Below are 143614 nucleotides of genomic sequence, written 5' to 3'. Positions count from 1 at the left end.
ATGAAAAATCAACAGACTAGATAAACCATTGGATAATCTGATTTAAAAAGAGAGAGGAAAACCAAATCACCAGCATTAAAAATGAAAAGTGAATATATCACCAATGAAAATGAAATTGAAGCATTTATTAAGACTTATTTTGCTCAATTATATGCTATGAATTTTAAAACTATTCCACCCTAATCAGACTGTACTTAAAAAGAACTGATTTAGCTATTTCCTGATCAGTAACAATGGAGATACTTGGAATAACAGAATCAGGTCTTGGAAACTCTACATTTCTCCATTCTTCTTAGTTTAACAAGATTAGGAAGGTCTGCATCAAACTCAAGATTTAATTATCTGAGGAAATGGCCTTCAACAGACATGTGCAGAAAAAAGGACGGACTCCTGGGCTGTCTTAAGTCAAGCTAAGACATCATTGGTACAGATGAGATGCAGAAAAGTGACGTAAAACTGTCTGTATAAGGCATGTCACTTCCTCTCTCCTCCTCTTTCCCTGGAGAGGTGACTCTGTGCTAGGCGTACTGACATCTTGGGTATGGTGGCAGTTATTTGTCTGGGTTTTGGTGGTGAGTTTTGTACTTGACCTGATTCAAGTTTAGGCATCTCAGCTGAGCCCCTTTTGGAGTTCAGGTTGATTCTTTCCTCCTTCACATTCCAAACCCTTACTTTCTAGATCTTCTAATCTTCCCGACCAGTACCAGCCAGGTGGGGGAGAGGAATCCTTCACCCTCTCCTTCTCCCTTCTCCTTAATCTCCTCCACTATCAATTAAATCACCATTAAAAAATTCCAGCTGACGGGTATTTTATTATTTGGGATTTCCCTTGGTGACCACTTAAATTTAGATTTTTCAGTCTCAACCCTAATTTTAACCTTTACAATGCCAACAAATTTAACAATGTAAGTGAAGTGGAAGAATATTTATAAAAGATATAAACTGCCTAAATTATCAAAAGGTAAAATAGAATATCTAAATAAATCCATTTTAGAGAAAACATTTGAATGAATTATAAATTAACTTCCTTTTTTTAACCCTTACCTTTTGTCTTGGAATCAATACTGTGTATTAGTTCCAAGGAAGAAGAGTGGTCAGGGCTAGGCAATGGGGGTCAAGTGACTTGTCCAGGGTCACACAACTGGGAAGTATCTGAGGCCAGATTTGAACCTAGGACCTCCTATCTCTAAACCTGGCTCTCCATCCACTAAGCTACCCAGCTGACCCCCACCATGTATTGGTTATAAGGCAGAAGAGTGGTAAGGGCTAAGCAATGGGGATTAAGTGACCTCCCCAGGGTCACATGGCTAGGAAATGTCTGAGGCCAGGTTTGAACCCAGGACCTCCCATCTCTGGGTCTGGCTCTCAATCCACTGAGCCACCCAGCTGCCCCCTAACTTCCTTTTTAAAAAAAGCATTAGGACTAGATGGATTCACAAGTGAATTCTAGCAAACATTTAAAGATCAACTAATACTTATATTAAATACATTCTTTAAATAATAAAGAAAAAAACAATTTTACCAAATGCTTTTTATGAAACAAATGTACTGATGCCTAAAGCAGGAAGAGAAAAAAAAAGGAGAAATAAAATTATTGACCAGTTTCATTGATGAATATGGATGCAAAAATTCTTAATGAAATACTAGCTGGTAGACTAAAACAATACATCATAAAGATTACACATTGTGATAGAACAGGCTTCATACCAGGAATACAGAGGTGGTTTAATAAAAGGAAAACTATCAACATTTTTAGTTATGTTAATAACAAAAATAATAAAAATCATGATTATATCATTAGACACAGAAAAAACCTTTGATAAAAGACATTTATTCCTATTATTTTTTTTTTAAAACCCTTACCTTCCGTCTTGGAGTCAATACTGTGTATTGGCTCCAAGGCAGAAGAGTGGTAAGGGCTAGGCAATGGGGGTCAAGTGACTTGCCCAGGGTCACACAGCTGGGAAGTGTCTGAGGCCAGATTTGAACCTAGGACCTCCCGTCTCTAGGGCTGACTCTTAATCCACTGAGCTACCCAGCTGCCCCCATTTATTCCTATTTTTAAAAAACACTAGAAACCAGTTATAAATTGATTTTTTCTTAAATTGATACAAAGCATCTGCCTATAAAATGATCAGCAGATATTTTGTTTGTTTGTTTTAAAACTTCACCTTCTATCTTTGAACCAATGCTGTGCTCTAAGTTCCAAGGCAGAAGAGCAGTAAGGGCTAGGCAGGGAGGGTTAAATAACTTGCCCAGGGTTACACAGCGAGGAAGTATCTGAGGCCACATTTGAACACAGGACCTCCCATCTCTTTGTCTGGTTCTCAATCTTCTAAACCACTTAGCTGCCTCCAGAAAGTATTATTTGTAATAAAGGAAAGTCAGAAACCTCAATAAAGCCAGGAGTAAAACAAGGCTGCTCATTATCATCCACCTTATTTAACATGGTGTAGAAATAACATGGTATTAGCAATAGCAATAAGAGAAGAAAAAGAAACTTAAGGAATAAGAATGGGCAAAATAGTGAGAAAATGATCTCTTTTTTGGTATATGTGGACCGTCCTAGAGATTCAAATAAAAAGTTAGTTGAAACTATCAATAATTTTAGTAAAGTAGCAGGATATAAAAATATCCACATGAATAATCAATATTTTTATATAGTATTAACAAAGTCCTGTTTCAAGAGATAGAAAGAGATACTCCATTAAAAACAAACAGAGCTAGGGATCATCTGGGTAGCTCAGAGGATTGAGAGCCAGGCCTAGAGACAGGAGGTCCCAGGTTCAAATCTGGCCTCAGACACTTCCCAGCTGTGTGACCTTGGACAAGTCACTTAACCCCCATTGGATAGCCCTTACCACTCTTCTGCCTTGGAACCAATATACAATATTGATTCCAAGATGGAAGGTGGGGGTTTAAAAAAAAAGAGCTAGAATAAACTACCTGGGAATATATCTGCAAAACAGATTCAAGAACTACATGAACATAACTATAAGGCATTTTTTACAGTCAGATCTACATTATTGGAGAAATGTTAATTCTTCATGGATGGACCAAGCTAATCTAATTAAAATGATAATCCTACATAAACGAATTTACATGCTTAATGCCATCTCAATCATATTATCTTATTGAGCTAGAAAGAATAATAACAAAATTCATTTGTGTTATAAATAGAATTAATATGGAGACTTATTACTAGATTTCGAGGCATTTAGGTAAACCTCAGTCCTCTTTTGCTAGCAGCTCAGGCCAGGGCTTTCCAGAGAGTAAGAGATAGACTAGAGAGAGAGCAGAGAGAGCAGCTCCAGAGACCATTTGTTCAAAGGCAGAAGCAAAAAGGACCATCTCTTCACTTCCTGCACTGTTTTATTTTTTTTTTTGAAAATGTTATTTAATTAGACAATTTAGAACATTATTCCTTGGTTATAATAATCACATTATTTCCCTCCCTCCCCTCCCCCCACCCCTTCCCACAGCTGATGTGAAATTTCACTGGGTTTTACACGTGTCCTTCATCAGAACCTATTTCCATGTTGTTGTTTGCACTAGGATGTTCATTTAGAGTCTACATCCACAACAACATCCCTTCGACCCATGTATTCAAGCAGTTGTTTTTCTTCTGTGTTTTTACTCCCACAGTGTTTCCTCTGGATGTAGACAGTGGTTTTTCTCGAAGATTCCTCCAAGTTGTTCAAGGACACTGCATTGCCACTAATGGAGAAGTCCATTGATTGTACCACAGTGTATCCGTCTTTGTGTACCACGTTCTCCTGGTTCTGCTCCTCTCACTCTGCATCAGTTCCTGGAGATTATCCCAGTTCACATGGAATCCCTCCAGTTCATCATTCCTTTTAGCACAATAGTATTCCATCACCAACATATACCATAGTTTGTTCATCCATTCCCCAATGGAAGGCCATCCCCTCATTTTCCAATCTTTTGCCACCACAAAGAGCGTAGCTATCAATATTCTTATACAAGTCTTCTTCCTTATTATCTCTTTGGGGTACAAACCCAGCAGAGCTGTGCCTGCACTGGTTTTAAACTCAACTGGCTCTTCCCTTTGTGGTGATGCCACCCTGGCTCCAGCATGCTGACAGAGGACCCAGGCATCCCAACATGCCACATGACATATATGTTCCACCACTAGGGTGTGTAGAATCCAAGTCCTCTGAACAATTACCTCACATATTTGGAAGAACAAAAAAATCAAGAAAATAGTAAATGAATTAATGAAAAAATATAAAGGAAGGAGGCATAGCTGTCCTGGATTAGAAACTGTATTATAAAGCAATAATTGTCAAAATGATCTGGGGCTGGTGAAGAAATAGAAAGGTAAATCGGGGGAACCACCAGGAATACAACAAAGAGTAATTGAAGATTATAATAACCTTGTATTTGACAAAACATAGATCCAGGCTATTGGGATAAGAAGTTGGTTAAAATTTCTGGGACAAGTGGAAAACAGTTTGACAGAAATTAGATATAGACCAATATCTCACCCCATTCATTGTAAGGTTAATTTTAGTGTTGTGACTTAATCTAAATTAATCTGGTTACCAGGGAATATCCCAAATAAAATACCCAAGTCAGTTTGGAAATTTCATGGTGGTTTAATTAATATAGAGGGAAAGAATTAAGGAGAAGAGTCAGGGAAAGGGTATAGGATTTCTCCTGCCTGGCCTGTGCCATGGGGAGTTCAAAGACCTCCGCCACGAGGTCTCTAATCTACTGAGACCTAATTCTCAAGTAGAAACAATTGTGTTGCTTTTCTCAAAATGTTTCATTTAACCAATAATGAAACCATTATGTTTCATAATTATAAATGAAAACTTTTATATGTTTATTACATATATAATTCCCTCTTTGGGGTATATATTATCTTCATATCATTCAGAAAGAATGTGATACTTTAAGAATGTAATCTTATATGTATAAACTGTCAACTCAATGAACAAGGGGATGGCATGTTTAAGAACCAATTTGTCCTAGTTGCTTAGGTTAAGAAGTTAAAAGAAGTAGTGAATACAAGTTGAGCATAATAAAAATAAAAGCAATAGAATCTTTCATACCTGCATCCCAGGTTAGCATTTCAGAGATGTTGGAGTATTATAATAATAAGATTTATCATGAAAACCTTTACAATTAGCCTGCCATAGTTATAGAAAATTACCATTAAAGGAAGAAGAAGAGACATGGTTGTTACAGTATCCAAGACTCTTCCTTCAGACCTCATGCTAAAAGCATAGACTGACTATCATAGGTATAATTTGATAAAAAACAAACAAACAAACAAAAAAAAACCTTCCTCAGTTATGTTTGATTACAAAGAAGAGTCAGAGTTAACTTTTTGGAACAACCAATTGTGCAATGAAGTTGTGTATTATTCAGAGTATCATAGCCAGGCTTAGTATTTACCAATTAGGAAACTTTCCTGTTCAAAAAAGAAATCATACTATGGGGAAACTGAGTCAAGAGGTTCCTAGTGTTACCTTCATAAGACCATCTTCTTAAGCTTCCCAGGTATTTACATCTACCTATAGTAATTCTTAGATCTCATTCCCTTTAAGTAGTTCATGACTTTTCTCTTAAATAATAATGGCTGATACAGAACAAGATAGGTCAGTTTTTGTTCTCCTAGAAATTCCCCTTCAACATAGGAAAGGTGAAACCAACAGGTCATAGCAATAGATTAGATGGCGGGTAAGTGAGAGATGGTGAGGAGTCAAATATGATTTCACGGCTTTTCTTTTAACACCTCACAATATTAGGAAGTATGAGTTATGATGATGATGATGAATAACTATCATGCCCTCAGCAACCCTGCCTTCTCCAGAGAGGTGAGAATGTCCAAAAATAATCAGGAATGTTTCTGTCTCCTACATTTGTCAGGGTGAGGAATTTCTTGGTTCTCTTGTCGATACAATGATGGAATTCGATTTAATGGCTGCCAAGGATTTTATGATCCAGTGTTGGGGTCATCACAGCCCATAGAAAGAACGTCCATACCACATCTCTTCCTCCATGGTTGGCCTGAGCATCTAAGAAAGCTCATTGGTTTTCTTCAAAGTCTCCTCCTCCTTTTCTCCTGAAGTGCCAACCATCTCAGTCCCTCAATTTCCAATCCAAAGGCCACCCAGAGAAGCCTAGAGTCTCAGCCCACACTCTTGGAATACTATTCGTGATCCTCTGATCCCAATCACCTGGCATCCTTTACTCAGTTCCTTAGTGTATACAGTACCCAATGCTAAGCACTAGGGCAAAAGCAATGTTTACGTAAACACTCTCCTTAGCTTTTATTAAATCAGTAGTCTGGAGGGAATAAAATGATTCAAAAATTAATTTCTTAATCTCTTAATTTTGTATCTCCTCTATCACGCACCACAAATCTATGCACATAGAAGGTACTCAAAAACAACAAAAAATTAGAAAATCTTGAACCCCAGCACTACGTTTCCAAAAATTCCTTTACTCTCCCAGCATCCTTTTCCCTGCGCCCTCATGTTTGCATTCTTACATTATTGTTTATAAGTTTCTGTGACTCCTCCCTCTAACTCTCTTCTCTTGTGACTGTAGCTGAATTAGTGCCCTTTTTACTCTAGCTTTTTATTAATAAATCTTATTAAATATAATATTTGGAGTTATTGGATATTGATTTTAATTCTCACATCAATAAATATTTGTTGAGTGAATTATTGGTTCGTGGATGAATGAATTAATGAATGAACAAATGAAAGAATGAGTGATTGTAAAGGGAAAATCCTTTCTCACCCACCCCACTTTTTCCCCTGGACTATGTCCAATGCACATTCTCCTTTAACTATTCCAGAAACATATACCACAAGGGCACATTAGATGGGCTTATGCTTAAAAGAAAAGAGTGGGTGCAGGTACATGGCTCTGAGAGTCAGGCCTGGAAACAAGAGGTTCTGAGTTCAAATCTGAACTCAGACATTTCCTGGCTATGTGACTCCTAGCAAGTCACTTAACCCCCATTGCCTAGCCCTTACTGCTCTTTTGCCTCAGAACCAATACCCAGTACTGATTCTAAGAGGGAAGGTAAAGGTTTAAAAATAAATAAACAAACAAATAAAAGTAAATGGCACTTGCTGAGCACAGACTGATAAGACAAAGCTTGGAAACTATGCTGAGGGTCTGGGGTCACCAGGGAGAAGAGACTTTAGTGAAGTCATTGGCCCATAGAACACTCAGGGAGGGAGGACTGGGCTCCAATTCCAGCTCAACAATAGGCAGCCTCCTTGAGTCTCATTTTCCCCACCTGTGAAACGAGCCAGATGGACTCAACAATCCCTACGGTCCCTTCCCGATCAAACTTTCTGAGTCAATAGATCAGAATTCTGTCGTTAGTGTAATCTTTGGCCAGGTTCAGTTTCTCTCTGGCCCTTGATCTCTTCATCTGTAATGAAAAGGTTCAACTAGGTGATCTCTTCGGTCACTTCCACACCTGAAATCTCTGGTCCACTTTTCAGATGCTGCTTCAGCCCCTGGTTTCTGGGAAGAGAGTGAGGTTTCCTCTGCCTGACCCTGCTTCATCTTCTCTACCTTCTCCTCCTTCTGGCTCAGGTCTTCACTTGTATGACCCTGATCCTCCATGACCTCATCTCTAAAGTGAGAGGATCAGAGTTGTGTGGGCTGCCATGAAAAAAGGGGTCCTACTCACCCTGCCAAGGAGCTGTAAACAAACAAAAGGACATGGAAACATTAAGTGGATGGTTATGGTGGTGCCACCTTTCCAGTAAAACACATGGGTTGCCTAGATTTGCAATGCTGAGAAAACGTCTCCCATCAATTGTTAGACACAACTTAAGTCCTTGGTTAAGGGTCCTTGAACAAAAGTACAGGAGGTTCTGTTTCCCAGGTACATGGGACTAGATTAAAATAGTGCTCAGTGTCCACACTCACTGCCTTCCTTAGAGCCTGCACAGAAAGAGCAAAATCTGCCCAAAAGTTGCCCCAGGGTGTTTAACATACCATTAGCCTGCCATTTACATTGTGGTTTTCACACACACACACACACACACACACACACACACACACACACACACACACACAACTGGGGAAATGGAATGAATCATGGATGAAGCCATGCAGACCAAAGTGAATTGTGGGTAAAGTGACAACAGTTCCTTGGGAATGGCAGGGCAGCAACCACCCAAATAAATGACTCCTTCCTTCCTAACTAATCAAGATAAGAAGCATTTCTGAGAACCCCTTGGGCACCTTACTATTATAGCACTATTGTTATATTCTTATAATAAAGCTTGTTCCCTCACCATGGAGATTGCCTGAGCTGTCAGTTCTTTGGACAAGACCCTAATTTCACTGTCCATATCAAGAGCAGATAGCCTCTGAGGTCCTTTCAATCCCCAGAGCTGGGATCTTATGAGCCTATGATCCTCTGTGCCCTATGCTGTTCTGATCAGAACTAAGACCTAGGGGAAAAATACAATGGTTTGTCATTTCCTTCTACACTTCATTTTACAGATGAGACAACTGAGGTGTGAAGATTGAATTTGGCTCTCTCCTGATTGTAACAATGAAGATACTTAGCTCTTCCTTGATTGTGAAGATTAAATTGTAATCCCCTGTCTATTTTTAGATTTTAATCCCCAAAGTAAAGCACAGTACTTAAAGTTGAGTATGGAGATCTACTCATTTTGGATTTTAACCACAAAAAGGTGTGAACACCCATTCCATACATTGAGTGGGAGGTCTGTTACCCACGTGTGAAAGAGTGGGCAGTCCTGGAGTGAAGCATCAGCTGTGATTGGTAGACATAAAAATTTAGGGGAAGGGATGCAAGAGAAAAAGGTCTTTAAAAGTGGAAACAGAGACACTTGAAGGGGAGTCACTTGGAATGAAGACAATTGGAGTGAATAGAGACACTTGGAGTAATGAGAGACTTGGAGTGCAGAGGGACACAGTGTGGAGCCTGCTGGAATTGAGACTGATAAAAGAATATGCTGATTGAACTGACAATATGGTGAGTGTAAAGGCTGACTTCCTTCCTTGGCCTTTCCCAGAGGCTTATGCCTTTGCCCTTTCTGGAGGTGTGAGCCTCCGGGAAAGGTCCATCATCTTGAGACTTCTTGGCTGGGGCCTTAGAATTTCTACCTGGCTCAGAGGAAACTCTCTCTCTCTCTCTCTCTCTCTCTCTCTCTCTCTCTCTCTCTCTCTCTCTCTCTCTCTCTCTCTCTCTCTCTCTCTCTCTCTCTCTCTCTCTCACTACTCTCTCTCTTTCTTTCTCTCTCTCTCTCTCTCTCTCTCTCTCTCTCTCTCTCTCTCTCTCCCTGTCCTCCCCCCTTTTCTCTTTTCCTTAATATCTTTCCTCTATTGTAAAATAAACTACCATAAATTCCATTTTACTTTAGTAATTCGTTTTTGGGATTTAGACATTAAATCCCTGGCGACCAATTAAATATTCAGTTCAACCATAAAACTAACAGCCAAAGTTGTAACTTGCCCAGGGCCACACAGCTAATATTTATCTGAGGACAGATTTGAACTCACAAAGAGGAGTCTTTCTTATTTCAAGCCCAGTGCTCTATTCACTAGGCCACTTATCTGTCTTCTACCTTGTTTTTAACTACTTTGTTTATATATAGATATGGATGGCTATTTTGCTTATATATGTGTTCATTAACTATATATTTATTTTGTGTCTATTTTTAGATGTTTTGTGGACTTCCCCTTTAGAATGTAATCTAGTACCAAGTAGGGATTGTTTCATACTTATCTGTTTACCCCCAGCACCGAACACCATTCCTGACACACAGTAGGCACTTAAATTCTTGTCAATTAATTCCACTTCTGCAGTTCTCAGCCCCAAATCAACCATTTGCTTTCTCATTGTCTCTATTGGCTTTGGAACAATTCTTGTACAGGTATAGAAAATAATTTCCACCACTATTTTAAATTTAATTTTTCAAAGCTATCATTTCCACTGTAGTTTGTGCTCCTGTTTTTCCCCTGTAATTTCCTTTTATTCCATCATTTCTCTTTTGAAACATTTTGAAGATTCTGGTTTCATTATTTTGATGGGGCCTTGAGAATTTGGTGCCACATCTCCATCTTGAACATCGGTAGTGACTCAGAGGACTTAGGGTGGGGTCCCTGAGTGTCTACATGGCCCTATTATTGGCCTTTTGCCCTCCACCTTCTTTTCAACCATCCTTTCTGAGGACTAAGCAGGCCCAGAGGAATGTGGCCCCATGATCATTGCCATTCTGTCTTCTTCCTTTGGTGAAGGTCATGAGTTCTATATTCCCATCTTTCATCCCACCAGCACCCTCTTCCTTCCCCCAGAAGTATCTGGGCTCCAACCCCGCTCTGATGCTCTCACCCTCCCTAATGTGGCCCAAAGGGGTAGAAGAGGAGAAGATGTTAACTCCCGCAGAGTTCTTCCTAAGATAAGCATCAGGGCTCACCTGGCCAGTCACAAGTCCAGCCAAATTTCTGGCCTGCCAACAACCCCCTCTCCTCAGGGCTGGCTGCCAGGCATGTCTTTCCCCTCAGAACAGGTAGGTAGAGAAGCTATCGCCTCCCATTCCTACCTGAGCCCAGAACCCTGCTCAAACCCTTCCCACTTGTCTGAACAGGGACAAACCTGTTTCCTCATCTCCAAAAGGAGAAAAGGAAAGGAAGTAATAAGACGGCTTCTAACGCCCACTCTGCTTCTAAATCTAATGGTCTTGTATTGCTACCCTTCCTGGCTGGGCAGTCATTTCTTCTCCTTCAGTCCTCGCCATTATAGAATGGAAAGAATCCTAGCTCTGATTTATATGGAGCTTTAAGGCTTACACAACGTTTTCCTCTTTTGAGGAAGCAGGTAGTGCAATGATCAATATCCCCATTTTATGCAGAGAAAACTGAATTTGGAGAAACTTGTCCAGATCTGCACAGTCATTGCACCATGACTTGATGGGATTCCTGTGGAGCGAGTGTGAGAAGTCATAGAGGAATGGAAACGATTTCTGTACAGAAGTCTGGTAGCTCACCTCTTGGAATGCGGGTGACAGATCCAAAAGCGTTAGACCCTTCTCTTGGAGACCTTCCAGAGCAGGATATAGCAAGGTCTCAGGTGACAAAGATAAGAGCCCGGCTTTGGGAGTGAGATGGCCTGGATCTGAATTCCAGCTCCCAAGCTTCCTAACTGTGTGACCTTCATCAAGTCCCCTTCCCTCTGGGCTTCCGAGAGTTCAGCGATCAAATGAGGGACATTAGATATTGGAAGGGTTCCCCGGATCAAGGATTTGGGCAGTTGCTTATGTCCCTCCCGCCATCGTTTCTGGTATGCTCAGTCTCCAACCAGAGTGCTAACCAAGCTCAACTGTATTCACATTTGTGGCCTTTTCTGAAGGAAGAGTCAAAGCACCATTGGTCTTGCTTGCTTTGGACCCATAGGACATAAAGCAGGAGCAAGAAGTGGAAGGGGAGCTTGGCACAGCTGGGAGCTGTCCCAGGATGTGGGATGCTCCCCATTCATGGAGGTCTTCAAATAAAGACTGGATAACCTCTTGTCGATGATGTTACTGAGATTCTGGCTCAGGTAGTTTAGACTAGAAAACCTTGGCGGGGGGGGGGGGGGTCTTTCCAGCTAAGACCCTGACAGTCCATGATCAGGCAGGAGAGGGAGAGGGATTGGGGAGCAGCTGGAGAGGGAGGTGGAGACATGTGCCTGTCCCAGAAGAATCCCAGAGGCAAAACTCTCTCAAGGTTCCTTGAATCCATCCTTGACCCTGGGTAGGAAGATTGTCCTATCTGTAAAGCAGTGCTTGTCCAGTTTCTACCTGAGTAAGTCCCTTGAGGACAAGGAGCTCACTTCTATACAGGGTCAAGCAGTTCTTTTTTTTTTTTGGGGGGGGGGTTCAGTGGGAGAGAAAAGGACAACCAATAGTCTTTCAGTAAGCTCAGCCCAACCTGTGCTAGCCCCAGGAATAGAAAATATTAGTCCAGAATGGACTGTTCCTGCTGTCAGGGCCAAGGCTAAGCCATCTCTAAGCTTGACTGGACATTCATTACCCAGAGTTCTTAGAGATCATCTGAGCTATCCCTTGCAGGGTTCAAACAGGGAAACCAGACCTATCGGGGAGAAGATGCCTTAGTATCAGATGAACTCAGAACTGGAAGGAGTGCTTAGAGATCATTTTTGAAGACAGAAGGAAGACAAGACATGTAGAACCAAAAAGCTGTTAGAGCTGGGACCAAGCTGAAAGTTCATTGAACCCAACCTCTTACTGGGGAAACTGAGTCCCAGGGAGGGAAGGTGCTTTGAATCACAGAATGTCAGAGCTAGAAGAGACCCATGGAACCACAGACTGCTAGAGTTTGAGAAGGTGTTTAGAGATTATCCGGGCCAATTCCTTCATTTACTCAGAAGGAAACAGGTCCAGAGAGGGAAAGACTTGTCCAAAGTTACACAGTTAGTAGCATATAGTTTATTTTCCATTTCTGAACCTCAGTTTCCTGATCTGTACAATGGAGATAATAACCCACTCTCCCTAAGGAGTCTCTTCCAACTCTCTGGACTCAAGCACTTGTTTCTTATAGAGCCAATCCTAAGGGAGCCTGGCCTCTAATAAGGGGGAAAGAGGTTTGAGGAAAACTTTTCAGATGCTCTTCAACTCATAGAGCCAGGAGTCAGTTTCATTGTTCCAGCTCTCGATTTCTTAATCAATAGTCCAGAGAGTTTTGATAACTTCTGCTTCATACTACAGTGTGCAGTCTGGACGTGCTATTCTCCCTTCATCCCTGTTTCTTTCATGATTTCTCTTGATAGTCTAAATCTTTTGTTTAAAGTGAATTTTGTTATGATTTTATCAACTTCGGTAAAATATCCCCTTGTTAATTTGGTTAGCACAGCATTAAAAGTTTAAAATAAGTTTGATGCTACTGTGACTTTTATTATAGTTAAGGAGGAGGAGTGTGTGCCTCAGGCATCTGAAGACTTCACTTGGTGGAAGGTCAGATGAGAACAATTTGCTCCAATGGTCCTGAAGACAATGAAAGCAGGTGCTGTGGAGCACTTGGTAGTCATTGAAGAAGCCAAAGTCATCCACTGCATTCCAAGACATCACAAATCATTTTGACATTTGGCTTGCCATTGGTTTTTGATGACTGGAAGATAGTGAGGCATAAGATTTTGTGCAAATCTGCCTCATGTAAATCCAATTACGTGGGAATCAAAAGATATCACCCAGTGATGGCATTTTGGACATCTTCAAGTACAAAGCACCACAACTAGCCAGTCCTCATATTGACACAGCCTAGCCATGAGCACTGAATATTCTTTCAACTATTTAGGTTGTCCTTTATTTTTATAAAAAGGATTTTGCAATTGATCTAATTCAAGCCTTTTGTGTGCTTTGGGAGGTGAATCCTCAGATATTTGATGCATTTTTTGGCTATTAAGAATGAGATTTCCTGTTCTATCATCACTTCTTTTGTTTTGTTATTATTCTATAAAAATGTTGTTGATTTTGAAGATTTATTTTGTAGCCTGAAACTTTGATGAAGATATTAATTGCCTCAATTAGTTTCTTTGTGGAATCCCTGATGCTTTTCAACATGTTTAAACCATCATGTCATCAGCAAATAGGAATAGTATTATCTCTTCTTTGCCAACCTTTATTTTTAAATTCCTTTGTTTTGTCTTATTGGTATTGCTCGAATTTCCAGAACTATATCAAATAATAATGGGAAGAGCAGCATCCCTGCTTCCCTCTCATGCTTACTAGAAAAGGTTCCATTGTATCATCATTGCATATGATGCTTACTTTTGGTTTTAGATAGATCCTTTTCATTATATTGATTTAAAACTTCTTCTAATTCTGTTCTTGAAAGGGTTTTTAGCATAAAATAGTATCATACTTTCTTAAAAGTTCTTTAGCATCTTTTGAAATGATCTTGTGGTTTGGGATGTTTGGGTTTTTAATATGGTTAATTATGTTGAATGTTTTCCTAATGTTCAACCTGTCTTGCATCCCTGGAATAAATCTCACTTGGTTACAAAAAAGTGATTTTTTTTTGGGGGGGGGGTATAAATCACTTTAATCTGATGGGATTTTGTTTTAAAATTTCAATCAATTTCATTTCATCAGCTTGCAGTTTTCTTTCTGTGTTTATATTTCCTTGGTTTAGATATTAGGACTATATTTGTCTGTTTAAGTGATTCTGGGAGGGTTTTTTTCTTTCTTGGACATTGAGAACAATTTGTGAAGTGTGGGTACTAGATGTTCTTTTTTTCCCCCTAGCTATTCTTTAAAAAATTTTTTTTATAGAATTCCCCAGTGAATTCATCAGGACCAGGAGTTTTTCCCCTATCACCATCTTGATAGTTCCTTTACAGATATATGTATTTCCTTTTCTAAGCCTACATTATCTAAGATCTCTAGCTGGTCTTCTGATAGTTTGAGAATTTTTTATTTTTGGAGGCATTCTTCCAATTCTTTTAGGTTATTGGTTTTCTTAGCATATAGTTATAGGTAATGTGTTCTAATCATTTTCTTTCTTTTGATTGAACTATAACTTCTCCTTATTTAATTGCTATTTTGTTTATTCCATTTTCTGCTTTCTTTAATCAGATTAGTTGAAGGTTTATCAATTTTATCATTCTTTCCAAAGGATTTTTTAGTTTATTTATCATCTTTACAGTGTTTCCTATTTTCAATTTATCTATTTCCCCTCTAATTTTAAAGATCTCCTCTTCTGGGCTTATTTTGGGTTTGTTTATTTGTTGGCTTTCTAATTTTTAAGAAGATCTATAGAATTCATTAATCTTGTCTTTTGATATTTTTATTAATTTATTATAAGTATAAGGTTATGATCCCCTGAGGATTGCTTTAGCTAAATCCCAGAAATTTGGTGTATTATTTCATCATAATCCATTTCTTTTACATAGTTTTTAATTTGTGAATGTTTAAGATTTCACTGGTAAGTCTTCTCCCTTTGGGTCTGTGTGTGTGCGTGTGGTCTCTGAACAATGTCTACTGTTATTGTTTTATGCTCTGTAAAATTTGTATTGACTATGTCGGTCTTTTTACGTTTGTTTGTAATCTCTCTATGCCCCAATACGTGGACAATCTTTGTGAAAGTTCCATGTGTTGCAATGAAATGTGGGTATCTGGTCCCACAGTCCAAAGTAGAACTGAGTGAGGGAGACATGAAGAACAAGAGGTATAGGCTGTTTGTTTATTCTTCTCAGCAACATGGCATACATCCCAATCTTCCCTCCTAAGAAAGAAGTCCACCCACTGCAGGGGCGCGCTGGCTTTCATTGCTCAAAGATGTATATCTCTGGGAGAAAGACATCATAGTCAGTTCCTGGAAGAGGGCTTAGGGACTTCTCTGGAGACCGGTGGGCTTGGTTGTCTTGTGATCAGGGTCCAGTTATCTGGAAAGTCCCTACAACTGCTCCTGGTCTGGGGCCAATTGGTGGTTGCCCATTTTATCGAGCTTAGCTATCATCGCAAAGCATTGTTTTATTTCCAAGGTTCTAGAGGATCAGGAATGCCTGGGGAAAAAATGGAAGCTTGATCAAGTCCAAATGGCTAGTGTAGTCATTACGCGTTTCATTTTTATGCATTAAAAGATGTCTTAATTCTTTTAACTTAAGTTTCTCCAGTAATGTGTTCGGTTCCCTCGTTTCTCTTTTGTTTCTCTTTCTGTAGATCTATAAAAACTAATAGAAGAATATCGAAGCCTCTGATAACTATGGTGCTACTCCCTGTGTCCTCTTGTAGCTCAGATAATGTTTCCTTTATGAATCTGAATGTTAAGGCATTCGGAGTGTATCGCTCTATTGCTGATATTGGTTTGTTGTCTGTAGTCCCTTTCAGCAGCAGCATCACAATAATACTGATAATTGAGTTTGTTTCCCCCTTTTTGTTTTTAGAATGACTTTTCTGCTGTTAGTTAGAATGATTGCAACTCCTCCTGCTTCTAAAAATTCACCTGATGCACAGTATAGTGAAATTTCCCCATCTTTTCCATTTGATTTTGTTTATTTTGCTTTTAAATATGTTTCCCATATGCATCAGATCGTAGGGGGTTGTTTTCTTACCCAAATTGCCACTCTCCTTTACTGGGTTATTTAATCTGTTCACACTTAACATTATAACAGTTACAAAAGGAATCAGGTGGCACAGTGGATAAAGTGCCAGGGCAGTATTTGGGAGGATTTGGGTTCAAATCTAGTCTCAGACCCTTCCTAGCTATGTTATGTGTTCCTGGGGCTAGTCTTGCCCTTCTGTCTTAGGACTGTTACTAAGACAAAAAAGGAAGAGACTAAAGAAACATTTTAAGAGCGTCAGTTCTATTTTCCTCCATCTTGAATACTGGTTTTTGTCCAAGTTATGATTCCCATCCCCTCTTCTGCTATGAACAGCATTATTTTCCTTTTTAAGGTGGCTCTTCCTCTCACCTCAGATCCTCTCCTTTCATTTGTTTTCACTTACCTTTGTGGGGGGGGGGGGGTGCATTAGTTCCTTTTTCTCTCCTGTTTTTGCCTGGTTAGGCATTTCCTCTCTTTTTTTTCCCTCTCAGTCAGGTTATCAGCCCCTTCCTCTCCTCCCCTTCAACTCGCCATATTCATTAGTGTTTTTAAAATTCTATTATTTTAAACCCTTACCTTCCGTCTTAGAATCAATACTGTGTATTAGTTCCAAGGCATAAGAATGGTAAGGGTTAGGCACTGGGGGTCAAGTGACTTGCCCAGGGTCACACAGTGTATAATTGAAAATCTGTTATTCTAAAAAAAGAACTACATTTCCCAGGAGCCCACTGACTTCCTGTCGTTACTACTTCCTATATACAGAGGATATTAGCCAGTGGGTGGTCTTCTTGGGGCTCTTTCTTGGGTTTGCAGCCAACATGATAGCAGTGGTAAGCTAAGCATGGGGATTTTAAATGGGCTAATCAGCCATGGGCACATGGTCTTTTATTTTGTATCCTCTTTATTCCTTGATTTCTAATTATCATTAATAAACCTCCTAAAATATGTTTTTATTATTGAGACTAATTTTAACTTTTACAACAGGTAGGGAGTGTTTGAGGCCACATTTGAACCCAGGACTTCCCACCTCTAGGTTTGGCTCTCCATCTACCAAGTCACCCAGCTGCCCCCTAAATTCTATTTTTTTGCATCCCTTTCCAAAATGGATTCCTTTCACTCCCTTCATTATACACATCCTTTCTTTCTGGTGATAACTTGAATTCGGAAACTCCTAAACTGACCCTTGTCTCTCATGACTTGGTCTTCTGGAAAGCCCCATCTTTGTCCCAGACTGAACAATTAGCTCTGAAGTGTCCTTTCAGTCCCCCCATGTGTAAAGATTAAAATTTAGGGAATATGGGGAGACTGAGGCATCTGAGGCAGGTAGAAATTAGTTTCTCTCTGCAAGAAGTATTATAATTTTTAGAGGTTTATTAAAGGCTAAAGATTAAAGAATATACAAGTAAGAAACATGTGCCTAGGCCAGAGGCCTAGACAAAATAACCTCACATCACGCAAGAGACGAGCCTGCTCCAAAACGGAAGTCCAAAAAGAGCCAAGAGAGAGACCCTCAAAAGCCTTTGAATCAGCTTAAATACCTTCTCGATCTCGGCCCAGGTGAGATTACAAGGCATTCTGGGGAAGTGGAGCAAAGGCTCGTGGGGATTGTAGTCCTGTATTCAAGTCTATTTTTTACACATGCCAGTTATTCAGCTATAGATCATCAAACCACAAGTACCTCTCAATCAGCCAAGCCTAAAGCCATGGTAAGGTTCTTGATCTTTGGCTAGTGTTTCCTGGTACCCAAGTTGAACTAGAGTGGATGGGCTTATGCCCTTCCCCTCTCCAAACATCTGCATGAGCACTTTACCTTCTTTACTTCAGCAGAAATCCCCATCATCAGCATCTTTCCTGAGACTGGGAGTGATGACCCTGTGCTGGCTGTCTCCCTCGTCCTCATTAAAGACCTCTTTTAATATAACTACTCTGGTAGTTATGAGTTATTCTTCAGGTCAACACTGTCTACTCTAGACCCTCATTCTCTGCTTTCTGACCCTTATAATTATCTACTATTTCTCTTTCTCCTGTATTCCTCATGACATCAAAGTATCTACTCTAGGCTTTTTGCTTCTAGTTGGTTTCTGCCACTGCCTTGTGGGGCTTCTCCCATGGATTCCCCCTCTCCATTGTACCTCACTCATGGAATAATGCCAATTATTGCAGATATCAGAGAGGGCACTGCCCTGTGGTGATAGAGTTCTTCCCCATCATCTCCCTGATTATGTAGCCCACTCCTGACCTTGGTTTTCCACATTTGCCTCAAAATCTCCTCCCTGGGACCATGCTGTCCCACTCCCCAGAGTTTCCAATTCTCCCCCTTCCCTATGAAGGATTAGGAGCCTTTACAAGCACTAGATTCCCCAGGCCATAACCAGTATAAGGTCCCCCATCTCCCTTCACTGGTCAATCCTCCTCATCCATTGGTGCATTCATCAGCGAATTCCCCAGTATTATCAAAGTAAGAGCTCCTTCCTTTCCTCCCTTCTTAACCTTTCCACCCACACCCCCTACACCCTTTCCCTACTGCCCTTGCAGTCACTGCTTTTTCTGAGACAGATCATTGCCTGTCCTTGATTTGGCCCACAGATATCTTACATTCCTCTCTATCCTCCTTGTCTTCTCCTCCCTTCCATGTCTTCTCCTCTTTAATGTGTCTTCTCCTCCCTTTCATGTACCCTTCCATGTTGTAAAGTAGTCCCATAAGAAAAAAAAAAACCAATTCCCCTGGAGGCAGGTATTACCAGGTTCTGTCCATAATGCTCCCAGTCTACTTCTTCACTGTTACCTCTACCAAATTTCAGCCTTCACTTTTGTTTCTTTGAATGCATTTAGTCCTTCCTTCCTTCTTCTTCTTCCTCCTTGGTTCCAATCTAACCTCAGACATTTCCTAGTGGTGTGACCCTGGGCAAGTCACTTAACCCCCATTGTCATGCCCTTATCACTTTTCTGCCTTGGAACAATCAATACACAGTATTGATTTTAAGACAGAAGGTAAGGTTTAAAAAAAAATTTTTTTTTGCCTCTCTTCTTGGTTGTCCTTTCTTCCATATATTTACATTCTCAATCCATTGTTCTCTTTTGTTTTTTTGGTGAAGCTTGCCATTGCCGATGTGAATTTTTCTATTCTGCCACTATTTTTGCTTTCATTTTCATAATGCTCACTTTTCTTTCAAACCCCACAGGGACAGTGTGTTGTGGTTGCATGTTCTCCTCAAATACCACAGAGTCCTCCATCACATCATGTGTTGCCATGTTAAAAGAAATCTTGGTTCAGATCTTGCCCTGTTAAGTTGGGCAAACTTAGAAAGAGAAAAAAGTATTTTCCTAGCATGCTGAGGCAGCAAAGCATGTGGGGGTGGCAGGTACAGATTTGAAACTGCCCTTCTGCTTTTATAGACAGAAGTAAACAACTTCCATACAAAAGTAAAAGTGTGTTGGTTGGTACATATCATGCTGAGAGGCTACCTCAGCAACTCCCTCGTGCCCAAGTGTGCAGATTCAGGGTATTTCCAGACCGCTATCCCCTGCAGGCTGGCCATGCACATGCCCAAAGCCTAAGCAAGGTCTAAATACGGGGTCACTTGAACTAACTCTGTAAAAGTAGCTGACTTTGCACAATTCCTCCCTTTGGTGCTGATCATGCTCGTGGTGAACACTCGTGGGACATGTGGGGTATTCAGGAAGGACTAGAACCTCTGGTACGGGGCTCATTGAGCCCTTTTCAGGTGTGTCCACTCTGGTGATCCATCTCTCACCCAACTCTCCCCTCTGACTCCAAGAAGTTGGAGCATGTTCAGTGGCTAAAACCCAGTAAAACCATCTCAGCAGATGGGCAAAACCAGAGTAACCAATAGTTCTCAGACTCATTGTTGATTTAAGGAGATGTCTACTCTGTAAATCTTGAAATTTCTCAGACTTGTGAATGTTAAAAATTTCCACATTGAGGAATCCTGCATTGGAACAAATTCCCTTCTGGAAACATTCTACATTTTGATGTGAGAACTCGCCAGGATCAGAAATGGGAGGACCTCTACTCCACCTGTACTTAAGACTGCTTTAGGGGAGAAAACTCCTTGCTAAACAATGAAAGTACTTGGACCCATGCTTATGATGAGGCAGGGAATTCTTTGAGCCATGCCTGTTTTTAGATTTGATACAATGGGATGCTAGGTACCTATAAAGGTTGGGCAGGTTTTCTCTTAATGCAATTAGTTGACTCAGCTGTGTTTTCTCTGGTTCAGACTTACTGAGGGGATTAGTTGACACAACAGTGTTTTCTCTGGTTCAGACTTACTGAAGAGATTAGTCGACTTAGCTGGAATTCAGATGGGCTGTCTTTTAGAAAACATCTACAGTGTTGGTAGATGGAAGAACTTAGGGGAGGTGACATAGGAAAAAAAAACCCTATATAAGAAAAGGAATCTCTGGAGCAAGAGATTCCTTGGAGATAGATCCTTAGATCCTTGGATTCCTTGGAGATAGATCCTTAGATCCTTGGAGATAGATCCTTTTGGAGGAGGCCCTTTGAAGATCTCTTGAGAAAAAGTCCCTTGGGAAGCTGACTCTGGCTGGAATTCCCTCTGGGGAGACTCTGTTCCCCAGACATCCTTGCTTAAGACAAACCTTGTGGTGAATAATAAAAGACTGACTGACTGATCTCTCTCTCTTAAGACTCAGGTCTATGCCATGTTGGCTTAAGGCCCTTCATACTTATACTTTTCTCTCTCTCTCTCTCTTTCTTTGATTACTCATTGTATTATTAATTAAATTCTCTATAAAACCCAGTTGACTTGGGCATATTCATAATTTGGGAATATATTCCCTGGTGACCACCCAATATTTGATTTAAAACCAAGACACTGTAGTGAAACATATTTTCTGCAGTCAAATTTACTCACCCTCTCATATCCATTACAATTTATATCTTCCACCATTTTAACTCACTACAGTTTACAACATCAACCATTTTAATTATTACAGTTTAAGTCTTCCACTATTTTAAATATAACAACTCCAAGGATGGGAAGACTTCCTCTGATGGAATGGGCAGGTGAAAACAATTTGTATCAAAGCCAGGAAGGGAGCTAAAGCAAGGGCTATGAAGTGCTTACATCTTGGGCAGACCACAAAGGTGCCAAAATCATTTAGAGCACCCCAAGCCATCACCGGTCATCCTGATTCTCATCTTGCCAAAAGACTTTGATGACTGGCAGAGACAGTGAGGCTGATGACTCTGTGTAGCTCTGTTTCACTTAAATTGAATTCATGTACAAGTCAAGCCATCACCCATGATGTCACTGATCCTCTTTGAAAATGAAGGGTGAACAACAACTCAAGATACATTACCACAATCAACTTGGGTCACTTTCTTAATCTCTGCTGCTGGTAATTTGGGGAATCAGTTCTTTGCATCAAAGAAGGATTTAAAAATATAAGCACACACAGTCTTTACACAACACACACACACACACACACACACACACACACATACATACAAACCCCATAAATAGTTTCTTTAACCATGAGAGATTTGGAAGCCTTGAGGCTAGCCATTCCCACAGGAACATGAATTTCTTCCCTTCCTCCTAGAACTTGTTTTAGGCATTCTGAACTGTGTTCATATAGGTATGACTGTCATAAAAGTTGTCAGGAACCCAGGTGCAGCACTTCTGAGCAACCAGAGCCCACATGCTCATCCCCTCTCTTCCAGGAGGAAATCTAAGGCCAGCCTATTCTGGAAAGTCTCATCCCTACCTGCATGAACCTCAGAATTAAGCTCCTCCACCATGCCTGTGATTTCATTATCAAATACCTGCAACAATTTGTTCATTTGATTGCATAGCTATACTGCATCTAGTCCCTTTCATGGGTAATAGGATGGAAAAAGTGTGTTCAGTTTCACTCGCTCAAGGGGGAAGCACAACAGAAACCCTGATGATTGCATGCTTCTTTGCAAATGTGTGCTAGGGGGAAAGGAAGGTGTAGGTTGAAGGCCAAAAAGCACTCACCCCAACCCAACACAAAAAGGAGAATCTCCATGAGGCTATTCTAAAATCCACTTGAGGTTCAAATCTGGCCTCAGACACTTCCTAGCTAAGTGACCCTGGGCAAGTCACTTAACCCTCATTGTCTAGCCCTCATCACTCTTCTGCCTTAGAACTAATACCCAGTATTGATTCTAAGATGGAAGGTAAAGGTTTAGGAAAAATCCTCTTGTGTGCTCCAGACCTTCTGGCTTAAGAAAAGTGCTCAGAAGGCTCTTTCCCTCCTGAAGAGTCATATTTTCTTTGAAGATTAGATAGAATTTTATCCCATTTGCCATTCTAGGTCCTGCCTGAGTCTCATTTTACAAACATAGGAATGGTGGTGACTTGATAAGATGTTGCAAGCTCAAGGTTGAGGAGTGGGGGAAGAAATGAGGACAATCTTTTCCCAATTAAATAGGAGTGAGAAGGAGGACTCATGCTTCAAGCCCACAGCAGTACAGTTTGGAGTTGTATGATGTTTGCCTTATTGATTACAAAATAATCATTGCACAAGCCCCCCACCTATTGGAACATCCCTTCCTCCACGGACAAAGAGGCATGTGGTTCAGTTAAAGGCACTCCTGGCACGTGGGATCACACTCATCTAAGTGTTGGGCTCTCCTGTTGACTCAACCCCAAGGGCATAATGCAGAGCATAAGGCACCAACCACATGGTAGATAGCAGAAGAGGGATGAAGTCCTAATTATCAAGGTCCAATAAAGAAATGAGCCAAGATCACGGATTGGCCAGTGGGTCCAAGGACTCATCAGGAGTTGCTTCCTCTGCTGAATTGAGGTCAATCATGGCAAGTTTCACCTGGGAGCAAGGTATCCACATTATTCCCTCACAACCCTAAAAGTGGAATAACTGGCCAGCAGGACCTGGAAAGGTCCAGAAGGGCTAGAGGCTAGATGTCTTGAAGGCACCCATCCACTCATGGTCTGGCTGGAATAGATGCATCATCTCTTCCATGGGCAGAGTTTGTGTCAAAGCTGTGGCCTTCTGGACCCATCAAAGAGAACCAGACAGGGAGATTATGTATCTTATCTGGCTTCCATCCTCTGGGGTCAGGCTCACACTCCAAAGGGACAAGTCTCCAAGGTGTGCTTGGTGGCCTACTAACCTGAATGTCCAAGGGTGGCAATCCACAATCCTGTCTACTACTGGAACAACCCAAGGTGAAATACCCCAAAGGGTCTTAACTTCCCTTTTTTGGTCCATCGGCTCCCTCTGATGATTGTGGGCAATAAGGCTTGAACACTTGAAGAGTTGTGTTCAATCATTTCTGTAGTAGAGCAGTAAAGCCCTTGGATGCAGTCATGGCAAGCTGGACCTTGGAATCATGTCCTTGATCTGATATCTTGCTACCATGCTTGCTGTCGTGGGTGTCACTGGAAAGGTCTCTCTACTCAATGGCTCAATTGTTAATTGTCTAGCCCGTAGACTTTGATGATTCAATAAAGTCAATCTGTAGGAGTTCAAATAGTAGAGCCACTCACTCCCCTTCCCCAACCCCACCCCCAGCTTTCTCACAGTTTTCTTCCATGAGGAGTTGAACTATTGACAAAAAAAAAAAAGACAGCTAGAGACCACATAATGGACCTCTGCATAAGCATGAGATCATATTTTAAAGAGTTTTACAAAGAGTGTTCCATATAATAAACATATATACTTTTATATGTGTGTGTACTTATATATTTCTTTCTTTATTTTTTAAAATATATTTTCATATTTTATATTTATATTTTATTACTTATAGCTATATACATTTATTAAATATTATATGGAAGACTCTTTGTTAAACTCTTTAAAATATGATCTCATTTGAGCTTCACAACAACCTTAAGGTAATAATAATAAATAAATAACATTTCTATAATACTATATACCAGGCATTGTGCTAAGTGCTTTTAATCTCATTTGATTTGATAGTAGATGCTATCATTATCCCCGTTTTACAGTTGAAGAAACTGAGACTGGCCAAATGTAAGTAATTTGGCAAGGGTTATACAGTTGATTGAGGCTAGATTTGAATTCAGATCTTCCTGACGCCAGGTCCAGGCTCTATCCGTCACTCCACCTAGCTGAGGAACAATCTACTTCCCCAAGACCAACTTGGCAGCCAAAACATCAGTTCTACAAACAAGGGAACATTTCATCAGTTGGTTATTCAGCTTCCAGAAGTGAACTAGGGCAAATGGTTAGAAGCAAACCTTTTGAGTCTGAATCTACTCTTCCCAGGGTCTGAGTTAGCAGAAAAGGGGAAGGGGAAAAGCATTAATGTAGCCCTTATTATATGCCGGGGACCATGCTAAGTCGTTTTTATACCTTTTATCTCAGGGAATATATGATTAGATTCAGAGAAATGTTTTTGTACTTCTGTCCTTGATTGATTGTTTTGGCAAATATCCCTCTTTAAAAAGCTAACAAATGTTCATTGATTAATGATATTGATCAATGAGCATGTCGTCCAATCAATATAGAGGAGATATTTCCTAGTGATTGATACTGGGGTGAAACACTCTGGATGAGGGTTCAAGAACAATAGTATTAGGAAAGTCCCCAACCTCTCAGGGTTACCTCTAGAATCATAAGGAGAGAAGTAGCAGTCAAGGTCAGGGGACTACTGGTAAAATGTAGGTTGGGAGAGTCAACCCAGAACGGCAGAATAATTGGAAGGAATGTACTAGTAGCTATGTGATCCATCTAAATTTTGCAAGAAACAGGATTCTGAGAGGAGGAGATTAGGAGACAAGTGAAGTCCAGGTATAGAGAATAAGCATTAGCAAAAAAGAGAGATGGAAGATACTGTCAACAGCAAAAACCTGGGCAAATGCAGGGAAGAGACCAAGCTAGAACAAGACTAGAAAGGGAAGTTGAAGTCAAGTTGGGAAGGATTTTAAAAGCTAATTAGATAAATTTGTATTTTATCCTGAAGGAAGGCAGAGTCTCACCCCAAGAATGGGAGACTCAAACTCCGTTCAGTCCAGAAGTAAGAATAGAAGTGGTTTTTGGTGGTCTGATGGATAAGCCCAGGGGCTAATAGAGTACCCTATTTGGAGCTGATAGTATGGAGGAGAAGCACTGCTGTAGAGTGGCAGCTTCTACACCTTGTGGTTCAGGTTTGGTATATTTATTAGGATCTGGTAATTTTGCATCTCCCTTTTCAAATTCAGGTGGAGGTATGTTTTGGGTTTGTTGCCATAGAGAATAAGGAACATGGGCAAGATTGGGGGATTCTTCTGGAGTGCAAGAGACCCCATTGGGTGGGTTCCATATTCCTCCACTATCCATCTTGTCATCATTTGTCAATGTGGGAGAGTTCTCCATGTCCTTCTATGCCATGGGCAAGGTCCAGCCTCACTCGTGACTCCAGGAGTTCCCAACAGGTGGTGAACGATCAGTCAAGAAAATAACAAACAGAAGGCAGCTGTATCTTTATGGCCATGGGAATGCTTTGCATCTGATAGCTGCTCCACCATCCCCAGGCCTGGTGTTTATTTTTATGCCCATTTTCTTGGCACACAGATACATTACCTAACAAACATGTTCAAAGAGAGATAATTGGAAAAGTGATACATTAACTTTTAACAAATCACTTGATTAACATTCTATATTCTTGTATTGTGATTACAGACAGCACAAGATAAATGATTTTGTCACAGGTGGCTTAATTTTCTCATTACTGTGAATCTTAAATTTTCTCAGACTCTACCTTGGAACATTATCTTAAGGTTATGGTTAAGGTTATTCCCCATTTAAACAATGGAGGTACATGATCAGGAATGTCTTGGGAACTTTAAAATTACTCCACCCATAATTAGGCATACTTTAGGGGAAGATAAAGTTGTAAAACTCCTTACTGAACAATGAAAAAGTACTTAACTCATACTTATAGTGAGGCTAAGCCCTTAAACTAGGTCTATTTTTAGATCTAATACAAAAGGGTGCTAAGTACCTATGAAGGTCAAATTAATTACTAAAAGGTCAGGCAACTTGTAAGGGGCAAGCTTAGCAAAGAGGTGTGAAGTACTCAGAAGATATAATCTACCCAGAGAAGGTGAGAACTAAAAACTAAGAATGGGCAGTCCTAGAAAAAGCATCTGCTGTGATTGGTAGATGTGAAAATTTAGGGGAAGTGACACAAGAGAAAATTTTCTTTAAAAAGAAGGAGCCGGAGGGCTCTGGAAATAGTTCATCTTTGGAAGCTGAATTGGAGGTCAGGTGTCAGAGCTGGTCTCAGAACTCAGTTCAGGAGTTGAGGATTTCAGTGAAGGACTAGAGTTTTGCTTGGGACAAAATCTTGTGGTGAGTGATTAAAGACTGACTTAGTTTCTCTCTTAAAGAGAAAAGGCCTAGGTCATTGGCCTAGGCCCTAGCCTAGTTTTCCTACTATTTCCTCTTACTCTGTCTCTCTCCCTTCCCTTAATTCCTTCATTTATGTTAATTAAAATCTCCATAAAACTCAGCTGACCTGGGTATTTCATATTTGGGAATTTTTCCCCTGGTGACCACTTATTTTTAATATAAAATCAAGACATTAAAAATTATCTTTACAGTTTTGGCAATTCAAAGTCTTGAAATCCACATTTTTATGCTCACATTACCCTGTGAGGAGTTTTGAGCTTACAAACAATCAAGGAAAATTACTTATTGCTTTTAATAAAATGGAATAATTATTCAACAATTCTTAAAAGACAATTCAACAATCATATCATTGAGGTTGAGTGGTACTGGGAACATAATGCAAATTTAATATTAGACTGATCATTTTTCAGGGTTTAGTAGGGAGTTTCTGAGTTACTGATTTGTGCAATTGAGTCACTGAGGCATATTGAAGCTTGATGTACTTATAGTACATCTTATATGGGCCTTTATGATTGATTTGTGTGCTGACTTCATTAGAATAAGTTTCTGTGAGTGGGAAAGTCCTGGGCTTGGCCTGTAGCTGTGGTTTTACTGGGAATTATGGACCTAAGTAGAAGTTAACCCATAGTAATCTTCTGGGATTGGATTTGAGGGTCTGATCTTTTGGTGACATTTTAGAGAATTAGGGTACAGGTATTTTGCTCTTGCATTATTACTTCTGAGACTAGGGGGAATAGTAATCATGTCAATTCCATAGATAAGGGATATTGATGAGAGAGGTCATGCAAGGGGGACTGAGTGGGCAATCACATCTTGCCAAGGGCCACTCTGTGGCCTCCTTAGCTACCACTCATGACTCTGTCAAGGTATCATGGCCTAATGACTCCCAGCACTTCTAGAGTGGGAACATGGTGGGGGGTGGGGAAAGATTTAGAACATTGGAAGACCACAATAGGTAATGAATTACTTTTTAGAACACAAAGCTGATTGTACAAAAATATTCATAGCTGCACTCTTTGTGGTGGCCAAAAATTAGAAAATGAGGGGATGCCCTTCAATTGGGGAATGGCTGAACAAACTGTGGTATATGTTGGTGATGGTATACTATTGCGCTCAAAGGAATAAAGAACTGGAGGGATTCCATGTGAACTGGAACAAACTCCAGGAATGGATGAAGAGTGAGAGGAGCAGAACAGGAGTATTCATGAAAAGTTACTCTAGTAGGGTGTCCCTACACAAGCCTGGGAGTTTGCTTGTGCTTCAGTCATGTCAAGAGGGAGAGAAGGGCCCTGAACGATTGCTGTAAATTTTGGAGTTCTCCAGGATTAACTTGAGAAGAATTTTACCTTTTTGAGGATTCTGTCTCCTTCTCTGGATTTAGCTCTCATTACTCTGCTTATGGTGGGCACATAATTCCTTTTAAGCATTGAGTTGGAAATAGTTTAGAGCCTTTGACTAATCCACCCTCTTGCTGAAAATCTCTTTCCTCCTCATCTCCTAATCCCAGGGATTAACAGTACCCAGATGCTTAGGTGAAAACCAATCTCCTTTGCTGTGACTTTGCTCTCTCTGCTCTTTCTGAATCCCCATCTTGGTTCTGCCCCACCTTTGTTGTGTTCTGTAGAAACTCTATTGCTATCAAAACGCCCTTAATCCTGCCTTTCCTTCTCAGCCACTTTTGCTGGCACAGCATTTCTGCCCCCTCCAGCCTACCTGTCTTCCTAAATTCCTCATTTCTGTTTGGGACCCCACCATCTTTTCAGGTATCCAGGTTCCCAATCAGGGGCTCCTCTATGACTCCTCCCTCTCCCTCACCCCTGATCTAAGGGGCTGCCAGGTCTTGTCACTTCTACCTCCACAAGACCTCTCAAATAGGTCCTGTTTAGTCCCCAGGCAGTAATAGAGGCAGGAAGACCTGCATTCAAATCCCACCTCAGACACTCCCTAGCTGTTTGGCCCAGGGCAGTCTAACCTCTGCCTGTCCCGGTGAAGAGCTGCTCCCAAAGTTGTGCTGAGAATTGTGAGACATTATTTTTATTTTTCCATTATTTTTTTCCATGTTTATTTTCCATTTTTATTACTTCCCATCTATTAGGAAGAATTACTGTGTATTCCTGTGTCTGGGATCTGGGTCAGAGATACCCTCCAGGCAATGGCTTTTTGCATTTTGACCTTGGGAATCCCTTTTTAGTAGAATTTAGGGTTAGGGTTGCTAGATGAAAGGGAGTAGGGTCACCTATGGGATGGGGAGGGGTAGATAGGTTGATGGATCGACTCTTAACCAGTTCTCACCAATTAAAGATGGTCAAATTGGAATGGTCAAAGTTGGAGCTGCACAATGAGCTCCTAAAAAGCTATTTCAGCTCAAGGTTTTTCAAGAGAGCCATGGAGCCATGTCACTTTATGGGGTAAGATGCTGGCCTAGTCAATAAACCTGAAATAGTCAATAAGCTTATATTCTTACCCAGAAATCAGTCTCTTGAGAGGGTTTTAATTGTAACAAGGATAAAATGAAATAATAGCTATAAAGCTTTAGTACAGTACCCAGCACACAGTAGGTGCTTAATAAATGTTTCTTCTCTCCCATTTGCATGCTCACCATGTAAAGAAGTGACAGTGATGCAGGCATGATTGATTCATGAGGAATGAATAAAAGATTCAGCAGCCTAATTTTATAGATGAGGAAAGTAAGACTCTAAGAGTGTCAATGACTTGCTTAGCGTAGAGCTGCTGGTGCTGTCTGGGTCAGGGTTTGAACCAGGGTCTACTCTGGCTCTAGCTGGGTCCAATGTTCTTCTTTTAAAATTTTGGATACCTATTGCAGATGGAAAGTAAGCTGGGTCCAGACTGGCCCAGGAGGAAGAAAGGAGCCTGGATTGCTTTGGAGAAATGGGCCTGGGTCTTTCACCATCCATGAAAAAGAAATCTACAATTTGCACGCCATTAGGTTTTGGGGATATGATGTGGTTGGGAGCCATGGAACCATGGAACCAGAACTTTGGAAGTCCCAAAGGCCAAGGCTGTTCCCTAGCACCACCAAAGCCTTGCCCCACTAGAAGTCACAGAAGGGATATTGTCTGAGAGAAGTATGGTCAGAAAGAGTGGTGGGTCAGTCCTGGGGTAAACTTGAGGGAGACCATGTGGACAGTCTGCCCGAGACCAGATTGTGCCCCCCTACGCTGGGCAGATTCTCTGTGGTCTTTGTGAGAATAACATTGGCAAGAGTTGCCAACCATGGGGATCCCAAATCCACTAAAATATAGAATTATCAATCCCTAGTCCTTCTCCTTAAAGCTAACTCTGGTCCTCTGCATTGTTTCACACTCAACTTTAACCCTTATTCAAGACAGAAGGATATGCCACACCATATGCAATCCGTGGGAAGATCTTGGCGATAATATCGCTGAAGTTGGGGTTAAAGCAGATGGCTAATCCAGGACTGTCCTTCTATGAACTTGGGTAAGTCATATCCTTCTCTGGAACTCAGTTTCTTCATCCTTAAAAGGAGGGGCCTGGAACAATGATCTCCCAGGTTCTTTCTAACTCTAGTTCCATGACTCTATGACCTTCCCAAAATGGCTCATCTAAGTTCTTTCTTTTCATTCACACAACCACGCCTTTATTCAGGCTCTTTTTCCCTTTTACCTGGACTATTCCCATAGTTTCCTAGTGGATCTTCCTGTCTCCTCCATACAACTAAAGTGATTTTCCTAAAATGAAGATTTGTTCCCCCTGCTCCTACTCAATAAACTTCAGTGGCTCTCAAGTGCTTTTAGATTCAAATATAACCTTCTCTACTCAGGATTTAAAGCCCATTGCAACTTGATCCCAATATATTTTTCCAGCATCATTCCATACTGCTCCCCTATTCTCACCCTTCAGTGCTATCAAATTTGCCTTTTTTCTGTCACATTACACTCCCTTTTCTAGTCTCCATGCCTTTGCAATGGCTCTCCTCCCTACCTGGAAGGCACTCCTTCCTCACTTTTACCTCTTTGAATTTCTTGTGATTTACCAAGCACCACCTCTTACAGGAAGCCTTTCTTAATCCGCTCAGCAGCCAGTGCTTTCCTCTTAAAATTGCCTTGTATTTATTATGTTCATGTTGTCTGCCCCAGTAGAATAGGAATCTCTTGAGGGCAGAGAATGTTCCGCTTGTCTTTGATTCCCAGCACCTAGTGCCTGCCACAGTGGTTGGATCTGAACTCAGATGCTTAATAAATGATCAGTGATTGATTGGCTGCAGGACCCCAGCATATAATGCTCTAATTTAGTGAAGAAGAAGGATATAGACATGAATAAGACATGGTGCCTGCCCTCAGAGAGTTCACAGTCTAGTAGTGCCACCTCTATCCAAAACTGAACCTAGTCTCTAATGTATCTAATTCAAATTCTGCACATGTGGCATTAACTCCATGTGCTCAGCCCCAGGGGAGATGCACACCTAACCATTCATCTCTCTTCTTGATCATTTGAGTGCCATCCTTGCCCATGACCAAACCTTTCCCAGAAGGCAGCATGGTTGAGTGTCATGAGTTCCAATCCTCCTTCTGCCATTTATGACCCATAAAATCTTGAGCAAGTGATTTTCCCCTTCCCTCTCCCACCCCATCATTATTCTTTGAATTCTTCATCTTTAAAGTGAGGGGAATCAATAGCCTTTAAAATCCATTCCAGCTCTAAATCTGTGATCCTTTGATCCATTCTTCCCCTAGACAGACCCTTGTACCCTGACATCTGAGCATCTCTGCAAACTAAATGTAAAATTTTACACCTGAGTCACAAATAACAATGTCATAAGTCCAGAGTGGAGGAGGTGTGGCTACACAGATGGAGGCCCTAGAGCTGGTACAAGTTGGGGGAGAGACCAAAAGCAAGCCAGAGACGTGAATGAAAAATGCTCCCAGAATCTAGAGAGAATTCATTCACAAGTAACATGGTGGACTTTAGCACTGGGCCAGGTTGAGAAATGGAGGGACAGGAAGGGGGAGAATGGTGACAATGGAATCACCCAGTGGAGGAAAGCATCTTGGGGAAGGGGATCTCTGGAGATGGGAGCAGCCAAGACATGCTTGAAATTGAGAGCCTGAGTTGCCATCACTGGAGGCATTTAAGCAAAGGATGGGTGATGGGAAGGTGTAGCAGGGTCTCCAGCTTGTGCAAAGAATGATCTCCAAGCACCTTCCCAAAGTTTAAAATGTTAGTGAGCCCCCATCTGCCATAGGCTATCTCACTTTCCACCATCTTTTCCTTACTGTAGCATTTTTTTGTGTTCCAAATCTGTTTATCTCTCTTTTACTTCTTTAAAGAGATTCTCCTTCATGGATTTATTTTTTCCTAAATTGCTAATTGTGGGGTTTTTTTTAATTCTTCATTGACAGGGGCAATAGGGCACAAGGCAAAGGGCTCAGTCTTTGAGGCCAAAAGACCCACATTTGGATCCCTCGTTTGCCAACCATTTACAGCCTGGGTGACCTTGGACAAGTCACTTCATCTCTTATAGGTCTCAAAATGAAGATGTTAAATTAAATGGCCTCTATGAGTACCTTCCTACTTTAGATCTATGACCCTGAGGAGAAGATGTAGACAAAGAAGAACCAGGGAACCTGACCACAGCAGGAGGGAGACAATCAGACTAGGGAAAGAGCTTTTTAAACTGCTGTGCTAACAGCATTCATGCTCCTGGACTCCTCATCTCAGCAAAGAGAAAAGACTCAGAGTGACGGAATTATGGGTGGGAAAGGGAGTGGGGGGACCCAGGAGACTTGCCCTTGTGTTAGGATTTCCCCAAGGGATTAACTCCTCAAAGATCAGCTTTCCCAGGAAGAACCAGAGGGCCAGAGCCGCTAATCTGATCTGGGGATTAAACTCCATCTCTGTGAGAGTCAGGGCTCAGGATAAAAAAAGACAAAATCCCAAAGGGAATTATGGGTGGGGAGGGGAAGAGAGAAAGAAGGGGGGGGGGGGGGACCATCGATCGCAGACTGACATCAGTATTCAGTCCGGAGACTTCAAATCCTGGCTGCGCTGTGGACTCACTGTGACCTTGTGCAAATCCCTTCTCTGGGCTTATTCCTCCAGCTTTAAAATTAGGCAATTGGATTTAATCCTTTCTAAACTCTAGTCAATTTCTAAACCCTGTGATCCTATGATGCTATGATCCCCTGATCTCACCAGGGGTGAGGTAGGGGCGGGGGGAAGGGTTCCTGCCCCAGCTCTCCCGATGCCAGCCATCCAGGATGTCCAAGCACCTCCTGGAGAAGAACAGAGGCAGGGCCAGGATGGGGGTTTGAGGGAGCGCCTCTTCAGCGGGACATCATCTTCACAAACTCTGAGAAGGAAGAGAAATTATCCCAGTGGATGCCTTTTCCTCCTTCTCTAAGTCTCCATTATACTCTCTCTTTGTCTCTCTGTCTGTCTGTCTCTGTCTCTCTCTGTGTCTCTGTCTGTCTGTCTCTGTCTGTCTGTCTGTCTCTGTCTCTCTCTGTGTCTCTCTCTCTGTCCCTCTCTCTCTCCTTCTCTCTCTCTCTCTTTCCCTCCCTTCCTTTCTCTGTCTCTGTCTGTCTGTCTGTCTCTCTCTGCCTGTCTCTCTCTCTGTCTCTCTCTCTGTCCCTCTCTCTCTCTCCTTCTCTCTCTCTCTCTCTTTCCCTCCCTTCCTTTCTCTGTCTCTGTCTGTCTGTCTCTCTCTGCCTGTCTCTCTCTCTGTCTCTCTCTCTGTCCCTCTCTCTCTCTCCTTCTCTCTCTCTCTCTTTCCCTCCCTTCCTTTCTCTGTCTCTGTCTCTGTCTCTCTGTCTCTGTCTCTGTCTGTCTTCTGTCTGTCTCTCTCTCCTTTTTCAGGATTTTCCTAAATTTCCACCCACTGTACAGAATACACCCTTCTATAATCCCTCCACCCCAGCCCCTGGGTAAATCCCTCCCATCCTATCTCCCTAGATGTGAAAAGGGTTGATTAGAGTTGATGATGATCTCTAAGTCCCTTCCACCTATGATGCTCCAAGAAATTATGATGTCCTTTCTCCCAGTGTTCCTGAGAGGGTTTTTCCTCCCTTGGAATCAGTCCCTTCCCTGTTCAAATAGAAAAGGTGGGGTTGAACTTGGGGAATCTAAGCATTTTACAGAAACCTAACTAAGTATGTAGAATCTGAACTGTGGCCCAAAGGGAGGTGGTCCAGCCCTGACTGGCATGTTCTTGTGTCACCTTCAAAATCCACTGTGCCATCTCCGTTGACATCAGCCTCCTGCACGACCTCAGAAATCTCTCTGGCGCTGAGCTGCTCCCCCAGAAGCCTTTGCATTGCCTGCCGAAGTTCTACCAGGGTGATTGAGCCATCCCCATTGACATCAAACTGCCCCCCAGGCATGGCATAGCAGCAGGGGAGGAAATTCAACAAGAGAATTAGGATTAATCTGGGAAGACTTTCTGGTGGGGCAGCCAGAAAGGAAAAGCAGAGACTCTAGGTCTGGGAGGTCCTTCTTGCCACACATCTCTCTGGGGTTCCCTCCTTAATCTGTTGTCTCTTCTGCACTTGCCTAAACTTTTGTCCTTTACCCGGTTCACAGGTCTGAGGTGGTAGAGGACATTCTCCTTGGTTCAACTTCCTCGAGTTTCATTCATATTCTCCCCCTCTGTGTCTGTGTCTGTGTCTGTGTCTGTGTCTGTCTCTGTTTCTGTGTGTGTGTGTTTTTATCTGTCTCCCTCCCTCTGTCTCTCTCTCTCTGTCTCCCTCCCTCTGTCTCTCTCTCTGTCTCTCTCTTTCTGTCTCTCTCTCTGTGTCTATCTCTCTGTCTCTTTCTCTGTCTGTCTGTCTGTCTGTCTGTCTGTCTTTCCCCCTCTCTATCTCCATCAGTCTTTGTCTCTGTCTTTGTGCCTCCCCCTTCTCTCCTTCACTCCCTCTTCCTTTTTCACTTCCTTAGGTAAATGGGTAAATTGAGTCTCAATGATCTCCAAGTTCCCTTTTCACCTTGCAGATGTGTTTCTTGGTGACTCTGGGCACCATCCCTGCCTGCTGCCCATGGTGCTGAACGACCATGGCCTTAGAGAGTGCCAAGCTCATTCATCATCCAGGACAAGTGATTCCATTCAGAAAGGAAGCCAAGGCCCAGAAAGGATGACAGGGGCACCCTTCAGGGAGGCAGGAAGTCCAACAGCCCTCCCTCTCTCTGCTCACCTCCTTGAAGGCATCACGCATCTCGTGCACCCCAATCATCCCAGCTGTCTCTGCCAGCAGCTTGGGTGTCATCAGCTCTACAAAGTCCTCAAAGTCCACCCTGCCACCAACTAAGGGAGGAAGACAGTAAGAACAGGGAGAGAAAAGACAAGGGCTGAGTCTGAGGCCCAGATTCCTAGTCTCTCCCCTCCCCAGGTGCCCTGAGGCAGGTCAGGGCTCCCCTTCCTTCTGTCTCCACTTCACCCTAGCCAGGAGTTCCTGCCCAGGCTCCTCAAAGAGTGCACACAACCTAGCACCCACAACTCCAACCCTGGCTTGGTTCTTGACCTGAATCTTTGGTCGGTCAGTCAATTAATTAAAAAGCATTTAACAACTGTCTAAAATGTACCAAGCACTTTGATAGGCACTGGAGATGCAAAGACAATAACAAAATAGTCCCTTTCCTCAAGAAGTTTACATTCTAGAGGTAGCTGAGAGTCAAATTTAGAGAGGGGAGGTCCTGGGTTCAAATCTGACCTCAGATCCTTCTTAGCTATGTGACCCTGGGTAAGTCACAACCCCCATTGCCTAGCCCTTACCATTTGAAACACTTAGTATCAATTATAAGGCAGAAGGTAAGGGGTTTTTTAAAATCTACATTCAATAGGGAGAAACCTTGGGTACATTCAGATAAGTAAGTAACAAATATTCACAAAATCAATATAAAGAGATTTCTGGGGACACAAGCAACTGGAGAAAGCAGAGAAGGCCCCTTAGCTGAGCTGTGAAGGAATCTAGAGTGATATAGAACCATTCATGAGCATTCCAGGTCTCTATCATGATACTTTTCTCCTCAAGCCCAGCCCCAATTTCTCCCCAGATTCACCATCTTCCCAACCCTCACCCATCATCTTTCCATTTCCACCATTAAATCTAACCTCTTTCTCAGTTGTTTTCCCTCATCTCTACTACATCCTAGTCCCCATGGTCAACTTCCACTTCTTTCTCAACTCAGCCCCATCTCTATCTCCATGTCTCCTCCCATTGCCTTCCTTCAGACCCAAACTCAATCTCTTCCTTTACTCACTGACTTGACTTTCCCTCTTCACTCTCTTCCTTGACTTATCTACTTCCCTCTGCCAGAAGACATGTTCTTTATTTCATAAAGCCTGGGTTTGAATCTCAGCTCTTCTAGTCCCTGGCTCTGTGTCTCTGGATGAATGTAGTTCCTCCACCGAATCTCAGTTTCCCCTTCAGTCAAATGGTGAAAACCATACTTGTATTGCCTATCTGACAGGAAGATACTTGGTGTGTTTTTGAGAGCTATAGAAATCTGAGGAGTTTTTATTATCATCCTGTCTTTACCCTCCCCCTCTTCCCCTGCCCCACTCCAATCCTCACGGTTCATTCGGATCTGCTGTCCCAGCTCTGCCAACTCCATCTCAGTGGGCATGTAACCCATGGTCCTCATCAGGTTCCCCAGGTCCTTGCAGGAGATGAAGCCATCTCGATCCTTGTCAAACTCCTGGAAGGCTTCCCGGAGCTCTAAGAGAAAGGCATGGAAGGAGGGAGGGGATTATGGGGAGCCTAGAAACCCTCAAACTGGGGGGGAATGCTGGAGCCCCTCCTGGGAAAGCCTCTAGGAACAAAATATGGGGTCTGAAGGAGGTCCTGCTAAAAACTACCCAGGAGTGGCAGGAGTAGGATTCCTGGGGCCAATGGAGGAATGTTGGGAACTCCTGAAACTGTTCCAGGGAGATGGATGGGGGAAATGGAGACTGAAAATCCCTGAAATTGGGGCTTTAAAATTGCTGGAGAAATGGAAAGGTAGGCCTGCAAGCCACCAAGGAATGGGAACTTGAAACTACCAAGAAAGATTGAGTGTGGAAAAATTGGGAGGTGAGGGCACCATCCCGAGAAACAGTCCCTTAAGAGTACGCATGAGGAGGATATGGCAGTAGAAATTGGGTCTGAAGGAGCGGCCTCAGAGGGGCTGCAGGAGAGGGAGGAGGGGAAGGGGATTACCTTCGATCTCATCTGGTCCTAGTGGACGTTCCTGAGGAAAGTACAGGAGGAAAGAATGATGAAGAGAGGCAAGCACAGGGGGTAGCCCTCTCCAGAACAACTCAGTGCCCTCAAGCTCTCACCAGGGTCCTGAAAAGAGGGAGCTGGAGGCCATTCACATCTTTTCCCAGCTTTTTCCTGGCTGCCTTTGCTGGGATCACCAACCTCTCCCTCCATCTTCACCCAATCTCTGCTCCTCCCCCCATTCCTTCCTAGATCTTCCTCCACATTTTCTTCTTTCTTCTTCCATTTCTGTCCTTTGAATGAGTTTCTCTCCAATGTCCCATCCAACTAATTTCACCTCCTTTCTTAAACTTTCTTCTTCCTGCCTTGTCTAATCTTCCAGCTCCTTTCAGCTCCTTCCTTCTTCTGAGCTCTTCCTCATGCTTCCCCAAACTTCCCTTCTCCTCCAGCCTTTCCCTCTAACCTTCTATATCCTTTCTCTTCTTGGGTTTTTCCATCCCCTTCTAGCAAGGAACAGTAGAAAGAGCACTGGCTCTGGAATCAGGGAACCTGAATTCAAATCTCACCTCTGTTGCTTACAAATATTTTATTTAACCTATTTGAGCTTGTTTCCTCTCCCATAAAATGAAGGGGCTGGGCTAGATGGACTGAAGTCCCTTCCAGTTCTAGATCTACATTCTATACCCTTCTTCTTCTTCTCTCCCTTCCCTTCTTCCTCCTTCCCCTCCATTTCTCACCCTCTGCTTCTCCGCAATCCCCTTCCTCAGGAAGATGCAAGCTGGTCCCATGGGGAACTGCATGAGGCCCAAGAGGGAGCAGAGTCCAGGATCTTGTAGAGGCTTCACAGCTCACAACCCTCTTCTTGCCTCTTTTTATAATCGTTCAACTCTCCTTTGGGTTTTTTTTTTCTCCCTGCAGTCTCTGGATCTCCTCTTTGCTCTCTGTTCTGTCTTTTGATGGGTCAGTCTGTCTGTTTCTGTATATCTCTCACTCCGTCTCCGGTCCTCTTTATCTCTTTTCTCTGTCTGTTTTGTCTCTGTCTCTGCTTCTATCTCTGTTCTGTCCTATTCTCTGAATCCAGTGGATGACAGCTGGGACCCAGTTTCCCCTAGGGGAGGAGGGAGGAGGAGTGAGACAGGTGGGCCTGGCCTCCCCATCTGCTTCAGGCAGGAAGTCATCCCAGTTTGGCTTTTATCCTCAGAACAGCTTTGTGGTAGGGAATTCCTGGTCAGGGTGATTATGACTGGGGCAAGAGGGACAGTGTGTGGAGGATGAGAGGCATGGGCTCAGCAAGTGACCCGAGGAAGCTCTCAGGCTGGCTTTTTGTAGAATCCGTTTCCTTGAGTTTCCATGACCTAGATGACCCAGTGTTCTATGGCAGAGGCATCTTAGGCTTTTTCAGGGGCAGCCGGAAAGGCAGACCAATAGACACAATGAGCCAGATGTCCCATCTGGAAATAGAGTCACTGATATTGGTCCTTTTATCTTTGGGCCCATTTCTCTCTCTCTCATGTTCTCTCAGGTTCTCTGTCTCTGTCTCTGTCTCTGTCTCTCCCCTACGCCCAATTGCTCTGTTTTTTTTTTTCTCTTTTGCAACTTTGTCTCTGTCTTCCATATGGCTCTCTCAGTCTGTCTCTGTCTGTCTGTCTGTCTTTCTCCTCCATAATTCGGTGTTTTTTCTTCATGCCTTCATGATGGCTGTCCCCTATGTCTGTACTCCCTCTTCATTTCCTAAGACTTCCAAGACTCAAATAAAGCATCACATTCTTTTTAAAGTGATTTTATTGATAACTTTTGTTTACACTGTGTGAGACAAAAATGATGACTCACTCAAATAAACAAACCTGGGGTTGGAAGATAGGAGTGAAAAGGGGCAATTTATTCCTTCATGAAAGGGGGCACTTCAATGATGGGCTAAGAAGTGCCAACTGACTAGGCAACAAACAGGCAGTATATACTCAAGGCTCCTCTCCCATACCCTAACCTTGACTCACAATCTGTGACTGGATAGCTTCTTCCAACCCAGTTCATGTGAGGTAAGGGGAGCAACTATGTTCCCCACTTGTTCTCTCCTCAGAAAGCTATTTCTTATGCTAAAGAATTTTAAAAAGAGGAAGAAAGTAGAAAAATGTTGTAAAGCCAAGTAACATGAAGGCTGCTGGTGGCCCACTATAAAAAGTGCTAGGCCTGAAGTCAAGAAGACCCAATTTCAAATTTCCACTCAAACATCTAACCTTTTTGCCTCTACTTCACCATCTGTAAAATGGGAATAATAACAGCACCTAACTCCCAGGGTTGTTGTGAAAATCAGATGAGATCATATTTGTAAAATCACTTAATGCAGAACTCAGCACATAGTAGGTGCTAAATAAATGCCCCCCTCCTCTTTCCCTTCCCCAACATATCAAAACTGTCAAGAGTATTTGTTACATACCTACAAGGTACTGAGCACTTTGAACAGCACTAGAGATCTTATTTTTTTTTTAAACCCTTACCTTCTGTCTTGGAGTCAATACTGTGTATTGGCTCCAAGGCAGAAGAGTGGTAAGGGCTAGGCAATGGGGGTCAAGTGACTTGCCCAGGGTCACACAGTAGAGATCTTATTTTTAAAAGTTTTTTTAAATCCCTTTTCTTAGGGAACTCAGTGGGAGGAGACAATGTTCAAACAATTAGGGACAAAGAAGATATACAGAGGACAAATCAGCAATAGCCAAGATGGATAATTAAGAGAGAAAGCATTACAGTTAAGGAGGACCAGGAAAGGTTTCCTATAGAATTTGGGACTTTAGCTGAGACTTGAAGAAAGTAAAGAAAGTCAGGAGGCAGAGATAGGGAGGGAAAGAGTCCTCCACCTCTGCCAAGAACTGCCTTCTCATATTGCTTCTTTTAGGATAAATAATTTTGCAAGTTTCAGTTGTGATTAATTTGCTGGTGTTCTTTCCATGGAGATGCTTGGGTAGTTTCCCTGGTTTGATTCATCTCAGTTTGCATCCATTCATTCAAGACTTTTCCACTCTTGGTTTTCCATATTCTTCATTTTTACCATCATCATTGTAATACTCCATTGTATTCCTTGACCACAATTTATTTAGCCATTTTCCAATCCATTGCCATCCACTTTGCTTCCAGTTCTTGGCTACCACAAAAATTAATCACCACTTTCTACCTGAAGCCTTAACTGAGCTCTCCAAATGCTAGCTCTCTCTCTAAACTATCTCACATGTATTTTGGACTTGTTCAGCACAGACATACTTCCAGGTGTAGATGTCATCTCCCTCACAGAAGTTACACTCCTTGAGGGCAGGAAATATTTCACTCTTTTCTTTGTATTAATTCCCACCATCCAACACAATGCCTGACACAAAGAAGGTATTTAATAAATAGGTGATGTATTGATTTCTCTCTCTCTCTCTCTCTCTCTCTCTCTCTCTCTCTCTCTCTCTCTCTCTCTCTCTCTCTCTCTCCCTCTCTCCCTCTTCCCCTCCTTTCTCTCCTCTCTCTCTCTCTCTCTCTCTCTCTCTCTCTCTCCCTCTCTCCCTCTTCCCCTCCTTTCTCTCCTCTCTCTCTCTCTCTCTCTCTCTCTCTCTCTCTCTCTCTCTCTCTCTCTCTCCCTCTCTCCCTCTTCCCCTCCTTTCTCTCCTCTCTCTCTCTCTCTCTCTCTCTCTCTCTCTCTCCCTCTCTCCCTCTTCCCCTCCTTTCTCTCCTCTCTCTCTCTCTCTCTCTCTCTCTCTCTCTCTTCCCCCCCCCCCCCCCCGCTATAAGCAGTGTCTGGATTTTTCCCATCCACATTTCACTTCATATCCTCTTTTCCTTATCCCTCCCTGCATCTTGCTGTCTTCTCTAGCTTTCTGCAGCTGCCTCTCTCCTGGGACTCTGAGTTTGGTAGGCACAGGGAAAAGAGGGAGGAAGTTGCACTGTTGGGGGTTGGAGTGGGGACCAGCATGATCACACAGATTTCGGCAATCATTACGTTTTGTCCTTATTGAGGTCAAAAAAGCAGAGGCAGCTACTCCTGACTTTAGCAGGGATCAATTTTTTTAAACCCTTACCTTCCATCTAAGAGTCAATACTGTGTATTGGCTCCAAGGCAGAAGAGTGGTAAGGGCTAGGCAATGGGGGTCAAGTGACTTGCTCAGGGTCACACAGCTGGGAAGTGTCTGAGGTCCAATTTGAACCCAGGACCTCCCATCTCTAGGCCTGGCTCTCAATCCACTGAGCCACCAGGCTGGAAGTCAGGCTCTTGACCTAGCTCCATCTTTTACCCCCTGCAACAACTCCTTGCTTTTCACTGAGTCTTAGTTTCCTACATCAGGTTTGGGTCCTAGTCCTTTCCAAGCCCAGAAAGTTCTCCTTGCATCCCTCCCCACAATTTACTCTTTGTATAGCTCTTTTTTGTACAGAGGTGTCTGCAGAGTTTCTCCCCATGAGAAAACAGGGATGATCCTTTGCCTTTTGGTATAGCCTCAATACTTTCTGGATCCAGAGAAGAGTAAGGAGCCCGGAGATGTACTTGTTGATCAGTAGAAAGGATGATTATCACTGGGTACAAAAGAAGGAGTATGTCCTTATCATGGCCATCCCCACTGTTAAAAGGGAACAATAGCTCGCTTAGCAGTTAAGACAAAGAGGAGCCAACTTTTCTGAACTATCTGAGTCCCCAGAATCCTCTTTAATTAATTAGTTAATTAATTAAAAGAGAAAGGGAAAAGTCCAAAAAGACAGCAAACTGTCCCTGTGGTGCATGCTCAGTGTAAGATTACAAAGCAATATCCATATACTTCAAGTATTATATTCTTAAAAGAATTTCTTAATTAATAACGTGAAGAAAAAGGAAAATAATAGCATTAGCAAAGAGAGAGCTGCCCAGACACCAAAAGCAGAAAGAGAGCAAAGAGGAGAGCTTGGGAAGAAGAGCCAGAAAAGGTGGGGTTGCAGCCAACTTATCAATACATTGTAAGGATACAATGTAGGGACAAAAGGGAAAAGGGATGCTGGGTAATGTCGTTCAAAGGTACAAAATTCCAATTACACATCAGGCACACCTAGCCAAAAAAAAAAATGCAACTATAGGTCAGAATAGAGTCAGTTTTGTCAATGGTCAACACACCACTTTAAGCTCTCTCAAATCTGCTATAGGACTGTACTGAGAGCTTCAAACAGAAAATGGTCAGCCCCTACCCTCAATGCGCTTACATTCTAACAAGGACATACAACCATGTAGGAGCTTTAGCTCCAAATTGGATGGAAGAAATCTGATTCTAAGTGTTCAGCGACTTATCAAATGGCAATGCATCTTCTTTAATGTCATTTCCATTAAGTGATTTTTAGTGCTTTCTGATGTGGAACCATCTGGCACAAGCACATAGACTTTGGTGCTGAGACTCTTCTATTGTGAAAATGTTTCTCACTCTTATTTGCTAGTTTCGGTAAAAATGGAGATTTGAACCCCAGACTTCAATCCCCAGATGTCTTGGTACTTCCCAGAATTCCCTATAATCTCACCTGAGTCCTCACCTGAGTGCAAGAACACAATTTAGTATTTAAAGGGCTCTCTGCCTCCGAAGAGCCTCTCTTCTTTCACTTCTAAGCACACGCATTTCTCTACCTGGCAGGCAAGATGTAGTGAGTAGGTTGTGAATGGGCTAATGTGCCCTAGGCATGTGCTTTTCTTATTTTGTATTTCTTTATCCTTGATTTCTAATAATCTTTAATAAACCTCATAAAATATAATACTTTTATCAGTAGAGACTAAATTTTAACTTTTACATTTCCTAACTAAGTATCTTGGCTACCAAACCCATTTCAGAGATTAGTGATGCAAAGTTTGTACCCCCCACACACACTCCAGTCTACTTCCATCTGTCATGTAAGCAAATTATGTTTAATATAAAGCAGTCTGTCATCACATCTTTCCAAAATGGATTTAATGTGGTGGATTCAACCTGCCCCTAACCTGATTCCTAATCCCCAAAGACTCCCTCAGGGGATCTGCCCTCCCTTCAGACCCCTTAAGGCTTCCAGGGGTCCCCAAACTTTTTACACAGGGGGCCAGTTCACTGTCCCTCAGACCATTGGAGGGTTGGACTATAAAAACCTAACCCTAACCCTAACCTTAACCAGACAACAGTATATACAGTGTGGAATCCCCTCCCCCAGATCGCCACTCACCATGCTGATGTCTTCCATTATGCAGCCACATAATCCTTTGCTTAGCACCTCGTTGTAAGGCGCCATGCAAAGGATTATGTCACCGGAAGTAGTACTGTATGTGAACGACACCACATACAGTCCTCCTCTCACTGACTCCCAATGAAAGAGATGCCCCTTCCAGAAGTGCAATGGGGGCCAGATACATGGCCTCAGGGGGCTGCATGTGGCCCACAGGCTATAGTTTGGGGATCCTGCCTCAAATCATCTGATTAGGCCAGGCCAGAAAAGGAGATTCAATCCAAAAGGAAGGCATAAACAGGACTTGTGAAGATAGGATTAACTCTCCCCTTGTCATTTTTATCTAATCAAATCAAGAATTTAAAGAACCCCTACTTACCATTAAGTATGAGAGTTCACAAGTCACTTACTAGAGTAAGCTCACACCTGCAAAGGCCACTGCCCTCCTCCCTTGGGCAGTGCTAGGTAAATTGAAAGACTACAATTGGTTTCTGTGAAGAGGAGGAGAGACAGGAAGTGACATGGAAAGAGGGATATAAAAAGAGACCAACATGGTCTGGTAGATCATTCCTTTCCTGGCATTTGGAGTGGGTGGTTGAGATTCCTTTCCTGGCATTTGGAGAGACTGGCTAAGATTCCCGCCTTTGTTTTGAAGGAAGCTGAATTGGTGGAACTCTGGGCCACATGCAGCCCCCTGAGCCCCAGAGGAACTCTGAAGATAACACCATTTGGGACTTCTTGCTGAAGATTACTGAGAAATCCAAATGATGATTGTACTTGGGGAAGCCACAGCTGGGGCTGAGCTGACTTCACCAGAGAATGGCTGGTAGGCTTGTTAGGAACCTATCTCTTTATCTACATTTTACACTTTTACTCTTTCTACTTATTTGTAAATAAAAGCTGCTAAGTTGTTTTGACTTAAGCTATAATATTTTAACATAATAATATATAATATTTTAAAATCAGTGACCACAATATTACTTTATAACTCTTATTTAATTAAAAAAATACCTAAATTTAATCTTTACAGTGTCATTCCAAAAAATCACAGACTGACAGTGCTGGAAGGAATTCTGAAGCTACCTAGTCCATCCTGTATAAAATCAGAAGTCCCTTCTCCATCTTCAACAAGTGGTCACCCATTCTTTGCATCTCCCAAGGTAGCTTGTTCTACTTTGGATTAGATTTGTTAAGAAGTTTTTTCCTTACATCAAGCTAAAGTTGGTGCTTGGATATCCAAGGGCAAACCCTTGCCTCCCCTATAACTACCTCATCCTTCTTTAATATAAAAACTAACAAATCATCAAAATCCACCTTGGGGATAAGTATAGGCGATAAGGTGGCCCTATGGCCTAGGGTAGAGGGCTGGACCAAAGAAGGGTCTTTAGGGAAGGATGGGGCCTTTTCCAAAACCCTTCTCCTCTCAGTCAAGCTAGGTCTATTGAGTGGGCATGGTTAGATTGGCAGCCTGGACTGGGGCACTGGGTGGGGAGACATTAACCACCATAGACAGAAACCTCTCTCTCTCACTCCTTCTCCCTCTTTCCCTTCCTCCCTCTCTCTTCTCTCTCATTCTGCCTCCCTCCCTCTCTGTCTGTCCCTAACTCCCTCTCTCTGTCTCTAACTCCCTCTCATTCCCTCCCTCTCCCTCTCTCTAACTCTAACTCCTTCTCTCTCTCCCTCCCTCTCTCTGTCTGTCTCTCTAACTCCCTCTCCTAACCTCTCTCCCTCCCTCTCTCTCTCCTTCCCTCCCTCTCTTTAACTCCCTCTTCCTCTGTCTCCCTCCTTCCCTCTGTCTTTCTCTCTGTCTGTAACTCCCTCTTCCTTCCCTCTCTCCCTACCTCGCCCTCTCCTTCCCTCCCTCTCTCTCTCTCATCTCCCCCTTTCCCTCTCTCTCCTGTCTCTTTCTCTCCCTCCCTCTCTCCTTCCTTCCCTCTCTCTTAACTCCCTCTTCCTCTCCCCCTCTCCCTTTCTGTCTCCCTCTCTTCAGCTCCCTTCCTTTTAATGTGTTGTCTTTCCTAATTAGAGTGTAAGCTCCTTCCATTCTAAGGGACTTCTGACAAAGAATTCTCTCCACCTCCAGAGAAAGAGTGATTAGGGTAGGAATGCAGTTGGAAGCATGTGATTTTTCATTTGTTTATTTAGGTATGAGATTGGGGATTTGTAAGGTTATTCCCATGCAAACACGAATAATATGAAAATGCTTTGTGTGATAATACACGTATAACCGAGATTGAATTAGCTGCCAGCTCCAGGAGGGCCAAGGGAAGCACAGGGAGATGATTTGGACCATATAACTTCAGAAAACTTACATGGGATGTTATTATGTGTAACATCAAAATAAAGAACTAATTTTAAAAGAATGTAAGCCTCTTGAGGGTAAGGACTATCTTGTTACTCACATTTGGATCCCCAGCACTTACCACAGTGGTGGCAAATACTAAGTGCTTAAAATATGCTTGTTTTCTATAATGGTGAAGAGGGAGAAACGAGGCCTTGCGATGGAAAGGCAAATCCAGGACTCAAATTAGGTTTTTTCTGCTGCTCAGACCAACCTCAACCCATTCCCCAAGGCCTTTCCCTCAAGGGGGATAGTCCCTCCATCAGAGGCTCCCAAACTGAGTGAGGCAGAGCTCACCTTGGGGAAATTCCTGGTCAAGGACAAGTGGCAAACATTTCTATAGCACCTACTATGAGTCCAGCACATACTAGGTGCTTTAGAGAGAATAGAATCTCACTTGAGCTGCTCCCAACAACCTCTGGGGGGACTCGTGCTATAATGATCTCCCCTTCACATGGTAAGGCACCTTCTCAGAATGAAAGCATCCTAGAACCTCATCAGCATCTAATGTCTCACCTCCATGAGGGCCAACCAGGGGTCAGCTGGGCCCTGCTGGAAGATCCCCAGTGAGGCCTTTCCAGCCTCACACTTGGCCGCCCTTCAGAAATTCCTTTCCAGACCACTGGTCTTCCACTAACTGGAGAGTCCATTTGCCTCACTCTGTCTCTCATGCCTAGGATGCTCGTCCAGCTCCCTGCCGCCTCTTGGAATTCCCAGGCTCACCCTCCACCCCCTATAGGAAGCTGCTGCTCCTGCTTTCTCCCCTGGGCTAGGCCTGGTGGGTGCCAGCACAGATTGACCTCTGCCTCATCCACCAGAGGGCAGTGCAGCCCTCAACCAGAAACACTGGAGTTCTAATTCCACCTCACTCTGATAGCCCTCATTTGCCTCAGTTTCCTCACCAGTAAAATGGGGACAATAAACCCCCTACCTCCAGGGATTGCTGGGAAGACCCAGGAAAGTGATGGTGAAAGTGTTCTGCACAGTGCCCTGTTGGGGAACTCCTCTCCTCATACCTGAGGCCATTCCTCCCATCCCCCTCCCCCTGCCCAGCAGCCCCATGGAAGCGCTTCCTCCCTGGCTGGGGTGGTATGAGGGTGCAGGTGGAGTCCTCGGTCTCTAACAGGTTCACCATCACTGTCCTAGTGCCGGCACCTAGTAGGCATCCAGAAATGTTGACCAGTGTTGTTACTGCAGCAGAAGCCCCGCCTGTCTAGGCCTTCTGTCACTCTCTACTTGCAGCAGGTGCTTCATTCTGAGGGGCCCCAGTGCTGAGTTCTAATCCTGGCAGGGCCTCCCACTACCCATGTGACCCGGGTGAAAGCGCCCTCCTCTCCAGGCATCACTTTTCCCATCTCAAGATTCCGGGTGCTGGTGTGCCCCATCCAGGCTGCCACATGGCAGGGATGGAGGGCTCCAAGGATGGGGCTGGGACAGGACTAAAGATGGGATCTCCGGCGCCAGAGAGCCTTTCTTCAGCCCAAGAATGGGGGGGGGGTGCTGAGTCCTCAGAGCCCCCATCATCAGGTGGGGGGAAGGAGGGGCTCACACCTTCCCCAGGCTACTGATCCCTAGAATCACACTCCATGTCTACGAGAGAAGAGGCAGTGCCAGGCAGAATAAAGCCCAGGAGGCTGCCTGGAGGAGGAGGCCCAAGGAAAGAAGGATTTGGCAGAAGAGGGCCTAATGCCTCACAGGGGATGGCTGGGGGCCCTGAAGGCAGGAATGAAAAGTTTGGGGAGGCAGGAGAGGAAGGAAGCACCTGGGGAAGGCCTTTGGCTTGGGGCCTCCCCAGTGGGAGCCTCTGACCAGAGGCTGAATGCTGAGTCCCAGCTCTAGCCTGACCCAGTGGGCCAGCACCAGAGCAGGGTTCTAACTCTGAGGGGGATCCTCTGGGGTCATGCAGAACCTCCCACTTGGAAGCCCTTCAGACAGCCACCATGTTCCCCTTGGACGTCAGCAGGAGGCTCCTGGAAGGGAGCCAGGGCCTGCGTGCAGAGGGAGGGGGCAGCCCCTGCCCCGGCCTCCACTTTCACAGGCCTGGGGCTTCTCAAAGGTCTTCTTGGGGCTCAGGTCGCAGGAGCAACACCTGCCCAAAGGGCGGGCAGCGCCAGCTTTATGGGCATCCGGCTCCCTGGCTCCTCAGAGCCCGGCTCCCACCACGGCCGCCAGGGGGCGCTGCCCTCACAGAGGGGCAGGGCATCCCTTCGTTGGTTCTTCTGGTCCTGCCCTCCTCCTTCAGACTCTCTAGCCTCTCCGGGATTGGGGCCGCCCATCTCTGCCCCTGACCCCACACGGCTCATTCTCCCCTCCCACGTGGCCCAAACCTGACACAAACCCCCAACCTCCCAGCAGGCAGCGTTTCCTGGAACAAGGCCCAGCTGGCCACCAGGGGGGCAGCCCTGGCAATGCCCACCCGCATCGGGACAGTTTCTCTGGTGGGCAAGCCTCAGTCCGTCCCGTCTACACCTCCCGGTTCCCAGTGCTGCCGGTACTGCTCTCTGGGTCAAACAGAACAGATCCCAGTGACCCCCAACCTCGCCACCTGGAGCCGGCCCCCTGCTGTCCTTGGGTCTGGGACAGACTCCGTGTACCCTGAGAGCTGGAAGTTATCCGCAACGAGGCTCCCCGGCAGAGAACCACCGGCCCACTCAACAGAGGAGGAGACTAGGGCCCAGAGTGTTCCAGGGATCTGTTGAGGGAGGCGAAATTGGCCAGCCTTGAAAATACAGACAAGCTGGCTGGCCTTGGGAGTTTGTCAGAACCATAGATATGCCAGCTGCAGTGGGTACAGATAAAGGCCAGGGAGACCCCAATAACATAAGAACCGTAAACATGCCAGACCCCAGCTGCAGTGGGTACAGATAAAGGCCAGGAAGACCCCAATAACATAAGAACCATCAACATGCCAAACCCCAGCTGCAGTGGGTACCAGATAAAGGCCAGGAAGACCCCAATAACATAAGAACCATCAACATGCCAGACCCCAGCTGCAGTGGGTACCAGATAAAGGCCAGGGAGACCCCAATAAATATGCCAAACTCCAGCTGCAGGAAGACCCCAATAATATGGAATTGTCAAAGTTCCAAGAATCGTAGGAAGCAGATAAGAGCCATACATGCAGGCAAAATTCCAAGGATGGTGTATAGTAGATAAGGGGCTGGAAAACCGGGCTTACAGAAAAGTATTTAAAGCCCAGCCTGTCAGAAGCAACTCGGAACTCTGATGATAGAGGTTCCCACTGATGCACGTATCAGTTCAATAAATGGCCTTTCTCTGCCAGTTTGCATTGTTCGTGGACTTCCATGGTGGTGGGTGAAATCCCGGACCTTAACACTGTCTACACAGCAGCTAAGCGTCAGAGCGGGCAGAGGCCTGACTCTGGCCTCTGTGAGCCCAGGGTCCTGCCGCTACCTCTCCATGACAATCGCCCCTACCCTTCTAGTCTGGCCTCTCCAGCTTTGTGGCTGGGTGATCCGGATCAAGCCACGGAGCCTCAGTTTCTCCATCCATAAAATGGGGCGATGATGGAGGCCTGCAGACCTCAGCAGTTAAAACACGGACAGATAAAGGGACACATCTGGTGACACTACAGTGGCCTGAGAGCGCTGGAATCTCTCCCCCGCTTCAATTTCTGTACATGGTGTGGACTCCTACAGTCCCCAATGGTCTCTCTCAAAGCACTCTGGTGTGGCCGTGACCCCGCCCACCAACTTCTAAATTTGGGCATGCCGGGACTGGCGCTCCCCCACTACCACGCAGGTGCACTTAGCCTGGGGTTCATGAGGTGGGGGAGACCTTAAACCTGCGCAAATGTTTTGCCTTCACTCCCCCATTCAGTTACACAATGGTTTCTTCCTTATTACTCAACCAATAAGTGCCCGCCCCTTCGGGTCACTGATTGGCTCAGCCCTAGGCTCGGCGCCGCGCCGAAGTTTTCCTCGATGGCAGCGCTCGCCTTCTGTCCCCCGCGGAAAAAATGGTCTCGCCCACCGCAGGCGGGGCTGCGGCTCTGGAGAAAGCGTCCAGTCCGTGAGGGGTGGCGCGCACGGAGAAAGGCCAAGGCTACGAGCAGGGGAATTCGCCGGGGCTGCGGCCTCCAGCTCGCTCCTCACCCCCTTTTTCTGCCCTCCACATCCGTCTGACGGTCCCCTCCAACCCCCAACCCCTTCTAAGCCAATACGGAGCATTTCCGTTTTTCCAAGTTCGCCCCAGCCGCATCACGTGAGTAGGGCTGCCGCGCAACGGCAGGCTAGCAATGCACATGCGCGCAATGTCTTGGATGGGAGACTTGAGGCCGCTGAGCTGGGCTGAAAGCGCAAGTGCGTGGGGTAACTTCCCAGACTTCACTGTCTATGGTTCGGGAATCTCAAAGCCGTGGAACTTCGATATTATAGACTGGGAAAGCAAGGCCTAGGCGGGGAAGGGATTTCAGAGTAGTGAAGTGCAGAACCAGAAGGTGCTTAGAGATAATCGAGGGCACCTCCGACCCATTTCAGATGGGGAAACTGAGGTACAGAGATGCCAACGTGCAGAATTTAAGATAAAGAGCTGAAAGACCCTGAGTGCCTTAAATGAGGCTCCTCTTGGTTTTTGATGTAATTTGAGGTCCAAAAGTGCCATTTCCCTTTCATTCCTGTTTTATTTTAAACTCCTTGAGAGTCCAGATCAGGAGTCCCCAAACTTTTTACACAGCGGGCCAATTCACTGTCCCTCAGACTATAATAAAAACTATGAACAAATCTGTATACCACTGTCTGGGATAGCAGAGGCTCCAGCGCTGGCTGGGATGGGCCTGTCACACCTTACACAGGCCTGTGGCTGCCATCATTATACCAGGCAGCAGTATACACAGTGCCGAATCCCCCCCCCCCCCCCCCCCATCCACCTCACCATGCTGACATCCTCCATCGTGCAGCCACAGAATGCTTTGCCCAGCGCCTTGTTCTCGCTCACTTACTCTCATAACAAGGCTCCAGGCAAAGGATTATGTCACCGGAAGTAGTACTGTAGGTGAGTGACGCAGCCCCTCCACATACAGTACTCCTCTCACTGACCACCAATGAAAGGGCAGTTTGGGGAGCCCTGGTCCAGATCCTTAGTTCCTGCAATTCTGTTTCTAAAAAGTAGCCCCATAGTGTGTAAATGTAGAAATTTTAGGCTTCTGGGAGAGGTTATAATATTGTAATGGCTAAAATTGTGGCTACAGGATTTATGTAATATTGAACAATGGCCGCCAAGGAATTTACTTATGAAATTCCTAAAATGAAACACTCAAGTCAGAATGGACTTTATGGAGGTTTAATCACACTGGAAGTAGAGAAAGGAGAGGGAGAGAAGGAGAGAAGAGAAAAGGGAAAGGGGCTACTCAACCTCTGACCAAGGCAGAGGGAGTTTTAGGCCCAAAGGCCCAGGTGGAAAGAATCAGTCCTTAACTCACGTGACCGATCTGAAGGAAAGCTGTCTGCGGGCGTCCTCCCTCTCCAAGCTCCTAACCCCAACTCCTCGCTCTCTCCACAGGAAGTCAGCGAATCCCAGAGGCTGTTCCCTACCTCACTTCCTGTGTCTCACAAATCCAATGGTTGGCTCTAGCTTGGCATAGGGCAGCCCAGGTGGGCAGTTAGTTATTTCTGATTTGTCATTGACTAGCGCATGCCCGTGTAGTGTGGGTGTGCACAATTTTTGGGTGCTAGACCAAGATGGAGACTTTTAAAATTCACAAGTGCTTCTCTGGAGTAACACTACATCTGCAAATGAGGAGTGATGCCAAACGTGGCCATTTCTGTACTCTCCTTCAAATCCCAACTAAAACCCCATCTTCTACATGAACTCTCACTCTCACTGCCTTCTCTTTGTTAACTATTAACTCTTTCTTCATTTTCTAGCTTGTCTGTGCACAGGGGTTTGCATGTTGTTTCCCCCATTAGATTGGGAGCTGCTTGAGGACAAAGCATGTCTTTTGTCTCCTTTTGGATCCCCAACCCTTGGCATAGTGCCTGGTACATAGTAGGAACTTAATAAATGCTTATTGCCTGGCAGGTTATTCTTTAAAAAACGAGTAAACAATCCAACACAAAAATAAATAGACAAACGAATGAATCAATGAAAGGAATGAGCTTTCATAGCTATTTCTACAGAGGCAGTCCCTAACAAAGCAAGTAATAGAGGAGAGCACAAAAATAAAGTGGAAATCTCTTTGAAGTTGGAAAGCTTTTGCATGAATAAAATCAGTGCCGCTGGGATACTAAAGGAAATCATCAACTGGGAAAGAACTTTTGAATCAAATATCTCTGGTACAGGTTTGATATAATTATGTATACACACACATATGTGGAATTAACCCAGACATATGACAAAGAACCATTCCTTGACAAATAATTGCCCCAAGGATATCTCAAAAGATGAATTGTAGCCTGTTGGCAACCTTATGAAAATTCTTCCAAATCTCTAGTAATAAAAGAGACAAAGTCAAACTTCACACCTAGCAAAGATGACAAAAGATCGGAAAAGCATTGAAGGGGCTGCAAAAAGACAGACACGAATGTACTGTTATTAGAGCTCTGAGCTGGTCTAACTATTCTGGATAGCAATTTGGAACTGTTTTCTTTTTAAACGCTTCCCCTCTGACTTAGAATCAATACTGTATATTGGTTCCAAGGCAGAAGTGCAGTAAGGCCTAGTCAATGAGGGTTAAATAACTTGTCCAAGGTCACACAGCTGGGAAGTATCTGAGACCAGATCTGAACCCAGGAACACCCACTATCAGGCTTGGCTTTCTATCCCCTGAGCCCCCTAACTGCCCCCTGGAATTCCTTTTTTTAATGACTACAGAGATATCAGTACTTGTCGTATGCCCCCAAGGAGATGAAAGACAAACCATGAGGTCCCATATTCACCATAATACAAATAATAGTGCTTTTGTGCTGTGTGACCCTAGGCAAGTCACTTAACCCCCATTGCCTAGCCCTTACCACTCTTATGCCTTGGAACCAATACCCAGTATTGATTCCAAGATGGAAGGTAAGGGGTTAAGACAAAGAACAAAAAAACAGTGCTTTTGTGGCTGCCAGAAAACTGGGGGAAGACCAGGAAGCAGGTGCCAACCAATTGAGAGGTCCTAAATAAGTTGGGATACGTGAATGTAATAGAATACTGTTGTGCTATAAGAAATGATCCCTGGAAGGATTAAGAGAATCATTGGAAAACCTGAACTGAGGAGTAAAGTAAGCAGTTCCAGGGATAGAATCTATACAGTGACAACAACAGTGTAAATAACTCAGCAAAGGAAATTGAATATGCATCATAGTAATGCCCAAGCTTGGGCCTGCATGAGCTGAGAAAACATCTCCTCTTCCTCCTCCTCCTTGGCAGGCAGAAGGTGGCCTGGCTGTGGAAGTATTGAATACATCATCAGACCCAATGGATTAGTTATTGGACCATGAAAGGTCACCCCCCTCATTTTCATTTCTTTGTTCATTTGTTCGTGTGTTTATTTTGGGTATTGTTCACTTACTTGTCTCAAAATAGTTAGGCAGGCCTGCTCGGTTTCTTCTTCTTTTTTAATCTTTGTTGCAAGGAATGGCTCACTGACAGTTGGGATGAATATACTTTCAGAGATGAATGTGATATAAAAACAAAGTGAGTCAAGAAAAAAGAAAACACAAACGAATGAAAAGCTCTTGAGGCTTTTCTATTCATCGTTAAAAAATCGTTGCCAGCATCTCACATTTTCTTCATGTGTCAGAAATTTAGGGTTAGGGTCAGGATGGCATCCTGAAGGTCAGTGCAGATATGAAAAGTAGAACACACTCATTCCTACCTTTCTCATTATTTCCCATTAAATTTTTACCTTCTTGACACATTAATTTTATTTATTTTTATTTTATTTTTCTCATTGCCTCCTATTGTCTGTCTCTACTAGACCACTAGTCATGCTTTGCTTCTCTGGTTATTCTCCAGCTGTCTCCTAGGCAACTCCTACCCCACCTGACCCCAGTTCTGCAGTCAGGTATCAAGACTGGCCACTGTTCCTGAATGGAGTGGATGGCTCTACTCCCCTATGGCCTCATTCACTGTCTCTTGGACCTAGCTGACCAAAGGAAGCTTTGGCTCCCTAGCTACCATTGCCAATGGATGAGGAGGTCCAGCTAAAGTGGGAATCAGAAGTCTCCTTCCCCCGATGGTAGACCACTCCATCAAAGACAGACTCAGCCCTTGGGCCTGCCCTTGGAGAAGTCACATCTTCTGGAAAAATCCTACCAAGGGGAGAGGGGACTGACAAATGGCTCAGGAATAAAAGACATTCTCCCCACTAACACGTGAGCATGCAACTATGCCAGCACACATGCAGGCACACACATAAACAACCCATATCTTCTCCATCTCTAATTCATGCCATCTCTGGTAAGCAGTAGGAGACCTGTTGTAGCATTAGTCTTCTGAAGTCACTGTGGTTCACTTTGATTTGGAGATTTTTTGAATCAGAGAGAGCTGGGCTAGGAGCCAGTCTTGGATTGGAGTCCAGATCTGCTATAGGTTCACTATGTGACTTTAGGCAAGTCTTTTTGCCCTCTGCTCTGAGCTCCTTAGTTTTCCTCCTCAGTGCAGTGAGAGGGAAGATGGACTCAAATATATCTATTTATGCATCCCTTCTAGCATGGAAGTATTCTGCCTGCACTGACCATCCAGGATACCGCCTGTGAGAAACTAGGAAGAGTCCAGAACACCACTTCTTATTTGTCTATCTGACTCCAGATAAAAGAGGGAAAGACAGAAAAAAAAGGACTACTTCTTGTGACCTAGAAATAAGAGCCAAGTAAGCCCCATCACTTAAAACCTCTCAGCTCATGAGCAGCTAGATGGCTCCATAAATAGAAAGTCAGGCCTAGAAACAGAAGGTCCTGGGCTCAAATCTGGCCTCCACTACTTTCTAGCTGGGTGACTGGGCAAGTCACTTAACTCCAACTGCCTAGCCCTTACAACTCTTCTGCCTTGGAACCAATACTTAGCATTGATTCTGTGAATCTTAAAACTGCTCAAACTCTACCTTAAAACATTTGGTTAAGATTATCCCCCATTTAAACAATGGAGGTACTTGGTCAGGAATGTATTGGGAACTTTAAAATTACTCCACCCATACTTAGGCATACCTTAGGGGAAGATAAAGTTGTAAAACTCCTTACTGAACAATGAAAAAGTCCCCAACCCATACTTATAGTGAGGCCAAGCCCTTAAGCTAGATCTATTTTTAGATCTAATACAAAAGGGTGCTAAGTACCTATAAAGGTCAAATTCATCACTAAAAGGGCAAGCTTAGCAAAGAAATGTGAAGTACTCAGAAGTTTTAGTCTACCCAGAGAAGGTGATAACAAGATGTGAATTAAGAATGAATGGTCAGTCCTTTGGAAAACATCTACTGTGATTGGTAGACATGAAAACTTAGGAGAGGTGACATAGGAGAAAATTTCTCTTTAAAAGGAGCTGTCTGAACCAGTTCAGGGGAATTTGGAATAGTTCAGCTTAGGAAGCTGAATTGGAGGCACCCTGGGTGGCTGAACTTAGTTGAGCTCAGGAGCTGAATTGGAGGGTCTCTCTGAACACTAGAGTTTTGCCTGGGACAAAATCTTGTGGTGAGTGATTAAAGACTGACTTAGTTTTCTCTCTCAAAGAGAAAGGCCTAGGCCATTGGCCTAGGCCCTAGCCTTCCTATTATTTCCTCTTACTCTGTCTCTTTCCCTTTCCTTTAATTCCTTCATTTGTATTAATTAAAATCTCCATAAAACCCAGCTGACTTGGGTATTTCATATTTGGGAATTTTTCCCATGGTGACCACTTATTTTTGATATAAAATCAAGATACTAAAATTATCTTTACAGTTTGGGCAATTCACAGTCTTGAACCCCATATTTTTGCGGTCACAATTCTAAGACAGAGGGTAAAGATTTAAAAAAAAAATCTCAGCTCTATTTGCATTGGCCCTAAGTCCTGCTTTGGGCAGGTCTCCAAACCATAGTGGGAAGGTTCGTTGACATATTTCTAACAGATAACTAATTTGTTGCTTTTTTGCACCCTTTCAGCTCTGAAGCCTAAGAACAGGATCCTCTACATTCCCCCACGCCTAAACTGTGAGTACATGGCTGCTGTTTCTTTGGTGTTTATTCTTTCTTGATTTAGGTGAATGGGCATCCTGAGATAGAGTTGTTCAAGGTGGTGATCTTTTCATCTGTGACATATCAGAGGGGCCCTACAAGACAGCCACTAAAGCACTGGGCAGATGCTTGTTTATTGCTGATGTCACCACCAGGGACTGCAACAGGCTTAGGCTGATGATCTAATGGTCCCAGATTGATTACGGCTCTGCCCTTGGAATGGTGGTCATGAAACATTAATGGCTTGTGATGATGGCCCTAGGGAGAAAATAATGACTCTAACAATAGCCAAAAAGGTTCTCTAACAAGGCCAACCCCCCTACTGATACAAATGATTCCATTCCATCCCATTTTCTCCAGTAGATTGCCCCCTCTACCATCCCCACTCCCTCACTGATCTTCAATAGCTCCCTGTCTATTTGCTCATTTCCTATTATCTACAAACATATCCATGTCTCTCTCATCCTCAAAAAACCCTCACTTGGCCCATCCATCTTCCCTGGCTATCATCTTGTTATCTCATCTCCCATTTGCAGACAGACTTCTAAGGAAGGCTGTCTACAATTGATGCCTCCATGTCCTGACCTATCATTCATTCCCTTCTTAATTATCTGCATTCTGGCTTCTGACTTCATCACTCAGCTAAAACTGCTCTCTCCAAAGCTACCAATGATTGTTTTTTTTTGCCAGATCTAATGCCTTTTTCCTCAATTCTTATCCTTCTTGACCTTCCTGCCATTCACAATCTTCTCTTTGCTACTCACTTCTTTCTAGAGTTTTGCGACATTGCTCTGTCTTCCTATCTATATGACCATTTGTCTCAGTTTCCTCTGCTGGGCTTTCATACAGGACATTCCTGTTTGCAGTCGGTGTCCCCAAGCACCTACTTGTACAAAAATATTTCTCACTATTCTTTTTGTATTGGCAAAGGAGTGGAAATTGAGAGGATGTCCATCAATTAGAGAATGTCTGAACAAATTGTGGTACATGCTAGTGATAGAATACTATTGTGCTATAAGAAGTGATAAGCAAGATAATTTCAGAAAAAAGCTAGAAAGATCTGCATGAGCTGATGCATAGCAAATTAAGCAGACTGAGAACGTTGTACACAGTAACTGAAACATTGTGGGACAATCAAATGTAGTAGACTCTACTAATAATATTAATGCAATGATCAAGAAGAACCCCATGGAACTCATGAAAGAGAATGCTATCTACATCGAGAGAAAACTGTGGGAGTAGAAATGCAGGAGAAAAGCATATGATTCATCACTTGTTTATACGGGTATATGATTTGGGGTTGTGGTTTTTAAAAGATTACTATATTATAAATATGAATAAATGGAAGTAGCTATTGAGTGATAACACATGTATAATCCAGTGGAATTGCTTGTCATCTTGGGGAGGGGGGGGAAGGGAAGTGAGAGAATATAAATCATGTAACTATGATTTAAAAAATAAAATAAAATAATGTGAAAAAATGACCAATATGGAAGTTAGTTTTGCATGATAATTAAATTAAAAATAGTGGGATGTCCCCTGTAAGATTAATTTTAGTGTTTTGACTTAAAATCTAAATAATTGGTCACCAGGGATGATTCCCAAATGATAAAATGCCCAATTCGACTGGGAATTATGGAGATTTTAATTAATATAGAGAGAAGGAATTAAGGAAAGGAGAGAGAGAGCAAATTAATTTAAACTGCTCTGGCTCAGGCTGAGCCAAGCAGTAGTTAAAGGCCTTGGCCAAAGTGGCCTCCCTGAGCCTAAGGGAAAGGGAATCAGTCTTATCACTCATCACGAGACCGTCTTCAAGCTGGGTTCCAGTCCTCTACTGAACTCAATCTCCTGAACTAACTTTTAGCCTCCTTTTAAAGAGAATTTTCTCTTATGTCACCTCCCCTAAATTTTATGTCTACCAATCACAGTAGACGCTTTTTCCAAGACCGCCCATTCTTTAGTTCTCACCACTCTTTAGTTCTCACCTTCTTTGGTTAGATTATATCTTCTCAGTACTTCACACCTCTTTGTTAACCTTGCCTTTCATGAGTTACTTGACCTTTTTGTGATTAATTTAACCTTTATAGGTACTTAACACCTTTTTGTATTAGATCTAAAAATAGACTTAGCTTAAAATTCTAGCTTCACTATAAGGTATGAGTTAAGTACTTTCATTGTTCAATCAGGAGTTTACAACTTTATCTTCCCCTAAAGTATGTCTAAGTATGGGTGGAGTAATGTAAACTTCCCAAGACATTCCTATTTCTGTTAGACCAAGTATCTCCATTGTTACAATAAGGAAATGGCTAAATCAAATCTTCTAAAGTACAGTCTGAGTAGTTTTTAAGATTCACACCCCCAAGACTCTCTACTCTTCCCTTCACCCTCTGTATTTTCTCAGTTGTTGATCTGATCCACTCCTATTGTTTCAAGTATCATCACTAGGCAGATGATTCTCAGATTATTTGTCCAAACCTAATCTCTCTCTGGACTTCCAAGCTCCCATCTCCAGTTTCCTACTGAACATTTCAAATTGAATATCTTAAAGTGTGGGAAATGACTCTATTTCCAATCAGTATTATTCAGTTTGGTGTTATTTCATAGGGGAAGTGATTATTTCTTTTATACTTACCATCAACTTTTAGTTAGTCATTTGGTCAGGTAAACTAATATTAATTCCATCTAGAATTATGAATTATATTAAAGGCCTTCTTTCTTAGATTAGACTTTTAGGCTACTTAGAGCAGATTATCATCTCACAAAAAAAAAAACTGTCTAGAAGACCTCCACCCCTATGGCCTTAAGCAGGGGTCCCCAAACTATGGCTTTAGAACGAGGCGCCGCACAAAGGATTATGTGGCTGTACAATGGAAGAAGTCAGCATGGTGAGCTGGGGGAAGGGATTCCACACTGTGTATACTGCTGCCCGGTTAGGATTAGAGTTAGGTTGTTATAGTCCGGCCCTCCAACGGTCTGAGGGACAGTGAACTGGCCCCCTGGCCTTAAGAGTAAAACCTCAGGACCTCCACCCTGGACTGGAGCTAAAGGTCTCCACCATAGGCCTAACCATCTTGTATGATATCAACGTCATAAGCCCCTGTGGAAAGTCCTGGTTATGTTAGGAGTACCTAGACCTTTGACCATTTACCCCTGTTGCCCAATACTGCATGGTGATCTGGTGGCCCAAATCCCCATTTTGGGTAACATCTGCCTGCCTTCCAGCCCCTTACTCAAAGCTGGGAGGAGTTCTGTCAACCCTTCTGTCAGCCATTGCCCTGCAACCATGGACAGGTGGGATACAGTTCTCCAGCCTCTGACCCTCAGGGTGACCATGGAACCACCAATGAGATTTTATATCTTGTGCGATATCTTCCAGATCATCTGTGAAATATGGGTGTCACCCTGGGGAAGGATTGCCTGGGAGGCTGGTGATGGAGTGGCCCTGGTAAAGGAGTGGCCCCGGACCCTGAGGGGATTTTAGGAATGCATTTTATCTTGCTTGGTTGTCAGGGAAGGAGTTGATTGATTGGGCAGTTATGGCAAGGAACCGAAGTTACTTTACCCATGGTTCACCTTGTCTGGGGAAGGTTTTCCTCAGTGTTAAGCAAGTTGTGATAAAACACAGTCACACTGACTTCACTGCTTGCCCCTCGTGGCTTTCTCTTCTCATGTTCTCCTTTGGAGACCTGGGCTTTAAGGAAGGGAACCCCAAGTGTTGGTGCTAAGAGAGCTTCATGGGCTGGGGGAAAGCCCTGCCATCTCTTTCCTAGTGTTCTCTCTTCTCTAGAGATCCTTCCGACTCCCACTGTGAGAGGAAACCTCCTCCCTGCAGTCCTCATCTCACATTAGCTTCTCTCTTACCATGAGGGACGAACCAAAACTCCTGTAGTCTTTCGCCTCTTTCAAGGCAGCCAATGCAAAATTTACCTAAAGGTCCCTTATCTAGTACAGTCGGGGGAAAATCACTCTCAAAAGTCATCTGTAGCTTTCCAACCATCAGATTCATTCTCTGTCTCTCTCATGCATAAACACACACACACACATACTCTCTGTCTCTGTCTCTCTCTCTCTCTCTGTCTCTCTGTCTCTGCCTCTTTCTCTTCTCTCTCCCTCTCTCTCTGTCTCTCTATCTGTCTCTGTCTTTCTCCTCCCTCTCTCTGTGTCTCTCTCTTCTCTCTCTCTTCTCTCCCTCCCTCTCTTCTCTCTCTCTGTGTCTGTGTCTGTCTCTGTCTCTTCTCTTTCTCAGTCTCTCTGTCTCTGTCTCTCCCTCTCCCTCTCTGTCTCTGTCTGTGTGTGTGTGTGTGTCTCTCTCTGTTACCCTCTCTGTTTCTGTCTCTGTCTGTCTCTGTCTCTCTCTCTCTATCTCTCTCTGTCTCTCTCTATCTCTCTCTGTCTCTGTCTCTCTGTCTCTCTCTCTCTCTCTGTCTCTGTCTCTTTCTCTCTCTGTCTCTGTCTCTTTCTCTCTCTGTCTCTGTCTGTCTCTCTCTGTGTTTCTTGCTCTGGAGACTGAGATTAAGCCAAATCCGCCATTGCTTCTGGAAATGAACTGTCAGTTGACTTCCCCAGGCTCTACTTACCATGGCTATGACTTCTTCCTTAGGTCATTTCCCCTCTTAGAAATGAGAATTCCTTGTGGGTAGGGGCTGTGTCTTTTGGTGTGCCTGTCTCTCGAGCGAGCTTTGCGCAGTGACTGGCACGCAGTAAGTGTGTAACAAATGCTTTTTAATTCCTTCTAAGAATTCTCGCAATAGAGCTGAGCGGAGCAGGAGAATGAAAGAATTCCATTCTGGGGGGCAAAATGCACATTTTCTTGGGGCTGGAGCTGGGGCCAGTGCAGGTGAAGTAGTATGACAGAGAGGCATCCCAGGGCCTGTGCTGCTGAGCAGGGGAAGAGTATAAGTAGCAGATCAATCGGGTTCCTGAGCCTGAGAAAACAACCAGCTAAGAGGAGCACACCTTGAACAGTCAAATGACTGGCAGAACAAACAGACAGAGAAAGTAGCATTTGCCCTGGAGACATGCTCCCTGGGAGTGACTCTAACCTGGCAGAAGCCACCCGACAAGCCTATTTTTCTGCCGGCGGGGCTTCCTTGGCCAGGGCACGGATCTTTTCCATGATCTTCTCCTTGTTGTTCTTGACATTCGCCTTCGAGAGCTCCAGCAGCTGATGAACATCTTCTTGGGAATAATTTCCAAGTTGGAATGTCTTATAGGTCTTGGCCATATTACTGATGTTTTCTAAAATAAAAGTCAGATAGAGAAACTGTGAAGTTTCCAAGCATCGGGTTCTAGACTGTGCCCTTTTGGTGAAGGGAGAAACCCTCAGAAAGGAGTCCCCAGACCCGGCTCTGGGATTCTGTCTTCGTGGTAGCCCAAAGAATTAGGGGTCGCAGGATATTGGGCCGTAGCTCTACTCTTTCTTGTCAAACCATAGAGGAAGCTCACCTTTAGCTTCTCTTAGGCATGCCCGGTCCATTGTAATTTAAAGACTTCAGTAATGGGGAATACCCTGCATTCCAGGAGAGCCCATCACACCGGAGCACAACCCTCATTATTGGCAAGAACTTCCTTCTAGCTTAAATCCCCCCTCTATGGCTTCTACTCATTGTTCCTTTCTCACCCCTCAGTGACCAAGCAGAATAAGTATAATCTCCTTTCCCTGGGAAGGCCCTATTTCTTCTAAACAAGCCTCCCAGAGGCTGGCCTCCTTTGCTTTCTACTTCCTGGTCACCTCTCCTCTGGCCCCACCTCCACCATCTCAATGGAAGGCATTTCAGTGGCCCTGCAGCCTAACCCCATACCTCTGCTGCCACAGTTCACTTTGTTGAAAAGTGGGAAGTGCATGACCACAGGACCCTCCTTTCCTTCAAAGATGTAGAAGTCAGAGGGAGCCTCAGCTTCTTGGTTCAGCTTAGCCACATCCAACTCAGGGAAGGGGATGCCATGGGCACTGCAGTATTCTGCTGTGGTCTTAATAGTCTGCAAAGAGGGGCCACAGACCCATTTTAGTTCCCACTTGAAGGCTTCAGAGTCTTAAGGGTCCCTAGACACCCTCAAGCCTTCTTCCACCCCTCAATTTTCCAGAGAGGGAAACTGAAATCAACCAGAGAGGAGGAAGAATTGGCCCAAAGTCACACAGCATGCTTTAGGAACTAGAGCATGGGTCTCTTGTATCCCAAGGTAGGCCTACTTCTTGGATAGCTTGCTTGCTTTTGATTGAGGTCTTTGGGGATAGAATGTCTGTTACATTACCTCAAATGGATCCCCTTCACTGAAGTCAAAGGACAGGATTAGCTGAGTGTTCCTCACTGGAGGGAGAACCAAGGGATAGGGAGAGTTGATGGCCAAGCCAGCATCCATCAAATGTAGCTTTTCCTTGCTTTCCATACCGTCTAGAGGTTTATCCTTGAGACCTTCTGGGAAAAAGAAACCAGCCCAGAGATCCTCTCATGAGCTCTTCCCCATAGAGCCCAGAGACGATGAGGCATAGGTCAGTTAGTCTCTAAGGTCTTCCCCAGTTCTATCCATAATCACTCAGAGATATGCTCTCTTCCATTGACTCATAAGAAACTATTGGATGGCTATTCCCACTATCCCCTCTGAAAACCCATCACTTATACTTTCTGGCCTTCCACAACCTTAAGGAAGACTTGGAAGAGGATAGGAGAATATGGCCATTATTCTTGAAAACATAAAGGGATCTCATGAGAAAAGCAACTAGACTTTTTGTTCTTGGACCCAAAAGGTAGCACCAGAAACAGGGGATGATGTCAGAAGAGGATGGGAAATGGAAAGAGGCAGATTTTGATTGAATGTAAAGAAAAATTCCTGCCAAGGAGATCCATCCAACAGTGAACTTTCTACATTGGGTGTAGGGGGTACCTCCTCAATGGAGGTCTTTGAGCAGACGCACAATAATTTGTTCTGGTAGAGGTTGGATGAGGAGACCTCTCAGGTCCCTTCTGGCTTTAAGATTCAGAGGTTCTAAGGAGATCCATTACCATGCTGGTACAGAAAGTTGTTGGTACTCCCCCAAGTCCATGTGAACAAAGACTGCAAGACTGGCAGCATGCCAAATGAAAAGCTTCCTAAAAGGAAGGAAAGTTGAGGTCAGAGTTGAAGGGTGGCATCAGTAAGAGTCAAGGAACAAGAGAGAACAAGTCAAGGTGCTATGTTGGAAAGAGCATATGAACTGGACTCAGAAGGTCCATGTTCAGATCCCATGTCTCTTCCTGACTATCTGTTTGAGCAAGTCTCTCCTCCCATATCCGCCTCAGTTTCTCATCTTTAATATGAGAGGATCGAACTAGATGGTCAAGGCCCCCTGAATCTCCAAACTGATGATGCTAGGGCATTTTAGACTATCTGTGATTTCAGTCAATTGGGTCAATTCCTAGCCTTCTCTGGGTCTTAGCCTCCTCCATCTCCAACTTTGAAATCTGAGGGACTAAGAAAAGACTCTCAGATGGTCTTTCCAGCTCTCTATGTGGGGCAGGATATCTTCACCTGCCCCAAATGCCTAGCTTTCAGGAAATACATTAACCTGTTAACATTGGAGAAAGGCTAGTATTGATGTTGCCACCCCTGTCCCCACCCTCAGGATAGGGCCTTACCACTGTAGAAGAAATAACACTTACCATACATTTCTCTAAGGGAAAAACTCTGTTCCGAGCGATCCTCATGCTCGTCTTCCAAGCTGCTGAGTTTCTCTGTGGAGTAATGATGAATCAACCTCTAGACCCCTTAAGGAATCCAAACCTATTGGCCAGAGCGAATGGGACCAGACCAAGGGAAAATCCTATTCCTCTGAATTCAGCTGCCATTCAGTATGGCAGGAGAGTGAGCTCAAGTACCCATGTAGCAGCCCTCAAACATCCCCTCATAGATCCTGGCCCAGTTCATAGAGAGCAAAGAACTCAGACCTGCCCTCTGGGGAGCTCTCTAAATGTTTAGAAAGAACTGAAGTCATTTGGGCTGGTCTTACCCAGCTTAACTCTGCTATCCCCCCTCTACCACCCATCCATGCTATCAGAATTTCCTCTCCTTGGACCTAAATGTTCTTGTTTCTATTTTACCTCTCTTCATACCCTCTCTCTTTCCTATGCCAGGCTGGGATGATGTCAGAGTCCACAAGAGCAGAGGCTTTCTCCTCCAAACTAGGGGCTGCTTGAAGACAGAGTATGCAGCCCCTTAGATCAAGAGATCCCCAAAGTACAGATCTCTACTTCTGCCTCTCAGGTCCAGGTCTCTCTGAGGAGAGCAGCAGATGACCAGAAAAAGAACTGAGGGAGAGAAATGCCCCAAGCCCTGGTGAGGCTTTGCCATGTACTGGGAAGAACCCTGGACTTAAGTCGGCAAACCATAGAGTTAAAATCTGAATTCTGTCCTTGACTCCATGCTTGGCTTAAATGTAAATTACCCAGTACTTTCCAGGGCACTGTTAGCCACTTTGTAAAATGAGAGTTTCAGGTCCTTCTAGGAGAGATCTAAAAGAAGGTGCCCAGGAGCAGCATCCACCACAGCACTAAGCCACTGACTTCACTCCTGATCTCGAATCTGGCCAATGGATCCCTGTTTCCCTACTAATCCCTTTATGTCTATCGAGGTGTTCAGGACTTCCACTTCATTGATCAAAAAGGCATGGGCCAAGCTTACCAGATCCTACGAAATCGATTTCAAAATGCTTCCTGCTCAGGAAAGACAAGCTTGCTGCCTTAAGCCCCTGGAGCCAACTGATTCTTTGGATGAGGAGCTTCTAAGAAGTTCCAATGCAAAGAATTCCATCCATAATCTGCATCCCTTCACATGAGTGGACCCCAAGACTCAGTCCTGGGCCGTCCTCTTCCCTCCCTGTCCTCTCTGTGACTGTCAGGCTGTATGTGTTTATCACTTCCTATCCATCCTCCTCTCTCCACTCATATAGCCAGTACTGCTGTTCAGCCTCATCACCTCTCTCTCAGGACTATTAGCCTCCTAATCGGTAGAGCTGTCACCTTCTGCTCCTCTCGAATCTATTCTCTATCAAATCTATCAAAGCAGTAATCTTAAAGTGCAGGTATGCTCACATCCTTCCCCTGCTCTGGCAGCTTCGGTGGGTCTATTAGTTCCAATGTGGTCTTCTCTGGCATTTATGGCCTTTCAAAAACTGCCTCCAACCTATATTTCCAGATTGATTTCCAGTTACCCTCCTTCATGCTTCCTGGATTGAGTCACTCGAGTTACTGGGAGGTTTTTTTGCACATCAGATTTAAATTGGTCTCTCTCCAGCGCTCCCACCTATTGCTCCTAGGACCAAACAAAACCAGTCTCTTCCTTCTTCCACACCATAGGCTTTCTTTCAAGAGCTTGAAAATAGAATCCTCTCCCCCTCTTACGTCTCCCTCAGATTTAACATGCCCATGATCCTGAGACCCTTCCCCGCCTTGGTAGCCCTCCTCTGGACACTCCAGCTTCTCAGTCCCCTTCTTAAGCCAGGATGCCCAGAACTGAATACCATCTTCCCAACAGGAGCTGACTTCAGTGACGTAAGTATCAGCATCTGATTCCAGAAAGTCATGCAGCTCTTGATGGTGCCCAAAATGAAGTACCACATTGTTGACTTATATTCACTTTTGAATCCCCGGGAACTGCCGGATCTCTTCCAGATAAACTGATAGGCAGGCATAGCACCCTCCCTTTGTTCTTACACAGTTGACTTTTTTACCTTTCCATTTAGCCCTTGTCCTTGTCTTAGATTCAGCCCAGTGCTCTACTCTAACAATAACCTTTTCAGCCATGAGTTTGTCATCCATTATACTCTCTGCAGTTCACCCCATTCTCTGCACTCTCCAGAGGAGACCCCAAGCTGCCTTTGGTACTCTGAATCACTCATCTGGTGAGGAAATTCTTCCTTGTGTCTAGCCTCCATCAAACTGAGTAGGAGGAAGCCCAGCTTGGCAGAAAGAACCCTGACCTAAGAGTCATCGCCACACTTGTTATGTTGGGATCTTGGCCAAAGTCATTCCTTCCTATGAGCCTCTATGCCTCCAGTGAGGCATTGAACTCAGTGCGCTCTGAGGTCCCTTTGCTTTCCAGTCCCAGCTCTGACATCCACTCCTGTTATGATCTCAAAAAAGCCACCCCCTAGAAGCAGCTACATGGCACAATGGATAGAACATTTGAACTGGCGGTAAGAAAACCTGAGTCAAATCCAGCCTCACACTCTACGTGTGCCCCTGAACAAGTCACTTCATCTCTTTGGGCTTTGGTTATTTCATCTGTAAGATAGGGATACTACTACTACTACTACTACTACTACTACTGAGGGTCATTGTAAGGATAAAATGAGGTGATGTTTATAAAGAGCTTTGCAAACTTTTTTTTGACTTTCAAAAAAGAGAAGGAATGTAATACTACAATATGTTGCCATTAACTCCACCCCCACCCCCCATCCATTTAATTCTACAGATGTTAAGTGCCTTCTATGGGGTTGGCACTGTGCTAGCCACTGGGCATACAAAGTGGAAAAAGTCTGAATAGCTTACATCCTACTGAAGGTTACAGGACATACACAAGTAAATGAATACAAGGTGATCGAGGGAAGGAGGGAGGGATGCTCACCTAGAGCTGGGGGTAGGAAAGGTTTCAAAGCGAAAGATGCACTTGAGCTTCAGAGATACTGAAGGAAGAGCAAATTTCTGCAAGACATACAAGCGCAGGATGGGGACTGGAGATTGCATGTCTGCAGAATCTGAGCGAAGGCAGAAACACGAAAAGGAATACTAACTTCAGAGGACAAGTTGTGGCTCACTTTGGCTGGAACACACAGTGTACAAAGGTGAGTCACAGAAAACAAGGGGGTAAAAGGAGGTTGAAGCCTGAAGAGGGAGCCTAAGAAGTTTGTGTCTTATCCTAAAGCCAATACAGAGTCCCTGAAGATTTTGATCAGATCATACATCCCATGCAGTCAGGGCATCCTGATGACACCCCATAGAGTAGAGAAATACAATGCTTAGCCCATAGTAAGGGTTTAATAGATGTATTTTTCATGCTTTTTCACAGCTAGTTAAAGCAGCATGACATAGTGAATAGAGGACTAGCCTTAGAGCCAGGAAAAATTGGGTTAAATTCCTTTTTCTGACATCCTAGTTGTGCAGCAATCTACTTACGTACTCAATGGCCCAGGCAACTTTCTAAGACCCTAAGTTACATGCGTGTGATTGAATTGCATTTGAGGAAAGTTTCCATCCCAGGAGTTCCTCACACAGACAATATTACTAATTCAAATAGGGGAAGTGTGGGGGGGGGGGGCGGGGGGAGAGAATGGCCAACTAAATGCCAAGGTGCTGAAGAAGAAAGAAAATTCGGGTCAGCAGAGAAAGGAAAAATAAGAGCTGATTATGAAGAGACAACAGATGGCAGACAGGAACAGAAGGAAGCTTGGGAGGAGCTGTACTGAAGCAAGAAGGTTGTTGGCATGAAAGGATCAAGTAGCATCTAAGAGAAGATAAAGCAGGATAGATTCAGACAAAGCCTTGGCTAGAGTCCCAAGTCCAAACTCAGAACCCAAATGTCCCCAACTGTGTACTACCTTTAAGATCGTAGTAGCTTTTAAGAGAAGAGTAGTTTCAGCAACATTTATTACTATGTACGATGAGCCAGGAACTAGGAAAGCTAAAGAAATGGGGAAGATATGGCCCTGAACCATACCTTCTCTAACAAATAATAACCTAGTCAAAGAATGTAATCACTGTATTAAAAAGAGATCATAGTTGCGACAACAAAAAAGAAGAAACACAAAAGTCAGGTCCAGCTAACCTTTCAGGGATAACATGTAACTTTCTGCATCATGTTCGTCACTACATTCATATGTAGCAGACATAGACACCTTCTTGATGTCCTGCTGGCTTAAAAAGGACCAGATGAATTCTGTAAAGAGAAGGACACTTCTCTGATATCACAACCCAGAGGAAGCCCCAGTCCTTCCTGCAAGCCACCATCCCTGATGTAGTCTCTCTCATCCCTTCCATTAGCTATGAGTTTCCCCTAGGTCTTCCACTTACGTTGGATGGTTCTTTGGGTAGTCTCTTTGTCAGCCAATGCACTACCCCATAATGCTGTAAACAGATGAAAAAGGAGAATGCCATAAGAGAGGACAGGCTGGTCTCCCAATTTACACTGGAGATCTCCAAGCCCCAAAGGGATAGTCACATTCATTTATACCACTTCTTACCCATAGTAGAGGTATAGAGCCTGGAGTCCCATATCTTTGGTAGAAACCCATATCGCAATATATGTGAAAATGGAGGTAAACCTTGGGCCTTATACTAAAATTTACAGCAGGAATTCTCTCTAAGATAGGGATTTTTGTGAGCAAAGTTAACAAAAACAGTGTTTGAACTTAATTCTACAGAGCCCCTTTCAGGTAGTCCTATGTTGGGTATTCTCCATTGTGGATTTTAAAACTATTCCACCCTAATCAGACTGTACTTTAGAAGATCTGATTTAGCTATTTCCTGATCAGTAACAATGGAGATATTTGGAATAACAGAATCAGGTCTTGGAAACTCTACATTTCTCTACCCTAATTAGTTTAACAAGATTAGGAAGGTCTGCATCAAACTCAAGATTTAATTATCTGAGGAAATGGCCTTCAAAAGGCATGTGCAGAAAAACGGACAGACCCCTGGGCTGTCCTAAGTCAAGCTAAGTGATCATTGGTACAGATGAGACACAGGAAAGTAACATAAAACTGTCTATATAAGGCATATCACTTCCATTCTCCTCTTTCCCTGGAGAGGTGACTCTGGTTGAGAGTGTGCTAGGCATGTCAACATCTTGGAGTGTTGATGGTGAGTTTGCCTTGAGCTGATTCAGGTTCAGGCATCTGAGTTTAGCCCTTCTTTTCTGGAGTTCCGGCTGACTCCTTCCTCCTTTATACTCCAAACCCTTACTTCCTTATCTCCTGATCTCCCTTCCTGATACTAGTGGGGGGGGGGGGGCGGGAAAGAGGGAGAGAAAAAACCTACTCCTCCTCCTTCCTTCTCCTTAATCTCCTCCACTATCAATTAAATCACCATAAAAAATTCTAGCTGACTTGGGTACTTTATTATTTGGGATTTCCCCTGGCACCCAAATTAAATTTAGATTTTTAAGCCACAACACTAAAATTATCCTTTACACCATGAACAGTATTCTCGATTCTCTAACTCTCTGAATGGAAGCTGGGGTTGGCAAGCAACAGTCCACCTTTTGGGCCAAGGTCTTCATGACTTACCTCTGAGGTAGGCAAAATCTTTCTCTTTTTCCTTTTTGATGAGCTTCCCTCCATTGAATTTGCTCCCAAAATGGGTTGTTCTGACATAGGCACCAGGAAGTGGGTAGCCCGCCACATGGGGAGTGAATTCAAACCAAGTCTCTGGAGTGGTCATTAAGATATAGACATAATTATCAGGCCTTCAGATGAGGATGGGGCTCACACTCATATAATTCAAAGTCGGAGGAGGGGGACTCACACCAGGATGTTTTCTCACCAGGGAAGGGTCATAATAAGGAGTTCAAAACAGAATGTACGTGGTGGCAGGAGGAGTTCACATTTTGGCAAGCAAAGAAGGCCTTTGGACTTTGTTGATGGTCACCTAGAGGTGGGCTAAAATCTAGTTCTCCCAGTTCCCCATGTAGGGCACAGCACAGCACTATACTTCCCCACAATATGATAATATGGAATCTCATAGGGAGACAATGCCACCAGGGATGAAAACGGGGATTCTTCTAACCTGGGGGCTACCAGGAAGGACAGAGAAAAGATTCTCTGACCTCCAAGCCTGAGGTTCTAACTGGAAATAGTCATACCAAGGTCAGGTTCACAAACATGGGTGGGATTCATATGAGGAGATTCACCAAAGTGATTTAGCATTCAGTAGGGTTCACTCTGTAGTCTTCAACTATTTCCTATTCTCTAAATGATGATGCTTCACCCCAGATGTCCCTTTTCCCTTCTACCTGGACTTCCTACCAACATCCCTTCAAGGATTGCGGCAAACTTTCTAAGAATGGGATTCAAACACCACCTACTGTTCCATAACAGAGGTCCTGCTTGAAACTTTACCGCCCATTATGAGGCTGGCTCCCATTCCTTTGGATGCCTTTTTAAAAACATAGACATCCCACCTTCAGTCCTTTTGAGCCCCACTCACCCAAAGACTTCTTCTCGTTCCATTCAGACAAAAGACTATTATCAATTGCAGCAAATATGGGGTACGGCACCTCTCCTTCCTCCGACCGGGTTCTCACCTCAGATAGACTGGAACCAAGTAGCTAACAAGGTCAAAAAGGTTGGGATTCAGAGGAGCAAGACTGAGCTTGGAAATCTCATAGGATATAGAGCTAGAAAGGTTCAAATGCGGTCTCAGACACTTACTAGCTGTGTGACCCTGGGCAAGTCACCCCACCCTGTTGTCCTCAGATTCCTCATCTATGAAATGAGCGGGAGAAGGAAATGGCAAGCCACTCCAGTATCTTTGCCAAGCAAACCTCAAATGGGGTCATGAAGAATCAGACATAACTGAAAATGATTGATCAGCAACAAACCAAGTCCATGATTTCATTGACATAGGGAAGTGCGGATGAGGAAACTCCTTTTACCAATGCAGAGCAATACCTTCTCTGGAGCTTCTGTTTTTAAAGATTTGTCTAAAGCACTGTCAACTTGCTCAGAGTCATGTAGCCAGTATGTGTCACAGACGGGTCTTCTTAGCTTCAAGGCCAACTTTCTACCTACTATCCCGGACTACTTCAATGGCATCTGCGTGTAACAATCCCTCAGATAAAGTATGGACTAGATGCCTTGTGGGGGAGACTGTCTTTGTTTCTTCTTACTCCAGAGGAAACTGTACAAGCCTGTCTTCCATGGACATGTTATTGGAGAGACTAGATCAGTAGAAGATAACACAATTAGCCACTAGATTGACCAACATATACAAATACTAACAAAAACATACGGAAATATAGTCACCTGAGAGAGGAGGCAATTCCCCCCTTACACCAGAGAAGAATGATATCAATGAAGCCATGATAAGAGTTCATATGACCAAGAAATTGTGAGTTTAAGCCCCAACACATGGACTTCTACTCATTTTCCTCAATGCCATTATACTTTCAATTCAAGCCCAGTGTTTTCTTAGCATCTGCGTATACTTGTGGAAGAGTGTGCTTCACATTGGGGGCATCCAACTATGCTTAGACCTTAGTAAATACCTTTGCTAGGCAGAACCAAGATGGCAGAGTAAGGGAAGCCTCGGAGTTTACTTTACCCGCCACACCTTTTCAGGACAAAGATCTAGAGAGTAGGGGAAGCTTAGTGACTCCGTGGATAGAGAGCCAGGCCTGGAGACAGGAGAACCTGGGTTCAAATCTAGGCTCTGTGACCGAACCCCAGTTGCCTTGCCCTGACTGCTCTTCTGCCTTGGATATGATTCTTTATATCAATTCTAAGACAGAATCTAAAGGGTTTTTTTAAGGATCTAGAGAGTATATCAGACTAAATTCTAATAGACAGTGTATGCCATGGTGGTGGGAGGGAGCATTCCAGCTCCAGAATGGAAAGAGGGATGAGGCAAGACATCAGGGTCGAAAGCAACAGGGTAAAAAGAAATCGCAGGCAATCTCTGAGCAAGCACAGGGTACATACAGGAATAGGTCCCATCTGGCAGCTCTGTTACTCAATACCCAGGATTGAAAACCACAGATGTGATTATTGACTCAAGCTGTGTGCTGAGAAACAAACAGTTTCTGGGAAGTAGATGGTAGCTATGTGGCTCTGGTCCCAGGAGCAGAGAACAGTGTCTCAAATCAAAAGGGAGTCACGAGTTCAGTTCCTGTGAATCTGCCAGCTTTCCCAACTGGCCAAAAGTGACTGTCAAGCAATCATCTGTTGAAATAACTAATCATAAGCAGAATTCATAGGAATTTCAAAGTTCCCACCAGTAGGGCAATGAATAGACCTCTTTGTGGATCATACCATTTGGAGAGCAATGAAACCCTTCAGAACTGTAGCCAGAACTGTGAAAGCAGCAGCACAGACACATATTAGAGGACAGAAGCTCATGCCAGACATCTCTTCCAGAACTGTGCTAAATATAACACATAAAGCCAAGAAGTAGGCTAAAAGAATGAGCAAACGAAAAAAATATCCCATTTAAATAAAGAGCTATTATGGCAACAGAGGAGTGCAAGACACCAAAACAGAAAAGGAGAATGATTTCAAAACCTCTACATGCAAAGCTCCAAAGAAAAAACCACTTGGTGTACAAGTCTGAAAAATAGAAGTAAATTAATAATTGAGAAAAGATCTTTTAAATTATTTTTAAAATCAACTGAGACTAGTAGAGGAAAGAGTAGAATGTGAAGTAAGAGGTAGGAAAGAAAGATATGAAAAGAAAATTGAGTTTGGGGAAGTAGATACAAAATCTTGCTGAAAAAAACAATTCCTTGAAAGTTAGAATTGATGAAATAGAAGCCAATGACTCAATAAGACATCAAGAAATAATATTATACGGTCAAAAGACAAAAATTTAGAAGAAAATGTGAAGGATTCAATGGGAAAATAACTGACCTAGGAAGCATATTGAAGAGAGATTATTTAAGAATAGCTGGACTAATTCAAAATCACCTTAGACAAAATAAAATACCTAGGAATCTACCTCCCAAGACAAACACAGGAACTATATGAACACAACTACAAAACACTCGCCACACAACTAAAACTAGACTTGAACAAATGGAAAAACATTAACTGCTCATGGATAGGACGAGCCAATATAATAAAAATGACCATCCTACCCAAACTTATTTATCTATTTAGTGCCATACCCATTGAACTACCAAAATACTTCTTCACTGATTTAGAAAAAACCATAACAAAGTTCATTTGGAAGAACAAAAGATCAAGGATATCCAGGGAAATAATGAAAAAAAACACATATGATGGGGGCCTTGCAGTCCCTGACCTAAAACTATATTACAAAGCAGCAGTCATCAAAACAATTTGGTACTGGCTAAGAAATAGAAAGGAAGATCAGTGGAATAGACTGGGGGAAAGCGACCTCAGCAAGACAGTATACGATAAACCCAAAGATCCCAGCTTTTGGGACAAAAATCCACTATTTCATAAAAACTGCTGGGAAAATTGGAAGACAGTGTGGGAGAGACTAGGAATAGATCAACACCTCACACCCTACACCAAGATAAATTCAAAATGGGTGAGTGACTTAAACATAAAGAAGGAAACCATAAGTAAATTGGGTAAACACAGAATAGTATACATGTCAGACCTTTGGGAGGGGAAAGGCTTTAAAACCAAGCAAGATATAGAAAGAATCACAAAATGTAAAATAAATAATTTTGACTACATCAAACTAAAAAGCTTTTGTACAAACAAAACCAATATAACTAAAATCAGAAGGGAAACAACAAATTGGGAAAAAATCTTCATAGAAACCTCTGACAAAGGTTTAATTACTCATATTTATAAAGAGCTAAATCAATTGTACACAAAATCAAGCCATTCTCCAATTGATAAATGGGCAAGGGAAATGGATAGGCAGTTCTCAGATAAAGAAATCAAAACTATTAACAAGCACATGAAGAAGTGTTCTACATCTCTTATAATCAGAGAGATGCAAATCAAAACAACTCTGAGGTATCACCTCACACCTAGCAGATTGGCTAACATAACAGCAAAGGAAAGTAATGAATGCTGGAGGGGATGTGGCAAAGTAGGGACATTAATTCATTGCTGGTGGAGCTGTGAACTGATCCAACCATTCTGGAGGGCAATTTGGAACTATGCCCAAAGGGCGACAAAAGAATATCTACCCTTTGACCCAGCCATAGCACTGCTGGGTCTGTACCCCAAAGAGATAATGGACACAAAGACTTGTACAAAAATATTCATAGCTGCGCTCTTTGTGGTGGCCCAAAACTGGAAAATGAGGGGATGCCCATCAATTGGGGAATGGCTGAACAAACTGTGGTATATGTTGGTGATGGAGTACTATTGTGCTAAAAGGAATAATAAAGTGGAGAAGTTCCATGGAGACTGGAACAACCTCCAGGAAGTGATGCAGAGCGAGAGGAGCAGAACCAGGAGAACATTGTACACAGAGACAAACACACTGTGGTATCCTCGAACGTAATGGACTTCTCCATTAGTGGTGGTGTAATGTCCCTGAACAACTTGCAGGGACCCAGGAGAAAAAAACACCATTCATAAGCAAAGGATAAACTATGGGAGTGGAAACACCGAGAAAAAGCAACTGCCTGAATACAAAGATTGAGGGGACATGACAGAGGATAGACTCTAAATGAACACTCTAATGCAAATACTATCAACAAAGCAATGGGTTCAAATCAAGAAAACATCTAATGCCCAGTGGACTTACGCGTCGGCTATGGGGGGTTGGGGGGGGGGAGGAAAAGAAAATGATCTATGTCTTTAACGAATAATGCTTGGAAATGACCAAATAAAATATATTTAAAAAAAAAATAAAAAAAAAAAAAGAATAGCTGGACTATCTGAAAGCCATGAACACCACCACCAACAACAACAACAAAAGTCTAGACATCTTATTTCAAGGAATTACAAAATAAAATTGTCCAAATATCTTAGAATCAAAGGGCAAAGTAGAAGCCAAAGAATCCACCGGTCACTTCCAAAAGAAACCACCAAAATAAAAACTCCCAAATACATTATAGTGAAACTCCAGAGATCCTACATCAAAGGGAGAAAATACCCCCAGCAGCCAGAAAGAATTCAAGCACTAAGGAAACAGAACCAGGATCATGCAAGATTTAGCAGTCATCCTTTTAAAGAATTCGAGAGATTGCGATCGAATATTCCAGAAGGTAAAGGATCTAGACTTACAAACAAAAAAATTATCCAGAAAACCTAGATCCTATTGGTGTGGGAGGGGTGGGATGGACTTTAATGAAATAGAGGATTTCCAAATATTCCTAATGAGAAGACCAGAAGACCAGAGCTGAGTTTAGTTAAGAGAAGCATAAAAAGGTGAGAAACGTTATAAGGAAACTACAAGCTCAAATTGTTTCCTTTCTTATATGAGGCAATGGATCTCCTCATACTTTATCACCCTCCCTCAGAACTGAATCGTCACAGGGAGTCCTAGAAGGAATATCATTTGACCGGGAGCCTAGGTGTGCTTCTGTTGTGTTTGGATAATCTCAAAAGAAGAATGGAATACATAGTGATGGAGAATACATCGGGAGAGGGAAAAAGGAAGAATAGAAATAGGAACAATTCTCATATAAATTGAATGAACATAAAGGAGTTTATACAACAAAGAGGGGAAGTGGGAAGAGAGGGAAAACGTCACTTCTCTGAAATGGCTAAAGGAGGGAAGATTATATACATACACACACAGCTGGGCAAAGAAATATATCCTACCCAACAGAGAAACAAGAAAGCTAGGTATTAAAGGGAAGGGGGGAAATAAGGCTGGAGGGGGGGAGGAGTTTAAGGGAGATTAGTCAAAAGCAAAAGAGAATTTTAAAAAGAGTGGTGTGGAGGGACAGCCAGGTGGCTCAGTGGATTGAGAGCCAGGCCTAGAGACAGGAAGACTTGGATGCAAATCTGGCCTCAGAGATATTTCTTAGCTATATGACCCTGGGCAAGTCACTTAACTCCTGTTGCCTAGCCTTTACCTCTCTTCTGTCTTGGAACCAAAACACAGTATAGATTCTAAGACAGAAGGTAAGGAATTTTTTAAAAGGAAGAAAGTAGGGGGTAGAGAAAGAGAAGGCTAAGTATAAGAAATATGTGGTCATGGGATGAGTAGCCATAAAATGGAAGGGGAAAGCAAAATGGATTAGAAATTAGTATACAACAATATATTGTTTACAATAAACACACATGAAACAAATACACACATAGAGTTAAAATAAGAAACTAGCAATTATACTTCAGCCGAAGTGAGAAAAGCAGAAGTAGCAATCATGATCTCAAAGACAAGCCAAAAGTAAAACTAATGGAAAAAGATAAGGAGGAAAACTATCTTTTGTTTAAAAGAAACAAAGAGAGAGAATTCATGGCAATTACTAAACACAGATGCGCAAAAGGGTATAGCATCCCTGGTGCTAGGGGAACTGAGCAGAATGAGAACAATTTACACAGTAATAGCAATTGTAAAAATTAATCAACTGTATAAGACTTAATAACATATCACCACAATGACCCAGCACAGTTCCAAAGGTTTTATGATGAAACCTGCTATCCACCTCCAGAAAGAAAACTAGTGGACTCAGATAGCAGATTGAAGCAGATTTTTTTTCTCTTTCTTCCACTTGATTTTGGGGGAATTCTCAGGGGAGGGACGTGATTAATGCAGAAATCTATTTTCCATGACTTCTGAGTAAGAGAGAATGTTGGGAACTGAAAATAAAGTTAAATTAAATTTTTTAAAAGAGAGATGAAGCTTTTTGTGGACATAGTTAAAGCAGGATGTGTTTTATATGACTCTACATATTTGTAATGGAGTTTTTTGACTTGTTTTCTCAGCACTACTCCATCACCTTAAAATACCACAATGTATTCAGCAATTATTTAGCAAAAAGGCAAACTTTGGGGGAAAAGGCTTGGGAAGACATAAATATGATCTGAATCAGAGTGAAATAGAAAGGATCAGGGGCAAAATGATTGAATGAATGAAAAATATTTTAATTAACATTTACTGTGTGCTAGGGTAGGGGAAGAGAGAATTCAGAACTGAAAATTGATTTTTTTTTAAGTAAATACTTTTTCTAAAATTTAATTGACACAACTGGCTACTTGTGGAGGACATGCCTGTGGGGCTCACAAGCAATAGTACTAAAAACACAGCCACCTCCCAGTTACCTCTAAGACCCACAAAAGAATCAAAGCTAGCCACCCTCTTGAGACCCAGCCCTCAGATGCCAGTGAGTCACTGAAAAAGTCCTAGAGGAACCCATCTGCCAGAACGTTTCTCTCTCTCTCTCTCTCTCTCTCTCTCTCTCTCTCTCTCTCTCTCTCTCTCTGTCTCTTCCTGTTTCTCTCTGTGTCTCTCCCTCTTTTTCTTTGTCTCTCCTTCTTTCTCTCTGTCTCTCCCTCTTTCTCTTTGTCTCTCTCTCTCTCTCTCTCTCTCTCTCTCTCTCTCTCTCTCTCTCTCTCTCTCTCTCTGTCTCTCTGTCTGTCTGTCTGTCTCTGTCTCTCTCTGTCAAATGGAGACTAACTAGTGACTTCAGACAGGAAATAACATCAGTATTAGTAGAGATGATGACAGAATCTGTAGGCACCTATGAGAGAGGAGTAGAAACATCCCAATTAGAGGCTGTGACATGGATGGAGATCTAGTGAAACTGAGAACAAGCCATCGGATAGGTAGGGAGAACAGTATCCCCGCCAAATCGAAAACATTAGGTTGAACAGTGAAGAAATCACCTGTAACTTTGAAGAGAAGGCTTTCAGATGAATGATAAGGTCAGAAGCCAGACCGCAGGGAATTTATAAATGAAAAGAGAGGAAGCAGCAGAATGTAGATGACTTCCTCAATGAGCTTTGGATAAAGTACTTCACAGTGTCCTTATGGGAAAGGGTGTGGACTAATTCAGTTGTTCAGTCATTTTAAGTCATGATTTATTCTTCATGACCCCATTTGGAGTTCTCTTGCAAAGATACTGGAGTAGTTTGGTGTTTCCTTATCCAGCTCATTTTACCGATGAGGAAACTGAGGCCAACAGGGTTGTTACTTGCCCAGGATCACACAGCTAGTAAAGTGTCTTGGGCCAGATTTGATCCCAGGTTCTCTTGACTCCAGGAACTACACTGTATCTACCTAGCTGCTCCATGAACTAGAAGACAACACAATTAAATGAGTTCAAAATTAGTTGGATGGCCAGACTCAAAATTAGCTACTGATGTCAACAGCACAGGAGGTCTCCAGGAGCCCCCCAGCATATCCATGGCTTTGATAAAAGCATTGGCACACATCAGATTTTTTGATAATGCAAAATAAAGCTAGCTGACACACTAGGTAAAAACATCAGGATTAGAAAGGTCTTGGCAGAAGAGAGAGCTAAAGCTCGCTGAATCTTAAGAAGAAAAAATTCCACAGGGATTAAAAATCACATTTTACACTGGGGCTAAGAATATATCAAGTAGAAAATGGGAGAATCAGAGGGGGAAAGCAGTTGATTGGGAAAAGATCTGAGTTTGTTATCGGACCACAAGCTCTGTACAAGTCTACGGTATCCTGGGGCAGCCCCAAAGTGTCAGCATGACTTCGGGTTCTATTTACTACGGAAGAAGCCAGAATGGCGGAGGGCCTTGAGTCCAGGACGGAGATGGAAAGAATCAAAGAGAGTCTGCTTGGAGAAGAGATGGTTCACGGAAAACAGGAGTGCCTTGTGCAAGGACCTGGAAGACTCGTGTGGAAAAAGAGTCCCTTTGTTCTGTTTTGTCCCAGAGAACAGAATTTGGGGCAGGAGCAGGAACACGGTTGAGGCCATAGAGTAAATGGGCCAATGAAGGCATCAGAAATTCCGAATAATCACACCTGTCTGTGAGTGGCTTGGGCTGCTTTGGTGTGCAGTGGGTTCCAAGCAAAGATGGCCACTTGCAGCGAATCTAATAATGGAGGTTCCTTTGAGGGTACGGGTTTGACTAGATAGCCATTGAGATCCCTTCATGCCCTCAGATTTGGTGATTCGTTAATGCTGTAAAACTGAGGCTCCAAGGGAGCAGCCAGTGGCTTAGTGGATGGAGAGCCAGGCCTAGAGATGGGAGGTCCTGGGTTCAAATATGACCTCAGACACTTCCCAGCTGTGTGACCCTGGGCAAGTCACTTAACCCCCATGGTCTAGCTCTTACTGCTCTTCTGCCTTGGAGCCAATATGCAATATTGAATCCAAGATGGAAGGTAAGGGTTTAAAAAAAAACAAAAAACTGAGGCTCCAAGAGAAGGGATTTGTTGCTGTTAGCTTGGGTCCAGGACAGGGTTGGCCGCTCAGGACCTCAGCATCAAGAATACGTAGGGGATAGGAAAAGGGATTCACCCGGTGGCCCCTCCCCCCCCCCCCCACCTCATAGCCCCTCTCACTTCTTTAGTCATGTAGTAGACAAGGGTATATTGCCAGATATCTGTCAAGGAGAAATTCTCTGATCGCCTGGCTGCTTCCTGGATGCCTTTGAGGGCAGTGCCTGGGTTCCAGGAACCCTCCTGGAGTCTCACTTTCAGCTCCTCCTCAGCTTCCGCTAGGTGGTCCTGCCAGTTTTTCCGGACATAGAGGGAAGACATGCACCTGGGAGTCAAAAGAAAACATGGAGCCAGGCCTGCTTTACCAAGGGCACCCACCCTTGGCCTGTTGGGAGCCCTTCCCGTGGCCTCCAGAACACGTTGCTCTTGGTGGCTCAGTAGATGGAGAGTCAGGCCTCCAGGAGGTCCAGGGTTCAAATCTGGCCTCAGCTGTGTGACCCTGGGCAAGTCACTTAACCCCCATTTCCTAGCCCTGACCACTCTTCTGCCTTGGAGCCAACACACAATGTTGATTCTAAGATGGAAGGTGAGGGGTTACAAAAAAATTTAAATTTAAAGTGCTTGAGAGTTTGCAGTAAGATTTCCATCTACAACGCTCCGATGGCCTTGGAATTCTCAGAGCTCCCAAGAACAAAATGAAGCAGCCCTTTGCCACTGTCCTCGTCGTTCTGGTTTGTTTGTTTTTCTCTTTTCCCCCAAATGGTACTATGGAAACGTTTCACATTATTTCCCCCGTATAAGGAACATATGACTCCCTTGCTCAGTGGGTGGGGAGGAGGGATCAGGAGGAAGGAGAGAATTTTAAATTCAACATTTTTAAATAATACTTAAAAGAAAAGAAAAGACATTTCCCAAAGCTCTTTCCCAAGTCATTGTGTGATCACCAGAAGAGCTCCCCAACAGGGCGAGGATTATCTCCCCATTTTATTTTTTAAACCCTTGCTGTGTGTCTTAACATCACTTCTAAGGCAGAAGAGTGGCAAGGGCTAGACAATCGGGGTTAAATGACTTGCAAGGCCAGACTTGAACCCAGTTCCTTCTGGCCTGTGCTCTATCCATTTAGCCATCTAGCTGCTCCTGTTATCCCCATTTGATGAAGCCAGGAGTAGAGAACAGATTTAGGGAATTATGGGATTTGGTCTTCAATCCAGGTCCACTGACTCGCCCCTCCCCACAGATAACCCGTACAACGAAAAGTTCTTACCAGGTGGAGCCAGAGACCCCAGCAAGATATGTGGTCAAATCCAAGATGCCCACATGGTTCAGTTCTCCCAGAACACCTTGGCAGGCTATGGCTGCTCTTAGGCCTCCTCCAGAACCAAGGACAGCAACCACGGGGGCCTAATACAGGGTGGAGAGAAGACAAAGGCTCCCCATTGGGAGCCAGCTGGGATGTGACCTGATTCTGGGATTTGTGAGAGGCTTTTACAAAATGGAAGAGAGGGAAATGGGCGGTGAGAGAAAGAGGAGAGGACAGAAACTGAGGATCCGTCTGGGTGGGAGGGCGAAGCGGAAGGATGGTGGGAAAAGAACCCGAGCTTAGGGAGCTGGGAGAGGACATGTGGTGTTTGGTGAACATGGCCCCCATGGAATTTCTCTGTCCTTGCTGGGAGCCAGGGTGGAGAGCACAGGGCCCAGCGAGTCCCTCTCAGACTGGGTTCAGAACAGAGCTGTTCATCTGGGGGGCCATTTCAGTGAGTCCACAAACTTCTATGGAAATTCATCTTTACTTCCACCAACCTCCAACCAAATGTTACCATCTCCTTGAATTATTTGAAAACACAATCCCGAGAATGGGTACATGACACAAAGCCACTGATTTGGAGGCTTCTTATCCTCTTAAGAACCAGAGGGGGCCTGGATTATCTGCCCTTAGTCAAACCCATGGCCCTGAAGCCTTTCCTTGTCAGCCAGTGCCATGGAATGGGGATTTAAGACTCCACATACATGAAAAGGCACTATCTTTTCTGCTATGCTTCGAAAAATAAACAAGGGAGGAGCCCTAAATATCTCTGCTCTCCCAATCCATTGGCACAGAAGTTTAGATTGCCAGGGCACCAGAAAAACTCTCAGACCCAGACTTCTCAACCCTAGTGCCCTGCCCAAGGAGGGCATCAGAATCCCAGATCCTTAACTCTAGGACCCTCCCAGGAGCCAGTGCCTTAAACCCCAGAATGAAGAAGAAGCAAAAGTTTGTACTTCCAGAACCTCAGGCCCCAAACCTCTTCCCTGAGATCCTACTTAGAACCTGAGCCTCAGAATCCAGGTTTCTTTCCTAGGACCCTCTCCAAATCTAGTGCCTCAGATCTCAGGATTTGACTAGGAGTCTCAACAGTAAGTATCCAGGGAGCAGCTGGGTGGCTCAGTGGTGTGAGAGCCAGGCTTAGAAACAGGAGGTCCTGTGTTCAAATGTGACCTCAGACACTTTCCAGCTATGTGATCCTGGGTAAGTCACTTAACCCCACTAGTTTTATTGCCTAGCCCTTACCACTCTTCTGCCTTGAAACCAATACACAGCATTGATTCTTTTTTTTTTTAAACCCTTACCTTCCATCTTGGATTGGCTCCAAGGCAGAAGAGTAGTAAGGGCTAGGCAATGGGGGTGAAGTGACTTGCCCAGGGTCACACAGCTGGGAAGTGTCTGAGAACAGATTTGAACCTAGGACATCCCATCTCTAGGCCTGGCTCTCAATCCACTGAGCTACCCAGCTGCTCCCACACAGCATTGATTCTAAGCTGGAAGGTCAGGGTTTAAAAAAAAAACCCAATAAGTATCCCTCTTGTGTTTATTCTCTGTCTATCTTGTGATGAGACAGAGGAAAAATCCCTGAATGTATGTGCATTCAAGATATGAAGATCAGGATTTGACTGGCCCAAATACTCAAGGTAGTCTCTTCTTTTCTCGGGTGCTGGACAGAGAATGACCTTCCATCATCACAGGTTCTTTAAGAGAAGAATCCATGGTCAAAAGAAACTTCCTCCTCTAGCTGGTACCATCACCATATGGGTTGGACCCATCTTGACCTGCCCTCCCTTTCCATTTTATTCTCTGATACTCTGTTTTGTCATTAACACATTTCCCATCATCTTAGCACTCTCCTACATATCCATTCCTTCCATTTTCTACAAATCCAAACCCTGCTTCTCTCTCCAAAGACACTACATTCCTGATCAACCCTAAATCCACCTTCTCTCCTTCCCCACAACACAAGGGACCAGAGGAAAAGATGGTCCCATCCCCTGTTTGACCTCACTGCCTCTTCTAGATCCTCCTTTAGCCACCACCATTCTACACAGTTTCTTCCTGGGAGATTCACTCAATTCACTAATATCTCCTGATTCACTTCCATGCCCGAAAGCCCTGATGTCCATCTCTGAAGACTCTCTCGTACCCTTTCATTGATGGATCCTCTGCTCCACTGCTTCTAAACATATTCTGCATCCTCACCATAAGAACCATCAATCATTCTACCCTTCTCAGCCCACCCCAGGCCATCATCTCTGACCTGGCCTCGTTTTCTCCCCTTTACAGCCTTGACCCTATGATGACCAGTTCAGTTGTACACCATCCCCACTCTTCAGTCCCTCAAGCCTTGCCAAACTCCAATCCTGGGTCACTGCCTTCATTCCCCATTCCAGTAATGTCACAGGAGGAATTCTCATACCTCTACTGGTCTTGCCCCCAACAATTCTGTCATCTAATCTCACAAGAACCCTTCATCGGTGCTGAGCACTGACTTATTGGCTTTCCTTCTTCTCTCATAAAGCCTCCAATACCAATTCTTTCCCAGTCCAAACAAGTCAAAGACAACCTACTTTTCTAGCCTCATTTTACTACTTCTCCCCCTAAACACTTTAATTCAACTGAACTGGATTTCTTCATGCTCTTCAAAGATGATACTCCATCCTCTTGTGTACCAGCTCTCCCTCATGCCAGGAATGCACTCCCTCTTCAACTTCCATTTCTGTCTTAAAAGCCTTTTTTTAACCCCTGCCCTTCCCTCTTAGAACCAATTCTAAGGCAGAAGAGTGGTAAGAGCTAGCTAGGCATTGGGGGTCAAGTGACTTGCCCAACATCATACAGCTAGGAAGTGCCTGAGGCTAGATTTGAACCCAGGACCTCCTGCTTAGGCCTGGCTCTCAATTCATTGAGCAACCCAGCTGCCCCAAGGCCCAGGGTCTTCTTCAGGACTCAGGTCAAGCACTATCTTCAAAGAAGTCTTTCCTAATGCCCTCTCCCACCAAATGCTAGTGGCCTCCTGTCAGCATCCCCTTGTATCTATTATTTAACTATTTGTATATATCCATATGAATTTTGAAGGGAGAAACTTTTCATTTGGTATTTCCACCCCCGCAGCTCAGCCCAAAGCTTGACACACAGTAGATGTTTAATAAATGCTTGTTGATTGTTAACAAAAGTCATCAGTTAGACAGGTAAGAATGTAGAATGTCTTCTCACCTTCTCCACCTCAAAATCCCACTTCCTTATCCCTAAATTTTTTCCTCCCTTTCTCTAGTCTCTTGTATCAAGATGGCCCTTCTTCCCAAGACCAGACCCTCTTATAGGCCCTTGTCCTATGTCCTCCCATCTCCTCTAGCAGCTTGCCTCTTTGGTTGTTCTTCATTTTTCACTGACCTTCAGTCTCTCCTTATTTACTACATCTTTCTTTGAGGCCTAAAAAATACTCATGTCTCTTTATCCCTGGGAAGATAACCCTTCATCAGCTCAAACTCTTGTCTAGTCTTTCCTTCCTTTCAGTCAAAGTCTTAGGAAAAAGCATCTGTACTCCTTGCCTTCCTTCTTTCCCATCTACTCACACCTCAACTCCTTGGAATCCAGTTTCTAGCCTTATGACCTGGGTGAAAATTCTCCCAGGCCACCAGTGATCACCAACATCTCCACTGATGTCTCCAAAGGCGTTTTTTCAAAGTCTTTCATCTTCTTGTCATCTCTACAGAATTTAACAGTATGGACCACCCTCTCCTCCTGTTAATCTCTCCTCCCTTAACATGCCTGACATTGACTTCTTGTCCTCCTCCTACCTTTCAACATTCAAAGCTCTAAATGCTCTTTTCTGGGTCCTCTTTTTCTCTCAATACCCTCTCACTTTATGGTCTTATTTTCTTTGTGTTTCATGATTACTTTTATAGTGATGGCTTCCACATACGTCTATCCAGCCTTCTCTTGAGCTCCAGGCCCACATCCCAACTAACAGTGGGACAGCTCTGCCTGGATGACCCCATAGTCAACAAAACGAAAATAGAAAGAATTCTTTTTCCTCCCATTGAGCCTATCCCTCATCCAGACATCTCCACTTCTCTTGAAGGCACAGACACAGAAAAGGCAATGTGGTGCAATGGAAAGAGAATCTGCTCCAGAGACAGCCATCCTTGTATAAATCCTGCTTTAATCCTTAATAGCTTAGTGACCTTTGTCAAGTCACTTAACAGCCCCATCTCCCCCTCTACCTTGCTGGTTTTGATGTCCAATTTCTGTAGCATGCCCAAGATACGTTTCTGCCGGTTGTCCACAGATTTCTTTTCTTTATCGGAGATCCCAGGATGGATGATGATCTTGGGGCTGTGCAGGGAATGTCGAGGGCAAGAAGAGTAATGAGGAGTTCTCCTGTATGGCCTCTCTCCCCACTCCCACCCCTGGCCTGGATGATCTCTGTTGAGTGCTTCCTACCTCCAGGTGCTTTGCTATGCATTTCCAGATCTGGATCACCAATATATCAACCCAGAAAGCTGGTTATTATGGTCCTACCCAATCATCAGTCTTCTCTAATAATCACCAAATCGCAGCCCCACCAGTCCTGGCTTGGCCCCTTTCTTACTCATTTCACTCTTACCCATCATCATCATCATCACCAGGAGCAGTAGAACTCGTAGCTCTGCAGTCAGCTTCCTATCAAAGACAGAAAAACTTCTGGGACCCCTAAAGCTAGGGCTGCCTCCCTCCAAAGTGGCACAAAGTGCCCAAAAGCCTGAGCCCTGAGTCACCCCTTACATTCAGGGATACACTTGTAATCCTATGTGACATTTAAAGTCCTTCCTAATTTCTCCAGCCACTGCCTACAAAACCCTCAGCTTTCTGCCCTCTAAAATGAACTCACAAGGTGAGAGCTTTGGGTGGGAGCAGAGAGGAATGTCCTGAGGACCCTCAAGTAGAAGCAAATGGGCTATAGATGTCAATAGTACCTGACGTGGATCCATAATGTCCCAATCTCCGCTTCCTCTGACTTTTCAGAGATAGAATCTGGGGAAAAGACAAAGAAGATGAATGGGGCAATTCAGCAGCTGCCTACAAAGGGCCTTCCCTCCCTCTTGCAAAACCATGACCAAAGGTCCTCTCTGAGAAGTGTACCCTGAAGGAATCCTTTTTCCCTTTTCATGGACTCTTTCCCAGAGAAGGGAAAACACCTCAAATTCAGTGCTGCCTACCTTCCTCTGTCACTTCCCCGGGTCCTTGTGAGGCAAGAGAGAAGTTGACAATACTTCTGGCCCTTTATTTGTACTGTCAGTTGCCAGCTCCCAAGTCCCCTGGCCCTATCTCCCTTCAATCATCCTCTCCATTTGCAGTTTTCGTGGTTCCCCATTTCTCATCCTTAGCACAACCCCACAAGCTCAGTTCTTGCCTCCCTTTACACTTCCTGGCTCTCCTTAAACAATTCCAGACCTGCCTTTGCTTGTAAATAGCATTGCTGACTTGCCAAAGGATGTAGAAGTTCCCCAATAGAACTGACAATGCTTCAAATTAAAGAGAACTGGGCTAGGAGCCCAATCTCACTTGGAGTCCAAAAATGCCAGACATTCAGTTGTGACATTTGCCAAGTCATTTTCTCTCCCTGGTCCTTAGTTTCCTCCTCAGTATGATGAGAGGAGCTAGACTCAAGGATCTCTGTGTACCTTCAGACTCTGTGTAGCATTCAGACCCCATAGTCCTCTGCCCATATGGCCATCTAGGACACAGTCCATGGGGCCAAAGGGGAACCCAGAACACCATCTCTTACCTGTCTGAGTCCTGACTTCCTCCAGTTGAAGACCATTGAAGTAGGGACAGGTTAAAAAGAGTGGCTAGCTAGTGTGACATGGAGATAAGGGAGCTCTGGAGGGACTGAGATAATCCCCATCATTTGTTATCTCAAGGCTCACCCTACTGTGGCTCTCTCTTCTTTTGGGCAGAGCTTGAGCATATATGCAGGCTGTTCCCAGACCCTTTTAGAAGGAACTCTCCCACCAAGGCTCGCCGTGAGATGCCTTCCCTCTCTTTTAATTCCTGGTCCCCAAACTGTCCAATAAGGGTGGTTGCACTGAAAGATTGAGAACACAGGGCAGTCGGATGTAATAAAAAGAGCCCAGGTTCATCCCTCCCAGTCTTTACCCCTTCACAGAAACTTCTCTCTTCAGAAGGACTAGTGATCTTTTTTCTCAATCTTGGAGTCGCTCATTGGCTGTGGGTGGGGGTGAAAAGAACATGAATCATGTAACCATGGAAAAATATTCTAAATTAATTAATTAAATAAAACACTTCAAATAAAAAAATCACTCCTCATTGAGCTTCAGTTCCCTTAGCTGTAAAATTGGCAAGTTACGTTATTCTCTTAATCTCACTCAGTTATATTTATCTTTAACAAATGTTGGATATCTAAACACTACAGAAAATTCGTATAAATCTAGAAGACCATGAGCTATGAGAGATAGTGATTCAAGGCTAGAAATAAATACTTTTCAAAAGAGGAAATACAAATGATCACCAGCCCAAGACAGAAAGCTCAAAACCCCTCTCCAAGCTTTTCTTTCCTAAGCAAGCGTTATTGGCCAGATAATTGGTTAGGGGTTTGGGAGGCAAAACCAGAGATTAACAACCACTACCCTCAAGGAACTTTTATTCTCTAGGAGGAAGGTGACATGTACATGCGTCTGTGTATATAAAATAAATACAAAATAATCAAGACCACTAGAAGCCAAAGAGAATTAGGAAAAGTTCCATGGAGGAAGCAGTGCTTAAATTGAGCTTTGAAGGAATTCAAGATTCTTAGAAGTGAAAGTGAGGAGGGGATGTTTTCTTGGTATGGTGGCTATCCTGTGCAAAGACATGGTGATAGGAGATGAAATGTCGAAATTTTATATAATTTTATATAAAATATTTTTGACAAAGACTCCATTTCTCAAATGTATAAAAAATGGGATCAAATTTCTAAGAATACAAAGCATTCCCCAAATGACAAGTGGTCAAAGGATATGAAGAGGTAATTCTCAGATGAAGAAATTAAAACTAACTTTATTCATAAGAAAAAATGCTTCAAATCACCAATAATTAGAAAAATGCAAATGAGAACAACCCTAAGATACCACCTTGTACCCATAAGCGGGCTAATATTACAAAAAAAAGGAAAATGATAAATGTTGGAAAAGATGTCTAAAAGCTGGTACACTAATAAACTGTTGGTGGAATTGTAAACTGATACAACCATTCTGAAGAGCAATTAGAATCAGGCCAAAGGTGCCTTAAAACTGTATATACCTATTGACTCAACAATGCTACTGCTAGATTTGTATCACAAAGAGATCAAAGATAGGAGAAAAGTCCTTACTTGTGTAGAAATATTTATCCCAGTTCTTTCTGTGGTCGCAAAGAACTGGAAGCTGAAGGGATCTCAAGAAATGACAAACAAGAGGATCGCCAAAATACCTGGAAAGACTTATATGAAGTAATGCAAAGTGAAGAGAGCAGAACCAGGACAATGTTGCACATGATAACAGCAATTAAGCATGATTATCAACTGTGAATGACAACAATTTTCACCAATGCCAGGATCTAGGACAACTCCAAGGGACTCAGGACAAAAAAAGGCTGTTCGTTGCTGTAGAAGGAATTGATGGAGTCTAAATGCAGATTGAAGCATTCTTTACTGTATTTCTTCCATGAATGTTTCTCTAGTGTAAACAATGTGTGTCTTCTTTCACAATATAATGAACTTGGAAATGGGTATTGTATGATAATAGGTGTACAAACGATATCATATTGCTGGCCATCTTGGGGAGGGAAGAAAGTGAACATGGATCACAAAATGTCAGAAAACAATTAATAAAAATTGTATCAGTATCTAATCTGGAAAAAAAAACATAAGAAAAAAGTTGTCCCATATATTATGATGAGCATTTCACAATGGCTAACTCAGGCAGGGGAGCTCAGCTCCTTTGTTTCAGTGCTCAGTGTGCCCAATGCCTATCTTTATCAAATATCATTTCCTAGCCATTGCTTTGGAAATCTCCTTCTAAACTGCTGAATGACCTATGAGTGACTCATTTCATCTCCATATTGGACTGAAACTACCAAGGAACTGGCCTGAGTCAGACCCAGTCTAGAAATTTGTTGAACTTTTCATTCATCCACATTGGCCTTTTTGGCCAACTCTCCTTTTTCTTCCTTCTTGGAACTCTTTCCCCTTGTGCTTTCAGACGTTAATTCTTGAACCTTTTCCCAGCCTTCCTGGACTGACTTCCTCTGTGGAACCTCAGATCGTGAGATCCTACCTCTTTTTCCACTGACTTCTTTGAAAACTCCTTTCTGTAATCTCTTATTAAGTGCTGACTAATCCTCCCATAATATTTCCTCATCTTACCCTCATAGCTAAAGACCTTGCTCATACTTTTCTGAGAAAATGAAGCCATTTGCTATGAACTCCCTCTTGATTTATCTTCACCTCACAGTTCCTTGATATCAACCCCACTTTCTCTTCCCTACCCTGTTCTGATGAGGAAGTGGTTCCCCTCTCTGTCAAGGCCAGTCCTTTGCCCATATGTCCTTAAACCCACCCTCTTGGATCTTCTTGAGGTCTCATCAATCATTCCTCGCTTAGTCTCCCTCTTATTCGGTTTCTCCATATCTCTCTCCTCTATTGCTTACAAACATGAGAACACTTTCTATCCTTAAAAAAAAAAAGCAAACTATGTTCTACTATGTCCACAAGTTATCACCCTACGTGGCTCCTTTTCTTGGCCAAACTCCTTGAAAAAGCTTTCTGCACATGGTACGGCTTCTTCTTTTCCTCCTATTTGTCAGCACCTTCTCACACAATTGAAACTGCATTTCCCCAAAGTCAACAAAAACCTCTCTCCATTCACATAACCACCACCCAAACTTCCATGACCGCTAGCCTGGATGATTGCAATAATTTTCTAATTGATCTGCCTTCCTCAAGTCTCTCCATTCCAGTCTAGCCACCATTTTCTTAAGTCACCAAGGTGATCTTAGTAAAGTCTAGTGGCTCCTAAAGAATCAAATACAAGCTCTTCATCTTGGCATTTAAAACCATTCATAACACTTAACTTATTCATGTCTGACTCTTTGTGACCTCATTTGGGGTTTTCTTGGTAATGATATTAGACTAGTTTGCCATTTCCTCCTCTTGACCATTTTATAAATGAGAAAACTGGGCAAACAGGGTTAAGAGTCACACATATAATGAGTATCTGATACCAGATTTGAACTCAGGTCTTCCTGAGACCAGGGCTAGCTCTCTATCCACTGTGACACCTAGAGCAGCATCTGTTGGACCACTAGTTATTTCCTTATTATACATTATTTCTTATCCAGCTAAATTGGCCTTCTTATTACTTATTCCTATATGATCCTTGTGATATATTGCTATTATCACCTTGCTCATATTGTATTTAAAATGTTTAATCAATATTCAGTAGGGAGATTGGACTATAGTTTTCTTTCACTGTTTTTTCTCTTGCTGGTTTAGGTATCAACACTATATTTGTGTCATAAAAGGAATTTGATAGTATTCTTTCCTCAGCTATTTTTCAAAGTAGCTTATATAAGATTGGAATTCATTGTTCTTTAAACCTTTGATATAATTTGTGATTTCATCTGGTCTTTGGGTTTTTTTCTTAGGGAATTTATTGATGGCTTCTTCAGTTTCTTTTTCTGAGATAGAATTGCTTAAGTATTCTATTTCTTCTGATAATTATGGACAATTTATACTTCTTGATGTTCATCTACTTAACGTAGATTGTCAGGTTTATTGACATGTAATTGAGCAAAATAACTCCTAATAATTGCTTTCATTTCCTCTTCACTGGTATGTTCACTCTTTTCACTTTTGATACTGGTAATTTGGTTTTCTTCTTTCTTTTTTTTTAAATCAAATTAGCCAATAGCTTATATAGTCTGTTGTGGTTTGTTGTTGTTGTTGTTTTCATAAAACCAGCTCCTCATCTTATTTATTAGTTCAATAGTTCTCTTAGTTTCTGTTTTTTTTTTAATATCTCCTTTGATTTTCAAGATTTCTCCCTTATTTTTAAATGGATGTTTTTAATTTGTTTTTTTTTTCCTACTTTTTCCTTAGTTGTGTAATGAATGGGTCAGAAAGAGGGTCACCACACTCATACAGGAGAACTGGAGGGAGATGGAGAAAGAGTTGAGAGAATGAGAGGGGGAAGAGGTTGATCTTCCCCTTTCTTCCCCTTAGGGAAGGTAGCCCACCTTTGTCTCCTTGAGGGACAAAGTATGTCTCCTCAGAGAGTGGTTCTGGGAGGTGGAGACTGAACTAGAGGCAAGAGCTTTAGTGAAATGGCTCACAGCTTCCCTTCTTGGTCTCAGCTATGGTTGAGAGACCAGATGGATTTTCCTGTCTCTGGGTCCTTTCAGTACACCAACTACCACTTCTCCTACCCCCAAACCCTGGAGTTACTCCTCTGCCCAGAGGAGAGGATTACTCCTTTGGATCTAGTTATTTGGATCCCTAGGATCCTGAGTTGACCCTCCTTTTTGGGGGAAAGGTATGGTTCTCCCCAATCTTCAGTCCCTTCCTTGGTGTCAGGAACTAGGCAGACCTGATCTAAGTAGTAGCACCTTATTTGGAATCACTCAGGGAAGGGAGAGGTGAAGGTATTAGGTGAGGAAAATGGGTAGCAGGAGTCCCTATTGATTAGCAGACTGACCCTTCCAAAATCTCAGGGGTCCAGGCCCTCGGCCTTGACCCCTTTTCTGCTGATTTGGTCTCTATGCCTCAGCTAATCTAGCTTGAGTAATGGAGTTCAGGACAAGTTGGGGAGAGAGCTGGAGAATAATCTTTGGGAGTCTTCAAATAGAGGTTGTACTTCCAATGAGGGAAAGCTCTCCACACCCAAGGCAGCTATTCCTTATCAGATAGCTTGCTTAGGAAGTGTTTCCTGTTATCAAGCCTGAGTTAGCTTCTTTGCAACACCCTATCCCCACCCATTGCCTCTGGGTACCATTTGGAACCAAAAAACAAGTCTAATCCTTACTCCTTGTAATCCTGACTCTTCAAGTCTTCTTTTTTTTTAAAACTAATCATCCTAGTTCATTCAACCAATCCCTATTATAAATGCCATGGACTAAAAGCTTCTTAATGTCAGTCGTCAACTATAGTCCCCAGAGCTAAACACTCTAGTGACAATGACAGAGACCAAAGGGATTATCACAACCCTATTTCCAGAAACTCTGTCTGCCTCCCTCTCCCTTTTTAACCCTCATTTTCTGTCTTAGAATCAATACTAAGTATCAGTTCTGAGATACAAGTGTGGTAAAGGCAAGGGCAATGAGGGTTAAGTGACTTGCCCAGGGTCACAGAGCTACAAAGTGTCTAAGGTCAGTTTTGAACTCAGGACTTCCAGGTCTGACTCTCTATCCGTTGAGTCACCTACCTGCCCCACCTCTGTGTCTCTTTATGTTGCCCAAGATCATATTAGCCTTTTTAGATGCCCCTATCACACTGCTGATTCATGCCTTTGTATCTACAGTATTCCAAAGCCTCCAGACACTTTTTGCAATAACTGGTATCTATCCATGCCTCTCCCATCTCATACTTGTATAATTGACTTTTGGGGCCTAAATTTAATTTAATTTAAATTCATCTGAGCATAATACTGAGCACATAGGAAGTACTTGTTCTTACACACACACACATGCACACATGCACACACACACACACACACACACACACACACACCTGTACTCAATTCAGCCCAATGCTCCAGTCCCATGATGGTGAACCCATGGCACATATGCCAGAGGTGGCACTCAGAGCTCTCTCTGTGGGCACACACAATGTGGCCCTCGCCCCAGTAGAATTTGCTACTGGAAAATCAGTGGAGCCAGGCTGCTTCCCTCCCCCACTCCATGCACACCTGAACATGTTTCTCACATCACTCACACCTCTGCCCAAAGGGGACAATTCCTCCCTTAGTAAGGCAGGGGGCTCACATGTGGTGTGAGGGTTGCAGTTTGGGCATTCAGTCTCTAAAAGGTTTGCCATCACTGCTCTAGCCTGTCAGAATTCTTTTGTTTCTTCCCTCTGCTATGATGTGGATTAGCCAACTCTACTAGCTTTGGGTCATCTTCAATTTTGATGAGCATGACATCTATGCCTTTATCCAGCTCTCTGACAAACCTTTAACAGAGGGCCAAGTACAGTTCTCTGGTTGGTATAGGTACTCCCCTAGAGACCTCTGGACATAATGACATGGAGCCATTAACAATTATTCCTTAAGAATGACCATCTAGATCCATTTTGGGAGGGGTAGGGCCAAGATGGCAGAGAATGTACAGGAAACTCATCTGATTTCTACCAAATTGCCCTCCAAAAAACTATGCTATAATGCCTCAGAATGAATTCTGGACCAGGCAAAGTCATTTTTCAGCCCCAAACAACTTATAAGGCTGTCACAAGGGATCTAGTGCACCAGGGTAGAAGTGGAGCACAGCACACTGGGACAAATCCCACAGAGGCAACAGTCCTTGAGCACAGCTAAAGCAATAGCCAAGGTGTTTGGAGCTCTCAGCCACAGATGATGAACGGGGTTGGACAACTGCTCAAGAGAAGATTATGGGGTCCCTTTGTTGGCTCTAGGTGCAAGACTCTTGTCATATTGTCTATTCCCAGAACCAAGTCATGGTCCTGGGGTAGAGTCACAAGAGGAGGAGAAGCACCAGCACTCACAGCCTCAGGGAAGCTGTGGACCCTGGTCACAGAGTGCTCTCTTCGGCAGCCCAGATACTAAGGGGTCAAGGAGGTGGGGTTATGTACAGACCAGAGCACAGGCTGGGAGAGGATTCAGCACATCTCATCTCTCCTTACATTATACCTCCTTGGAAGAACTGGAAGCAGGTATATCTCCAGTGCCAGATCTGAATGCCACTGCACAAAGAACTTGAAGCTTGGAACAGTGCTCCCTGCGCCAGAATGACAGAGCCCAACTTTAAAAGTGTTTTAAACTAAAGGAAAAGAGAACGTCTGGGAAATGAGCAAACAAAAAGCCCAAAGAAAGTTATTTCGGTGACAAAGGTATTTGGCTTTTTGGACTCAAGACAAACTCAGAAGACAACAAAGTCAATACTGCTATATCCAAAACCTCCAAGGGAAATGTGAGTTGTTCTCAAGCCCAAAAAGAGTTAATGTAGGAGCTCAAAGGGGAATTTAAAAGACAAATAAGAGAGGTAGAAGAAAAATTGAGGAAAGAAATGAGAGTGATCCAGGAAAATAATGGAAAAAAGAGTCAACAACTTAGGAAAGGAGCCACAAAAAAAAAATATACTGAATAAATTGATACCTAAAAAAAAAAAAGAATAGATCAATTGGTAAAAGAGGCACAAAAGTCCAAAGAGGAGAACACGTTACAAAGCAGAATCAGCAGAATAGAAAATTACTTGCATTTCCTAGCTGTGTGACCCTGGGCAAGTCACTGAAATCACATTGCCTAGCCTTTAGTGCTCTTCTGCCTTGAAACCGATACACATTATTGATTCTAAGGTGGAAGGTAAGAATTAAAAAATAAAAAAGTCTTCACTCATTCCTGAGCTTTTTTTATGGGACTGTGCCATACCTAAATTTGTGTGCAGCTACCTGGCCTTGCTTTCCATCTTCTCTCCACGTCTTTTTAAAACCTAAGTTGGTTGTTGAGCTCCCTGTGCATACATATTGATCTCTTGAGATGAATCCCACTTTTCTTCCTTATCTATCAGAATTGGTTCTCTTTAGATCTTGAGAATTTCTTAAGCAACTCACATCTCTCTTGGCCTGACATCTCCTGAGGCACATTATGTCATGGAATCGTAATTACTTTTCTTCCGAAGCTCTTGAAATCAACTTTCATAAAATTTGGGTTTTTTGTCAAGGCATGTGCAGTTTCCCTCCCATCAAAAACACTGATGGAATGTTTACATCTCCCTCAAAACCCAAGCTCTATGCTGTCTTTTGAAGGATGGAATTATCACTAAGTTCAGAATTTATTAGTTGCTTTACTTTTGTGAGTGAGAGACAGAGAGAGAGAACTCTAGGTAAATATCTGGATAATTGAAGTACCCCAATTATATCATTATATATACAGTACCTCTCCACCCCACCTATCCTATTTCTTGTTAATATTATGGTCATTGAGAGCCTTGGTCCTAGAATAGATGTCTTCCTACCAATTCCGTTATAACTTTTTTTTTTAAACCATTATCTTCTGCATATTGACTCCAAGGCAGAAGAGTGGTAAGGGCTAGGCAATGGGGTCAAGTGACTTTCCCAGGATCACGCAGCTGGGAAGTGTCTGAGGACATATTTGAACCCAAGACCTCCCATTTCTAGACCTGGCTCTCAATCCACTGAGCCACCCAGCTGCCCTCTCTGTTATACCTTTGAATTCAAATTTGTCCTCTTTGAATTAATCCTACAAAGTTTGTTGCCTATATGGTATTTTTATATAAAATCTCTTAAGGCTATAGATTTAATCTTCTAGGAATGTCTGATATAAATCCTATCTGGTCATTGTCAAATCCTTATGATATATAATCATATCTCCTTTTCTAAAATTTTATTCAATAATTTTGCTTCAATATTTATTAGAGATAATGGTCTATAGCAGTGATGGCAAACCTTTTAGAGACTGAGTGCCAAAACTGCAACCCTCATGCTGCATGTGAGTCCCCCACCTTACCGCAGACAGGGAAGGAAGCATTCCCATTGAGCTGCTGGGCAGAGGGGTGGATGATGTGAAAAATGTCTTCAGCTGTGCATGGAGAGGGGGAAGGGAGCAACCCCCTCTAGCATGCTCTGGCACATGTGTCATAGGTTCACCAACAGAGATCTATAGTTTCCTTTCTCTATTTTATCTCTCCCTAGTTTCAGAATTAAGGCTGTGTTGTATAATTAAAAGTTTGGTAAGAGCTCCTCTTTCTCAACTTTTACAAATAATTTATAGAATATATAGTATGCAATATCATTTATATAATATATAATAATCAACAATTAATTGTTGAGTGTTTGACATAATTCTCCTATAAATGAATCTGGTGCTAGGATTTGTTTTTGATGTCCAACATTATCTCCCCCTACCAACTGCACCATCTTTGGTTCTCCTCCTGTCCTGTCCCCTCCCTATACTATCTCCATCATTGGAATGACCTTTCCCCAAACTTAGTCTCTTTAAGACTCCATTCCTTAAAGGGCCCTCCTGAAGGACCATGTGTAAACCTCCAGATAAGAACGGTACTTCCCTATATTTTCCATGGCGCTTTTCTAGACTTTCCTCTTCCCCAGTTACATTATTCTACCCCATGCCAGAGTAATTTCTATTGGTGTCTAGTCTAATACCTGGCTTACAGTAAATATGTAAGTCCTTCTTCCCCACCTCACTCAGCAGATCTGAGCTGGACATTGCCTATATATCACTGTTCTATATAAGAAGAAACAGAAGCTTAGAGCAAACTGTATCAGGGACCCACATCCAGTGTCTGAACCGTGACTCCAATTCCTGTGTCCTCGCCCTGGGACCAGCCCTCCTCCTGGCAACTCTAAGCTTCTGTAAATAGAAGAGTAACAAGAAGGATGAAACTCGAGATGGCTGTGAGCCAGGACAACATTTTATTGGCCCTGAGAGAGGGTAAGCAGAAGGCAGACAAGTCGTCTGAGAGTACGAAGCATAATGGCGGGGCCTTCTAAAAAGAGTTGGCCACTGAAAGCATTTCTGGAGCAGGTAACTGAGAGATTGTCCCAGAAGGGCAGAAGGAACAACAGCTGCTCCTGGGTAGTAGAAGCCATGCCAGCGTGTGTGCACCCTGTGAGGGCAGAAGCTTTGGAGGCCGCCGTCCTATGAGGCTGCCCGTGCCAGTGTACAGATCTTTCCCAAGATTCTTTCCTTATTGTTCCTCACATTGGCCTTCGCATCTTCCAGGAGTTGACGCACCTCATCATCAGAATAGTCGTCGAAGCGGAATGTCGCAAACGTCTCACGTCTCTTCTTGATGACCTCTAAGACCCAGGGAGACAGAGAAACCATAATGTTACCAAGCGGCCCATTTTAGACATATGCCTCCTCATAAAAGAGCAAATGCACATTGGAAGAGAGCTAGGACAGCAAGGTGGCCCCGTGAGCAAAGCACCAGGCCTGGAGTTGCCTGGATCCACCTCCCCTCACCACCCCAAACCTCAAGGCTCCCCGGCTGCTCCACACCAAGATGGATCAAGTACACCACTGCAACGTGGAAGAAACAAATCTATAAATCCCCAGCTTCCAGGTTTCTTGCATGGCGCCCCTCCGTGGAATACCAGAAACCTTCCTGTTACTAGTCCTGCCCTGAGTCCTCTTCTCTCTCTAGAAGTTCCACTTTTGCTCTGTAAAAATCAGTCGTGTCAATCATTCGTTTGTCTTTCTTACAACTACATGCCAAAGGCCCTTGTTTTACGCAATGGGCAGGCTGCACGACAGAACAGATTATCCAGGAAGTCGGGAGTTTCTTCTCTAGGTAAAGCATTCTCCTGTTTAGTTCCCCGTATCACCCTCAAGTCTTCTGGTCCTCGAAGAAGGTGGTCAACAGCTCTAGGATGAGCATTCATGCGACCCTAACTGGCAGTGGCAGAAAAGTTTGGAGAGCCTGGCTAGACCAGGGGAGAGAGGGAAGGGTCATCCATGCTTCTAAGACCTGCGTGCCCCCCCCCCCCGAGAATTCCCAGCATGGAGAGGGCCACCCCCCACAACTCTGCTTTGCACAGGCTTGGATCAGTGACACCCTGTTGCCATCCTGCGGCTCGATTCTCTATTTCTGGACGCTCTGCCTCTGTTTCTCTCTCCAAGCACAGAGTCCTTCTCATCCTCCAGCATCCACGACATTGGAATATCTTAGTCCCAGATCTCAAGCACACCAAGCACTACTGACCGCTTGCCAGGCCACAGGGTGGGCCCATGGCTGACAAGAGCTTTTGGCAGCTCTCAGGAAGCCAAGCTTCACATAGAAGTCCAGAGATTCCAAGATCCTCTCCAGCAATTGGGTCTAGGCTGTTGTGGGATCAGGGACGAGCCAAGAGCCAAAGCAGTGCCCCGCAGGAATCCTGGGAACATGCTACTTGACACATTTGTGGAAAAGCTAATCCCGGGATGCTTACACCTAGGCCAGACTGGGCTCAACCCAAGTCCCTTCACCCAAACTGCTTTTCCTGGAGAATCTGTTTAAGCCTCGAATTCTTCCACCATCCACCTGGCTGGTACTTTAAGCCCTTACAAGACACTGGCTGCTGAGCTGCCCCATTTCAGGCAGGACTAGAGTGGAAGGAACTAAAGAAGGGATCACAGCTCAGGGCTCTCTGGAAACTAGTAACACATCTCCCTGCCTAGAAAGAAGCCTGCGCCAAAGCCCATGCTCACAAACCTCAGTGAGCATCATCCCAGACCCTGGGGAACCCTCTGAACCCAGAACCCCATCTCCACCATCCCAGTGGCTAACCGAATCCATACCTGGGCTGCCGCAATTCACTTTATTGAAAAGGGGGAAGTGCATGACCACAGGGCCCTTCTCCCTTTCAAAGATGTAGAAGTCAGAGGGAGCCTCGGCATCTTGGTCGAGCTTATCTTCATCCACCGGAGGGAAGGGGATATTGCAGGCTTTGCAATACTTTGCTGTATCTTTGATGGTCTGGAGAGAGGGGACACAGACCCACTCCCACTACCAACTGAGAGTTCTAGAGCCTGAAAGGCCTCTAGACACTCTCCACCCTCCCCCAACCCCAATCACATTTTCTAGATGGGGAAATGGGGGCCAATCAGAAGGAGAAAAGGACTGAACTAAAGTCACGCCATGATTGGGAGACTAGAACCCAGGTCTCTAAGCAGGGGATCTTGCTTGCTTGATTGCTCCTGACTAGGGCCTTTGGAAGGCGAGTGCCTTTCCCATTACCAAAAATGGATCCCCTTCACTGAAGTCAAAGGAGAGGATGATGTCAGTGTCCCGCACTGGGGGCAGGACCAGGGGATAGGCACAGTTGATATCCAGGCCAGCATCCATCAAATACAGATTTTCCCGGTCTGTGAGATCCTTGTCCTTGATGTCTCCTGAGAAAAAAAAAGACCAGAGAACCTCTCACAAAAGCCCAGGATCTTGGAAGTGGCCCTATCCATTCCTGAATCAGGACCACATGAGCAAAACCTCAGACATGCCACTCAGTTCATTCCTATGGCCAGCTACGGCCTTACCCGCCATAATCAGTGCAGAGACACATTATCTTCCATTCACTAAGAAGAATTCATTCTATTGGGGACAGTGAGGTAGCTTCACTGGATTGAGATGGTGGGTCCTGGGTTCAAATGTGATCTTGAATACTTCCTAGATATGTGACCCTGGGCAAGTCACTTAACTCTTATTGCCTAGATCTTACTGCTTTTTTCCCTTGGAACCAATACACAGTATGGATTCAAAGATGGGAGATAAGGGTTTGTTTAATTCATTCTATTGATGCTCCCCCCAATTCCCTACATATTTCCCACTCATGTTTCCTTTCTCTGCCTTCTTACTTCTTTTTCTAGTCTCCCATGCCACAAGGATGACCTTTGGTGTGATGGGGAAGAGGGGAGTTGACAGAGAAGGATATTCTGTGTTCTAACATTGGAAGGGTAGTCGTGGGAAAGAGGGATTTGATCTGCTCATCCTAGAAAGCAGAATAAGGAGCAATGAGGAAGGCACAATTTGATAAGATATGTAAAAAATAGACTCGAATACAGGACTACAATCCCCACAAGCCTTTGCTCCACTTCCCCAGAATGCCTTGTAATCTCACCTGGGCCAAGATCGAGAAGGTATTTAAACTGATTCAAAGGCTTTTAAGGGCTCTTGGCTTTTTTTGGACTTCCGTTTTGGAGCAGGCTGTCTCTTGCGTGATGTGAGGTTATTTTGTCTAGGCCTCTGGCCTAGGCACATGTTTCTTACTTGTATATTCTTTAATCTTTAACCTTTAATAAACCTCTAAAAAATATAATACTCCTTGCAGAGAGAAACTCATTTCTACCTGCCTCAGTCTCCCCATCTCCCCTAAATTTTAACTGTTACAGATAGCAAATCTCCATTAGAGATGAGGGAAAACTTCCTAATATGTCACTCTATCTCCTGACTGTAGCCATTTGTATTAATTGTCCCCAGTGCCTGTAACACTCTTCCTCTTCCATCTCTACCCTCTGATTTCCCTGTTTTTCTTCAAGTCTAAGCTAAAATCATGCTTTCCTGGTTCCCCTTAGTATTAGTAAGTACCTTCTCTTGATTTTCCCCCAATTTCTCCTGAATCTGTCTTGTTTGTACATAACTATTCACAGGTTGGCTCCACTATTAAACTGCAAACTCCTGGAAGGCAAGGACTGGATTTTTGTTTTTCAGGAAAAGACCTACCTTTGTAGCTACGTTGCTTAGCACAGTGCCTGGCATATGGCAAGTATTTAATAAATGCACATGAATGGGTCGTGGCATAAGATAGCTGACCCAACAACTAGAATATCCTAGAAACGGCTATCTTGAGATGTTATTCCCATCATTAAAGATCCTGAAGCAGAAAGTCAACAGTCACTTGCAAAGGATAGCACACAGCTGCCCAGGTCCAAATTGGATAAGGGTGGCCACCCTTCCAAATCAGATACTGTGATCCTAAGAAGCCCTTACCATACTTATACAGAAAGTTATTTGTTGTTCCCCATGTCCAGAATAAGAGGCACTTGAAAGTCTTCCATATGAATTGGATGAAAGGTCGGATATTGCCTAGAGAGTGAGAAAATTTGAGTCAGAATCAAAGATATCCATAAAAGCAGTCCCTTATTTGAAGAAGCAAGGATAAAAAGAAGCCAGATCATGTAAGAAAGGATGAAATTTAAGGCCAAGCAAGAGAACATTGCAAAATGTAAAACGAATGACTTTGATTATATCCAATTAAAAAGGGTTTGTACAAACAAAACCAGTGTGGCCAAAATTAGAAGGAAAGCGACAAATTGGGAGAATATTTTTATAATAAAACTCTCTGACAAAGGCTTAATTTTACAAATAAAGGACTAAGTAAAATTTATGAAAAATCAAGCCATTCCCCATTCGACAAATGGTCAAAGGACATGAATAGGCAGTTTTCACATGATGAAATCAAAACTATCAAGAAGCACATGAAAAAAATGTTCTAGATCTCTCCTGATTAAAGAAATGCAAGTTAAAACAACTCTGAGTACCACCTCACACCTAGCAGACTGGCCAATATGGCAGCAAAGGAAAGTAATAAATGTTGCAAGGGATATAGCAAAATTGGGACACTAATACACTGCTGGTGGAGCTGTGAATTGGTTTAAACATTCTGGAGGACAATTTGGAACTATCCACAAAGGGCTTTAAATGAATGCCTGCCCTTTGACCCAGCCATACCACTGTTGGGTTTGTACACCAAAGAGATAAGGAAAAAGACTTGTACAAAAATATTTATAGCCTCACTCTTAGTGGTGGCAAAAAAAAAAATGGAAAATGAGGGGGGTATCCATAGAATGGCTGAATAAATTGTGGTGTCTGATGGTGATGGAATACTATTGTGCCCAAAGGAATAATGAACTGGAGGAATTCCATGTGAACTGGAACAACCTCCAGCAGAACCAAGGGAACATTGTACACAGAGACTGATACACTATGGCACAATCGGATGTAATGGTCTTCTCTGCTAGCAGCAATGTAGTGACCCAGGACAGTCCAGAATAACTCATGAGAAAGAATGCTATCCACATCTGGAGGAAGAACTATGGGAACAGAAATGCAGAAGAAAAGCATATGATCGCCCATGTGGTTTGAAGGGGGTGTGATTAGGGTTTTGGTGTTAAAAGATCACTCTACTGCAAATATGAATAAATGGAAATAGGTTTCCAACAATGATACATGTGTAACCCAGTGGAACTGCTTGTCAGCTTCAGGAGTGGGGAGGAAAGAGCAAGAGGAGGGTGGGCAAAGAGGAGAGAATCATGAACCATGGAACCATGGAAAAATAATCTAAATTAAAAAATTTTTTTTAATATTTTTTCATTTAAAAAGCCAGATCAGTGCTGTAGAAAAGGCAGAAAAAGTAGTGCCATGCAATCTGATTTTGAAATCTGGTTCTGATTCTTGCTAGATATATGACCTTGCCAAAGCTATATAGTCCCTTTGTACCTCAGTTTCTCTCTCCATAAAATGGGGGGAGGGAAGAGGCAGACTACATCAACTCAATGATTTCTCACAGCTCTAGATCCTCTGGATCCTAGAATATTCTGGTTTAATCATTGGACCTTGGGCCAACCCTCACCCCTTTATGAACCTCGGATTCACTGCCATGAAGAATAGGCATTCTTTGATGGTCCTTGAGCTATTATGATACTGGAGAATTTTGGATGAGTTAACTGCATGGTCCCCATTGCCCTCATATACCTCCACGGTACATGTGGTCCTAACATTGGCTAGAGGACGGGTATACATTGCAGCTGCAGGGAAAATTTCACTCACGCTCTTCCTTTGCATCATGCTTCAAAACCTCTGTGAGTAAGTCCAGAATGGATTGTCTCTGTTGATCTGAAGAGGTCTGGCGCGAGTGCTGAAGCATCTTGGTGATCATTCTCTGAGACTGAGAAAAATCTTTGTACCCTGTGAACAGAAAGAGGATGCATCAGCCTCTATCCCCTCAGAGAGCTCCATATTTGCTGCCTGAGTGGGTCTTGGTCATAGCTTTTTGCCCAGGAATTCAGCTGATTTGGAGGAAAGTAGGACAAGAAGTATGGAAAACAACTAACACATTCTTCTGGACTTCAGATGCATCCTGTGCCCTGACTGAATATGTCAGCACCTTGGCCAGCTCACCGTGGACCACTCAGAAAGTCTTCCCTCAGAAGAATTGGTCAACATCTGCTGAGGAACATAGCACCTGAAACTCTTTGGTTCTCAGGACTCTTGAGGAATACCCAAACTGAAAAATTACTCCCTACTTCTGCTTCTGTGCCCATACTATCAGCTTTTCTTTTCCTTGTGGCAATCCTTCCTCCCACCTCCATGCTCTCTTTTGCCTTCCCCCTCACACTTACCACATCTCACTGCTAAGGCCAGGTGTCCCAAAGAGCATGACTCTGGGATGCAATCAGAACTGAGTTTTCCATCTCAGCCAGGAGCCAAATGTCTTCCCTCAGACTAGGGACCCACTGAAGGAAGGTCTACATTGCCAGGTCAGGACTGTCTCCGGGGTAGGGCTATGCTGCTTCCTTCAGACTAAGGGAATCCTCAATGGCAGGACTATATCTCAACCTCACATCAGAAGCTCTTAGAGAAGAAAATAGTCTTTCCTTTTCAACTAGGACCTGCCCAAAAGTTGATGCATTGTCTTATTGACTATATCAAGGGCCTGGATGTGGATTCAGAAGACTTGTTCACATCCCAGTGCTTCCCCTCATTCTTTCTTTGGTCTAAGAACCTCATATCCATCATATATGCCTTTTCTGCAAAATGAGCATAAGGGCTATTACAGTTTTGACATCCTATGCCTCTATGAGATTTTGCTTAAGGGAGGGGGATTCTCTTCTTGGTTATGAAAGCCTTACTGGAACTACCACCATCCCTCTTTGTATTCATACCTGCCATTTTAAATTGGAGACTTTCCAGGACTGGCAGATAGTCTCCACCAGTAGTAAAGATGTAAACCAAGGTGACTAGTTCTTCCATGATGGTTTTCAAGATATCTCCTGAAAAGACAGGTCACAGCATAAATAATATCCCTTCTTTCTGACTCTCCCAGAGACACGCAATCTTGGCTGAAAGATCAGGAACCGTCTCTTCAGTGAGGAGGCCTAAGAATATAAGAATGTTATCTGTTCACAGGGAGAAGTCCACTGGTCTAAACTCAAAGATCCTGGAAGAAATTGATAAAAACTATCCCTTAATGCATCCTCAGAAGGTGGATCAACACCAAGAACCTCAGAAAGGAGACCACGTTTGGACACATAAATTGTTCATCCTAGAAGCAAGTTCTTCTTTAGAGACATTTAAAAAAACTCTTACCTTCCATCTTAGAACCAATACTGTGTTTTGGTTCCAAGGAAGAAGAGTGATAAGAACTAGGCAATGGGAATTAAGTGATTTGCCCAGAGTCACATAGCTAGGAAGTATCTGATGCCAGATTTGAACTCAGGACCTCCCATCTCTATCCTTTAGAGTCATCTTAAGTCTCTTGCTGAAGAGCAGAAAATTGAGTAGAAAGAGCATCTTGAACTTCATTTGATCCTTGTTCTGATATTTCCTACTTGCGTGACCTCAGTTGAGTCATTTTCCTTTTTGAACTGCTTCGATTTCTTCTTCTCTAAAATAAAGGTGGTGATATTTACATGATTTATTTCTCCAAATTCTGTTGGGGAGAGTAATTTGTAGGCCTTAAAGAACTATGAAATATAGAAGTGACAGTTGTTATTAGTATTTTGAAAATCATGAAGATCATCGAATGAAATATATATCATAGCCCACTTCTTTCATTTTCTCAAACTAGCAAGAAATATATCAGAAGAGAAGGATGATTACGATGTCTGTCTTCAAGAATTTGAACTCAATCATTCATACAAGTAAGCATGTATTAGGGGTCTACTCTGTGGTAGGTACTGGAGTTATAAATACAAAGAAAAAAGGAATCCTTACTGTCAAGGAGTTTGCATTTAACTAGAGGAGACCACCAATACTGTTATGTTAAAAAAGAAGAAAAGAAGGGGGATCCTTCTTTTAATAAATAATGGATGGTTGGTTTGTCTCACTGGTTAAAGTATTATACCAGTGGGGAGTTGAGAGGACCAAGTGACCAGGAAACAGGGTCTGAGGTAAAATCTGTTGAGAGAGGAAAATTGGCAGGACCTCTCTCTCCCTCCTTTGGGTGAACAGGAGCAAGCGTTTGAGGTAAACTCTAGAGAGAGGGAAAGATAATTCCCCTCTCTCCTCAAGAGATATCAAGCAGGCTATATCCCTTGAGTCCCTTTGACAACAGTGGCTGAGGGGATGAGATGTCAGTCTCCCCTGTCAGCTGCTTCAGAGGAAGGTTTCTACTTTTTCTTCCCCAAAGGAGATATGTGGCAGGCCTTGTCTGGCCTTGCCACAGAATGGGACTGGTCTCAAGCTTTGAGGCCTGTCCCCAATTACCTAGACACCCTTTCTGTTATTGAAATACGCCAATCCAAAATCTGACTTGATAACTAAAGGATTTATTGAAGGGGTAGGATAAATGGGATGAGGGGAAGTGGGTAGAGGTATCCCTGACAGGTTATCCATGCAGCAGATGGCTCAAAAGGCCGATGTCAGTGCCCACGAATGCTTCTGCCCCTTCCCCAACTGACTGCCCTTTTTATAATCTCTATGCTAGTATATGGGAGCAGAAAAAGAGTAATTATTTAAAAGGCAACAATAAAATGAACTTAAAAGAAGAACACAAATAAAAATACTTCAAGAAATATGCAGATGTCCTGTGGATCTGAGAGAATATTGCCTCTCACTTAAATTTTCCAACAGGTCCTGATGGAAAACAGAGCAATTAAGGTAAGGAAGGCTAAATCACACTGGAGTCTATCCACTCACATTTAATTAATTTTGTAAATAATTTGAAGATTGATATAGAAATTATCAAATACCTGTTTAGAAAGAGTGGGATGATTATATAAGCGCTATTGAGGTCATTCTTGCCAGAAATGTAAAATACTTCAGTTTCACATCATAAGAGAGAATTGTGTCACCACTTATATGGAAGCTCTGATTTAAAGCCTATTCTACTATATAGAGAAAACCAGAACATATGGAAAATAAGATATGAGAAGTTGAGCAGAGGAGGAGTCAGAAGCTGAGAAGATAAGGCATAGAGAGAGACAACTTACAAAACACAGACTATAGAAGCTGATAGGGACTGAGCAAGGCTGACAACTAGACTTGGCAACTGAAGTCAGTAGCTGCTTGATTGGAGGAGAATCCTGAGGTTGGAGAACAGAATCCTCTCTATGGAAGGAGATGTTTGGCTCGCTGCCAGCTAGTGCCACTTGAAAGATAGAAGACTTTTGGGGGGTGCCTATATTGCCCTTAACTGCCCTTTATGGCTTAAGAAGGAAGAACTTCTTATAGCTCACAGAGAAGACTTGATTAACTTGCTGATTCCACGCTTAATGCAACTGTTTTAACAAAAGAACAAAAAATTTTGTAAAATGAGCCCAACACTTTATCAATATGTTGCCATTGGTTGCTATGTGCTAAAAGAACTTTACATAACCTCAACAGCCCAAGAGTTGCAGAGAAGTGACTTTGCTCAATAGGAGACTAACCAGCTGAAAAATAGTTTTGTCCACCAAATGATGCATAGTACACACTCTTCACTAGAGATAAAAAAATTCTGAAGCCTACCTTCCACAGTCATTTGTTGTCCCTAGCCCCAGTTTCTCTACTCATTTGCTTTATTGCTAGACTTCAGTGTGCATCTACTTTACTATCACTTTCTCATCCCTTAGGGACACTGCGCATTGGTGGGAGAGTGTGACCTAGGCTTATAAATAGACTGTGACTTTTTCATTACTCCTTTGTTTTGCTACTATTGAGTAAATGTCATGATTAGTCTTGCTTTTGCCTTATTGTTTAATAAAAAGCTTCATTGATTTTTAAGAATCAATGGTCCCATTTTTTCCTCTGGTCCCCAAATTTCTTATCTCTAAACCTAGAGGAGTTGATTGGATTTCCTTAAGACCATTTCACCAATTGACATAATGAATCAAAAAGTGATAAAACAATGAACATATTTAGGGAACACGGTACCGACTGAGTACAAGCATAGGGCTGTTAGGCATAATTTGAAAGGCATTGATTCCAGTCCATATAACCAAGCTTATATAAATCTCAAGCAACATGAGTACATTTCTCTGGCCACAATCACCAAATATGACCATTTAAAAACAGGTCTTTGATACCCAGGGCCAAGCCCATCCCAATCAAGTTCAGGTCATTACCTTCAAGCACAAGTCCTTTTCCTTCTATCTCTTTGGGATACAGACCTAGGAGGTTTTGTTTCTCAGTACTATCCTGATGGATGAATTTCAATAAGAAATCTACAAGGAAAATGGAATTTCTTTCAATGGGGGTTAAAAGAAAGGCTTATCCTGGCCCCAACCCCCCATTTATTAGCCTTGTTCCCCTTCTCTCCTTCTCTGAACCCGAAGAAACCAGTTTCTCACACCTACCTCTTATAGATGTGAGAATAGAATTTCTGTCCGCCAGAGCACTGCCAAACAATCCTGCAAAGAGGAGGAGAAGACTATCACAGAATGGAATTAAAGTCCAGGTTCCCATTTGGCACTTTGTACCTCTAAGGAGCAACAGAATCTCTGGGAACTAGGATGCTAACTGGGGACCAAAGAATGTGAGAATCACACAGGAAGGAATCACACTACTTCTGTCACCCTGCCTCTTGTTGGAGGATAGGTTCAGTTCTTACCTCTCAGGTAGGATAAATCCCTTTCAGCTTCCTGTTGGATGAGCTTCCCTGCCTTGAACTTGCTCCCATAAAGGGTGGTAGAAACATAAGCACCAGGTGTTGAGAGGTCAAGTTTTGGGTAGCCAGCTTCATGAGGAGTGAATTCAAACCAGGACTCTAGGAAGTCAACAAAACTGTGGCTTTGATGACCAGATTTTACACCAGGGTAGGAGTCACAACAGGATAAGATTCACACCCAGAAGGATTTACACCCTGCTTCTGGGCTTCCCATCAGAAGACTCACACCATCCCAGGGCTTTATATCTAGCTACATTCACACTCATTAGCTACATAATCCAATACCCACTCGCCCTCACCCTAATTCCATGTCTAACCCCAAATCCCTCGTATACCCAAGGCTGGATGACTACTTCCTAGGGACAAGGAATGAGCCATCTCAGGAGGCAGGCCACTCTACTTTGGGAGAGTTGAAAGTATTGGGGGGTTTCCTGACATCAAGGCTAATTAGATTCTTTGCATATTATACCCATCTAAAGCTCAACAGAACAAGCCTAATTTCTCTTCCACATGACCAAAATCAAGATATTTGAAGACAGCTATCATGTACCCCTCCATCTCTTTTTCAGGCTAAACATTCCCTGTTCCTTCAACTAAATCTTAAATGTCATGAATTTGACACCCTTCACCAACCTGGTTGCCCTCCTCTGGATACTCTCTCTCTTAACAATGTCCCTCTTAAAGCATGGTAGTCAGAAGTAAACATGACACAATAATAAATAGGTTCAAATAATTCATCTCCACACTCCATACTATAATGGGAAATGAAGTTATTCTTTTAAAAAGTCTCTTAAAAGTGGAGATGGAGCTTCACTGTGAAAATAAAACATTTAAGAGGGATGTGAAGATTAGAGAAATGCAAAGCAAAAGAACTACAAGGTGCCACCTCACATCTATCAGATTGGCTAATATGACAGAAGATGAAAATAAGAAAGGTTGAAGAGAATATGGGAAATGGGACACCTATGCACTGCTGGTGGAATTGCAAATTGATTAGCCATTCTGGAGAGCAATTTGAAACTATGCCCAAAGGTCTATAAAATTGTCCATACCCTTTTGTCTCAGTAACCCCACTCCTAGGTCTATCTCAAAGAGTTCAAAGAAAGAGGAAAAGGACCTATATGTACAAAAATATGGTTTCCCTAATGGTAGAAACAACAACACAGATAAAATACATAAAGAATCGATGGAAGGCGAGCTCAGAGGGGAGGGTACTATCTTTGTTCAGTGCTGGGGGAAATATCCTGTAGATTATGAGGTTTGAACTGAATCTTGAAGAAAATGAGAGAAGCCAGGATGTGGGGATGATGAAGGAGACTATTCCAAGCACAAAGGACAGCCAGCAGCAAAGAGTGGAGAGATGAAACATATTCGAGGATCAGCAAGTAGCCTAGTGTTTCTGGACTGTAGAGCATGTGGAAAGGAGTTAAGTGTGAGAAGACTGGCAAAAAAGGAAGGAAACCAGGTTGTGAAGGGTTTACATGGGCATCAGAGAAATGTATCCACCATCAGAGATGGTGAAGTGAGGATTCTTGTACTGGTGTGGGTTGGGCTAGATGATCTCTGGTGTCCCCTCCAAATCTGGAACTGTGATGAGTCTATAAACTTTTCCTCCAAAAAGAGCTCAGCTGCATGAACTATGTAGACATTCCTAGACTACAACCATGTCCATTCACTGGCCAGCATCACTAATCAAAACAGGCCTTCGAGGTAGATATCGTGCCACCCCACCCTAGGACCCCTCCAGGGGAGATGCCAGGGACATGCTCACTCAGAGTCTTCTCCTTTCCTTTGCGTTTGAAGTAATGGTCGACAGTGGCAAATATGGGATACGGCACAGTCCCCGTCTCAGACTGACTCCTTGAACCTGACAGGTTGGCATCCAGAAGCTGATAAGGTTAAGAGAAAAAGATTGAAATATAGACAAATGGAAAAGGATTCAAGGAGCTGTGTGCCCACAGGGCACAGGATCTTACAGTCTTATTGCTACTCCAACCATGTCATTTTTCAGGTGAAGAAACTGAGGTCGAGAAAGGAGAAAGTACTTGCCCAAGACCACATGGAGAATCAGTAGCAAAGGCAGGATTTGAACCTAGGTCTCTTGATTCTAAATCTAGGGTTCTTTCAACAAGGGTCTGACTGGAAGTGACCCTGCCTCACCACCACTAAGTGTCATGAGGGCAACCAGAAGTGCCCCTGTACTTAGCAGTTATCTGGCATATAGTAATAAATTATTAAATTAAAAATAATAGTAATAATAAATAATAAAAGTAATTAATAAAAATAATTAATAAATGGTGAGTGATTGACCAGCAAACAGGACCCTTGGACTGAGGCAGCCACCCAAATGGGGCATAAAGTGAGGACCATTTCACCTTGAGGTGATACCACTCTCTGCTCCCAGCTCCCCTGGGTCCTGATAGAGAACTTACTTCCTTAGTAAGGAAGTAGACAAGGGTATAGGACCAGAAGTCAGTCAGGGAATAGTCATCCCTCTTTGCAGCCATGCAGAGCCCAGTCAGGGCATGAGAGAAATTCCACTTGTCCTTCTGCAGTCGCCTCCGTAACTCATTCTCTGCCTTCTGCAGGTTCTGCCACCCATCACTCTTGGTGTAGAGGGAGGACATGCACCTGAGGATGAAAGAAGCACTGTCTGCCCAGATGGTAAAAGGTCTGACCAGTTACAAAGCCACTAAGAGGCACCAACTCTAATCAGCAAGACCCTAGTTCAAAATTATGGTATCTTCTGGTGATGGAATACTATTGTGCTAAGAGGAATAATGAACGGGAGGAATTCCATGGGAACTGGAATGACCTCCAGGAACTGATGCAGAATGAGAGAAGCAGAACCAGGAGAACCTTATACACAGAGACTGATACACTGTGGCACAATCTAATGTAATGGACTTCTCTACTAGCAACAATGCAATGATCCAGGTCAATGCTGAGGGGCTTATGAGAAAGAACACTATCCACACCCAGAGAAAGAACTGTGGGAGAAGAAACCCAGAAGAAAAACAACTGCTTGATCACATGGGTCAATGGGGATATGGTTGGGGATGTAGCCTCTAAATGATCATCCTGGTGCAAATATCAATAATATGGAAATGGGGCTTGATCAATGACACATGTAAAACCCAGTGAAATTGCTTGTTGGCTACGGGAGATGGGGATGGAAAGAAAATGAATCTTGTAACCATGGAAACCTATTCTAAATCAACTAATTAAATTTTAAAAAAAACTTAAAGGAAGACCCAAGTTCAAATGTGACCTCAGTTACTTACTGACTAATGGACCCTGGGCAAGTCACTTCATTTCTGACTACCCATTTACCCAACTGTAAAGTGGAGATAATAATAGTTCATACCTCCTTGCATTATTGTGAGGAGCCAATAAGATAGCATTTGTAAACCTGTTTAGAAGGGTCCCTGGCACTCAAATGGTACTTAAAAAATGCTTACTTGCTTCCTTCCTCCCCTCTATTATGTTTTCCAAGCTTAGTTCACAAAGGGCTGGATGGCTTTTCACTGAAAACCTATCGACTATTAACCAATACATTCTTTACACAGCTGGGGAGTTTCTAAAGTGCTTTACAGTATAGCTCTGCTTTGTCATCTACAAAGTCCATGGTTCCTCCCAAACTCTTTACAGTTCCCCCAAGTTCTTTGTCATTCATTATGCCCTTCTAGAAACCCCTTCAACATCAGCAAAGAAAGCATAGAAGTCTCAACCTTATCTTGGAGTCAGCAGAGGGATCTGTGGAAGGGGGCAGAGCCTGGGGATGAACCCAGGGTCCCTTCCTCCCAGTGGAGTTGAGGATGCTCTCCCTAGAGACAGCACACACACACTGAGAAGCTCTTACCAAGTGGAGCCAGAGACCCCCGCAAGGTACGTGACCAGGTCCAGGAGCCCCACGTTGCTCAGCTCACTAAGGATGCCTTGGCAGGCTATGGCGGCCCTCAGGCCCCCACCAGAGACCAGGACAGAAACCACAGGAGCCTAGGCAATGGAGAGAGGGGTGAAGGTGGCTTGTGAGAGAGGGAAGTGTTACACCAGGAGAGAGGAGTGGTGGGGAGGCTTCACATTTGGGTAAGGCATAACGCAAGCTCCACTCTAGGAGGTAGGAAGAGAGTGATGATTCCCAACCTTGGAAAAGAGGAGGAAGAGATAGAATTCCCACTGAAAGGAGGTGGGGAAAGGTTGATGAATTTGCTTCTGAGAAAGAAGAGGGTCTACAAGAATGCCACCAGGAAAGGAAGGAACAAAGGTTCACACCCTGGAAGAGATCAAGCAAACAGGAAATGGAAGGAGGGAAAGACTGCAATTGAGTCCCATCAAGTATCCCCTTCAGGAAAACCCAAAGAACATCCCAGACGCTCCTGGGTCCTGCCCAGACCTCCAGGGCAGCCCCATACCTTGTTGGCATTAAGGCCCAAGTTCCTCAAGGTTGTCAAGACTAGCTCCTTCCGCTTTTTCACTGCTGCTTTCTCTTCCTCTGAGATTCCAGAACGGATATGGATGTCAGAACTGCCCAGGATAGGAAGAGGCTCGTTACAGACAGCTCCTTGGGCCCGACTGCCCTGGAAGTCCTTCCTGCCATCAGACTGAAGCTCTTCATGATCTCAGTGCCTAGCCCTGGTCCCAGATCTGCCACCCACGGACCCTCCTGCCTGTCAACCTTCTCTGCTGTCCACCCAACCACCCCTTTTCCTGTTGGGTATCACACTTGCTTGGGACCTCCCCAACCCCTTACCTTTCATCATATTTGCCAGGGGGATTCATGGTGCCGCAGGAACCTCGCTGGAAAGACAGAGGCTAGTGGAGGCGCTTTTTAGAGGCCCAATGGTAGGACTGTCTCCCCCCACCGCCCACAGTGTTCACATAAGCAGAGACAGGAAACCCCTCGCCCTTACAGGCCCACCCCAAGAGCTACTCCCGGCATTGAAGGCTCTACTTGGCATCTCCATCCACCAGATGGGCCACCTCACCTCCATCCTCATTCCTCTGCCCCAACTTGACCCTTCACTCCAATCCCACATAAGAAGTTACCTGGCGGTACCGAGTAGCCTCAGAAACTAGGACAGTACCTGGAGTAGAGCCATGCCTGCTATCCTCACCAGCTCTTCTGATCACAGGAAGATCTGGCCTAGAAAAGAAAAACCAAGTGGGGACAAGAAGCCAGAAGCTGCCCACAGGGGTCTGTGTGTGTGTGTGTGTGTGTGGCTGAGCATTGCTCTGTCTGCTTCTCTCTCTTTCCCATCTAATTCAGTTCCTTAGATGGTCACACCAAGTAAGTGTGAACTCAGGGGTCCCCCTCACCCCTCTGAGCCCATCTCTAGGCCCTGGATAACACAGAGGTGCACTTGGCACCTCCCTCCCTCCCTCAGCTTCAGGGTAGGGTGCCCTAGCCTCTTTTTGTCCAGTGCCCTCAGGAGGAAGACTGAGGATCTTCCCTCGGGCCCCTTGCTCATCCTTTTCTAGGCCTCCCATTCCTGCCTCCTTCCCATCATTCCTTCCAATTCTATCTATCTCGACCTCCCAGCATAACCATTTAAACCCAGGGCTAGCCTCTCCTTTTCTTTCCTACTCCCTTTGCCCAGGTGAACCCTGGCCTAGGGGGTTGCAAAACCTCCTGCTCTGTCCTGTAGCACGTCTCTTCTTCCCTCCCTCTCTTGCCTTCTTTGGTCCTCAGCTCCACCCCAGGAGCCTGGACTTAACAACTCCTAAACCCGAACAGCCCGATGTCAGAGAGAGAATCCTACACTGGGAGGATCCGCTAGGACAGGCATCTGTAAGGTTCCACCTTGGTTACCTTTGCAGCATCTTGGAAATCCATCCCCTCCTCTCCTCTGTCACTGCCTTGGTCACCTCACACTAGACCATTCTATAGCCTGCTGGAGGGTCAGCTGGGCTCAAGGCTCTCCCCACTCTAGTCCATTCTCCATTCAGCCAGCAAAGTGACCCCCTAAAGTGCACATCTGACCATGTCGCTCCTCTACACATATATTTCAGTAGCTTCCTATTACTTCTGGGTTCACATAGAAAATCCCCTGTTTGGCACTTAAATACGTTCACAGCCTGCAGGTGGAAGGAGAGCACTTCTAAGTCACGTGATGAGCAAGATGCGGAACTAGACTCTTTTTCAGACTCCAAGCCGTTTAAAAACAAATTATACACCAAAGATAAAACAACTTCAGCTGTTTCCCTGATCTAGGACACACACAGAATACCAAAAAAAAGGTAAAATAAAAGAGGCATCTAAGGAGACTCAGTGGATTGAGAGCCAGGTCAGAGATGGGAGGTCCTGGGTTCAAATCTAGAAGAAAAGGGAGGAGAAAGGAAGGAAGGAAAGAAAGAAAGAAAGAAAGAAAGAAAGAAAGAAAGAAAGAAAGAAAGAAAGAAAGAAAGAAAGAAAGAAAGAAAGAAAGAAAGAAAGAAAGAAAGAAAGAAAGAAAGAAAGAAAGAAAGAAAGAAAGAAAGAAAGAAAGAAAGAAAGAAAGAAAGAAAGAAAGAAAGAAAGAAAGAAAGAAAGAAAGAAAGAAAGAAAGAAAGAAAGAAAGGAAAAGAAAGGGAGGAGGAAGCAAATCCAAGAACTGCTGCTCACTGATCTCCCTTAGCACCTTCCCCCATTTCCAGCAGGAAGGATGCATTGCAGACCTAAGGACACAACACAAGTTTATATCAAAAACTCATCCCTAACCCCCAGTGTCCCCTCCCTCTGTCCTGTAAGGATAATTTTAGCATTGTGACTTGAAAATCTAAATTAATTTGGTAGCCATGGAAAATCCCAAATAATAAAATACCCAAGTCAGTGGGAAATTATGGTGATTTGAATTAATATAGAGATAAGGAATTAAGGAGGAGAGAGAGAGAGAGGAATGAGTTAATTTAAACTGCTCTGGCTCAGGCTGAGCCAGGCAGTAGTTAAAGGCCTTGGCCAAAGTGGCCTCCCTAAGCCCAAGGGAAAGGGAATCAGTCTTATTACTCACCACGAGACTGTCTCAAAGAAGCTGTCTGAGGGAGATCCTCCAGGCTCAGTTCTTCCTCTGAACTGACTGAAATCCAAATGCCTGAATCTGAAATTTCATCCTCTTTTATAGACCTTTTCTCTTGTGTCACCTCCCCTAAATTTTCACATCTACCAATCACAGTAGACGCTTTTCTCCAGAACTGCCCACTCTTTAGTTCTCACCTTCTCTGGTTAGATTATATCTTTTGAGCTACTTCACACTTTTTTGTTAAGTCCACTTTTTGTGAGTTACTTGATCTTTTTGTGATTAATTTAGCCTTTATAGTTACTTAACACCTTTTTGTATTAGATCTAAAAATAGACTTAGCTTAAAGTTCTAGCTTCACTATAAGGTATGAGTTAAGTACCTTCATTGATCAATCAAACTTTATCTTCCCCTAAAGTACTGTCTGAGTAGGGTGGAGTAATTTCTAAGTTCACTGTCCAATGACATGGAGACCCCAGCTCCAAGCTGTGGGACTCAGAAGCACCAGCTCCAGTGTGAGGAAAAACAGCTTCTGCTGTACCAGAAAGAGCAGGATCTGAACTGCTGGCATCAGGACAGATAACTAAGGAACAGAAAGAGTGGGACAAGCAAGCTGGAAAGGATCTCCTGCATGTAGAGGGCTGTGCAGCATTCCACTAAGCCCAGCAGCCAGCTGGGGCTGGTTCTGACCACCTGAAACTCAAAAGGGGCAAAGACCTCAGTCGATGAATCACCAATTGCCCAGTGTGGCAGGATGGTGGAGCACTTGTGATGCAGCTCCCAAGGAAACCACCATCAAAAGGGAGGGAATCAGAAGTGAGCAATAAGGAAACTAAACTAAAGGGAGGGGGGGGGGTGGAAAGTATCAATGATTCCAAGGAAAAGAAATCTTTAAGAGGAAAAACACGAACAACAAAAGGAAATGTGGCCACCAGACTGAGTCAATGAATTCAGGCATTTATGAGTAAATGTTACAAAACAGAGGAAAATCCATCCCTTGATGACACAAAGAACTTTGTGGAATCTGAGGAGAACATGGAACCATGGCAAACTATTCTTGAGTGGCTTAAAAGAGAAATAAGAATCATGGAAGCTGAATCTCTGTCTTGCCTAGAAAAATATAATGAGCAGAACAGAAAACTTGAATCTGCAATGGCAAGCCTCACCAAAGAAACAAAAAAAGAAAACAGATATGGAGATACAAATACTCAGAAATAAAAGAATCAAGGTAAAGAAAAAAAACAAAACTATTAAAAGAAAATATGCTCCCTATGCACAAAACATATGGATCTCAAAGAGAGAAAGATTGAGAAGAGGCAGAAAGGAAGGGCTTCCTCTGGAGAGGAAAGGGTTTACACCCATGAATGCTCCAATGAATGAAAAGAGATAAGAGCTTTCTACTAGACGAGGACTGGGACATTTGGCACCCAAAAAGTCTACTTGTCCTGGGAATTGGGATCCCAGGAGTAACTGACACCAAGAGGAATCAATGAGTGTGGTCACAGGGAAAAGATTTCCAGGAAAATGTAGGGGGAAGGTCAACAGGAGAGGAGTCTGATGGATCAGTCAGTTGGAAGTGTCCAACTATGGGACAAAGCCCTCTCCAGTACCTGCAATAATTGCCTTTGTTCTGAGAGTGAGGCACAATGGACAAGGGGAATCCATGGGACAAGCTCTACAAGACTGTGGCAGAAAGTACCTAGTATGCAGAGCCGAGGATGGATACCTTGGAGGCTTTGATTACCTGGAGAATATAAGGGAAGAGAGGCCAGATGATTATAGGGGTCAGGAGTCAGAGAAGGAGCGTCTACAGTAAAGAGAAAGAAAAGATGAGTAATGAAGAGAGTGAAAGAAATCCTTTGCAAGGGGGCACAGAAAGTGAAATTTGTAAAATCTAATAAGCGGGTGAAGGGGAGAAGAGGAAAAGAGAACGGACCTGAGTGAGGGGAAAAAAGAAGGGAGAGAAACGTAAACCCAGAAAAAAGCAGAGAGGAACAAGCAAAAGGGAAAGGGGTAACAAATGAGGAGAGGGCACCAGGGATTAGGGGGAAGAGGAGGAACAATCTTAAAAAAGATCATAGTAACTGAAGGAACATAATACTGTGCTTACAGCCCAACGTCACACAGTTACGCAATGTCTGAGACTAGATTTGAATCCAGGACCTCCCTTCTTTAGGCCTGGCCCTCAACCCACTGAGTCCCCCAGCTGCCCACTCAGGCATTCTCCAGTCCAACTCCCTGCTCACAACCCCCACCCATGTTTTTACCAAGAGACAATTCGCTCAAAGCAAAGACATTTAATGAAATGACACAGTAGAAAAGTAGCAACCAAACACAGCTTCCATGAGCCTGGGGCATGTCTTCCCCTGCCTGCACGAAGGGTTGGCAGAGAGATGGGCACACGTAGTCATCCGCTATTTATTAAGCACCTTTTATGGACTGCCCTGCGTGTGCCAAGCCTGGCCTCGAGGAGTCACAGACCAAAGGGGGAGACTGTGTACAGGCAAAGTACAGACAGGCTAAACTGGAGATGAGCACTGAGAGGCTGGCAGAGGGGCAACTTACCCTCTGGAGACTGTAGGACCTCGGATGCCCTTCTGGGGCACTATTCCAGGTCAGTCTGCTGTGGATGCTGCCTTCTTCACTGCCTCCAGCTTAAGTTAGGGAAGGACCAAAAGGCGAGCAATCACACCCCGGAAGTTAGCTATGACGTCCTCCCTCCGAATCTGCCCAACAGGAATGGCTCTGTCCAATGTTTCCTAAACTCCCACCTTTGCAGAGCAGGCTAGAAACAGTGGTTCCTATGGGCCTTCCAATGACCCAAGAACTCTAGCTTCCCAGCTTTTACGCTCCAAGTTTCCCTAACCTAGAAGTGGAAATTCGTGGGTGCAGAAAAGCCCCAACAAGGCCAAAGGACAAGGTCGTTGTCAGTCTCTTAGCGACTTGAAGACTTTTCCCTCCATCCATTATGCAAATGCAGACACAATCTGAGAAATATTCCTATGCCAGGGAATACATATTGGCCTGTTTCCTGCTCAGCCACTTCCTGGGAGTTTTTCACATGCAAATTTCATCCCTCAAAGGCCAAACCAGGCTATGTCGGAAAGGAATCTTGTCCTACATGATTGAAAATATATAGGGAACAAAAAATCTTTTGTTCATCAAACTTGCACTCTGGGAGACTTGGGTCCAAACAGGGCTTCAGACATTCATTCTGTGACTTTGACCAAGTCATTTCCTTTCTCTGCATCATTTCCTTCATCCATCCAAGGAGGGGATTGAACTCATGACCGCTAGGTTCCTTTCTGGTTCTAGAACTACGATCCCAGCTTCCTGAGATTGTATGAAGGGAAGCCAGTTCATTTACAGTCTAGAGAATTGTTCAGGACAGTTAAGAGTTAAATCAGAGGATCATGCTTGAGTGGCATGTTTGTTCTTTTTATGATAACTTGCCCAGGAGAGGGAGGGAGAGAGGGAGGGAGGAGAGAGAGAGAAAGAGAGAGAGAGAGAGAGAGAGAGAGAGAGAGAGAGAGAGAGAGAGAGAGAGAGAGAGAGAGAGAGAGAGAGAGAGAGAGAGAGGGAGAGAGAGAGAGAGGGAGAGGGAGAGGGAGAGGGAGTAAGGGAGGGAGGGAGGGAGGGAGGGATAAAGAAGGAGGGAGAGGGGGGAAGGAGAGAGAGGGAGAGAAGGAGAGAGAAAGAAAAAGGGAGGAAGAGAGAGAGAGAGAGAGAGAGAGAGAGAGAGAGAGAGAGAGAGATCATTCAAGTCCTTGAAGAGCTAGTTCTTATCTCAAGAAGGACACACCTAAATCAGTTATGGCATGAGTCAGACTCTTTTCTCCCTTCTTTGTCCCATCAACTAATTACCATGCTCATAAAATGTAAGTCTGGAAAGAGAGGTAAAAAATCATACCCCAGAACTCCCCACAGTTGATAGAGCATCCCTAACAAAAGTCACATGGAACGTTTCATGTACAAAAGCACAAAGTTGGGAAGCTATCTGTAGAGGTTCCATTGATTCCACCCCAATGTGGATGCAGATTGTAGGTCCCCATCATCTCCCACTGTCTTCAATCGTCTGAGGCTTTAGTGAGTTTTAAAAAATGTCCATGAATACATCTCAGTTGGACATTTAAGTCTGATTTGTGAGTGTCCTTTTTCTTTCCCTGGTGAGCAGCTGACCTACTGCATGTTCAATCCATCATTTGCCCAGGTCTACTCTGCCAAATGTAAGCGATGGAATGGGTAAGGTAACTAGATCCACTGGCCTATTTTTCAAGCTCCTAAAAAACAAAGAAGATTTGAACTTTTCAGGGGAAAGGACCTGGACTCAAAATTTTAATTTCTGCAAGTCATGAATACTGCCTTCAAGAAGATAGTTGGGGGGGGGGGGGGTGCAGCTGGGTGGCTCAGGCGATTGAGAGCCAGGCCTAGAGATGGGAGGTCCTAGGTTCAAATCTGGCCTCAGACACTTCCCAGCTGTATGACCCTGGGCAAGTCATTTAACCCCCATTGCCTAGTCCTTACCACTCTTCTGCCTTGGAGCCAATACACAGTATTGATGTAGGGCTTTAAAAGAAGAAAGTTGGAAGATAAGTAGTAAGCATTATAGGAAAACATGGAATTGACTCTTACTAGATAGGAAAAACTGATGGGAAAAGGCAAAATTAACAATAATCCCTTACCCAAGGAGGAATACTTCTGTTTAATCAAAGTCTTCATACTGGCTGCAAAGAGTCTGCACCAGAAGGAAACCTCAGCTTGGCTGAAGAGCCATTGGGTCAAAGCTGTGGGGCTTGAATAAAACCCACAAGGTCCTTTGGAAGTGGGCGTTTGAGTCCAGTCAGACCTCTCCAGGGGAACTGGCTGTTTGACCATGATAACTCGACAGACTCCATAAGAAGACGCTCTCTGCCATCCGCCTCCCAACAGATCCCATAAGATGGAGAAATAGCTGACCCTGAAAAGGGCCAACTGGAGAAAGGTCAACACGCAGACTGTGATGTTCACTATTTCTTGGAAAAGTCATGAGCAACAGTTGCCACAAAGAGGAAGCCAAAAGAACCAGAGAGGACCTCAGCAAGCTGAGATGTCGATACTGTATGAAATGCACAGAAAAGATTTGAGCCGCCTTTTGGTACAGTTCATCTACTCATGTCATGCTAGTGGGATAATGAGAGGATATTTGTAAAAACCATTCAACATGCTGCCTGGTATAGGGGAGGCACTACATGAATCCTCCCTTCCTTTCTGTCTTTATCAAATGTCATTCAAACTAACAGATTACAAAGCTTTTGTTGGCCGCAGATTGTATTATATTGAAGTAAGTGGGGCATCAGTTTAGCAACATTATTTGGCAGCTGTGTGACCCTGGGCAAGTCACTTAACCCCATTTGCCTACCCTTGGTTTTCTGTCTTACAGTTGTTACTAAAGCAGAAATTAATAGATTTATATATATATACATATATATATATATGTGTGTGTACATATATATATATTTAATTTAGTACCTAATTGTCTCCAAAATTAAAATGAGTTCTACTCCCCAAAGCACATAAACCTAATTTTTTTTCTATCCCATCAATCTAACATCCTTCCAAAGAAAGGGTGAGAGAAATGTTGGTAAAGCTCCAAGATCCAATTACAAAACAAAATTAAGCACTTCTAACTGAAATCTTTGTGGCCACAATGATGCAGAAATTAAGATCTTGGCTCAGCTTAAGGAAAGGCTTCTTAACAATTAGTTATCCCAAAGTGGAATAGGATCTTCTGGAAGGTAGAACATTTCCCTTTCCCTGGAAGTCCTCAAGCCAAGGCTGAATAATGCTGGCCAAGTGTGGGCTGGGCTAAGAGCCTCTGAAGTGTGAACCTTAAAGATTCCCAGACCCTACTTCATAAGGTTGGGTTAAGACCATTCCCCATTGGGACCATTTCCCATTTGGGCAGTGAAGGTACTTGATCAGGAATGTGAGAACTCTACTTCACCATCCTTAAGCATGCCTTAGGGGGAGATAAAGTTGTAAACTCTTTGCTGAACAATGAAAAGTACTTAAACCCATACTTATAGTAAGTCAAAAAGTTCTTAAGCTGTGCCTATTTTTGGATCTAATACGAAAGGGTGCTAAGTACCTATAAGGGTCAGGCAACTTGTGAACTTATAAGGAGCAAAGAGGTGAGAAACTTACTCAGAGATTCTAGTCTACTCAGGTGTGAATTACTCAAAAGATTAGTCTTCTTAGGTGTGAACTAAGAATGGTCTGTCCTTTGGAAAACGTCTAGTGTGATTGGTAGATGGGAGAACTTAGGGGAGGTGACATAGGAGAAAATTCCCTTTATAAGGAGATGACAATCTCCTAAAGAAAAACAGTCTCTTGAGACAGTCTCTTGAAGACAGTCTGAAGGAGGCTGACTCTGGCTGGAACTCCCTCTGACGAGACTCTGTCCCTCTGAATCCTTGCTTGGACAGATCTTGTGGTGAGTATTAAAAGACTGACTGATCCCTCTCTTCAGAGGCTGGCTCATGCCGGCCTAGGCTGGTATAGCCCTTTTCTCATTATTTCCTTTTTCTCTCTCTCTTTAATTCCTCATTTGTATTCATTAAAATCTCTATAAAACCCAGCTGACTTGGGTATATTTTAATAATTGGGACTTTTTCCCTGGCAACCACTTTATTTTTAATATAAACATCTTTGCGGTCACAATTTACTCATCCACTCTTATATCTACTACAATTTAAGTCTTCCACTATTTTAATCACTACAGTTTATGACAACCAAATATTTTAACTCTTACAGAAGGCTTTCGGTCAGTCCTGCGTAGATCTCAGATTCTGGGATTCTAAGGATTCTTTATTTTTTTTTTAATTTTGTTTAATTAGATGATTTAGAATATATTTCCATGGTTACAAGACTCATGTTCTTTCCCTCCCCTCCTCCCACCCCCTTCCCATATCTGACACACAATTCCACTGGGTTTAACATGTGTCGTTAATAAAGACCCATTTCCATATTATTGATATTTGCACTAGAGTAATCACTTAGAGTCAACATCCCCAATCATAGCCTCATCAAACCATGTGATCAAGCAGTTGTTTTTCTGCTGTGTTTCTGCTCCCACAGTTCTTTCTCTGAATGTGGATGGTGTTCTTTTTCATAGGTCTCTCAGAATTGTCCTGGATCATGCATTGCTGCTAGTAGAGAACTTCTAAGGGTTTTTTTAAAGGATGAAAACAACTACTCATTCAAATGACTAGTATGAAGAACCCAGTCCAAACTGGTGGAAACCCAGAAAGATAACAAAAGACCCTCCCTTGCTTCTTGTCTCCAATCCTTAGCATCATGCTTGGCATATAAAGTAAATATTTGTTCATTGACTTGAAAAGTTGGGCAGTATTGGGGCCAGGATCATTTGATTAAAGCAAACAAATGGGCCTGCCACACTTAAAGCTAGTAATAATGTGCCATGCCCTGATACTTCATATCGCCACTGAATCTATTCAATCATAAGCCTTAAACTAAGAGTTCGAAAGCCCTCACCTCATATAGATGTCCTGGAGAACCATTTAATGAACTAAAAGGATCTTGAACAGAAAATGGAAACTCAATAAGTACTTTACAAATTCTGTAAACTCTTCATGAGTGATCTGTAATTAGTCAGCCAGTCTAGAACCCAGTTGACTGGAGGGTCTAGTAACTTAGGGTAAAAGCCTTCCAGTTCAAGATCAAATGAGAGAATATTTGTAAAGTGCTTACCTCAGTGCCTGGCGCACAGTAGGCATGAAGTAAATGTTTATTCTCTTATTCCCATTATATATTCACAAAGCAATCTCAGAAAATTTGCTATTGTTGACTTTAAAGAATGGGCAAAATACAATGAAAAAAGAATCCACAAGATCCCCACAGGGCCAAAATTTAAGATGTTAAAATAAGGACAAAAAATTATTAAGCTGTCTGAATAAGTGAAGAAACCACTTACCAAACAAATACATGAGAATCACAAAATTTTTTTAAACCCTTACCATCTGTCATGGAATCAATACTGTGCATTGGTTCCAAGGCAAAAGAATAAGGGGTAGGCAGTTGTGAGATTTAAAATGGTTGAGGTCTTAAACAGTAGTGAGTTAAAATGGTGGAAGATATAAATTGTGATAGATATAAGAGAGGGTGAGTAAATTTGACCGCAGAAATATGTTTCACTACAGTGTCTTGGGTTTTAAATCAAATATAAGGTGGTCGCCAGGGAAATATTCCCAATTATTCAAATACCCAAGTCAACTGGGTTTTATAGAGATTTTAATTAACAATACAATGAGTAATCAAAGAAAGAGAGAGAGAGTAAGAAAGGAAAAAGTATGAAGGGCCTCAAGCCAATATGGCCTAGACCTGAGTCTTAAGAGAGAAATCAGTCAGTTTTCAAACACTCACCACAAGGTCTGACTAAACAAGGATTCTAGTGACACCAGGCCAGCTCTATCTCAGCTTAGTTCACCAGAGAGCCGTTCAGCCAGAGACTGTTCCAAAGGGCCTCTCTCCAGAGCCTCCAAGGGACAGAGTCCCCTTAGAGGAGCTCCAGGGAGACCTCCTTAGAGATTGTCCTCCAAGAACTTCCATTCTCCAGAGCCTCTCTCAAGAGATTCTTCCCAAGCTGTCCTCATCAGAGATCCTCCAGAAGGATTTCTCCAAAAGGATATATCCCTCAAGAGATTCTGCTTTTTCTTATATAGGGGTTTTTCTCCCAAGTCACTTCCCCTAAGTCTCTACATCTACCAATCACTGTAGACGCTTTCCAAAGGACTGCCCATCTGAATCCCTGCTAAGTCAATCAAGATCCTCAGTAAGTCTGAACTAGAGAAAACACAGCTGAGTCAACTAATCTCATAAGACAAAACTTTCCTGACCCTTTTAGGTACCTAGCATCCCATTGTATCAATTCTAAAAACAAGCCTGGCTCAAAGAACTCCCTGCCCCACCATAAGCATGGATCCAAGTACTTTCATTGTTTAGCAAGGAGTTTTCTCCCCTAAAGCAGTCTTAAGTATGGGTGGAGTAGAGGTCCTCCCACTTCTGATCCTGGCGAGTTCTCACATAAAAATGGGGGATGTTTCTCAGTAGGGAATTTGTTCCAATTAAGAATTCCCTGATGGGAAAATTTTTAACATTCACAAGTCTGAGAGATTTCAAGATTTACACAGTGGGGGAGTTAAGTGACTTGCCCAGGGTCACACAGCTAGGGAATGTTTACAATTTTTGGGGAAATCACAGAAGAATCACAGAAACTGGAAATATAATATTGAGAATATGAAGTAATCTGCACCATTGGTCCAGAAGGTATCTACTCAGACAAAGTTTGGAATGCTTTGTGAAGTCAGAAAGTAAATATTTTAGAGGCAAACAGGCTGTGGAAAGTTTACAAAAACATTCACTCTTCCTCCCCTTCCCAATCAAAAACATCCAGTGATTCCCCAGGGCTTTTAGGTTAACATACATCCTATTTCGTCTGGCATCAAAAGCTTCCATGATCTGGCTCCCTTAATTTATTCTCTATTCTAGTCAAAATGACCTTCTAACTGTTCTTCACAAAGCAACATCTCATATCCAACCTCCAGACCTTTGTCCAAGTGGTGCCCACATCAGAAATGCATCCCTTCTTACCTTTGCCAAAGGAGCTGTATTTTCCTTTAATTATGGCTTAAGTGTCACCTCCTCGATGTAGAATAAGGACAGACTACACTATACCCAGAGCCTGAAGCCAGCACTCTTGTCAGAGCCACAGCGACAGAAAGGACCAGAAACCAGTGGGTTATTAACCAGGGAGGAAGACAATGAAGTGCTTACGCAGCCTGTGCTAGGGGGGCCTCCAAGAGTCATGAAAGCAAAGTCGAACATCTAGTCAGGACCTGTCAGAGCCACCTCCAGAGTCAAAGCCAATTCCTGCTTGGTGATTGTGCAAGAAAAAGAAAAAATATTCAGGACCGAAAGAACCAGGAGGCTGATGCTGGCAGATAGCACAATAGAGGCAGCAAAATGTCCATTGAAGAGGAGATAGATTAAGGCAGGAACTGAGGGAGGGAGGGGGTGGAGAGAGACCTTGACTCAAAGTCCCAATCTAGAAATGGAGTTTGGAGACATGACTAAATAGAGGAAAACTTTGAATATGATGGGGGGAAATGCTGTGGGTTAAAGAATACCAAGAGGTAAACCCAGAAGAAATTAAGTACACCAAAAGTGCAAGTAGCCTCCGAAAACGGAATGGCTTGACCACAAGAGAAGATGGAAGAAATGACATTTTAATGGAATTATTAGAGCCGCTGAGGAAAAAAATTAGGTGAATAAATGGCTTAGAACAGAAAGTGGAAACCGTATCCAGATACTGAACCCATTGAAAAATGGAATGAAAACCAAAACTAAAGAAGAAGAAGAAATACTAGAACAAAGACAATAGCCTGAAAAATGAAAAAATCATATGCATTATATACTATTAAAAATGGCCTGGAATTTAACCGTCATTAGTACATCCAAAAATTATAACAAAACAAGAAACCTGGCTCCCATTTTCCAAGCAAACATAAAAGAACTATATTCCAGATACTATTTATATTCCAGATGATATTTATAATATTATATAATATTCCAGTATCTGGATTCCAGATAATATATTCCAGAACAGTAATGACTGAAAGGCGATGTGAAAATAGGACAAACCTATCAATGAGCTTCTCAATCACCAAACTGAAAATATTCTGGAATGTCAGTCAAAATCCAAAGCTTCCAGGCCAAAGAAATCAAAACTGCAAACAACGAGTAAGAAAGAGTTCAAGTGCAAAGCAATATCACAGTCAGGTTCACATAAGACTCCACCCTAACTACTATAAGGAGGAAATGTTGGGATACAATATTCTTAAAGGAAAAATACTTAAAACCAAAAATAACATGTCCTGAAAAAACAAATATACTTCCATGGGGGGACAAGCCACTTTAATGGTCAGCTTGTAGGCAAATTAGCTCAAAGCAAAGATACTTGCTGAGACAGCATTATAAGAAAAGTGGCTACAAAACATTTACCTATAAATTTGGGGCACTCTCTCTCACAAATGCATAAAAAGTCATTGGGAAGAGAGTGGAGCCATTCATAGAATACATTAGTAGAGAGGAATGCAGGTAGTTTACACACAGGACTAAATAAACCAGCACCTCCAGCATTACAAATCCCTGATATCCTTATTTTCTTGTGCTATTATCATACTGTTCCCTTAATATCCTAGGAGAACTCTCAAGGCCTGGTGCCAACTAAATCACTCAAGGTTTCAGGAGTTTTCTCAAAGAAATAGATTTTTTTTAAGTTCAAAGAGGAGAGAGAAGGGCAATCACAAAGGAAAGTTCTTATCCTTGATAAAAAGGGAACTCCAATGTAGAGTAATCAACAAAGGCATTAATAATAGGCAGAAAAACTGTTTAGAATGGTCATTGTTATGTTTGGATGAATAAAGATTATTTTTAAAAGAATAAGAAGAAAAAAATGTATATTTCTTTCTAAGAAAATGATCAAAGAAAAAAATAATCCTAACAATATTATCACTAAATACAAATGGGCTAAGCTCTCCTAATAAAATGTAAGAGAATGACAAATAGATTTAAAATCATACACCAAAAATATGCTACTTAATGGAAACACATTTAACTAAGAAGGCTCTAAAAAGAATCAAAATGAAAGGGCAGTGGGCCAAGATTTCTGGAAAACAATTTGGAATTATGGGAAAAGTCACTAAACTTTGCCTCTGACCCAGAGATTCTACTGCTAGGAATATACCCCAAGTAGATCAAAGAAGAATTTTATACATTCCAAAATATTCATAGCAGCACTCTTTTTTTTCTAGTAGCATCTACTACAAAGTAGATTCCCATTGATTGAGGAATAACTAAACAAGTTAAAGTGCATGAATGGAAGGAATATTTCTGCCCTAATAAGCCATAAATATTAAGAATTTAAAGGAAGGCATTTTAAATTGATGTGAAGTATGTAGAAGTAGAAAAGCAACATACAAAATGACAACAATTTAATAGAAGGTTAATAACAGCCAAAAAAACCAACAACACACTGGATTCTGTGTAGTCTTGTTTCCAAAGAAGAGATGAGAAAATGCACCTCTCTCCTTTTGTTGGAAAAGTGAGGGAGTATGGCTGTGGAATCTTCCATACATTGTCAAATTCAGTTCACATATTCTGTGGAAAAAAACTTCCTTTTTCCTTCTCTTAAAAAAAAAGTGTTACAAGAGATGGTTCCATGGTTGAACCAGAGTAAGATACATATGGAAGTGAAACTGGCTCAAAAACAAAGAAGAGGTCAATAAAAGTGAATTTTAAAAGTAGATGCTCAAAATTAAGGATTAACCTAATTTATTTAATATTTCACAGTGAAATGGAATATGATTGAATCATAAGAAATGACAAGTTAAGGAATTCAGAAAAGCATGGAGACTTCTATGAATTTGTTCATAGTGAAATAGAGCAAAGAGAACAATATCCCAGTGATTACCATAATGTGAATGAAAAAGAATACCAAAATTAAGACCAAACTAAGTATTTGTAATGACTACCCTTGGCCATGTAAAGGAATTTGAAAAATGATTTTCACCTTTCAGTTGAGAGGAAAGAGATAATGGCTACAGACATTTTTATATACACTGCCAGCTTCAGCCACTGCATGGTTGATTTTGCTTAACAGTTTTTTTTGGTTAGAGACAGTGAGGTGGCTCAGTGAATTGAGATGGGAGGTGCTGGGTTCAAATGTGACCTCAGACACTTCCTACCTGTGTAACCCTGAGCAAGTCACTTAACTTCCATTGCCTAACCCTTTCACAGTATTGATTCCTGTTCAAACTAATTGTGGTCAGACTGATAATATATTAATTAGGTGGTTGCTAGGGATTTAATTTCTAAATCCCAAAATAAATTACTAAAGTAAATGGAATTTATGGTAGTTTATATACAATATTTACAATAGAAGGAAGATATTAAGTAATGAGAGAGAAAGTGAGAAAACTATGGCTTCTTCTTATACCAGTTAGAATTTCTAAGCCCCAGCCAGGGAAAGAGAGTCTCAAGAAGTTGGGCCTTTCCTGGAGGCTTCACACCTCCAGAAAGGCAGGGTCACTAAGTCAGCTTTTCACTCACCAAGGTAACAGTCTAAAAGAAGTCTGGGTGTTGGTCTTCCAGTCGCTCCTCCAAGTCTGGCTTCCAGTCGCTCCTCCAAGTCAGTGCCCAAATCTCCATGTGACCAAATGTCTGAATGTCCATCTTCCCTTCAGCTCCAAGTGACTGATCCTTTACTCCAAGCCTGGGTGACTGACTGTGTCTTCAGTCTTTTTTCCCCTCTATTTAAAGATCTTTTTCTCTTGTGTCACCTCCTCTAAATTTTCACATCTACCAATCACAGCAAATGCTTTTCTCCAGGACTGCCCATTCTTTAGTTCTCACCTTCTTTGGTTAGATTATATCTTTTGGGGTTACTTAAATCCTCTTTTGTTAATTTCACCTTTTGTAGTTACTTAATGCCTTTTTGTGATTAATTCACCTTTTGTAGTTACTTAATACCTTTTTGTAGTTAAAACCTAAAAACAGATTGTAGCTTACAATTCTAGCCTCACTATAAAGGAAGAGCCAAGTACCTTCATTGTTACAGTCAGGAGATAGCTAAATCCAATCTTCACATCCCAAAACTCAAGGTAAGAGTTTTTAAAAAATAATTTTTGATTGTTTGTTTCAAGGGAGGGCTCATTTGTGCAAGACGAAAGAGTGAAGCATTTCTGAAGATTAACGGTACCATGAAAACATTAAGCTTTAAATGGAAGGCTGATCCAAAATGTAAAACACTATGACCAAATTCTAGAATTTCAGAATCAGAAAAGACCTCAGCATCCACCTAGTGTAACCCCATAACAGGACAAGATTCTCTTCTACAACACACCTGACAGATAGTCATTCCCTCATTTTCTGCACTTGGCCTCCTGCAACCGTTGACTTCTTCTCCTTGATATTCTCTTCTCTCTAGGTTTTCAGGAGCCACTGTCTCCTGGTTCTCCTTGTTCTATCACCCCACTCCTCAGTCTCCTCTGCCAGATCATTTCCCAGATCATGACTTCTAACTGTAGGTGTCCCTCAGGTTCCCATCTTGGGTCCTCTTCTTCACTCCCTCTATATCACTTGATCTCCTCCACTCCAATGGATTTAATTACCATAGTTATGCTGATAATTCTCAGATCTACCCAGTCTCTCCGCTGACCTCCCATCTCCAATTACCTTTCAGACATCTTGACATAGTTATCTTAAACTCAACATGTCCAAAACTGAATTCATGATCTTTTCCCCCAGAACTCTCCATCCTCTTACCTACTCTATTGTTCTCGTACTCCCCATCTCTCTTCACCTCCTCACTGTTTCTCACCTTCCATACCCAATCTGCTACCAAGGCCTATTAGCTTCATCTTTGCAACATCTCTCAAATACTCCACCTCATTTCCTCTGATAGTGTCACTACCCTGGTACAGGTCATCATCGCATCACACCTGGACTATTACAGGAGTTTGCTGATACCTCTGCCTGCCTTGAGTCTCTCCTTATTCATAGATATTCATCTATTCAAAAATCTCTCCAATCTACCTTCTATTCAGATATTTAAGTGATTTTCCTAGAGCTCAGGTCCAACTACGTTGCTCCCACACTCAATAAATTCCAGTGGCAGAGGCAACTAGGTGACTCAGTAGATAGAAAGCCAGACCTAGAAATGAGAAGATCTAAGTTCAAATCTGACCCCCGACACTTCCTAGCTCTAGATCCTGGGCAAGTCACTTAACTATAATTGCCTAATCTTTACTACTCTTCTACCCTGCAACCAATACTCAGTATTGATTCTGAGAGAAGGTAAGGATTTAAAAGAAACAGCAGCAACAGCTCCAGTGCCTCCCTATTGCCTCCAGAATAGAATACAAAATCCTGTTTGGCATTCAAACCACTTCCACTTTTCTAGCCTTACTGTACTTTATACACTTCCTCATATGCTTTGATCCAGTATTACTGGCAGCCTGGCTATTCCATGAGCAAGGCATTCCATCTCTTGGCTCTGGATATTTTCTTTGGCTGTCCTCCATTCCTCAAATGCTTTCCCTCATCTCTGACTTTTGGTTGCCCTACATTCCTCTAGTCCCAACTAAAATCCCATCATCTACAGCAAGTCTTTTCCAACCCCTCTTAATTCTAATGCTTGTCCTCCATTTATTATTTTCCAATTATTGATCCATTATATAGCTTGTTTGTACATAGTTATTTGCTCATTGTCTCCCCCATAGGCAATAAGTTCGTTGAGGGCAATGACTTTCTTTTGTCTCTATTTGCATGCCCAGCACTTGGAATGCCTGGCACATAGTAGGTGCCCTATAACTGCCTGACTGGTTATCTCATCTTGACTTATAGACCTCCAGTACAAAGGCACACATTATCTTCTGAGACAATGTGGTCTACTTTGGGTCAGCTCCAATTGTTGGGAAGTTTCTCCTTATCTTAAAACTGAATTTACCTCTTCACATCTTTTCACTCACTAATTCTGCTTTCTGGGGACAAGCAGAATAGATCTAATCACTTTTCCCTGTGACAGTCCTTCAGATACTCAAAGACAGATCTCCTAGCCCTCCTCAGTCTTCTCTTGTCCTGACAAAATATGTCCAGATCTTCCACATGACCCTTTCATGTCATGGACTTGAGACCTTTCCCCACCCAAGATTCCCTCCTCTGGACCCTCTGCAGCTGATCAGTGGTGCCACCAGATGTGATCTGATCAGGGCAGAGGACGGTGGAAATGTCACCTCCCTATCTGAATAGTCAACAAGCATCTATCAAATACTTACCGTAGACTTAGCACTGTTAGGCACTATGGATCCAAAGCAAATACGAGCCAGTCCTTTTTCTCAAGAAATTTCATCATATCAGGAAGGAAGTATGTACATATATAAGTATGTTCAAAATAAATACCAGTGAAACTCACCCTTGATTCTGCCCTCTGAAAGCAATGGTTTAAGAGACCACTGACCTATTGGTTGTGCAATTAACCCAATATTCTAGAGACCAGGGACAAGCCCCCGACACTGAACTGGAAGTGTTTGTGAGAAGAAAAGAAGAAGGTCATCAGGGGTCACTGCATCGCTGTGGAAGAAGCCAACAGTCATTAAAGCTGCACCAGCACCAGCAGAGTGATAAACTGGCGGCAAGTATGATGGGGATGTTCTGAGTCATAACTATAGGTTGGACTGAATCTACAGTGCCAACCAAAGCTAATCCAGGAAGAAGGGACAGATGGTGACCCCTTCCTCCTCCATATGTCCTCCAAAAAGAAGTTGAATATCTATGTGTCTACTCCCTCTTGTTCCTTCCTTCCATTGGACCCTTCTAGGCTTATTTGAGAGGTAGCTGATGGTTCTGCTCCCAAGGGCTAACTTTGTTTTCAGCCATTTTCCTGTAGTAGTCTACAACATACTCAGGCTATTTCATCTCAACCATTTGTTAGGGCCTTCTCTCCCAAACTACCTAGCAATTAGCTACCTATTGAACTTACTCCATATTTATACTGCATATGTTTTAAATAATATTTAATTTTGTTTCCAATTGCATGTAAAATAATTTTGGGCATTTAAAAAATTTTTGAGTCCCAAATTCTCTCTCCCTTCCTGCGACAATAAGTAATTTGATATAGGCTTTACATGTATAATCGTGCTAAAATGTTTCCATAAGTCATATTGCAAAAGAAAACATGGACAAAAAAACACCAAAAAAGTAAAGGAAGTAAAAAATAGCCTGCTTCCATCTGCATTCAGCCTCACTTAGGTCTTTCTCTGGAGGTGGATAACATTTTTCATCATGAGTCCTTTAGAATTGTCCTGGATAGTTGTATTACTGAGAATAATATGATACGTATATTTTTAAATATTTGTTGTCTCTCCCATTAGAATTCAACCTTTTTGTGAGGAGGGATTGCTTCATTCTTTGCACTTGTATTCCTCATACCTAGCATGGTATCTGGTATGTAGTGGGTCCTGAAAAGGTCCTTCTTGATTAGAGAACTTTCTGATGTAACTGACATGGGCTCTCCCATCTGCCAGCATTTTCAGTTCCCTGAGGATGGAGCTCATCTTAGCAGGGTTAATTGAGCTCCCTAGGGCTACTCCATTCCTTACTACTCTCCTTCTCCTTACACTGGGGAGCAGATCTCTGCTAACCACTTTTTTCTAGGCTCTCCCATAGACAGGCCACTATCCTTGGCAAAGAACATAAGAACAAAAGAAATGAGTAGTTCTGCCTTCTCTCTATTGTCAATTATCATCCTCATCCACATCCCAAGATGTGGTTCAGTCATTTCCTTGATCCTCTCCTTCTCCATAATTTATTCTTTAAAAGCCCTTTTTGTTGTCCTTAAATTGCCTCAACTACCTTATCTCTCAATTGGCTTCAGCAGTCCTCCCACTCTTCTTCTTCTTCTTCTTTTTTTTAAAGACACATTTATTCAGTGTTATGATCAGACTATTACATTTAGCAATCAACAGCATGGGTGCAAAAAAAAAATTCTACATTAAAACCCTTTCTTGGAATGCTTTACACTTTCCACAGAACAGAAACTAAAATAACCTGTTATACAATTAGTCACAAATACAGTCCTGGTGTTGTTTTTTTTTTTTGCCCATACACAAAAAGTATTGTCTAAAACGTGTCTTCTTGTAGCAGCTAGGCCCTGCCACCACTGTGCTTGGCTGAGTTCACAAATCTGTTGTAACCTGTAGCTTCCCTGTCACTTCTCTGGCTCTCCTCTTCTGCTAAGCTTTGTTTCCTAAGAGTAATTAAAATCTTCTGCCACTGCCGTAACTACTGCTACTACTAGAACCGCCATAGCCACCTTGGTTACGTGGTTTGGCAAAATACTGGCCCCCACCATAAGGGCCTGAGCTCCGGCCTCCAAAATTTCCTCCCTTCATGGGACCAAAATTTGAAGACTGATTTTGTAGTTGCCAAAATGAGTGTAGCTTCTACCACCTCCGAAGTTGCTTCCATCATTTCCAAATCCATTGTAGCCATCTCCACTTCCACCATATCCACTACCACCACAACTGCCACCAAAACCACCTCTACCACTGAAGTTCCCACCACAGCCAAAGTTATCATTTCCACCAAAGCCACCTCCATGACCACCACCAAAGTTTCCAGAACCACTTCAACCTCTCTGACTAGAAGAAGCACTGGCCATTTCTTGCTTTGACAAGGCTTTCCTTACTTCACAGTTGTGGCCATTCACAGTATGGTATTTTTGAATGACTATCTTGTCCACAGAATCATGGTCATCAAATGTTACAAAAGCAAAGCCCCTCTTCTCGCCACTGCCTCTGTCAGTCATAATTTCAATCACTTTGATTTTTCCATATTATTCAAAGTAGTCTCTTGAGTGATGCTCCTCGGTGTCTTCTTTGATGCCCCCTACAAAAAGTCTTTTTCACAGTTAAGTGGGTGCCTGGCCTTTGAGAGTCCTCCCTGGAAACAGCTCTCTTTGGTTCAACGACTCTGCCATCGACTTTGTGAGGTCTGGTGTTCATTGCTGCATCTACCTCCTCCACTGTGGCATAGGTAACAAAGCCGAAGCCCCTGGACCCCTGGGTATTGGGATCCCTCATCACCACGCAGTCTGTAAGTGTGCCCCGTTGCTCGAAATGGCTCCAGAGACTCTTGTCTGTCGTCTTGAAGCTCAGGCCTCCAACGAAGAGCTTCCGCAATTGCTCGGACTCCTTGGGGGACTCTGACTTCAACATGGCGAGAACAGTGGCAGTCGCTGCAGCGATCCTTCTCCAATAGCATCGAGGACAGAAAGACCTCTCACTCTTCTTATAGCTCCATTCCATATGTTCCTATTCATTCTCTAGCATCTGTCCTTGGACACAACTTTTCTAAGTCTTAAGTTAGCTCAAGAGTTTCCTATGCATGCAAATTGATCTCTGTAATCAAGTTCCTTTACTGGAATGGTCTCCTCATTGGAATGGTCTACGTCTTCAGATTTCAGTCTTGAGAATTTCCCATCTATTGTACATGAAATACATACTGGAAGCGATTATAGTTTCCTCAGACCCAAATATCTCATCCTACCCTAGGCAATATGGCCAGGATTTGAGAGTGGAGACACAATTTATGGATCACACCCAGAACCAAGACAATGGCTGCCAAAAGTGGAATTTTCCATTTGTCTACCTTGTGATTATCGAAGGGCGTGGCAAGTAATGAAGAAGGAAAAGTCACAGCAGTGAATGCCCTCTGATCTTAATAACTTGGAATATGAAATGTCATAGGGCACTTAGTCAAGAGCAATGAGGTGAATTCCCAGTGCTCTCCAATGGTAGATAGAAGAGGAAATAATAAAAAAGGAGCACTGAGGACAGTGTTCCTGGTGCCCTGGCAGAATGCCACCAACCAACCCCTATCATTTGATCAAACTGTCCTTGTACTATGGGTCTGAAATAACGTCTCACCTCCATTTCACTGAGGAGTTGGGAACAAACTCTTGTCCAACTTGAAGAGGAAGATAGACAATGGGGGGAAGATAAAAGCCTGACATCAGTGAAAGAGAGTTGACTCCCAATGGGACAATGTTCTTCCTTTCTTTGTAGGAATGAGAGGCACAGCATGTGTGCGTTTATTAGCCTGGTTTTGTTGTCTGCTTGTGGGTCTTGTGAAGGGGAAATCTATTCCTATTATAATTGGAGGCAGAAGAAGGAGAAAAGAAGGGAAAGATTCATTGAGAAACTTGGCCCAAAAGCCTAATGAGCCTTGGAGTTAGATTTGGCCTGAGTCATTATTTTTCAACAAGTCTGGCTCGTCAAGGAAACCTAGAAAAAAAGTGAGGGAGGGTGACTTCTTGGTTCAAGCTTTTTGGTCTTGAAGAGCAAATTAAATTTGTAAACAAGGAATTAAAGGCTCAGCTGATTTTAATTATGAAATTGAGAAATTGATAACAGGAGAGACATTGGACTTGGACCACGATTTTCTCTTTGGTGGCAGTTTTTTGTATGTCCCCATCATCACAGTGAAGACTTTGAATAATTAGAATCCCTGCAATCCTGCCAAAGCACCCTCTTTTTCTCTCACTGGTGCTGGTGTCCTGATTTGCTGCTCTGTCCAATCTCAAAGCAGGCATCCTGAAATTTGAAAATAACAAAGCTTGGCTAAGTCACAGAGCCCCACCTCTTTCAACTAGCTCGCAAAACAGAAGAAACTCACAGAAATCCCTGCAGATTTGGGCCTTAAGAGTTTGGCCAAGTAGTCTTCTCCAATTCTCCAACAAAGCGGTCCTGGGCTCCTAAGTGACTTGATGTTCAGTGACAAAATAAGCTTTCACAGTGGGGAAGGGAAGGGAATCTGGTGAAGGAATATAGTAAAAGGAAGGGTTACCAGACTTGGACTAGAGAGAAATATGGGGGCAGCTAAGTGGCTTCATGGATAATGCCAAGCCTCAAGTCAGGAAGGTCTAGGTTCAAATCTGACTTCAGGCACTTCCCAGCTGTGTGACCCTGGGCAAGTCACTTAACCCTTTGCCTTTCTGCCTTAGAGTTGTTAGTAAAACACAAAGCGAGGGCTTAAAAGAGATGAATAAGTAAAGAGGAATGGGGGAGATGGGGTATATGCCTACCAGCTATATAACTCCAGGCAGGAAGATGTCCTTGCAACACCTACCTCATGGGAAGCACTGACAATTGGGCTGTTAGCTCACAGAACCTCAGGCAGACCACTGTGCCTTCTGAACATCCCGTGCCGTGCCTTGCCCATAGACTGAAGAGCACGACTCATAGGATTACTGTGGAAACTAAAGGAAGTAGTAGCAATGTCCGTTGTTGCCCAATTTATTTTCTGCTTACCTTCTCTCTAGGGTTATTTCTGTAATTCCAGCCTTAGCCAGAGCAATGTCTCCTAGCCTGAGTCAGACTCCTCCTGAGGGAGTCCATATAATGACAGCTGATGATCAAGAGATAATGCTTCCCACATGATATCAGGCTTAATCCCATAGATACTGGCCACCTGTTGTATATTTGGCGAAGGCAAGAATCCCCGTCCTGGGCAAGAGACTCTGGGTACTCAGTAAGCACAGCTGGTGAAACGGCATCAGGACACATGAGAGATTTGCTTTTGCTCTCGTCAGTCTGTCCCACTGAGGTTGAGATTGGAAGGCACCACAGTGGCCATATGGAAAGTGATATCTGAGTTCAAAGAAAAGGGACAGGTCCTTGGAATACCTCAAAAAAGCATGGGGATAGCTAGGTGGCTCGGTGGATTGAGAACCAGACTTAGAGTTGGGAGGCCCTTGATTCAAATCTGGCCTCAGATACTTCCTAGCTGGGTGACCCTGGACAAGTCACTTAACCCCTTATTGGTCAACTTACCACTTTTCTGCCTTAGAACCAATGCATAGTATTGATTCTAAGATGGAAGGTAAGGATTTTTTTAAAACCGTGTATTGGATACAAATTGTGGGTGCTCCTTCATTAGAAGTGTGTAATTGGAATCTGTTACCCTAAAAACTACAATTCCCAGCACCCTTACATTCAGCTATACAACAATCAACATGAATACACATATAGAAATAATATGGAAAAGGCACACAGAATAAACATAAAGTCAATTTACCTTTAAAAATAGTTTATTTTTCCAATTACATGTACATCTATGACATCCAAATTCTCTCCCTTCCTCTCTTTCACCCAGCCCCTTGAGAAGGCAAGCAATTTAATATAGGTTATAGATTTCCTCACTGGTGTCCTTATTCAGTCATGTCTGAGTCTTCATGAACCCACCGACTAGATATAAAACACCAGGTCCTTCTATCCTCCATATCTCTTGAAGTCTGCCCAGATTCATATTCATTGTTTCCATGACACTATATCCATCTCGACCTCTGCCATTGCTTTCTCCACTTGCCTTCAGTCTTTCCCATCATCAAGGTCTCTTCCGATGAGTCCTGACTTCTCTTTTTGTGACCAAAGTATTTAAGCTTCACCTTTAGTATTTGACTTTCCAGTGAATAGTCTAAATTAATTTCTTTAAATATTGACTGATTTGATCTCCTTACTGTCCAAGAGACTCTCAGAGGTCATCTATTTGAAAGCTAGTAGTTCCCACCAAATCATCTTGTATTCCTTTCGTGCATATGTACCTGGGAACTCTCCAACTGAAAAAAAGACTTTGCCTGGTTGATGGCCTGGAGAAAGGCAGAACTTCATCCTGTAATCTCATGGGCTGAGAGATGATGCTTGTTGCTATGGAAACTGCTACTGTCTTATTGCTCTCTAGCACTATCTATAGGTGAGATAGGAAAAGCATCTGAGGTGATGTTTGTGTTTTCCTCTATCACCTTTCTACTGTAAGAGAGAGAAATTACAGAGAAAGACAGGCTTTCTATCTGTTTTGTGCTAAGCTGTGATTTGGAGCTAAGTGAACAAAGCAGAATCTCCTACCATTTGCAGACCTGGGGAGCATGGTAACTCTCTGACTTAAGGGAACTGTTTTTCATCTAAATAGCATAACACTTTTTCTCTACCTGTTAAGGGTGTCTGTGAGCTAAAAGAGCTCACAGTTCTGTCATCAGCTTGAGAGAGCCCAAGAGAGCCCAGGAGGAAAGTGATGAGATTGTAAAGAGGAGGAACTAGCAGAGAAACAACTCCCTGTGATGCAGATTATTTCTCTAGGGACCCAGGACAGACATCAATGCTGCAGCCCAGATGTTGTGTGTTGCATGGGCACATAGGTTTCACCATTCATGTGCCTACCTTCTAGGTTTCTGTAAGGGTGGGCTCACTCTTCCCCATGGAAACTTTGTACTTGGGTAGGAGAGCATGACCTATGTTCATGGATTGAACATAATATTTTGGTTATTTCTGCTTTTACTTTCTATTGAATGAATTTTATGCATATCCTTGCTTTTGCCCTGGATAGTAAATTTTTATATTTAAGAGTTAATGGGGGGAGGCAGATGTGTGGCTCAGTGGATTGAGAGCAAGGCCTAGAGAAAGGAGATCCTGGGTTCAAATAGGACCTCAGACACTTCTTAGCTTTGTGACCCTGGACAAGTCACTTAACCCCTATTTCCTTCTGCCTCAGAACCAATAATAGTATTGATTCGAAGACAGAAGGTAAGGGTTTTCAAAGAAAAAAAATTACCAAGAGAGTTCATGCAAATCATCCAGTCTAGGTTGCATGTACAATTTAATGGGAGCTTTCCTAAGTTAAGGTTCGGATCTCATCATAGAATTTAAAATAGAAGGTTGGATTTCATTTGTAACTTGCCGAGAGTCCAGACTGTGCATGTGGGGTAATCTTTGCATAATATACATATATACACATATGTGCGTACACATGCACACATATAGGTCATAATAATACCTTTTAAAACTTATACGTCATAATGGCATATCAGAAGAAAACTTCTCTAAGGGGAAAAGGGAGCAAATTCACATGTTGTGTCTCAGTTTTATTTTCTATTTGCAAGGCTTCCTAGTCTTCCCACACATTCACCTTCTCACTCCACCGTTAATGCCTTCTTTTGGAGATTACTTCTCATTTATGTCGGATCTATTTTGTTTATACAATTTTTTTGTATATTCTCTCTCCCAATGGGAATGTGAGCTCCTTGACAGTAGGGACCGGGTTTTTGTCTTACTTTGTATCTCTAGCTCTCAGAGCAATCCCTGGCACACAGTAGGTATTTAATAAATGGTTGATGATTTTTAAAAAGGGGGGAATAAGTGATTAATTGATGGAATTGATGATGATTAGCTGATAGAATTCAATGATAATTAACTGACTAAAAAAAAAGAATAAAGTTAAGATGAAGTGTTAGAGGGGTTGGCCTTGGCTAGACGAAGGGCCACTACTTTGTCAGAGATGAAGGAAAAGGAAAGAATGGGTGATGATGCCAAGAGAGAAGGAGGAGCTTCTCTCGAATAGCCTCAGTTTTCTTGGTCAAGTAAAAAGTGAGGGCCTCAGCTGAAAACCTGAGGGACAAGTGGAAGGCTTGAGAGAAGAGAAAGTTTGAAATATCTTCTGTGGGGAGTGAGCTCGTCAGTTCTATTTGGAAAAAAATGGATTGCCTTGCTGCAGTGAAGACCCAATTGAAGTTGAATAACACAAATTTGTTGTGTACCCACTCAGGACAGTTGTGTGACTTCCTTTACCTCTACTTAACCACATGCAAGTAAGTATGGAGGAAGCAGTGGGAGGAAATAATCTAAAACTGAGTTCAAGTCAAATTGGCTAAATTTAGGAAAGGGAAATGAAAGCAGGGGTCATAGGAAGGATTGTAGGTCCTAATGAGGGTAAAAAATGGGACTTGGGGAAGACCTAGGGAGAGGCAGTGTAATAAGATACTATAGTTAGATAGAGGATCACCTGTGAGCTATGGTGAGCTCTAGGAGGTGACCCTCCCTATGTGACTGAATTGGATTGAAACTTCAGGTCAGAAGAGTTAAGGTGACTGTTGAATTAGGAAATATGTTGAAGTCTCCTGGTATGAGGGCAAAATTTGGGGAGGAGAGGAAGACGATAAGCCAAGTACTAAATTTCTTGAGGGAAAACCCTAATCCTGGAGGTTACACAAAACAATTGGAAGAGGTGCAGCTGGAGAGAACAGCCAGGGATATAGGATTATCTGGGGTAATCCAGTTCTCAGTAAGAGAAAGTATATGGAAAGGAAAAGTTTATTTTTTAAACCCTCACCTTCCATCTTGGAATCAATACAGTGTATCAGTTCCAAGGCGAAAGAGTGGCAAGGACTAGACAATGGGGGTTAAGTGACTTGGCCAGGGTCCCACAACTAGGAAATGTCTGAGGTCAAATTTGAACCCAGGACCTCCCAATGCTAGATCTAGCTCTCAATTCACTGAGCCACAACCCAGCTGCCTCTAAAAAGCAAGCATTTTAAGCAAAAAGGTTAGACAAAATTTTTCAAGTTGAGTAAACCTCAACCCCTTCATTATTTCCTAATACAAATTAATCTAAGCCACATACAGAGCTGTAGGAATGGGTCTAATCTACCCTACGTGAGCCACGATATTAAAAGTCCTTCACAGCTTAATTTCACCATTCCAGATTTTATCACCAGCAAATGTTTAACAAATAGCCATTCCTACAAGAGGAACCATTTTTTTAACATCCCACTAAATCTGCACAATAATATACGTGTGATTCAGATCAAGTTGTTTGCCATCTCTAGAAGGGGGAGGGAGGAAGAGAGGGAGACAGTTTGGGTCTTTTAATTTCAGGAAACATGTTGAAAATTGTTATTACATGCAATTGGGGGGGGGTTTGGAATTAAAAACTGTCATACTAAAGCTGTTCTTCCTTCGTTATGCATAATAGTGGTAAGCTGGTGATTTACTGCAAAGGGTTAATTCTTCCATCCCCATCCTCACTCATCTTCCTAGCCCCTCCTCACCCCCTACAGACACACACTAAGGTACAGTTAATGTACTGAACACAGTAAAATGATAATGTTATCTCTTCCAAAGAAACTACTTTCTGGATCAGAGCACATGACTGAAGTTGTAGGGAAAACGACCCTAAGATTCTCCTTTGTGAAAAGATAACCCTCAGCTGAGCCATTCCTAATACTTTTATATGCTTTGAGGCTAAAGGAATTGATCTGGGGGGAACCGAGATCTTAAACTTCAGTAGAGAACAGTTTCCTTGACTGACAACGTGCTTGAGCGAGGAGTTTGTTGGCTCCTTAGAAAAATGAGTCTTTCCTTAGTTGGTCAGCTAAAATCATGGACTGCCTGAATGCCTGTTTGACATCGGCAAAAGAGGATGATTCTTCAGGAGCTCTACCTTCCTGCCTCACACGTATGTGCCAATGGCCCTAAGAGGGCACCAAAATCAACGAGTCTGACAGTCCAACCATTACCAGCAGGGCAAAAAGCATGGGTGATGCACTGTCTTCCTGGCAGTGGGTCAGATCCTTTCTTGGGCCGCTAAAATGGTTGAGTAGATGAACTGACAATGGTTTATTGTATGTTTCACCTCCTGAATGCATCACTGCATGAGTAAGAGCAAGATGAGACTTTGTGGACAGTTTTCCAAAGGCAGAGGAGCTTTTTTGTGGCATCTCTTTTAGCAAGTCACCAAAGCACACAGACAAGAACTTGGGCAAGGCTTCATTTTTCATGAGGCCACTTTTATGCCCTGCCCCCAGTTGTCTTTATTGTCCACAGATTTTTTTTTTCTCTCCTGGCAGGAAGGTGAACATGGGTTCTCTAAAGCTATGCCAGCATGGTTCAATTTCTGGAAACTTATGCTAAGCCTTCAAACTAAATATTCCCAGTTGTTACCAACAGTATTTACGGCGCACTTGCCCACAACTACATACAGAATCCAGAGGAAAGTAAGTTCAGGCTTTGGGAGTACATGTGGCAAAGGGGTAACTTACAACTCCTGATTGCCAGAAGTCCTTTTCTCCTATTCATGAGGTCCTCAAGAAGTTCCCCCCAGAGCAGGATGAATCTCTCCCCATCTATTCTAATGGAGACACTGCCACCCCCTTACCTTGGGAAATTGATGGGACACTGATGGGAAGTGGCCTCGCATCCTCCAAACCCATCAGACCTTCTCCAGTCAAAGGGCTGTGCTAGAAATTCACATTTGCTCCAATTCCTGGGAAAGCTCCTTTCTAGATAACTTTTATCCAAAACCTGGACAATAGATCTCTTATCTGACATCACTTTGCTTTCTCAAATGGCTGTCAAATCCAGCCACAGCACTGCTGGATTTGTACCACAAAGAGATCATAAGGAAAAAGACTTGTACAAGAATATTCATAGCTGTGTTCTTTGTGGTGGCCAAAAATTGGAAAAATGAAGGGATGCCCTTCAATTGTGGAATGGATGAACAAATTGTGGTATATGTTGGTGATGGAATTCTATTGTGCTCAAAGGAATAATAAAGTGGAGGATTTCCATGTGAACTGGAACAACCTCCAGGAATTGATAGTGTGAGAGGAGCAGAACCAGGAGAACATTATACACAGAGACAAATACACTGTGATACAATTGAATTTAATGGACTTCTCTACTAGCAGCAATGCAATGACCCAGGACAATTCTGAGGGACTTTATGAGAAAGAATTGTGGGAATAGAAACACAGAAGAAAAACAACTGCTTGATTACATTGTTTGATGGGGATATGATTGGGGATGTAGACTCTAAATGATCACCCTGGTCCAAATATCAGTAATATGGAGCTAGGTCTTGATCAACGACACATGTAAAACCCAGTGGAACTGCTCATTGGCTACAGATGGCAGGAGGGGAGGGAAAGAACATGAATCATGTAACCATAGAGAAAATTTTCTTAATCAATAAAATTCAGTTCAAATGGTTGTCAAAGACTTTTTTTTTTAACAAAGACAAATACTTAGTCCTAGGGCCTATGATCAATTGATAAATCAAGATATGTTCTCATCTAGTCAACATAACCAGAGTAGAATGGAGTGAAGTAGTTTTGATCATCACCTTTACACAGAGAAAATGAAAGATAATCAGTCAGGCAATTGTGCCTTCACTTGGTTGTCTGTAAAAATTAGGAACTTTCCCTGCCTGGGCTACAACTACAAAACCTTGGTGTAGAAGATACAAGTTAGGATAATAAAATAAAGTGATTTGACCTTTAGGCAGACCTACGAGTGCCACCATTCTTTTTTTTAAACATCAGTTAACTGCAAACATTAGACTCTTTGAAAATTGAGATTTACAAGGCATTCCCCAATCAGTAAATGTGCAAGGGGCATGAATAGGCAATTTTCAGATAAAAAAATCAAAACTATCAACAAGCACATGAAAAAATGTTCTAAATCCCTCCTGATTAGAAAAATGCAAATTAAAACAACTCTGAGGTACCACCTCATACCTAGCAGATTGGTTAACATGACAGCAAAAGAAAGTAATGAATGTTGGAAGGGATGTGGCAAAATTGGGACATTAATGCATTGTTGGTGGAGTTGTGAATTGATCCAACCATTCTGGAGGATAATTTGGAATTATGCCCAAAGGGCGTTAAAAGACTTCCTGTCCTTTAATCCAGCCATAGCACTGCTGGGTTTATACTCCAAAGAGATAATAGGGAAAAAAGATCTGTACAAGAATATTTATAGCTGCACTCTGTGGTGGCAAAAAAAACGGAAAATGGGGGAGTGTCCATTGATTGGGGAATGGCTGAGCAAGTAGTGGTATCTATTGTGCTCAATTTGAACGCAATATTGAGCACAATACTATTGTGCTCAAAGGAATAATGAACTGGACGGATTCCATGTGAACCGGAAAGACCTCCATGAATTGATGCAGAGTGAGAGGAGCAGAACCAGGAGAACATTGTACACAGAGACTGATACACTGTGGTACAATCCAATGTAATGGACGTCTCTACCAGGAGCAATGCAATGATCCAGGACATTCCAAGGGACTTATAAGAAAGAACTGTGGGAGTAGAAACACAGAAGAAAAACAACTGCTTTATCACATGGGTTGATGGGGACATGATTGGGGGTGTAGACTCTAAACAATCACCCTAGTGCCATTATCAATAATATGGAAATAGGTCTTGATAAATGACACATATAAAATCCAGTGGAATTGTGCGTTGGCTATGGGAGGGGGATAGGGGAAAGGGAGGGAAAGAATATGAATCTTATAATCATGGGAAAATATTCTAAATTAATTAATTAATCAAAATTTTTCAAAAATTACAAAAAAGAAAATTGAGATTTAAATCTTGCCATTTATTTTTATATTTATACTATATTTATAAATATACATATAATAAATATAAATATTTTATATTTATAAATCAAGAAATGATTTTATTTTGATTGAAATTTTGTTCTAAGTGTTAAAATGAATTGTGGTTGGGACTCTGAACATTTATATAGGTGGTTGCCAGGAATTTAATTTCTAAATCCCAAAATGAATTACTAAAGTAAATGGAATTTATGGTCATTTGTTTACAATATTTACAATAGAAGGAAGATATTAAGTAATGAAAGAGAGAGAGAAAACTCTGGCTTCTTCTGATACCAGTTAGAACCTCTAAGCCCCAGCCAGGGGAAGAGAGTCTCAAGAAGATGAGTCTTACCTGTGTAAACCTTAAAATTTCTTAGACTTATGAATGTTGGAAATTTCCCCATTGGGAAATTTCATACTGGAAAAAATTTCCTACTGATAGTAAGAACTCTATTGGGATATGAAACTCCTTGGCATGGGAGGATCCTTCTCCTCCCTACTTAAGACTACTTTAGGACAGAAACCTTTTGCTAAACAATGGAAAGGGCTTTGACCTATGCTTAAGCATAGAATAGGAAGTTCTTTGAGTCATGATTGATTTTAGAATTGATACAATAGAGATACTTGGAATGACAGAACCAGGTCTTGGAAATTACAATCTCCACCCTACTCAGAGTAACAGGATTTAGGAAGGGCTGCAGAAAAGATCAAGATTTAATTATTTGAGAATATGACCTTCAACAGACATGTGCAAAGGGGTCAGACCTCTGGGCGGTCCTGGGTTAAGCTAGAGCCACCATTGGCACAGGGGAGACATTGACAGTGATTGGTAGATGTGAGAACTGAGGGGAGGGAACTTAGATTGTTTGCTTAAAGATAGAGGGGTCTGAGGACTAGAGGGAGGAGAGTTGATGCTCTGAAGGAGGTCTGAAGAGAGGTGGCTCTGAAGGAGGTCTGAAGAGAGGTGGCTCTGAAGGAGGTCTGAAGAGGAGTTTTTTGCTCTGAAGGAGGGCTGAGAGGAGAGAGGTCCTGGAGGGAGAGCTCCTGGAGAGGTCTTGAAGGAGGAGTGGAAGGAGAACTCAGGAGGAGTCAGGAGGAGAATTCTCTGGAAACATTTCTTGAAAGGAGGCTCTCTTGAAGGTGGAGCCTGAGGTTGGCATGAGAAGCCTTACCTAGAGAGATCTTGGGTGAGTGATAAAACCAACTGACTGATTTGTCTCTTAGGACTGAGGTCTAGGCCTTATTGGCTTGAGGCCCTTCATTCTTATTCCTTTCTCACTTTCTCTCTTTTTCTATTGATTAATCAGTGTATTATAAATTAAATTTCTCTATAAAACCCAGTTGGCTTGGGCATATTCATAAATTGGGAATATATTCCCTGGAGACCACCTTATATTTATATAAACCCCAGACACAGTAGAAAACATATTTCAGTGGTCATAATTGATATATATATTTCCCTTGCTCCCAAACATTTAATAACCACAGTTTATGGCTCCCACTCTCTTATCTACAACTATTTAACGCTCCAAACTATTTTAAATCTAACACCTGGAGGCTTCGTGCCTCCAAAAAAGGGGGGGGGTCACTAAGTCAGCTTTTCATTCACCAACAGTGAGTCTAA

The 143614-nt window shown here is 43.0% G+C and overlaps 3 protein-coding genes, 1 long non-coding RNA gene and 1 pseudogene across 9 annotated transcripts; 1 reads left to right on the top strand and 4 right to left on the bottom strand.

Moving 5' to 3' along the window:
• Positions 1 to 32627: 32627 nt before the first annotated feature.
• CABP5 (calcium binding protein 5) lies at positions 32628 to 40078 on the bottom strand. Its single transcript, XM_056826298.1, has 6 exons — positions 37386 to 40078; positions 36646 to 36676; positions 36022 to 36165; positions 34642 to 34751; positions 33653 to 33819; positions 32628 to 32727 (listed from the first exon to the last, which is right to left on the bottom strand). The coding sequence occupies exons 1-6, from the start codon at positions 37446 to 37448 to the stop codon at positions 32628 to 32630; spliced, it is 615 nt and encodes a 204-aa protein (XP_056682276.1). The 5' UTR covers positions 37449 to 40078.
• An 8994-nt stretch (positions 40079 to 49072) lies between these two features.
• On the top strand, positions 49073 to 109412 carry LOC130454036 (uncharacterized). The gene is made up of 4 exons (XR_008911708.1): positions 49073 to 49381; positions 50678 to 50769; positions 55234 to 55281; positions 108754 to 109412. It is a non-coding gene; the product is annotated as an uncharacterized LOC130454036 (long non-coding RNA).
• On the bottom strand, positions 60007 to 85743 carry PLA2G4C (phospholipase A2 group IVC). 3 transcript variants are annotated; one of them, XM_007492637.3, is made up of 15 exons: positions 85364 to 85743; positions 84552 to 84609; positions 84203 to 84258; positions 83820 to 83931; positions 79555 to 79691; positions 78414 to 78615; positions 69480 to 69600; positions 68561 to 68701; positions 67347 to 67400; positions 67102 to 67212; positions 62943 to 63014; positions 62307 to 62393; positions 61558 to 61721; positions 61107 to 61284; positions 60007 to 60543 (listed from the first exon to the last, which is right to left on the bottom strand). In XM_007492637.3, exons 2-15 carry the CDS (start codon positions 84564 to 84566, stop codon positions 60371 to 60373), a joined length of 1623 nt encoding a protein of 540 aa, XP_007492699.2. In that variant the 5' UTR covers positions 84567 to 84609; positions 85364 to 85743; the 3' UTR covers positions 60007 to 60370. The 3 variants fall into 3 exon arrangements, with proteins under 3 accessions (XP_007492699.2, XP_056652807.1, XP_007492700.2); XM_056796829.1 differs by lacking the exon at positions 85364 to 85743 and adding an exon at positions 84795 to 85128 and having other exon boundaries at positions 61558 to 61718; XM_007492638.3 differs by lacking the exon at positions 85364 to 85743 and adding an exon at positions 84795 to 85126.
• On the bottom strand, positions 95214 to 134257 carry LOC100029998 (cytosolic phospholipase A2 gamma-like). 4 transcript variants are annotated; one of them, XM_056796828.1, is made up of 16 exons: positions 134088 to 134257; positions 111253 to 111311; positions 110919 to 110965; positions 110581 to 110692; positions 110028 to 110164; positions 108598 to 108796; positions 107937 to 108054; positions 106109 to 106264; positions 105855 to 105908; positions 105624 to 105722; positions 102243 to 102350; positions 101128 to 101265; positions 99289 to 99384; positions 97543 to 97697; positions 97104 to 97281; positions 95214 to 95623 (listed from the first exon to the last, which is right to left on the bottom strand). In XM_056796828.1, the coding sequence occupies exons 2-16, from the start codon at positions 111265 to 111267 to the stop codon at positions 95463 to 95465; spliced, it is 1773 nt and encodes a 590-aa protein (XP_056652806.1). In that variant the 5' UTR covers positions 111268 to 111311; positions 134088 to 134257; the 3' UTR covers positions 95214 to 95462. The 4 variants fall into 4 exon arrangements, with proteins under 4 accessions (XP_056652806.1, XP_056652804.1, XP_056652802.1 ...); XM_056796826.1 differs by lacking the exon at positions 134088 to 134257 and adding an exon at positions 122809 to 123187; XM_056796824.1 differs by lacking the exon at positions 134088 to 134257 and adding an exon at positions 115726 to 116502.
• Positions 130860 to 132008, bottom strand: LOC100030013 (heterogeneous nuclear ribonucleoprotein A1-like; annotated as a pseudogene).
• Positions 134258 to 143614: the final 9357 nt, after the last annotated feature.

This window comes from Monodelphis domestica, chromosome 4 (genome assembly GCF_027887165.1).
Source record: "Monodelphis domestica isolate mMonDom1 chromosome 4, mMonDom1.pri, whole genome shotgun sequence".
NCBI classification, from domain to species: domain Eukaryota; kingdom Metazoa; phylum Chordata; class Mammalia; order Didelphimorphia; family Didelphidae; genus Monodelphis; species Monodelphis domestica.
Note: the sequence above shows the minus strand (reverse complement) of the source record. Positions and strands in the feature narration are given on the sequence as shown.

What these genes read in the sequence shown, in the direction of transcription:
- CABP5 (XM_056826298.1), bottom strand. Translation starts at nt 37,448, where the DNA reads ATGCAGTTCCCCATGGGACCAGCTTGCATCTTCCTGAGGAAGGGGATT. An exon ending in GGATTGCGGAGAAGCAGAGG is followed by an intron (nt 36,677 to 37,385) that starts GTGAGAAATGGA and finishes TACTTTCCTCAG; the next exon opens with GAACGTCCACTAGGACCAGA. An exon ending in ACAGCAGATCCGAATGAACC is followed by an intron (nt 34,752 to 36,021) that starts GTGAGGATTGGA and finishes TTCCTCCCTTAG; the next exon opens with TTGGTGGCAGGGTGGACTTT.
- PLA2G4C (XM_007492637.3), bottom strand. An exon ending in TGGACATCAAAACCAGCAAG is followed by an intron (nt 79,692 to 83,819) that starts GTAGAGGGGGAG and finishes ACCCTGTATTAG; the next exon opens with GCCCCCGTGGTTGCTGTCCT. An exon ending in AGATTTTGCCTACCTCAGAG is followed by an intron (nt 67,401 to 68,560) that starts GTAAGTCATGAA and finishes ATCTGTTTACAG; the next exon opens with CATTATGGGGTAGTGCATTG.
- LOC100029998 (XM_056796828.1), bottom strand. An exon ending in GGATTTATCCTACCTGAGAG is followed by an intron (nt 105,909 to 106,108) that starts GTAAGAACTGAA and finishes TCCTCTTTGCAG; the next exon opens with GATTGTTTGGCAGTGCTCTG. An exon ending in AAAAGGACTTGTGCTTGAAG is followed by an intron (nt 102,351 to 105,623) that starts GTAATGACCTGA and finishes CTGTCTTTTCAG; the next exon opens with GAGATATCTTGAAAACCATC.